At 56.1% G+C, this 130,974-nt stretch overlaps 6 protein-coding genes and 1 non-coding gene across 17 annotated transcripts; 3 read left to right on the top strand and 4 right to left on the bottom strand.

Annotated features, from left to right (window-relative positions):
• Positions 1–45,492: 45,492 nt before the first annotated feature.
• Positions 45,493–60,761, top strand: LOC115833006 (protein FAM131C). 2 transcript variants are annotated; one of them, XM_030805436.1, is made up of 7 exons: positions 45,493–45,720; positions 54,895–55,010; positions 55,995–56,030; positions 56,330–56,423; positions 58,468–58,650; positions 58,916–59,026; positions 59,810–60,761. In XM_030805436.1, the coding sequence occupies exons 1-7, from the start codon at positions 45,699–45,701 to the stop codon at positions 60,088–60,090; spliced, it is 843 nt and encodes a 280-aa protein (XP_030661296.1). In that variant the 5' UTR covers positions 45,493–45,698; the 3' UTR covers positions 60,091–60,761. The 2 variants fall into 2 exon arrangements, with proteins under 2 accessions (XP_030661296.1, XP_030661297.1); XM_030805437.1 differs by lacking the exon at positions 45,493–45,720 and having other exon boundaries at positions 54,938–55,010; positions 56,371–56,423.
• Positions 60,762–61,222: 461 nt separating this feature from the next.
• On the bottom strand, positions 61,223–74,824 carry LOC100590605 (chloride channel protein ClC-Kb). Of its 3 annotated transcripts, XM_030805384.1 has the most exons (20): positions 74,696–74,824; positions 73,986–74,092; positions 72,892–73,020; positions 71,916–72,044; positions 70,523–70,662; positions 70,148–70,225; positions 69,985–70,063; positions 69,322–69,447; positions 68,866–68,950; positions 68,653–68,754; positions 67,948–68,032; positions 67,500–67,673; positions 66,999–67,068; positions 66,726–66,836; positions 66,137–66,350; positions 64,752–64,885; positions 62,996–63,084; positions 62,761–62,844; positions 62,011–62,097; positions 61,223–61,660 (listed from the first exon to the last, which is right to left on the bottom strand). In XM_030805384.1, exons 2-20 carry the CDS (start codon positions 74,083–74,085, stop codon positions 61,613–61,615), a joined length of 2,064 nt encoding a protein of 687 aa, XP_030661244.1. In that variant the 5' UTR covers positions 74,086–74,092; positions 74,696–74,824; the 3' UTR covers positions 61,223–61,612. The 3 variants fall into 3 exon arrangements, with proteins under 3 accessions (XP_030661244.1, XP_030661245.1, XP_030661246.1); XM_030805385.1 differs by lacking the exon at positions 74,696–74,824 and having other exon boundaries at positions 61,613–61,660; positions 62,761–62,841; positions 73,986–74,085; XM_030805386.1 differs by lacking the exons at positions 71,916–72,044; positions 74,696–74,824 and having other exon boundaries at positions 61,613–61,660; positions 73,986–74,085.
• Positions 74,825–78,831: 4,007 nt separating this feature from the next.
• LOC100591181 lies at positions 78,832–83,960 on the top strand. The gene is made up of 4 exons (XR_004028388.1): positions 78,832–78,979; positions 81,767–81,949; positions 82,215–82,325; positions 83,426–83,960. It is a non-coding gene; the product is annotated as a protein FAM131C (transcript).
• An 872-nt stretch (positions 83,961–84,832) lies between these two features.
• Positions 84,833–96,933, bottom strand: CLCNKA (chloride voltage-gated channel Ka). 2 transcript variants are annotated; one of them, XM_030805394.1, is made up of 21 exons: positions 96,892–96,933; positions 96,750–96,822; positions 96,021–96,127; positions 94,943–95,071; positions 93,980–94,108; positions 92,634–92,773; positions 92,261–92,338; positions 92,098–92,176; positions 91,445–91,570; positions 90,991–91,075; positions 90,777–90,878; positions 90,054–90,138; positions 89,603–89,776; positions 89,095–89,164; positions 88,820–88,930; positions 88,209–88,422; positions 87,034–87,167; positions 86,587–86,675; positions 86,352–86,432; positions 85,621–85,707; positions 84,833–85,269 (listed from the first exon to the last, which is right to left on the bottom strand). In XM_030805394.1, the coding sequence occupies exons 3-21, from the start codon at positions 96,118–96,120 to the stop codon at positions 85,204–85,206; spliced, it is 2,079 nt and encodes a 692-aa protein (XP_030661254.1). In that variant the 5' UTR covers positions 96,121–96,127; positions 96,750–96,822; positions 96,892–96,933; the 3' UTR covers positions 84,833–85,203. The 2 variants fall into 2 exon arrangements, with proteins under 2 accessions (XP_030661254.1, XP_030661253.1); XM_030805393.1 differs by having other exon boundaries at positions 96,750–96,927.
• A 3,083-nt stretch (positions 96,934–100,016) lies between these two features.
• HSPB7 (heat shock protein family B (small) member 7) lies at positions 100,017–104,779 on the top strand. Of its 7 annotated transcripts, none has more exons than XM_012498508.2 (3): positions 100,017–101,054; positions 101,634–101,749; positions 103,049–104,779. In XM_012498508.2, exons 1-3 carry the CDS (start codon positions 100,580–100,582, stop codon positions 103,226–103,228), a joined length of 771 nt encoding a protein of 256 aa, XP_012353962.1. In that variant the 5' UTR covers positions 100,017–100,579; the 3' UTR covers positions 103,229–104,779. The 7 variants fall into 7 exon arrangements, with proteins under 7 accessions (XP_012353962.1, XP_012353961.1, XP_012353963.1 ...); XM_012498507.2 differs by having other exon boundaries at positions 101,616–101,734; XM_012498509.2 differs by having other exon boundaries at positions 101,616–101,749; positions 103,091–104,779.
• A 7,669-nt stretch (positions 104,780–112,448) lies between these two features.
• Positions 112,449–114,975, bottom strand: SRARP (steroid receptor associated and regulated protein). Its single transcript, XM_003279929.4, has 2 exons — positions 114,776–114,975; positions 112,449–113,226 (listed from the first exon to the last, which is right to left on the bottom strand). Exons 1-2 carry the CDS (start codon positions 114,855–114,857, stop codon positions 112,799–112,801), a joined length of 510 nt encoding a protein of 169 aa, XP_003279977.1. The 5' UTR covers positions 114,858–114,975; the 3' UTR covers positions 112,449–112,798.
• A 5,365-nt stretch (positions 114,976–120,340) lies between these two features.
• Positions 120,341–129,519, bottom strand: LOC100593546 (TBC1 domain family member 3G). The gene is given in 15 exon segments (XM_030805027.1): positions 120,341–120,527; positions 121,248–121,329; positions 121,906–121,942; positions 124,954–125,096; positions 125,339–125,458; positions 125,684–125,825; positions 125,871–125,929; positions 125,961–126,080; positions 127,070–127,102; positions 127,105–127,188; positions 127,191–127,217; positions 127,603–127,702; positions 128,164–128,229; positions 128,614–128,708; positions 129,402–129,519. Coding segments are annotated over 15 exon segments (1,413 nt in total).
• Between the last annotated feature and the right edge of the window lie 1,455 nt (positions 129,520–130,974).

Raw genomic sequence — 130,974 nt, 5'->3', positions numbered from 1 at the left:
GCGATTCTCCTGTCTCAGCCTCCCGAGTAGCTGGGACTATAGGTGCACACCACCACAGCCAGCTAATTTTTGTATTTTTAGTGGAGATGGGGTTTCACCATGTTGGCCAAGATGGTCTCAATCTCTTGACCTTGTGATCTGCCCACCTATGCCTCCCAAAGTGCTGGGATTACAGGCGTGAGCCATCGTGCCCAGCACCAGAGTTCTAATTTCAAACCTGAGCCTTCTCCACTCTACCGGGTTGCAGCCCTGCATGTCAGAGGTCGTTCATAGTGGGGGTTAGGAAGGTGTCAAACACAGGTCACCAGGAACGTAACCAGGGAGCAGAGATGATCTGAGGCCCAGGAGGAAGACTTCCTGGAGGAGGTGGTCCCAGAGCTGAGACCTCAGGAACTACTAGGAGTTAACCAGCGAAGCCAAGGGAGGGTGATACAGAGTGAGGCGCGGGAGCGTGAAACCATATGGTTGTGCAAGGGAACCACAAGCAATTTGGTGTTATTAAGGCATGACGTGAGGTGCTGGAGAGGTCTCTAGGGCCTTGTAAAGCCGACCCAGGAGTGGGGATTTCAAGTTGAGGGCAATAAGGAGTCATTGAAGGTTTCAAGCAGGGAGTGGCATGATTGTTGTCACTGGTAGAGGCAGGTCTGGAACCCAGAGCTCCTGACTCAGCCTGGAGCTTTGGGGAGATACAGGAGAGGCGCTGGCAAAGTCGGGAGGGTGTTCGGCCTGCCCTGGGGTCTCAAAGCTGGCACGCTCTGCCCTGACTCCTGCTGCTGCAGGAGAGCTGCCTCCCTCTGGGTCCTGGCCCACTGGGCATCCATGAGACACCTGACTACCTGTGTCAGGTGCGGCTGGGGTTGGGTGAGCTATGGAAGTGCAGGGAGCACCTGGGTGGGCCTTCCTCCCATTAGTGTTGGGCCACCTGAGTGTGCTAGGTATGATGGCTGAGTCAGGCCTTCCTGGTGCCTGACCCTGGCCTGGCCTGACCCAGGTGGCCACTGTAGCTCTGTGGCTGGGCTATGGCTACTGTCGCTACCACTGACAAAGCTGTTGGCCCACAGGGAATAAGCCTGTAGCTTGCAAACACACAGCAATCTGGGCTATGAGGGCATGTCAAGACCAGGCCCGAGTCCCATTCCCAAAGCAACTCAGCCATGGCCCTGCTGATGAGCAGGAATGAACGCAGGAAGTGGCTCAGTATGGGGGGAGGTGGCCTCGTGTGCTCTCTCCCTTGAAGTCCTGGACATAAGGCCCTTCCAAGGGCATGTGAGAACGCATGAACCTGTGGGCCACAGACAGGTCCGATGCTCAAAACCCAGTGAGCAGCTGTCTGCAGTCTCCAATGGACCCTGCAATTGGCAGGAGGGGTAACTTTATTTTTAAATTAAAGCAAATCCAGATCTGTCTCCTAGAGGGCCTAGATGCAGGAAGACCCCCGTAGCAATAAGAACACCCAGCCCGCAGATCTTGCTTCCTAAAAACCACTCTCCAATGAAAGGGACCAGGGCTTCTTAGAGAAATGGCCGATTCTGGGGCTGAAGCAGGGAAAATACAAGATGAGCTGGGAGCGTCTTGGAGCATCAGAGAGTAAAGAAGTGCTCAAAAATAAACAGGTGGGGCTGTGCCAGAGAGACACAGGAGCCAGGCCTAAGGAACTCCCAAGGGCTAAACCTAGAACAAGCTGAGCAACAAAACGATGAGGTATTAGATTAAATCTGAAGTCAAAAATAAATATTCACGAGTCCATACTGACATAAATAAATGATTAAAGACTGGGTGCAGTGGCTCACACCTGTAATCCCAGAACTTTGAGAGGCCGAGGTGGGTGGATCGCTTGAGCTCAGGAGTTTGAGATCAGCCTGGCCAAGATGGTGAAACCCCATCTCTATCAAAAATACAAAAAATTTACCAGGCATGGTGGCACGCTCCTATGGTCCCAGCTACTCAGGAGGCTGAAACGGGAGGATCGCCTGAGCCTGGGAGGTGGAGGTTGCAGTGAGCCAAGATTGTGCCACTGCACTTCAGCCTGGGTGACAGAGTGAGACCTCATCTCAAAAAATTTAAAAAAAAAAATGCTTGAATAAATAAAGAAGTGGAGGGAGACTAGACAAATCTTCCTTACAGATGAATTTCAAAGGGGTGGATTCTTTTCCCCCTAGCGGGTAAAGCTTACTTCCCCACTGCCTGGACTGCGGACTGGATGCCCTTCCAAAGAAAGGCACTAGGGAGGTACAGAAAGGGTTAAAAAAAATAAGAAAGAAAACAAAAAGTAACTTTACAGTGGAGAAACCTGGCAAACACCACCGTAACCAAGTGATCAAAGTTAATATCATCAGAGAAAAAACAAACCAACCAACATTGAGCTTGAATTGAAGATCAGGTATCAGCAAACACTTAACGCAAGGCTTTTTTCTACCCACCGTTCTAAGCACTTAGCCTGTGTTTACTTATTTCATTCTTCCAACGGTCCTTCAAGGTAGATGCTATTAATATCCCATTTTACAGATTTGAACACCGAGGGGAGGGAGGTCACATAACTGGCCAGAGCCGCCCTCTCCCCTCTCTGCCATCATGGACACTTCCCTAGATAAGGTCTGAGAAGCACTGGTTCTGGGGAAACTGAGGCACCATAACCTGCCCATGGTCTCCAAATGCCACCACATCCCACACCCCAGGTATCCAGATGGTTTGCTGCTCTGTCCTTTCTCTCAGTGGCCATTTCCTGCTCTATGCCAGGCTGGGCACAAGGTCCACAAAGATGGATAAGGGTCCTGTCTGCCCTCATGGGACTGTTAGTCTAGTGGGGGCAGCAACGGTAATAGAGTAGGACTCAGGCTAAGAAGGAGCAGAGCTGGGTGTTACAGGAGCCAGAGGTTGGGGCGGGGACCGGGGAGGGGCACCTGACCCAGCCTAGAAAGTCCAGGCAGGCTGCCTGGAGGAGGAGCCATCCAAGCTGAGGTGGAGGTCAAGTGAGAGTCCACCAGGCAGGGGAAGAAGTGTCCCAGAAGAGCCTGGCTCTGACTCCAGACCTCTGTGGGTGGGGCTTGAGTCTCCCTTCCAACATCTGGGCCCCATTTGACCAAGACAAGCTTCCTCCACCTGCTATGCCACCCTAAACCGTGGCTGTTGTGTCAGGAGCAGCCGTAGGACAGCAGCCCTGCCCTCATTCCCACCCCAAGCAGAACCTTCATCTCTGATTTTAGTCTTCTCTGCTGAGAAGTGGTCCTGCAGCCCTTTGTGGGTTCTGAGCCGTAGGGACCTTGGTGAGCCTTTGATGCATCCAGCAAAGCCCCAAAGGAGGTGAAGGCAGTGGTGACGGAGGCATTGGGCAGGGAGGTGCCTGCTTTCTCTGCCGCTCCCAGTCTGCATGGCAAGTTAAAACCGTGTCGCCAGGCACCAGCCCGAGATTTCCTAATTAATTAGCAAATTCTGGAGGGACTGGCAAGCTCTCTGCTCGCCTCCCCATTCACGCCCCCTCAGCTCCAGCTGCAGCCCAGGGGGCCTGGGATGGGGCCTGAGGCACCAAAGATGCTGCTAGAACAGGCGGCAGATTAATGTGTGCGGGAAGTGCTTGAGTCCTTAGCTCAGGCCCTCTGTGCCTTCGCCCATTCTGTGCATCGTGCCTGCATCGCCCCTCCCCGGAACTATGTCTGGTACCCAGTAGGCCCTCAATAAACATTTGTTCAATAAACAAATGAACTGAGGGGGACAAGGGCTGGGTTTTTGAGATCCAAGGGCCCTGTGGAGCCGGATATGGGTTTTGGGAACGTGGTAAGTGCTGTGCAATTGTCCTGGGCTCCCTCTGGCTGGCCGGGAGGGACCGCAAAAGCTGGTAAGGAGAAGCAGTTGAGTGTTTCTGAACACCTACCATTGTAGGTGGTGGGTGTTCCTCTAGCATTGCCTGTTCCTAGAGGAGTTGCTAATTAATTAGGAAATCTAAGGCTGGTGCCTGGTGACACGGTTTTAACTTGCCACAGTGCCAGTGAGTGTGCCATGCCAGTGATCATGCCCAGCCCAAGACCCACACTGTCTTATGCAAGGGTCACATGACCCTGAGAGGCATACATTTATCCCTGTTTCGGGGACCCTGGGGCTCAGCGAGGTTACAGTAATCAGACCAAGTTCCCACAGCTAGGAGGTGACAAAGTGGCATAGGAGACAAGAGTCAGCTCATCCCACTGCCTGCTGCTCAGTGACATTTGGGGACCTTGGGTTCTTTTTAGGAAATGGCAGGAAGACCCTTGGACTGGGAAGGGAAGACAGAGGTTCTGTTGGGCGCCTCCTATTGACTTGGCTGTGGACTCCTGGGCATATCCCTTGGTGTCATGGGGGCTCAGTTTGTCCGTCTGTAGTGAGGACGGCTCCAGGAAGTCTGTCCTGGCTGAGATGAGGGGCCCCTGCCCCCACCACAGAGTTGCCTCCTCCCCACTCCTGGCACCCTCTCCCCAGGCAGCCCCTGGCAGCCCCGGGTAGCCCGGCCAGCAGGCCCCACTGCAGCCCTCCGGGTCTGGCTTTCCAGTCCAAACCGTCAGCCAGTCTCTGTCGGCAGAACCAGACCCAGTTTCTGGGAAGCTGCAGCCACATCCCACCCCTGCCCGGGGTGGGGGCCCCCTTTCTCCCGCTGGGCCCGGGCCCCATTTCAGCAGCCTCATCACATTCCCCACGGTCTCAGCAGCCTGATGGATGGACGGATGCAGTTTCCACACTGGGCTGGCAGAGCAGGCGGCTGCATGATCAGGTCTCCTGCTGGGCGGAGGGGCCTTTCCCCCAGGACCAGGCCTCATGGGCCCGGCCAACCAATCCCAGCATCTGGGCACAGGACACACTTCCCCAGACTCTGCACCCCTCCCCTGTACTCTAATTCGGTCCTGACTCCCAGACCTGCCCGCAGTTCCCCATGAGCCCTCGCCCACTCCCGCACACGTCCCTCCCTACTTCTGTCTGTGGAAAATACACCCACCCTTCCAGGCTCAAATCAAATCACCCGTTTTCCAAGAGACCTTTGCAGGCCAGGTGTGGTGGCTCACGTCTATAATCCCAGCACTTTGGGAGGCCGAGGTGGGTGGATCTCCTGAGGTGAGGAGTTCGAGACCAGCGTGGCCAACATGGTGAAACACTGTCTCTACTAAAAATACAAGTTAGCTGGGCGTGGTGGCACATGCTTGTAATTGTAGCTACTCAGGAGGCTGGGGTACGAGGTATGAGAATCACTTGAACCCAGGAGGTGGAGGTTGCAGTGAGCCAAGATCATGTCACTGCACTCCAGCCTGGGCGACAAGAGCGAGACTCCATTTCAAAAAAAAAAAAAGAGAGAGAGACCTTTGCAGAGCCCATTCTGCTGCCAGGCAATGGGGACACATCAACCCTGCCTCCCCCAGGCTCCTATCGTGGTCGGCTGTGGATCACAGAGGGCTTGAATGGCACTCAGGTGTGTCTGTCTGGCCCTCTCCTCTGAGCTTGTGTGTGTGTGTGTGCGCGTGTATGTAATAAAATGCTAATAGCTAATAATTATTAAGCGCATTGCATGTGCTGCCACTGTTCAAAGTGTTTCCCAAGGATTAACTCATTTAATCCTCCCAAAAACTCTGTGACTTAGTCCTACTACTGCCCCATGGGCTGGGGGCCATATTTCCCGTCTGTCCAGGACGGCCCTGGCTTTGGCCTGTCATCCTGGTATAATTGGTTGTAATAGCTCCCCCTTTTGCCCTCTGTCTTTAATTGGACAATAATTGATCCAGTCACCCTACCATGAAGCGCAGAGAAGTGAAGGGTTTGCCCAGAGCTCCACAGCCAGCAAGTGGCAGCGCCAGGATTCGAGCCCAGCCCCTTGCCGCAGGGCTTTGCTCTAAGCTATCAGTGAATTTCCCAGTGAGTGAGCCTCGGTCTCCTTATGCTTTTCTCTAGACCCTCCTTTTATTTTACAAGATTCTTTCTTTTTTTGTTGTTTTTTATTTTTTCCATTTTATCACATCTGACTCAGTCTCCACGCAAGATTCTTGAAATCTGCTAAATGCCATCCGCTGCCTGGGGCTCTTCCCCACATCCTCAGCACGATCTTACCAGCTCATGAGTAACACCCTGGAAGAGGGTGCCCCCATCACCCATTTTTTTTTTTGTTTTGCGAGGGAGTCTCACTCTACCGCCAGGCTGGAGTGCAGTGGCGCGATCTCGGCTCACTGCAACTTCTGCCTCCTGGGTTCAAGTGATTCTCCTGCCTCAGCCTCCTGAGTAGGGATTACAGGCGTGCGCCGCCACACCCAGCTAATTTTTGTATTTTTTAGTAGAGACGGTGTTTCACCATGTTGGTTGGGCTGGTCTCGAACTCCTGACCTCGTGATCCGCCTGCCTGGGCCTCCCAAAGTGCTGGGATTACAGGCTTGAGCCACTGCGTCCCGCCTCCCATCACCCATGTTAAAGGTGCATCCAACCTCTACCACATAGAGGCATGTTTCATCTGTGCCGCTTTTGACCTTGTTTCTGTGGCCCCACGTGGTGAGATACTTTTCTATCACTGACCCCTGCCTCCCATTCAGTGGCCAGCTCCATGAGGATGGGGACACGCCTGTTTTTCCCTTAGATCCCCAGACCTGCCACCCGGTGGGTGCCCCCACATATTTGATGAAGGAATCAATGGACTCAATGAATGCTGCTCCGTGCTGGGGAGAGAACAAGGGCCGGGAGAGCCCAGGCTGCACCGTCACAGAACTCCTAGTCTGCCAGAGAGAATATTCAAAAGCTAAATGTTGTGATATGACAGGCATGGGGGTTGTGGGACCCAGGAATTGAACAACATGCTCAGCCTGTGGAGAGTCAGAAAGGCTTCCTGGAGGAGGCGGTGTCTAAGCTGAGATTTGAAGGAAGAAACGGTAGGGAAGAATGAAGGGTATTCCAAGGCTAAGGAACAGCAATTGTTAGGCTCAGAAGCTGAAGTAAGGCCAGTGTGGCTGAAGGCAGAGGGCAGGGGGCCGGGTGGCAGGTAGGGGCAAGGCTGAAGGGGTGGGCAGGGTCTGAGCCTTGTTGCTGTGCTGAGGATTTTATTTTTATCCTAAGGGTGGGCACCAGGAAGCCGCTCAATGCCCCTTAACTGACAGGTGGTGGTGGTGGTGAGCCAGGATAAAAGGCAAGAATATCTCAACTTTTACTTTTTTCAAAACGGCTCTGTCCTCTTTTAAAAAAATGGTCTAAGTGTTGACTCACACCAAAGAAAAGTCGATTTATGACTTTTTTGGTCGACTTATGACTTTTGACTGTGCTCACAATCAAAGCAGTCTAGGGCAAAGGTGTCCCCAGCTGGCTGGGAACCGAGAGGGGCCCATGGAGAGCCACGTGGGCAGTGCCCACCTACGCCTGTCCCTGCTTATTATTATTATTATTATTATTGTTGTTATTATTATTATTTTTGAGACACAGTCTCACTCTTTCGCCAGGCTGGAGTGCAATGCCACTAAGGATTTGCCTGTCCTTGGTGGCATTGCAGCCAATGCTGCCTGGCACTGCCGGCCTGCTCTTCAGAACCACGGCCGGCCGGGGCTGAGCCACTGAGGACGCAGGTGTCCTGGCCCAGCCCCCCACGACCCCTGCCCCAGCCATCTGTCCCACCCCCAGTCTGGGCGGCTGGGAAGGTCCATTGTGGCGGCCTCTGACATCACAGCAGGGGGCAGCATGATGTCACAGGGCCCCATTGTGGCTGCGCAGGAGGGTGTCCCGCACCAGAGGCCTGCTCCCCACCCCCAGCCTCCAATCCTATTAAGCACGGGCTGGGGACAAAGGAAGGCGCTTTGTGTTTTACCCATGTCTGCGGGAGGGGACGGCAAGAGGTTGTGCATTCCAGAGCCCCCTCCCCCCGCCCCACCAGCTGGGCCTCCAGGTCAGACTGGAGACCCTGCTGCCACCCCTGTGGCTGTCTCCATACCCCAGCCCTCCTGCCCCCCAATCCCCCTCAAGGGAGACCGCAGAGATAAAGGAGCTCCAGGCCCCCTGCCTCCTGCCCGCGCCACTGTCAAATCTAGGGCCAGATCCCAGGTAGAGGAGGCTGCAAGCAGAACCTGTGGGGTGAGGAAGAGAGCCCTGGGGGGCCTCCCAGTGGGAGGAGAAGGGGGCCAGGAGAAGGAGGCCACGAGTCTGCTGGAAGATAAGAAGACCCCAATCCCTGAAAAACAGGCCTGGGGGAAGCAACCTCAGGGCACAGGTGGGGGACACAGGCCTAGAGAAAGACAGGGACTTGTCACCCAGGGCGCCAATGAGCACTTATTAAACATCTACTGAGAGCTACACTGGTCTGTGAGGGGGTCGTTTAATCTCACAACCCTGGAAGTTAATGGCTGGCACCAGCCCCAGGCCTGGCTGCTCTGTACAGGCACTTAGAGAGGGAAGCTTCTCATGGGGACAGCTTGGGGACAACTTGGCAGCCCCCTCCTTCTCCCAGGTGTCCCTGAGTCTCCAAGGTTGGAGCTTTGAGGTCAGGGGACTGATTTGCAGGCCCTCCCTTTGCTGAACCTCTGCTTACTCATCTGTAAAATGGGCCTGACAGTACCTCCCTTACAGGGTGTGGGGGAGACCGGTTGAGAGTGTGTGAGTGCCCAGAATGCTACTCACACCTCACCCCTCCCTCAGCTGGGGTGCAGGTATTTCCCTAATCCTGACACCACCACTCCAACCTCTGCCTCTCCTTGGACTCCAGTCCCCAGCCAAACCCCCTCCCAGGCTGGCATCGGCACCCTTTAATGGACCTGTCTGGGCCCTAGGCTGGGAGGAGGGAGCGACTGACCAGGGGTGCCCGGGCCGGGGCAGGTTGAAGTTTCAGGAGAGGCCTCGGCACCGCCGCCTGTACGGTATGAGCTTCTCTATCTTTGGCCGAGGGCCTGGGCATGCAAGGAGACCGGGGGCGGCTCAGTTTCAGGCAACAAAGCCCCCTTTCTCCCCAACTGGAGGAATGCCTGGCACCCCTCCCGCCCCTGCCTTGTTCCATATCTGCTACCAGGACGCAGACCCCAGTGTTCACTCTGTGGAGCCCAGGCAGAGCCCGAGAGGCAGCCATGGCCCTTTATGGGGTGGGAGCACCACCACCCTCCTCAGCACTGTTCCCCCCACCTTCACATGCCCCACTACATACACGCACATGCGAAGGCATGCAGCCCTGGCCCCCCAAACAGCCCGGCCCTTGGGTTGGAGCCCCAAGCTCTGCTCACAATCAAAGCAGTCTAGGGCAAAGGTGTCCCCAGCTGGCTGGGAACTGAGAGGGGCCCATGGAGAACCACGTGGGCAGTGCCCACCTACGCCTGTCCCTGGTTATTATTATTATTATTTTACTATTATTTTTGAGACAGAGTCTCACTCTTTCGCCAGGCTGGAGTGCAGTGGCATGATCTTGGCTCACTGCAACCTCCACCTCCCGGATTCCAGCGATTCTCCTGCCTCAGCCTGCTGAGTAGCTGGGATTACAGGCACCCGCCACCACGCCTGGCTAATTTTTGTATTTTTAATAGAGAGGGGGTTTCACCAAGTTGGCCAGGATGGTCTCAATCTCTTGACCTCGTGATCCACCCGCCTTGGCTTCCCAAAGTGCTGGGATTACATGCGTGAGCCACCGCGTCCGGCCCTATTTTTTTTGTTTTTCTTGAGATGGAATCTCACTGTCACCTTGGCTCATTGCAACCTTCACCTCCTGGATTCAGGTGATTCTCATGCCTCAGCCTCCAGAGTAGCTGGGACTATAGGCGTGCACCACCACATCCAGTTAATTTTTGTATTTTTAGTAGAGATGGGGTTTCACCATGTTGGCCAGGCTGGTCTCAAACTCCTGGCCTCAAGTGATCCACCTGCCCGGGCCTCCCAAAGTGCTGGGATTATAGGCATGAGAAAATGCACCTGGCCTAGGCCAGATCTTTTTTTTTTTTTGAGATGAGTCTCCCTCTATTACTGAGGCTGGAGTGCAGTGGCGTGATCTCAGCTCACTGCAACCTCTGCCTCAAGCAATTCTCCTGCCTCAGCCTCCCCAGTAGCTGGGATTACAGACATGCACCATCACGCCCGGCTAATTTTTGTACTTTTAGTAGAGACGGGGTTTCACCATGTTGGCGAGGCTGGTCTGGAACTCCTGACCTCAAGTGATCTGCCCACCTTGGCCTCCCAAAGTGCTGGGATTACAGGTGTGTGCCACTGCGCCCAGCCTGTCCCTGATTTTTTGAATCAGTATTGGCTCGAGAAATTCGAGTGGGAGACCCTGACTCTGTCCAAGCCCCTCATTTTTACTAAGGAAGGTGTGGAGGCCCAGAGAGCAGGGATTGCCCAAGGCCACAGAGCCTGACTGGGTGCAGACCAGAATCGGGGAAGGCTGGAGAAGGCCACCCAAGTGCTCTGGTGGGGCCGCACCCCCAGCTCAGCCCAGGGCACGAAGATCTGGCCTCCCCGGTGATGGTGGCACCCTTTGTATAGATGAGAACACTGAGACTCCAAGAAGAGAGGCCCAGGGTCACCCAGAGGAGCAGAGTGAGAATTAAAGCTCTAGTCCATGGATGGGGAGGGCGACAGTGAGCCCCCAGGTCTCCCCCTGGGCACTACAGACCCAGCACAGCCCCAGGCCTCGGCTGGAGACTGCTCGGTGCTCAGGCCCGGCTGCTGCCCTGGCCTTGACCCCTGAGTGGCGGAGCTGCCCCTCCTGCCACAGCCCTGCCGGACTCTGCCCAGACACCTCAGGAATGCAGGGGGAGGGGGACTCAGGGAAGAGGGACCTGGGATCCGGGGTGGACGGAACAAAGAAGCCGTGTATCTGGGCTCTCCCTGCACCCCCAGCTGGACCACAGTTGGCAGAGGGAGGCCCCCAGGGGTGGCTCAGGCACGTGCCATCGTGTGCTGTGTGACCCTTGGGATGTAGCTGCCCATCTCTGGTTTCCTGGGATGCAAAGTGGAGTTCCAGAGCCTGGGCTCTAAGGCAGAGGAGCGTGTTGAAGCTCTGAGGTTGGGGCTTCTGGCAGAGAGAGGAAAGAAGTGGGGGCCCAGCCCTGTGGCGGGCTCCTCTCCCTGCCTCCTCCCGCAGCCTCAGGAATCGCCTTAATTACAGCGTTAGCCTTGCTGCGCTTCCTGCCATAAACCCAGGAATCTAAATTAGAAGGCAGGAGGTCGGCTCCCCCTTCCCTCTGACCCTCCAAGTCTGCCGGGAAGTTCTCCTGGAGACAGGCTGCCAGCAGGAGCCAACCTCAGAGGGTGACTACGGAGGCCCGAGAGCCTAGAGGAGGGTGGGAGGCTGTCCACAGAATCTTCATACCTGTCACTGTCCAGTGCCCACTTTGTGCCAGCAATTCTGCAGAACTGATGTAAAGGTTCCTGTTGACAGAGGAAGAAACTGAGGCACGTGCCCAAGGTCTCCCAGAGTGATGGTGGCTGAGCTGGCTGGACCTGGGTCTCTGGGTCTCTGGTCAGGGTTGGCTGCCTTTGCAGAAGGCAGACTAGCTTGTGGGGGCAGAGGAGATGGCCCGTCCACATGGGGTGGGGTGAGGGGACCCTGAGCCATGCGTAACCCCCAGCCCCAGGGGGAGATGGGAGGGAGGCTGGCAAGAGGGAGTGGGCCGAGTGTATCTGAGCAGAGAGCTTGATTTCTGCAAGCCCTGCCTGGGCTCCCTGCTGTGGCTCTGCTCACTCCTCCCTGGGACCTGACTAGATGGGCCAAGCCTGCACGGAGGCCAACCGTGGGCAGGGCGAAGTCAGATTCAGAGAGAAACCCAGCCAGGGACCCCTGTGCACGAGTCTGAGCATATGAGAGTGTGTGTTGGTGTCCTTGGGCGTGTGTGCCTGTGTGTTTCCATGTGTAGAGTGTATGTGTCACTGTGTCTTTGTGGGAGTGCGTGCTTTTGTGTGGATTTGTGTGTGACAGTGAGTGTGTGTGTGTGTGTGTGTGTGTGTGCACATGGTGGGGAATGAGGTCATCTGGGCAGAAGGGAGCTGAGCTTGTCCAAACCACTGGAGCCACTGAGGGAGAGAGACAGACTCAGGAAGGGGGGCAGTGGGTGATGAGGCTGGAAAGACCAAGACTGAGGGCGGGAAAGAGATCAAGGCAGAGAGGACAGATGCAGCCAAGGACCGGGCAGGGGACGAGGTAGGGGTGAAGCAGACAGACAGAGAGACAGACAGGATGATGGAGGATAAGGGGGCAGATAAGGTGGGAGACAAGGAGAGGCCCAAGAGAGGCCTAGAGAGAGCGTGTTTGAGAGAGGGGGCGCCAGACACAGTGGCTCATGCCTGTAATCCCAGCACTTTGGGAGGCTAAGGCGGGAGGATCGCTGGAGCACAGGAGTTTGAGACCAGCCTGGGCAACAGAGTAAGACCCTGTCTCTACCAAAAATAATTTTAAAGATTACGTGCCTGTAGGCTCAGCTACTCTGGAGGCTGAGGTGGGAAGATTGCTTGAGCCTGGGGGTTCGAGGCTGCAGTGAATGAGACCCTGTCTCAAAAAATAAAAAGTTTGAGAAAGAGGGACCCAGAGACCCAGAGAGCTGAGAAGAGGGAAGATGGGCCCCCAGAGGGGAGGGCAGCTATTCAGTCTAAGGGGCTTCCCGACTCCCCTACCCTGAGTGGGGGATGGAGGGAGGACCCTTTATGGTTATTTTTATTTCAGGTTGAGGGCAGTTTCTGGAGACCCTGATACCTGCATCCCAGGGGGGCCTACCTAGGGAGCACAGGCTCAGTGGGGGCCAGGGGTGGCCCCTGGACGGCCCCCCAGGCTTGGAGTGAGTCGGGGTGGGAGCCCTGGGGGCACTTCAAAAGGAGCTGCAGTGGAGGGGAGGCCAGTACAGAGCCCCCATCTGGGCAGGGCTAGGGCAAGAGTGAGGTGTCCCCTTCTCCTCAGTCACGTCCCCGACCCTCTTTGATCTTCCCACCTTCTGACCCCTGGAAGGGGCTTGCCAGGCCCCACTGGCCCTATGACCTGCCCACCTTATCATCCGTGCTCTCCCCAACCCTGTGATCTTCAACCAGGGGCAATAACCCTCCCCACCACCCACCCAGGGGACATTTGGCTCTCTCTGGAGACACTTTTCTTTGTCACAGTTGGAGGGATGTCACTGCTGGTATCTGATGGGCAGAGGCGAGGGAAGGTATAATCGTTCTGCAACAAAGAATTTTCTGCGCACTCACCTTTCTTTTGTTCCTAGCACATGTCATGCATGTCACGTTCATTTCTGCCTTGGGGCCTTTGCACTTGCTGTTACCTTTGGCCAGAATGTCCTTCCCCACAGATCATCACACTGCTGCTTCCTTTTTATTTTTTGAGAATCTGCTCAAAAGTCCCCTCCTCAGAGCGGTTTTCCCGATACCCCCAGCCTCCCTGCACTCTCCATCCCAAACCTCTGGTTCTTTCCTTCACAGCACTCATCCCCAAATCGTGAGAATCTTATTAGTTCATTTAGATCCTTATTTACAGTTTGTCTATCCTCCACTTGGCTCTGGGCTCCATGAGGGCCAGGGACTTTGGCTCTCGGCAGTACCCGCACACAGAGTATTGAGTGACAAGATTGAGACCTCACTTAGAACAGCCAGGAAGCTTTGCTTAGGAGACTTTGCTTGTTAACTCATTTCAGTCCTGCGAGGCATGCACTGTAGTTGTGACCATTTCACAGATGGGGAAACTGAGGTTCAGAGACAGCAAGTCATTTGCCAAGTGACATAGCTAGTCAATGCCTGAGGTGGGATTTATGCCCAGGCAGGCTGACTCCAGGTTCACTCCCTAACCACCACACAGCAGCCTCGTAGAGAGTTGAATGTATGTCTCGGCACCAGAAAGCACGTCCTGCAACCCAGGCCCTTGTCCCTCCCTCTCCCTGGAAAAGCCTCCCCACTCTGGGCCTGAAGCTCTGTTCTCAGCAGAGCTGTGGCTTCCAGAAAGAAGCGGGGGCCTCTTCACTCCAGGTCAGCAGGGAGCTAAGGCTCTTGTTGGCAGGTCCCTACAGTGAGGAGATTTGGGGATCCAGGTGTAGGGAGGGAGCCCCAGGTCTCAGTCACCTCAGTGGGGCTACAACCACTGAGTCACTGCTGACTCTCCCAGGCACTGGGTACAGCCGCTTGTGAGAGCCCTGCCCTCCTCCAGACCCAGAGCTGAGCAGGAGGGGCCTGGAAAGAAGCGCATCCCTTTCTCATGTCCCCTGGGTGGGGCAGGGTAGGCCGAGCACTGGAGTGAGTCTGAGGGCTGTGTTAAGTCCTGCACGGGGACCTGGAGTAGGTAAGGAGGGCCCCACTCGCCCCAAGGCTAGCCTCAAACTCCTGGACTCAAGCAATCCTCCCATCTCAGCCTCCCAAAGCACTGGGATTACAGGAATGAGGCTCCCTGTGCAGCCTCCCCAAAACTTCTTTCCCTGTCCTCGTTTTGCTGTCCCTTGAGGCCAGGAGTTCAAGGCTGCAGTGAGTTATGACCATGCCACCGCACTCCAGCCTGGGCAACAGAGCAAGACCTTGCCTCTAAAAAAAAAAAAAAAAAAGTTTTGGGGAGACTGGGACAGGACCGTGCAGCTGGTGGGAGAGTCACAGAGATACCAATGCCTGGCAGAGGGGCAGAAGGGGATGAAAGGAGATAGTCAGTGGGCTCTGGGCTGGCAGGGGCCTCCTGGCTGGGAATGGGGTCAGCAAACAGCTCTGGGCCAACTTGCAAGCTCTTCCCCCGTCTCAGAAAGCAAGGGCTGCCCAGTTTGCACCCACAGCTTCCTGATGAGCACTTCCTGATGTCCCTACTGTGACCCCTCCCCCATTTTAGTTGCTGCTGTTTACTAGGGGCCACCGTATTAGCCAGGCTGGTCTCAAACTGCTGGCCTCAAGTGATCTGCCTGCCTTGACCTCCCAAAGTGCTGGGATTACAGGCATGAGCCACTGCACCCGGCCTGTGAGCCATTATTCTTATTAGCTAGCATCATCTCTGAGGATCTTTATAAAATTGAGATATAATTCACATTCCATAATATTCATCCTTTTAAAATATATACAACAGTGTTGAGAGCAGGCCCCCCAAAATCTGGCCATAAACTGGCCCCCAAACTGGCCATAAACAAAATCTCTGCGGCACTGTGACATATTCATGATGGCCATAAAGCCCATGCTGGAAGGTTGTGGGTTTACCGGAATGAGGGCAAGGAACACCTGGCCCGCCCAGGGCAGAAAACCGCTTAAAGGCATTCTTAAGCCACAAACAATAGCATGAGCGATCTGTGGCTTAAGGACATGCTCCTGCTGCAGTTAACTAGCCCAACCTATTCCTTTAATTCCACTCATCCCTTCGTTTCCCATAAGGGATACTTTTAGTTAATTTAATATCTACAGAAACAATGCTAATGGCTGGCTTGCTGTTAATAAATACGTGGGTAAATCTCTGTTCAGGGCTCTCAGCTCTGAAGGCTGTGAGACCCCTGATTTCCCACTTCACACCTCTGTATTTCTGTGTGTGTCTTTAATTCCTCTAGCGCTGCTGGGTTAGGCTCTCCCCGACCGAGCTGGCCTCGGCACAACAGTGGTTTTTATTATAGTCACAAGGTTGCACAGCCATCACCATGGTCTCATTTCAGAACATTTTCATCACCCCAAAATGAAGCCTGTAAGCCACTCCCCATTCTCTGTCCCCCATCCCTGGCAACCACTAATCCATTTTCTGCCTCTAGGATTTGCCTATTCTGAACATTTCATATAAATGGAATATATAGGCTGTGTGCAGTAGCTCACGTCTGTAATCCCAGCACCTTGGGAGGCTGAGGTGAGCGGATCACTTGAGCTCAGGAGTTCAAGACCAGCCTGGGCGACATGGTGAAGCCCCGTCTCTACTAAAAATACTAACATTAGCCAGGCGTGGTGCTGGCTCATGCCTGTAGTCCCAGTTACTTGGGAGGCTGAGGCAGGAGAATAGCTTGAATCTGGGAGGTGGAGGTTGCAGTGAGCCAAGATTATGCCACTGTACTACAATCTGGGCAACAGAGTGAGATTCCATCTCAAAAACAAAACAAAACCCAAAATTGGAATATACAGTATTAGCTGGGCATATTGGCATGTGCCTGTAGTCCCAGCTATTCTGGAGGCTGAGGTGGGAGGATCTCTTGAGCCTTGGAGGTTGAGGCTGCAGTGAGCTGTGATCATGCCACAGTGCTGCAGTCTGGGTGATGGAGCAAGACCCTGTCTCAAAATAAAGCCTTTGTGATTGGCTTCTTTCACTTAGCCTAATGTTTTCAAGGTTCACACACGTAGCACGGATCAGAATTTTATTCTTTTTTTTATGGCTGAATAATGTTCACAGCACAGATTGTTGATCAAAAAGTGAAATAATAGGTACTCAGTATAGACAGTATAGACAAGAATGTGTCCAGAAGTAGGTTCTGTGAGGCACAGTATATAATTTTCTAACAGAGGGATATGCATAGCACAGAAAATGGGAGAAGCAGTGTGAAGCAACGGCTGCATTCCTGCAATTTTGGTCTCAGTTCCGTGACGCTATTGTGTAAGATCAGATGAACATGCGGGTAGGGAGAAAGGTTAGGCGTCTTAGGGTCTGGCGGAGGGTCTGCTGGAGGGCAACTGATTCCATCTTGTCTTTGTTCTGCATCTGATAAACAGGTTTATAGCTAGCACCTTTCAGTGAAATATTTCACAAACTCCAGTCATGCAGGCAAGAGGTCAGCTTTAGATGAAAGGTCTAGGTTTTATTACCCACGTGCCTGACTGCAGCCACCGTGGGCCACCATGAACATTTCTTTTGAATTGTCCTTTTTCTGAGAACATAGACTTTATTTTATTTTATTTTATTTTGAGATGGAGTCTCACTCTATCACCCAGGTTGAAGTGATTCTCCTGCCTCGACCTCCCGAGTATCTGGGATTACAAGCATGCACCACCATGCCCAGCTAATTTTTGTATTTTTAGTAGAGATGAGGTTTCGCCATGTTGGCCAGGCTGGTCTCAAACCCCTGACCTCAGGTGATTCACCCCCCTCAGCCTCCCAAAGTGCTAGGATTACAGGCGAGAGCCACCATGCCCAGCCGACCATATTTTATTTAGCATTCACCATTGTATGGGCTTTGGGGTTGCTCCCACTTTTTGGTTATCATGAACAGTGCTGTTATTAACATCACCTCTGTTTTTCCTTCTCTGGGGTATTCCTAGGAGTGGCATTGTTAGACCATATGGTAACTACTGATGTAGGTGGTTTTTTTTGTTTGTTTGTTTTTGAGATGATATTTTGCTCTGTCACCTAGGCTGGAGTGCAGTGGCATGATCTCTGCTCACTGCAACCTCTGCCTCCCCGATTCAAGCGATTCTCCTGCTTCAGCTTCCTGAGTAGCTGGGACTACAGGTGCGTGCCACCACATCCAGTTAATTTTTGTAGTTTTAGTAGAGTTGGGGTTTCACCATGTTGGCCAGGCTGATCTCGAACTCCTGACCTCAGGTGATCCACCCGTCTTGGCCTTCCAAAGTGATGGGATTACCGGTGTGAGTCACTGTGCCCGGCCTCGTTTAGGTTTTTTTTGTTTTTTTTTTTTTGAGACAGAGTCTCACTCTGTTGCCCAGGCTGGAGTGCAGTGACAGGATCTCAGCTCACTGCAAGCTCTGCCTCCTGGGTTCATGCCATTCTCCTGCCTCAGCATCCCGAGTAGCTGGGACTGCAGGCACCCACCACCATGCCCGGCTAATTTTTTGTATTTTTAGTAGAGACAGGGTTTCACCATGTTAGCCAGGATGGTCTCGATATCCTGACCTCGTGATCCGCCCGCCTCGGCCTCCGAAATTGCTGGGATTACAGGCTTGAGCCACCGCGCCCGGCCTTGTTTAAGTTTTTGAGGAACTGCCAAACTGTTTTCCAAAGTGACTGCACCATTTTATATTCCCAGCAGCAATGTATAAGGGTTCCAATTTCGCTGCATCCTCGACAGTGCTTGTTATTGTCTGTCTTTGGTTGTAGCCATCGTGCTATGTGTGAAGGAGTGTCTCACTGTGATTTTGATTTATATTTCCCTAATTGCTAATGATATTGTCTTAGTTCAGGCTACTATAACAAAAATACCATAGACTGGGTGGCTTAAACAGAAATCTATTCCTCACAAAGTCTGAGATCAAGGTGCAGCATGGTCAGGTTCTGGGGAGGGCTCTCTGCCTGCTTCATAGATGACTTCCTGCTGTATCTTCACAAGACAGACAGCAGAGCATAGGACAGAGAGCAGAAAGAGCAGAGAGCAGGCTGGACACAGTGGCTCACACCTGTAATCCTAGCAATTTGGGAGGTTGAGGCGGGAGGATCACTTGAGCCCAGGAGTTAAAGACCAGTCTGGCCAACATGGTAAAACTCCATCTCTACAAAAAATAAAAAATTAGCTGGGCGTATTGGCATGTGCCTGTGGTCCCAGCTATTCCGGAGGCTAAGGTGGGAGGATCTCTTGAGCCTTGGAGGTTGAGGCTGCAGTGAGCTGTGATCGTGCCACAGTGCTGCAGTCTGAGTGACATAGCCAGACTCTGTCTCAAAGTAAATAAATAAATAAATAAATAAATAAATAAATAAATAAATAAAAGAAAAAGGGAAGAGAGACAGAGAGAGCAAGCTCCTGTGTATCTTCTTCTAAGGGCACTAATCTCATTCCTGAGGGCTCCATCCTCATGACCTAATCATCCCCCAAAGGCCCCATCTCCTAACACAATCATATTGGGAGTTAGGATTTCACCCTATAAATTTGGCAGGGGGGACACAAACATTAAGTCCATGATACTGTGAAACATGTATTTGTATTTTGATGAAGTGCAATTCATGTATTTTTTCTTTGCTTTTATTTATATGTCATGTATTTGGTCTCCAACTCCATTTCCTAGCACACATCTCCTAAAATGCTTAGGATCCCCAAAGTGACATCTTTGTGTATGTTAATAAGTGGACTAATGGCTAGCTGCTCCTCAGTAGCTTTAGGCTGGGACTGGTCACCAGAAAGACCAAGGCATGATTAAGGGGTTAGTTCTTTCGGCCCCATCTCCCAATCTCTGGGAAGGAGAGAGGGCTAAAGGTTAAAATACTCATCAATGGCAAATGTTTTAATCAATCATACCTACATAACGAAGCCTCCATAAAAACCCAAAGGACCAGACCTGGAGAGCTTCCAGACAGACGAATAGGTGGAGGTTACTGGAGGGGGGCGCACCCAGGGAGGGCATGGAAGCTCCGTGCCCCATCCCCTGCACCTTGCCCTTTGCCTCTCTTCCCCTCCCCTCTCCTCCTCTCCCCTCTCTTCTCCTCTTTTTAAAGACAGTCTGGCCAGGCGCGGTGGCTCACTCCTGTAATCCCAGCACTTTGGGAGGCAGAGATGGGAGGATTGCCTGAGGTCAGGAGTTTGAGAACAGTCTGGCCAACATGATGAAACCCTGTCTCTACTAAAAATACAAAAAAATTAGCCGGGTGTGTTGGTGTGTGCCTGTAATCCCAGCTACTCAGGAGGCTGAGGCAGGAGAATCGCTTGAACCCAGGAGGCAGAGGTTGCAGTGAGCTAAGATCGTGCCATTGCACTCCAGCCTGGGTGACAGAGTGAGACTCCATCTCAAAAAAAAAATCCAGTTTTCCCAATATAATTTGAAAACCACCTCCACATTGAATTTTTTTTTTTTTTTTTTTTGAGACCAAGTCTCATACTGTCACCCAGACTGGACCACAGTAGTGTGATCTCAGCTCACCGAAACCTCTGCCTCCCTGGTTCAAGCGATTCTCTGCCTTAGCCTCCCAAGTAGCTGGGACTACAGGTGCGCACCACCACATCTGGCTAATTTTTGTATTTTCAGCAGAGGCGGGGTTTCACCATGTTGACCAGGCTGGTCTTGAATTCCTGACCTCAGGTGATAAACCTGCCTCAGCCTCCCAAAGTGCTGGGATTACAGGTGTGAGCCACCATGCCCAGCCTGCTTGGTTATTTTTGACTGACCTGCTCATTATATTTAAAAATTATATGTGAGAATAATTTGAGACCTAGGATGATGACACCCAAATTGTCCCTTCAGACAAGTTTTTTGTTTGCTTCTACCAAGCACTTAGGGACACTACTACGAATCCAAGGCCACTTTAATTCAAGTTCAAAGCTTTCATCTCATAATTCTTTTCTTTTTTTTTTTCTTTTTGAGACAGGGTCTTGCTCAAGTGCACTGCAGTAACACAATCATAATTCACTGCAGCCTTGACCTCCCCGGCTCAAGTGATCCTCCCACCTCAGCCTCCCAAATAGCTAGGACAGCAGGCACATGCCACTAGGCCTGGCTAATTTTTTAATTTTTTGCAGAGATGGGGTTTCACCATGTTGCCCAGGCTGGTCTCGACTTCCTGGGCTCAAGTGATCCTCCCGCCTTGGCCTCCCAAAGTGCTGGGATTACAGGCGTGAGTCATCGTGCCCGATCTCAAGGCTTGCGTTTCTTGAATCACTCAAGATTTGGTTTTCATCTGGTTCATCCTTGTTCTGAGGATGTCTCAAAGGTATTGTGGGGTATCAGATTCCTCACCTCAGACAGAAGTCTGGGCTTGCCTTTTATCCTGCCCCTCTCAGCCTCTGTGAGGCCATCAGAGCTACAGCTCAGTTTCAAAGCTGTTTCTTCCAGATTGGCAAATGCCCTCAGGGAAAATGTGGCTTTCTGCACTGGGCTTTCTTCTCTGGATTCTTACCTTCTCCTCTCCTAGATTTTTGATAAGGGATTCTTTCTTTTTTCTTTTCTTTTTTTTAAGACAGGGTCTAACTCTGTCGTCCAGGCTAGAGTGCAGTGGCACAATCATTGTAGCCTCAGCCTCCCTGAGCTCAGATGATCCTCCCTCCCTCAAGCTCCAGAGTAGCTGGGACTACAGGTGCATGCCACCATGCCCGGGTAATTTTTGTATTTTTTGTAGAGATGAAGGTCTCTGTATGTTGGCCAGGCTGGTTTTGAAATCCTGGGCTCAGGCGATCTGCCCACCTTGGTCTCCCAGAGTGCTGGGATTACAGGTGAGAGCCACCTAGCCTGGCTGATAAGGGATTCTTTTTTTTTTTTTTTTTTTTTGAGATGGAGTCTCGCTCTGTCGCCCAGGCTGGAGTGCAGTGGCGCAATCTCGGCTCACTGCAAGCTCCGCCTCCCGGGTTCACGCCATTCTCCTGCCTCAGCCTCTCCCAGTAGCTGGGACTACAGGCGCCCGCCACCACGCCCAGCTAATTTTTTGTGTTTTTAGTAGAGACGGGGTTTCACCGTGGTCTCGATCTCCTGACCTCGTGATCTGCCCGCCTCGGCCTCCCAAAGTGCTGGGATTACAAGCGTGAGCCACCGTGCCCGGCCTGATAAGGGATTCTTACTGCCTTGCTAATTAAAACAACAACAACAACAACAAAAACAAAAACAAAAAACACTTTTTTTGTGTAGAGATGGGGTTCTCACTATGTTGCCCAAGCTGGTCTTGAACTCCTGGCCTCAAACGAGCCTCCCACCTCAGCTTCCTAAAATGTTGGCATTACAGGTGTGAACCAGCTGGAAGACTATTTTTAAGAAATTGGATCAAGGGACTTTAGTCGTCCTCAGAAGGAGTGTTGGTTCAAATTACAGATCCCATCATGACTCAAAGCGGAAACCCTTGCAAAGGTGTAATTTCCCACAGGCATCAGGCTGTGCCTAGCCCAGGATGAACCCTCTCTCTACCTATCGCCTAATCTCAAAGCTCTGCACAGACCTTTGCCACCAGAAGCCACCCTAAGTCAAGGTCCCTTCCTCTCAATTCTGGTCCCTAGGGTGTACATCTCCATCACTGTGGTCACTCATCATCCAACATTTATGTGGCACCCACGTACACCAGGCCCATCCCAGGCACTGAGGATTCAGCTGTGAACAGGATAGAGGCTGGTTCTTACCTTTGAGGAGGGGAATGACATTAGGTGACAACTCAGTGTGATTAAGTTTGGGAGAGAGGAATAGAGCCATGGGGTGCATTGCAAGGAAGTCCAACCAGGAGAGGCTTCCTGGAGGAGGTAATATGTAAGCTGAGGCTTGAAGGATGTATAGCGATTATCAGGCAAACAGGAATGTGGGAGCAAAGGGCGTTCCAAGCAGAGTGAAGGACATCTGTGAAGGTGCAGAGCAGCCAATCAGAGTGGAGTGTGAGGGAGGACGGGACTGACGGGTGAAGCAGGAGGTGGGTTCAGCACCCTTGTCGGGTTTTATGAATTCCCCTTTACGGTTTTTGTTTGTTTGTTTGTTTTGTTTGTTTGTTTGTGATGGAGTCTTGCTCTGTTGCCCAGGCTGGAGTGCAGTGGCGCGATCTCGGCTCACTGCAACTTCCATCTCCCGGGTTCAAGTGATTCTGCTGCTTCAGCCTCCCGAGCAGCTGGGACTACAGGTGCCGGACACCAGGCCTGGCTAATTTTTGTATTTTTAGTAGAGACGAGGTCTCACCATGTTGGCCAGGCTCATCTGGAATTCCTGACCTCAAGTGATCCTCCCGCCTCGGCCTCCCGAAGTGCTGGGATTACAGGCGTGAGCCACCGCGCCCAGCATGAATTCCCCTTTTCCCTCTTCCCCTCCAAAAGGTGGGGCTGGAAGCCTGGAGGACCCCACACTTGAGGGAAAGCAAACTCCCTGGATCTTCCGTGTGAAATGATCCCTTTTTGGAAAGGTCACTGCCCTTGGCGCACACTTCAGTCCTCAGCTGCTGCCACCTCTCTTTCTGCCCAGGGCAGAATGGAGGATGCCACATCCCCTTGGCGCAAGAGAGGTGGGATTTGGGGCTGAATGGAGCTACAGAGACTGTCTTCCTCAATTGCATGCCAGCGTCCTCCTTATAAGCCCTGAGGCTCTGCTGGGACAGGACCTTCCTGTGGCACCTCCGGCTCTGTCCTGGCCATCCTGTTTGACTTGGATGTGGTCCCTGATCCAGGGAACGAGGAGGGATGGGAATGGAAGGGCATGGAGCCCTGACCTTGAACCCTTGGAAATGGCCACAAGCAACACTTCTTCCTACCCGGCCAACAGTGTAGTGATTGGGGACACGTGGGATCCCTGGACCTCACCTACTCCTCAGGTCACCCCAACATCAAACCTGGAAGGAAAAGGCTAGGTTAACCCTCAGGGAACCACGGCTTGATAGAGGAGACTAGAGGATTCCTGCCTTGACCACTCAAAGTTTGATAAAAGCGAGGTTTTTGTTTGTTTGTTTGTTTGAGACTGAGTCTCACTCTGTCACCCAGGCTGGAGTGCAGTGGCATGATCTCGGCTCACTGCAACCTCTGCCTCCCAGGTTCAAGTGATTCTCTTGCCTCAGCCTCCCAAGTAGCTGGGATTACAGGCACATGCCACCAAACCCTGCTAATTTTTGTATTTTAATAGAGACAGTGTTTCACCATATTGGCCAGGCTGGTCTCGAACTCCTGACCTCAGATGATCCGCCCACCTCAGCCTTCCAAAGTGCTGGGATTACAGGCATGCGCCACTGCACCTGGCCGATAGTAGGGAGTTGAGTGAGTAGTTTCAACTGGGGAAGGGTTCCCTTCAATCAGTTATCCCACTCGCCTCCACCCCACCCCATTGTCCAGATGGATAAACTGAGGCTCAGTTACATGACAACTGAGAGGCAGAGGCAAGACTGAACTAGGATCTCCTGACTCCTGGCCCAGTGCTTGCCACCTTCCGCCATCCTCTCCACACAGATGCTTGATGGTGGTGATGATGGTGGGTGTGGTGATGGTGGTAGTGATGGTGATGGTGGTGGTGGTGAGATGGCAGTGGCGGCAGTGGTGGTGGTGGCGGTGGCAGCGGTAGTGGTGATGGTGATGGTGGTGGTGGTAGTGGTGATGGTGATGGTGGTGGTGGTGGTGATGGCGGTGGTGGCGGTGGCGGTGGTGGTGGTGGCGGTGGCAGTGGTGGCAGTGATGGTGGCGGTGGTGGCGGCGGTGATGGTGGCGGCGGCGGTGGTGGTGGCGGCGGTGATGGTGGCGGTGGTGGCGGTGCTGGTGGTGGCGGTGGTGGCGGTGGTGGTGGTGGTGGCGGTGGTGGTGATGGTGGTGGTGGTGGCGGTGATGGTGGCGGTGGTGGCGGCGGTGGTGGCGGTGGCAGTGGTGGTGGTGGCGGTGATGGTGGCGGTGGCGGTGGTGGTGGCGGTGATGGTGGCGGTGATGGTGGCAGTGGTGGCGGTGGTGATGGTGGTGGTGGTGGCGGTGGTGGTGGTGGTGGCGGTGGTGGTGGTGGTGGTGGCGGTGGTGGTGGCGGCGGTGATGGTGGCGGTGATGGTGGCGGTGGCGGTGGTGATGGTGGTGGTGGTGGCGGTGGTGGTGGCGGTGATGGTGGCGGTGGTGGCGGTGGCAGTGATGGTGATGGTGGTGGTGGTGGCGGTGATGGTGGCAGTGGTGGCGGTGGCGGTGGTGGTGGTGGCGGTGGTGGTGGCGGTGATGGTGGCGGTGCTGGCGGTGGCAGTGATGGTGATGGTGGTGGTGGTGGTGGCGGTGGTGGTGGTGGTGATGGTGATGGTGGTGGTGGTGGTGGGTGTGTCAAGGCTTACATTTGGGCTGTGGTGAATGGAGCTGCAGGGCCAGCAAGGAGTTAACCTTCTCCACCCAACAACCTGGAAATGCGGCCTCCTGGGAACAGCTGGAGATGACAAGGTCCTTTCTCACCTTGTCATGCTTCACTGGAGGCTGACATTTTCCTGGCCCCTGGTTCCAGAGGCATCAACAAAATGGGCTGAACAAAACACGTCTCGTTCAGTTGTTCTAAGACCCTGTTAATGCCTTCTAGCCAAAGACCACCAGAAACACACCCGGACAAAGCTGGGTTTACTGCTCATTGATACGAAGGAAGACACACACCTCAGGAAAGCGAGGGGTGTCTAAGAGAGTGCAGGAAGGACTTAGAGGCTTCGGGCCTGTGTTGGATGCTTTTAAGGAGGGTTCAGGGAAGTGGAGTTTGCTCTGAATTGTATGCTGTCACGAAGGGGGAGGTCATTCTGTGATTGGAGATCTTAGGAATTTTTATCTACAGAGTGAGAGGAGTGAACTGAAACCAAAGCTGTAATTGGCAAAGAAGCCATTGTCATTCGTTTAGCCAGGAGAGAGGGATGTTTGATTATTTTTGTGATTTGGGTCACCTTTTTTTCTTTTTGTCTATGTTCGGATATAATTGTGAAGTGGTCTTGTTTTTTGTCTTGATCATCATGGTCATAGGGTGGCCTTGTGTAATGCTGGTGATCTGTGAAATGGATTCTCTCTAACAGGATCACACCACGGGCTAGCTGGGAGGACCAGGCAGCTCCAGGTTGTCAGGGGCTGCTTCCCTCTTTCTTCATTTGAAAGTGAACAGCATGGAGCCCCAGAAAGCTGGCCACATCGCACAGGGTGCTCATGCAGGGCAAATGTCAGCCATGTGTCATTTGCGAGCCCTCAGGCTGCAGAGGAGGCTCTGCCGAGGTCAGGAAGCTGAAGAGCCTTTGGCATCAGATGGATCCTAATCTTGACTGCTCACGCTTTTGGTCACTTTGCAAGTCGCTTTCCCCTTTGCAACTTCATTCTCTGAACAAATACTTAGTGAACAGCCACTGTATGCCAGGTTTTGGGGACCTTGGGCCAGTGCATTAACTCCTTGGGACTCAGTGTATCCCTCTAGAAAATGAGACTATTCCAGCCTGGACAATAAAGCAAGACCCTGTCTCTATAAAAATAAAAATAAAAAAATTAGCCGGGTGTGGTGGCGCATGCCTGTGGTCCCAGCTACTCAGGAGGCTAAGGTGGGAGGATTGCCTAAGCCTGGGAGGTCAAGGCTGTAGGCAGCTGCGATCACGCCACTGCCCTCCAGCCCGGGCCACAGAGTGAGACCTTATCTCAAGCAAAACAAAACAAAATAACACACACACACGCACACACACAAAACCAAAATCAAAACAAAACAAAACAAAACAGAAAAAAGAAAGAAAATGAGACTATTGCTGGTACCTAAGACAAATGAATGACTTACTCCCAGGGTTGCCGTGAGGTCAGATGGAGAGCTCAGCGTAGAGGCTCAGGCACAGAGCCCAGTACATGCCACCTGGACCTCCTAGGGGCCCTCTGGGCCTCCTTAACGCCCTCTGCCTAGTGGGCCCTTTATTAGTAGAGAACCAGGGCCCATTCCAGGTTCAGCCTGCTCTGGAGAACAAGGCCCCCACCCCACAGCCCAGGGGCCTGAGACCCCAGCTGGTCCCCAGGCAGATCTGGGAGTGCACAAAGCAGGAGGAGGAGATCCTGGGGTTTGGGCCTCCCTCTCCGGTCTACACTTCCAGCTGCTCCGGAGGCTGGACCATGTGACACAGCAGGGAGGCAGTCCTGCACCGTGGAATCACCTTGCAGGCAGCCGAGCCCCTCGCTCCCCCAATGCTGCCCAGGGGTCAGCTCCACCTCCGCAGGCAGGGTGCTGCATTCTTTGGGCTTGAGACTGACCCTCCATATGCTGGGGGGATGCCCTTCCAGAAGTGATGTTCTGTGACTCTCTGGCCTTCTTCAGAGCAGCAGTGGTGCCCGTGCAGCTGCTGGGCCTGGGGAAGCAGAGAAGGCACCGGGGCTGTGGGGGTGGAAGAGGGCATGTACCATCCTGCCTTTCAGGTGTGGAGGAGCGGGTGGTGACAAGGAGGGTGTGAGAACAGCACAGAAGGAAGTCTGTGTACCCACAGACTTCCAAAGACCACCAGAAACACACCTGGACAAAGCTGGATTTACTGCTCATTGATACGAAGGAAGACGCACACCTCAGGAAACGGAGGGGTGTCTAAGAGGGTGACTGGGAGGTGATGGTGGGAGGGCCCTTTGCGTGGGCTTGAGTGGTGTGGGTGGGGGCTGGGTGCCTGGGTGCACCCACATGGGTGTAGATGTGTATATGTGTGTGAGCAGGACTCTGACAGCGGGGTGGGTGCATGTTCGTGTGGGCAGGTGTGATGCCCCCACCTCGGTGGGTGGGTCTCAGAAGCAGCCTGAGTTTAGGGTTCAAACCGGCCTGAGTTATCCCCAGTTGAGCTCCTTTCTGGCTGTGTGACCTTGGTCAGGTCACTTGCCCTCTCTGAACCCCATTCATCCCTTCCACAAGTACGTCTTGAGATCTTGCTGTGTGCCGGGAGCAAACAAGGCAGAGAAGGTCCAAGCCTTCATGGAATTGGTGGGCTTGCCTCAGTTTCCCCATCTTTAAAGTGAGGGTGGCAGTATCTGTCTTCCAGGCAACATCTGTCAAATGCAGGGCATCGGAGCCAAGTGCTCAGTGGAGGTCTGTTGTCTTCCTCCTTCTGGAAACCTGGAACTGCACGCCTTCTTCCAAGGGACACAGCTCTCAGCTGGTGGGTAGAGGGAGCCAAGCTCCCTCCACTTAAGGCATGACCTAGTTCCCAGACGGCCCTTGTTCTGTTGTGCTGGCGAGGGCCCTGGGAGGGAATGGCAAAGGCATCTGGGGTGGGTGGGTGAGACAGGGGCCTTGGCATTCCAAAGAGCTGGGTGCCTCCCTGACAGTGAGGGGCGCAGGTCTGGAGGACAAAGATCCGCTGTGGGCCCCCATCAGAGTCCCCCACACACACCCAGTACAGGCACCAGGCACCGATGTGGGATGGAAACTCCTCCAACAAGTTGGGACACCCTCTTTCTCTGGGTAGGCGGGGCTCATGGAGTGGGGACTGGGGATAGAGCAGAGGACGTGGCTGCCAACCTCCCACTGGGCAGTTGTTTACACCCAAGTGATGAGCTGGCTCTTGGCTTCATCACCTGCTCACCTGGCCAGGTGTGCCAGGAGAGGCTGGCTGTTCCTGCCTGGCCCAGTCGGCATTCAAGGTTCTGGCCCTGCTGGGACAGGCACGAGACTGAAGGGATAACCAGAAGAGGATGACTGCAGGTCTTTGCTTAGAACCCGATGTCTGATTTCCTCTCTGCCTGATTTCCCTCACGTGCCCACAGCAGCCCTGGAGTGTGAGGAGCTGCAGTTCCTTTTGCAGGGGAGGCTGGCAGAGATTTAGGGCACCCCTGGCCCAGAAAGGAAGATGCCCTGCAAGAGGGGTTGGTGACCCCTCTTTTCCACATCAGTGAAGCGTTGGGGGTCTTGATAGAGGTGGCTGCCATCTGCCAGCCCAGCAGGCAGGTGGAGAGGAAGCGGTCTGTACCCAAAGTAGGAAGGACTCAGGTTAGACCCAAGAGAGTCATTGCAGCCCACAGAGGAGTTCTAGAGTCAGAAAGGGATGCTTCCTTGCAGGACCTACCTTTGGTGGGGTTGGGAGGTGGAAGAGAGGCCAGGACAGATGGAGGAAGGGGGTAGGTCCCCTCTCCCTTTTGCCAAGTGAAGAGCATGTGGAGCCTGCACCCACCCACCTACCCACCCATTTCCCTCCACATTGCCAGCCAAGGGAACCCAGGCCTAGGAGTTGCACAGTTAGAATTGTAGGGAGATCATGAGCAAGTTCCTTTAACTTCTCTGAGCCTCAGTTTGCCTCTTCTGTATGATGGGCAGCATGTATCTGACTCTCAGGGCCTGGGTGAGACCAAACTGTGTACCAGGCACTTCGTATGCACCACGCCCACAGTATACCAGGCACATCATATGTGCCACGCACAGTGTACCAGGCACTTCATATGTGCCACACACCCTTGTACACAGTGCCCTTGGCTGCTGCTTCTGAGGCAGGCCCATTTTACAGATAAGGAGATTGGGGCTTAGAGTCCAAAGGAGACACTGGGTAGGGCAGATGTCCATCCTGTGGGTCCCTCTCCTCTCCCAGAGAGCAGGCAAGTGAAGCAGGGTCTCAGATTGTGGCATGCAGGACAGGCTGACGGCTCAGCTTGGGCTTGCACTGGCTCTGGCTCGGGGGTTCTTGTAATCTAGGCTGGGTGTTCTCTCCTGGTCACCTTCCAGAGTTTCATTTCTTGAAGCAATGCGTCACAGCTGCAGAGTTGGTCTCCCCTAATAAGGATGTGGGAGCACTGGCAAGTAGGTCCCCGTTCCTGTTTCCTTGCGTCTGTTTCTGGGTTCTGGGCATCCGTGGCCCAGGGTGTTTGGTGCTATGGTGTCCAGAGAGAGAGACAGGAGCCTTTCTTTGATCTGCCTCAGTTCCAACCTCACTTTTGTTATGTTCAAAAGACAAGAGTGGTGGACTTCACACACCATCAGGTACACAGTGGGCCACGCCACCAGGAAGAGGAGGGGCTGCCTGACCCCAGTGCCTGCACCTCCAACCTCCCTCCCTCTCTCCCTCCCTCCTTCCCTCCTTTCTTCCTTTCTTTCTTTCTTCCTTCCCTCCTTCCTTCCTTCCTTCCTTCCTTCCTTCCTTCCTTCCTCCTTCCTTCCTTCCTTCCTTCCTTCCTTCCTTCCCTCCTCCCTCCCTCCCTTCCTTCCTTCCTTCCTTCCTTCTTTCCTTCTTTCTTTCTTTGACAGAGTCTTGCTTTGTCACCCAGGCTGGAGTGCAGTGGCGCAATCTTGGCTCACTGCAACCTCTACCTCCTGGGTTCAAGCGATTCTTGTGCCTAAACTTCCCAACGTGCTGGGAGCCACCACTCCCTTCCCCTCCCCTCCCCCTCCCCTCCCCTTTCTTTTTTATTTTTTGAGACAGAGTCTTGCTTTGTCACCCAGGCTCGAGTGCAGTGGTGCGATCTCGGCTTACTTCAGCCTCCACCTCCTGGGTTCAAGCGAGTCTTGTGCCTTGGCTTCCCAAAGTGCTGGGATGACAGGTGTGAGCCACTGTGTCTGGCCTTCAATTTCTTTATTTTTATTTCCCCCGCCATCATTCACAGGCATCCGTTAAACCTTATTCCCTCAGCCCTCTTCTATCATCTCATTGAGGTCCAAGCTGTGGCCTCCTCCTTTCACCTGGACTCTACCCACTTCCCTCTAGCCTCCAGCCTGGCCCTTTCCTGCACCCTCATCTGATCACCTCCCTCCCCGGTGCTGAATCCTTCAACAGCTCCCCTTTGCTTCCTGATGAAGTCCTGACTAGTGGCTCTGGCATTCAGTGCCTGCCCTGCAGAAACTGGCCAAGCGGTGAACCACATGGGCCTGCAGGGCCTTCTCCTGACAGCCAGTGTCCGAGCGCTGTGTCAGCCCTGTGTGTGGAGGTGAAGGAGGCAACAGTTGCATGAGTCGCTGAGGGGAACTGAGGCCCCAAGAGGGGCCTCAAGTCCCATGCTACAAGTCCCATGGTGGGGAAGCTCAGCAGAGGCCCTGCCCCTTTCCCCTGGGTCTTGCCCTGCAGGCCCTGGGCCCCTGGGAGCCAAGTGGCCCATGGGTAAGGCTGAACCCTCCTCCTGCCCTGTTGGCCTCTCAAATCCCCATAAATCAGAGGTGAAGAGTGGGTGGCATTCTGCTCAAGTCACCCTCAGTCCTGTGTGTGCCCATTGGTCCCGCTGCCAGCCTGCCCGCCTGCTGCTCCCCGGGGTCATGCATATCAGGGAAGTAACGAGCCCCGCTACCCCTCACAGGCAGGTGTGGGGCACAGGCCCCCAAGGATTCCTCCCAACTCTGTCCCGGGGAAGCCCGCAGCTCGGCCCACTTCCCCCTCTCCGGGCAGCGAGGTCTCCACCCTGGTGCCCACCCACCCGGCCCTGCCCAGGAGGCCTCCAGCGGGTTGTTTTCCCGGCTGGGCCTGGCTCAGCCTCCAGGGCCTGCCGGTCACGTAGCCAAACTCGTTCCTCTTCTCCTACTGCCCAGGCTGCTGAGCACAGCGGTTTCCTGCTGGGGAGAGCACAATGGGGCCTGCCCCAAGGGACCCACCCCGGGGAGGCGCCAGCCCAGCCGTCTGTGAGCGCTGTGTGACCCAGGACTGGGCCCACGCCCTCTCTGAGCCTTGGTTTCCCTCCTGAGAAGTGAGGAGGGGAGGCGAGGTCATGGGAGGCCACTCTCCAGCAGTAAAGCCACCTTTCCCTGAGCACCAAGCCCAAGCCAGGCCCAGCATCCCCACGTCCTCAACGCCAGCCAGCGGGGCCGGGACAGAGTGAGGTTAACTCACTTGGCCACAGCCAAATCTCCCTTTTTTGTCCAACATCTCAGAGCTTCTTCCTGTCTCCTGTTTAGGAATCTGCTCTCCCTGTCCCCACCCCTGCCCGACCATCCCCCTCTTCCTCCCAGGAGGTGCCCAGCCCAGGCTGGGGTGGGGAAATAGGACTAAGTGTTAGAAAGTACAAATTAGATCAGAGGGCACCTGGACCAAGGTGGTCCTGGTCTGCCTGCCCCAGCTGGCTGGCAGGAAGGAGAAGGTTTGGGAGCTGTGGGGAGAGATACTGTGTGGGGAGGCACAGGGAGGAGGGAGAGTGACTAGGGATGTTCAGAGGCTGAGAGTCAGTGGCTCTACAGAGTTCCATTCCTGCCTCCCTGCCCTCCTGCTTCCACCCTCAGCCCCAACAACCTCTTACTCCTCTTCCACCTAAAGCCTGGGACCCAGGGCCTCTCAATGGTGGGGGAGGGGGCTACCTTCCCCACAGTGACACCGCCCCAGGACATATCAACGAGCAGCCCTAGGCAGGGAGGACTCCCCAAGTTCTCACAACCTCATTGCGTCTCCCCAATTTAAAGCCATGTTGATGGGCTCCATTCCCAAGTCCTGGGTCAAGCTGAATTAACCCCAAGTTGGAGCACTGGAAAACTGTTATTTGCAAATATTATTGTTACCATTTGGAAATATGTGCACAACCTGTTTTGTCTTTAGAGAAAACTATCCACCTATAAAAAACTACCTTGACAAAAACAATTCTGGTTTGACTGATCATTTTGTTTCTTTTTCTTTTTTCTTTTGAGATGGAGTCTCATTCTTGTTGCCCAGGCTGGAGTGCAGTGGCACGATCTCAGCTCACTGCAGCCTCTACCTCCCGGGTTCAAGTGATTCTCCTGCCTCAGCCTCCCAAGTAGCTGGGATTACTGGCACCGGACACCAGGCCTGGCTAGTTGTTTTTTTTTTTTTTTTTGTATTTTTCGTAGAGACAGGGTTTCACTATGTTGGCCAGGCTGGTCTCGAACTCCTGGCCTCAGGTGACCCACCCACCTCGGTCTCCCAAAGTGCTGGGATTACAAGTGTGAGCCACTGTACCTGGCCCATTTTGTTTGTTTCTTTTTTTTTTTTTTTTTTTGAGACTGAGTTTTGCTCTTGTTGCCCAGGCTGGAGTGCAGTGGCACGATCTCGGCTCACTACAACCTCCACCTCCGGGGTTCAAGCGATTCTCTCTGCCTCAGCCTCCCGAGTAGCTGGGATTACAGGCATGCACCACCATGCCTGGCTAATTTTGTATTTTTAGTAGAGATGGGGTTTTACCATGTTGGCCAGGCTGGTCTCAAACTCCTGACCTCAGGTGATCCACCCGCCTCGGCCTCCCAAAGTGCTGGGATTACAGGCATGAGCCACCATGTCCGGCCTCCCATTTTGTCTCTTTAAGCGGTAAGTGTATGCAGTGTGGGTCCTGGGCGAGCCAACATTGCACTGTGGATACATTTCTACGTCCATGTGCTATTCGAACAGAAGGCACCCTAAATAGAAATGTTGCTTTGAAGCAATATTTGCAGAACATGCAAACTTCTGTATTTGTATTTGGAAAAAATAAAACAGGTTCTTGTTGCTTAAGGAAAAAAAAAAAGAGCAAGGCGCCAGGCACAATCGCTTAGGCTTGTAATCCCAGTACTTTGGGAAGTTAAGGTGGGAGGACCGCTTGAGCTCAGGAGTTCAAGACCAGCCTGGGCAACATAACAAGCCCCATCTCTACAAAAAATTTAAAAAACTAGCCGGGCATGGTGGCATTACTACTCAGGAGGCTGAGGTAGAAGGCTCGCTTGAGCATGGGAGGTTAAGGCTGCAGTGAGCTGAGGTCAAGCCAAAAAAAAAAAAGCAAGCCTCCCAGCACACTTTGGGAGGCTCAGGTGGGAGAATGGCTGGAGTCCAGTAGTTTGTGACCAGCCTGGGCAATATAGTGAGACCCTGTCTCTATCAAAAAAAAAAAAAAAAAAAAAAAAAGTGGCCGGGTGCGGTGGTTCACGCCTGTAATCCCAGCACTTTGGGAGGCCGAGGCTGGTGGATCACCTGAGGTCAGGAGTTCGAGATCAGCCTGACCAACATGGTGAAACCCCATCTCTACTAAAAATACAAAAATTAGCCAGGCATGGTAGCCTGCTCCTGTAGTCCCAGCTACTTGGGAGGCTGAGGCAGCACTGCTTGAACCCAGGAGGTGGAATTTGCAGTGAGCCGAGATTGCGTCGCTGCACTCCAGGCTGGGTGACAGAGAGAGACTCCACCTCAAAAAAAAAAAAATAAGAAATAAGGCACAGCCCAGACTCTCTGCCTGACAGTGCCATGGTATGTCCCCAGAAAAGTGGGTCCCCAAAGCGGGACTTCCTCAGAGCACTGCTGAGGTTTCTGGTGAGAACCAGGGACATAGGGAGGAGCAGTCCTTCTTTGGCAGGGCCTGGGAGGCTCCCTCGAAGGGAAGAGGAAGTGACTACTGTCCCCAGAGCCACATCTCTCCCCTCCTCAGTCCGAGGCCTGGCAAACACGCCTGAAACCCACGATCCCCAGCCCTCCAGGATCAGAAGGCTTGACCTTGCCTTCGCTCAGCCCTGACCTCCATCCCGGCCCAGCCAGGCCCTGGAAGTGTCAGCAGCAATTCAACCCTGAAGCCCGGGGTCCGCACAGGGACCAGCCCCAGCCCAGCTGACCCACGCTCTCCTCCTCCCCTCCTGTCTCCACCTCAAGATATGGAGACCTGTGCTCTGGATGCCCTCTCAGGCGATGGAATTTGGAATCCTAGCACTTGCCTCTTAGAGCCTCAGTTTCCTTATCTACACAACCATCCTCTAAATAATCCCACTTCCTTAGCTGGGCGTGAGGACGAAAAGGGACAATGTACATGAGGGGCCTCACCCAGCAGGTACAGAATCATATGAATGTTTATTTCTTTTTCGTTTCTTTCTTTTTCTTTTTTTTTTTTTTCTGAGATGGACTTTCACTCTTGCTGCCCAGGCTGGAGTTCAATGGTGCCATCTTAGCCCACTGCAACCTCCACCTCCCAGGTTCAAGCAATTCTCCTCCCTCAGCCTCCCAAGTAGCTGGGATTACAGGCCTGCGCCACCATTCCTGGCTAATTTTTTTTTTTTTTTTAGATGGAGTTTTGCTCTTGTTGCCCAGGCTGGAGTGCCATGCGCAATCTCGGCTCACCACAACCTCTGCCTCCCAGGTTCAAGCGATTCTCCTGCCTCAGCCTCCCAAATAGCTGGGACTACAGGCATGTGCCACCATGCCCAGCTAATGTTGTATTTTTAGTAGAGACGGGGTTTCTCCATGTTTGTCAGGCTGGTCTCAAACTTCTGACCTCAGGAGATCCACCAGCCTTGGCCTCCCAGAGGGCTGGGATTATAGACATGAGCCACCGTGTGCAGCCTAATTATTGTATTCTTAGAAGAGATGAGGTTTCACCACATTGGCCAGGCTGGTCTCGAACTCCTGACCTCAGGTGATCCACCCTCCTCGGCCTCCCAAAGTGCTGGGATTACAGGCGTGAGCCACCGCGCCTGGCCAGGAATGTTTATTTCTAATTGTCTCGCTCGCCCTCTGTATCTCCCACCCATCCCCTTCTCTCCCGCACGTCTGGCTTTTTAATTTCCACTGTTGCCTCCTCTTTGGCCTCTAAGTCTGTGGAAGTTCCCCTTTCCTGACAAGGCATGTCATGCAGCCTGTTTCCTCTCACCCTTCCCCACCTGGCTTCTGCTCTTCCCAGCAGGTCTTAAGGCCCAGTTCAGGGAGCCGGGTGTGGTGGCGGGTGCCTGTAGTCCCAGCTACTTGGGAGGCTGAGGCAGGAGGATTGCTGGGGCCAGGAGTTCGGGCCTGTAGTGAGCTATGATTGTACCACTACACTCTAGACTGGGAGACAAAGCAAGACCTGTCTTTAAAAAAAGTGGTAAGTTGGGGAAGAATTTTTTTTTTTTTTTTGAGACAGAGTCTTGCTCTGTCGCCCAGGCTGGAGTGCAGTGGTGTGATCTCGGCTCACTGCAACCTCTGCTTCCTGGGTTCAAGAGATTCTCCTGCCTCAGCCTCCCGAGTAGCTGGGACTACAGGTGTGTGCCATCAGGCCCTGCTAATTTTTGTATTTTTGTGGAGACGGAGTTTTATCATGTTGGCCAGGCTGGTCTCGAACTCCTAGGCTCAAGTGATCTGCCCGCCTCGGCCTCCCAAAGTGCTGGGATTACAGGCATGAGCCACCACTCGCAGCCGGAATGTTTTTACAAGAAGGGAAAAAAGCCCCATTTGGGGACCTCCTACATCAGTCCCTTATCCCCCATCCCGGCAGGGAGCTCAAAGTTGCTACCAAATCAGGGAACCAGGAGCTGGTGGCAAGGAGTGGGGGTGGCAGGACTGTAGAATCCGCACATTCAGTGAGCTTGCTGGGGGGGCTTCTGCCCACTGCTCTTCCCCTAGGAAGGAACATCTCGCAGGCAGGTGAGGCCTGGGGCCCACCCCTCAGCTGGCACCACCCTGACCTGGCCTTGTGCCCCCTCCATACCTCTGCTGGGAAAAACACTTTCCCACAATGTGAGTTTCTCCGCTCCCCCACCCCCCACCCACCCGCTTCTTGGAATGGGAAGGCAGGAGTGGGCTGGGCAGGGCTGGGCAGGGCTGGGCAGGGCAGACCAGCTGGGCTGTGTTTGTTTTTGGGGTTTTCCTCTTAGACTGGTTCTCTAAACAAAAGGCCTGGATGGTTGTGGAGACAGAGCCAACCCCAGCTCCTCCTGGGGCCAAGGGGGTTCCAACAGAAGATTATGTGGGAGGGGGGTATTTAGAGTCCCCCCAGGGCCATGTCGTCTTAGGGAACATTTGAAGCCCAGTGACACCGGTGCTATTTTCCTATTTTACAGAGGAGGAGACTGAGGTTCAGGGAGGCCCAGTGATGTACTCAGTGACAGCTGAGGAAGGGGCTGGCAGGGGGTGGCTCAGCAGGAGGGCTTATTTTGGGGTTGCACTGGGTGCTTGGCTACCCTCTCCTCCTTCAAACTCCCTCCCTCCCCTCATTGCACCCTCCCCACCGAAGTTGTGTTTCCTTCCCCAAATCTCCCAGCCTGTACCTTTCGCTCTTTCTTCTCCAGGCAGCTCCATCCTCAGCTTTGTCCTCATCAGTCTCCCCCAGGGTGGGCACAAGCCCCTGGTGGCAACATCAAAACCACTGGCACGAGGCCATAACAATGCCATTTCAGGAGTTTGCATGGGCCACGCTCTGTTCTAAAAGGTGTTACCCAAGATTAGCTGTTTAGTCCTCACAGCAGCTCTGGGAGGTGAGTACTCTTCTTATCCTTGCTTTGCAGGTGAGGAAGCTGAGGCCCAGAGAGGGGACGAAATGGACCATAGGTGGCAGAGCCCTACTCAAACCCGGGCAGCCTGGCCCCAGAGCCTACACACTTGCTTCTCCAGGTTGCCCCTCTGGCTTTCCAGCCTCGACCTCCGACCTGGGCTCTCCCAACTAAGGAGAGATGGGAGCTATGGTGGCAGAGGTGCCCCGGGCACCATCCCTGCCTAGCCCCCACCATAGCTCCCATGTCACTCTGCATTAGGCCTGGTTGCTCCATGACCCCACCCCACTCCCTTGGGTCCCATTCATTCATGGCCACGTCCCCATGCCCAGCACAGCAGACGTGGTACACAGTAGGGCCTCAGCATGTGTTCTCAGAGGAACAAAGTGGATTCCAGTCCTAGATCCAGCCCCAGCTTCCTCAGAGTGCCCTCTGCTGGTCAGGCCAGACACTGCCCCAAGGCCTCCAGGCCATCAGCCCTGCTTGATCCTGGATCATCTAATAAACCCCTGGGTTTATAGAGCTCTTTTCTCCCACCGAGCTCAAAGCACTTTCCCATCTGTGATCTCCCTGGCCTGGGACCCACCTCAGAAGTGTGGGAGGGCCCAGTATTCATCTCCCCATTTTACAGAGACGAACCAAGGCCTGGAGAGTGATGGGACGAGCCCCAGCATGCTGCTGGCAGCTGCAGAAAAGAACTTATAGGTCCATTCATCCAGCCCTCTAGGGTACAGATGAACACACTGAGGCTCAGAGGGGAACAGACTTGCCTGGATGAGTCCTGGGCTAGAACCCTGGTGTCCTAAATGCCATCCAGGGCTTTCCCACAACATCAAAATCTCCGCAGAGACAAGGAGCAAGGACTTGGCTAAGTCATCAAACTTAAGGAGCCTCTATCGTCCAGTAGTACTTCCCACTCCTGCCTTCCTCCCAGGGGATGACTGACAGCGAAGTGCTCCTGACCCGCTGTGAAGGCCACGAGGCCAGGTGAGGCCAAGTGAGGTGGTGATGAGAATATTGGCCCCTACTGCAGATTTGGGCGGGACCCTCACCCCTGCCTGCATAAACACCGACCCAGGAGGAGGCCCCTGTCCAAAGATTTGCTTTCAGAGGGGCCAGCACGCTGTCTGCTAGCCCACCCTGCCCTGGCTGACCTGGTCGGGGTCAGGTCAAGGTGAAAATAAATGGGCAAGCAGTGTGACCCTGAGCATCAGTTCCTGCCCCCTGTTGTGCCCCTCCTGGTACTTCGGATTTGTCAACTTATTGTTTATTCCAGGGACTTGTTAACGTTGTCTCCTCTGCCACACTCTAAGCATCAGAGCTCACTGCAGCCTCAACCTTCTGGGTTCTAGTGATACTCCCACTTCCGCCTCCAGAGTAGCTGGGACTACAGGCGCATGCCACCATGTGTGGCTAATTGAAAAAAATTTTTTTTGTAGAGACAAGTGCTCACTATATTGCCCAGGTTGGTCTCGAACTCCTGGGCTCAAGTGATCCTCCCATTTTGACCTCCCAAAGTGCTGGGATTATAGGCATGAGCCACCAGGTCCAGCCTATTTTCAGCTTTGAGGGCCCTGCCATCTCTGTCTACACCATTCTGCCAGGGGAGGGTGAGGCAGCCAGAGACAAGAGGTAAACAAATGAGCGTAGATATGTTTCAATAAAACTTTGTTTAGGCCAGGCGTGGTGGCTCATGGCTATAATCCCAGCACTTTGGGAGGCTGAGGTGGACGGATCACCTGAGGTAAGGAGTTCCAAGACCAGCCTGGCCAACATGGCGAAACCCCCATCTCTACTAAAAATACAAAAATTAGCCGGGATTGGTGGCACATGCCTGTAGTCCAGTTACTCGGGAGGCTGAGGCAGAATTGCTTGAATGAGGGAGGCAGGGGTTGCAGTGAACCGAGATTGTATCACTGCACTCCAGCCTGGGTGACAAAGTGAGACTCCGTTTTAGATACATAAATAAATAACATAAAATAAAACAAAACCTTGCTTACAAAAAAAGACTGTTGGCTGTATCTGGCCCACGGGCCATAGGTTGCTGGCCCCTGCTCTTATCTCCAGGGCAGCTGGACCACCTCCAGACCATGGCTATGGCCTGAGCTGTTCCCTCTGCCCTGGAGGCCGAGCATGGCTGTTCACTGTCAGCTGTAACCCATTGTAGGTGCTGCTTCAATCAATATTTGATGAATAAAGGTGTGAACAGAGAGTGAAACAGGCAAGACCTCTGTGGGACTCGAAGGATGTGTGAGGTATGGACTGATCGTGACAGGGTGTGCAGCTTGTGCAAATGTCCAGAAGCAGGAATGTGGGGGATGCTCAGGCCCCAGGAGTTACCAGGCTCAGAATCGCCCCCAGGGTCAAGATAGAGGGGAATGCCAAGAGTCTAAGGGCTGCCCCAGCATGATGATGGCTTGGACCACCTTCTCCCCCTCCTAGGGTTACTGGGAGGGTGAAACAAGACAGGAGGGTAAGGGTCTCCAGACAGCTCCTGACACACAGAAAGGTCTCAGCTGCCATGATGATTATTGGTACTATTGTTTTTGTTTGTTTGTTTTTTTTTTTTTTTTTTGAGACGGAGTTTCGTTCTTGTTGCCCAGGCTGGAGTGCAATGGCGCGATCTCGGCTCACCGCAACCTCCGCCTCCCAAGTTCAAGCAATTCTCCTGCCTCAGCCTCCTGAGTAGCTGGGATTACAGGCATGTGCCACCATGCCCGGCTAATTTTGTATTTTTAGTAGAGATGGGGTTTCTCCATGTTGGTCAGGCTGGTCTTGAACTCCCAACCTCAGGTGATCCACCTGCCTTGGCCTCCCAAAGTGCTGGGATTACAGATGTGAGCCACCGTGCCCGGCCAATTATTGGTACTGTTAATAACCCGGACACCTGAAACTGCCCCTCAAGCTCCCACTAATGGCTTGACCTGGTCAGCAGGGCTCTGGCCACACTGGGGCTGGGCCCTCATAATGGCCATGAAATGTCTCTGGAGGAGCTGAGGACACCTGTTTACTCACCAGGCTAGGAGCTTCCCCAGCACAGCAACTGGATTCATCCATGTTCCCAGTGCTCAGGACAGGGCCTGGCAGCACGGCTGTGTCTCCTGCCTCAGACTTGGAATTCCCTAAGGGCTCTGTCTCCCCCAACAGACTAGGGGCTTAACTTTCTGTCTCTGCCTATCCCACCTAGTCCAGCTGGTTGCCTGGGGAGGGCTCTGACCTGACATCCAATTCCAGTAGGAGCCTGGCAGTGAGAGTGGGCATATTGCAAGAATGGCCTGTGACTTTCTCAGGCTCCCCAGAAAGGCCCCAAGCCCCAGCCCTGGGGAACCCCAGGCAGGGCCAGGATACCAAAAGTGACACCTAGCACCTGACCCCTCCAGAATGGAGCAGCGGGTCCTGCTGGCTGTGGGGTTCCAGTCCCAGCTGTGCTCCTAACTGGCCTTGGTTCCTTTCCTGGGGCTCAGTCTCTGCATCGGTACAATGGGGGTCAGGACCACGTGTTGTCTGACTTCAGGAGCCTGGCTAGGCTATACAGACTTTGTGCAGATTTGTAAAAGGCCTTCCCTCTGGGTAGATGCACCCTGTGAGTGCACAGCTTAGAGGAGGTGACACCTTTGTGCTAGGAAAAAACCCGCCCTGTCCTGGGGCAGACACAGAGCTCTACACAACGGTAGAGCTCAGGGCTTTGGGACCAGAGCACAGGCAGGTTTTGGGCCCCTCCCACTCAGCCAGGCACCTCTGTGCAGGGCGCAGCATGCACCACCTGGAGCCATGGCTGGGGCTGAGTTACCAGGGGGTCAGCAGACCGCGGGAGCAAGGAAAAGGAAAGCAACAGAGAATGATGCTGGCTCAGGCTGCCCCCTGATGGCCAGCGGCTGCCTCACACTCACAGCTCTGGAAAAGCTACGGTTCCAGCAGGGGGGCTTCCTTCCACCTGCAGAGATCCTGAGATCTGGGAATTGGAGTACCAGCCCTCTGAACCTTGAGGAAGGGACCCTGTCACAAAGCAGCCACTATGGGTCAGGACAGGGCCGGGCATTTTAGAGATGAACTCAGGGCACCTCTTTTTTTTTTTTTTTGAGACAGAGTCTCTCTCTGTCACCCAGATGGAGTGCAGTGGCATGATCTTGGCTCACTGGGTTCAAGCCTCCTGGGTTCAAGCGATTCTCTTGCCTCAGCCCCCAGAGTAGCTGGGATTACAGGCGCGTGCCACCACACTAGCTATTTTTTTTTTTTTTTTGTATCGATTAGTAGAGACTGAGTTTTGCCATTTTGGCCAGGCTGGTCTCGAACTCCTGACCTCAGGTGATCCGCCCACCTTGGCCTCCTAAAGTGCTGGGATTACAGGCATGAGCCACCATGCCCAGCCCGGGACACCTCTTTACCCACCAGGCTGGAAGCTCCCAGGGAGGGGGCTGGTCTCACCCCAGTGTCCCCTTGCCCAGCACAGTGGCCATGTCTCTTCTGTCAGACTTGGAGCTCCCTGAGGGCTCTGTCTCCCCCATCAGACTGAGAGCTTACCCTTCTCTCTCTTTCCCTAGTCCAGCTGGTTGCCTGGGGGTGAGGCAGGGAGATGACCTGACACCCAACTCCAGCCAGCAGCCCCCAGTCCTGAGCCTGGAGCTGAAAGTGGGCCCATTCTGAGGTCAGCCTGTGGCCTTCTTTCTCAGCCTCCACAAAAAGGCCCCAAGTCCTGGCCCCTGGAACCCCCAGGCAGGGCCAAACCTCCAGAGAAAGCAGGGAATTCTCCTGGAAACTCATTTGCACCTCCATCTCACCGAGAATGAATGGAGGGGGGTTTGGTTCACAGATGAGGAAACAAGAGATGTGCTTTGGACAAAGACCAGATTCCACTGTGAGGCCCTGCAGGAGCTGCCACCTCTTTCCTCCTCCCGGAAGCTGGTCCCTCCCTCCCACCTCTGGACCGTGGCCATGGCCTAGCCTCTCTGCCCAGCCCCTCTGCCTTGGAGGCCCTCCCCTCTCTCTGCCTAGCTAAATCCCACCCATTCATCAGCTGTGGGCTCTGTCACTGTCATTTCTCTGGATGTGCCCTTCATGCCTGGGACCAGATGAAGTCCTCTTCTCCACTCTCAAGGGCTCCTTTCTGAGCACTTCCAGGGCCACGATTCTAAATGTATCTGGGTCATTATTGAATTAACACCTGCCTCCGCCACCAGAACCATAAGCTCCAATGAGCGGGGCCCTTGTCCGTCTCATTCATGCTGTAATCTCGGCACAGACTGCGCTTGTCACACAGCAGGTGCTCAGTGAGCAATTGCTGGATGAATGAAAGGTTGAATCAGTCCTGGCTGATTGAACCAGTCCCACGTTTTAGATGTGGAACCTTGGGCAAGTCTCACTTTCTTGCATTCATGCAGCAAATACTTATTGAGCATCAGTCTACTGCATGTTGGTTTTGGCACAGGATTCAAACCCAGATCTGACTGGCTTCTGATGCTGTTCGCTTTCTGCTTTTCAAGCTCTGCCCTTCTTGTGATGTTTGGAGCCTAGGGAAGGGGTCCAGCCCCAACCTCTCCCACTGGTCCCTGGATGTCATATATGCCAGTCTGCTGTGGCCCCCTGCCTCCAAACCTTTGTGCACACAGAGCCTTCTACCACCAACAGCCCACTAGACCTTCAAAATCCACTTCTAGGGTCACGATCACCTGAAAGCCATCCCCACAGCCCTTGGCAGAAGCGACTCCTGTCATACACTTGGCTGGCATGAAGATGCAGCACTGTCCACCCTGACCCTGCGCGTGGCTCCTGCAGCGTCCCCGCCCCACCCCCAGGGCTGCCAGGGCAGGGCCTGGTCTGACTCATCACTGTAATGGTTGGCCTTGATTAATCTTTCTCTGATCAAACCCTGCAGCAGCTCCTCTTCATACTTCAGCACCCAGTCAATCAGGGCCGGGCACTCAGGGCTGATGCATGCTCGGAGCAAGGCCACTGGAGTGGGGGTTCTGCCTGGATCCCCAAAATCATGGCAAGAGAATGGGCTGCTAGGTGTGAAGGGCACAGCCTGGACACTCTCTCCTCCCCGCTCTACCCCAGCAGCGGCATGGCAAAGAGGGCCCTGGGGGCGGGCAGTGGAAGGTCACAGGGCAGATGGGCTATGGGGTGAACTGGGAAAGGACAGTGTGGCCCCGGGGAGGACAACCACACAGCTCAGAGCTGTCTGGACATCGTCCACTTCAGCAGAATTCCAAGGTGAATGTGAGCGTGCAAGGAGAGCTACCGCCCCTGCGTGGCCTGGTCTTAGGCTGGTGCCAGGGCTGGGCTGACAGGCAGGAGACCCGGGTTCTAGTCCCCACTCTACCACTGATTTGCTGTGTGACCTTGGGCAAGCCCCTGCCCCTCTCTGAGTGCCAATGTGTACAAGGAGAGGATTGAGTCAGTGTGGAACTGACCAGCATGAATACCAGAGGCTGGAGAGCCAGATCTCCAGCCCAGCCACATCTCTGAGTGGGTCAGCAAGGGACCCTAGGTGGGGCCACTGCCTAGCCCTGCCCTCCTGTCCCTGGCTTAGTCTAAAGGGGGCACAGTGGGGTGCCCAGGCATCCTCTCCCCTGTGAGCTGCCCTGTCCTCTTCTCAAGTGTCCCTCTCCCTGTCCCATCTACCCCCAAAGCTGTCAGGCTGCCAGCAGGGAGCATCAGCTGCCGTGATGGAGCATCCTGCGTCATAGTGAGTCAGAGCCCTCCTTCCAAGCCAGATCCAGTCACTCTGTGACAGGAAGAAGAGAAGGACACCACTGCCTTTCCCAGCCCAGGCCACACAGGACAGGATCCCAGAGCCTGGCACAGGCAGATCTGCCTTTCCTTCTCCACACAAGGGCAGGCACCCACCTGGCACTGGGGCATCCAAGGTGATAGCATGCTGTCCTTTCTGAGCCACCCTCTCCAAGGCCAGACCTGGAGGGTACAGTTAGGGGGGCTCTGAGCAACTGTGACTGAATACAGCACTGACTCAAGGATTGGCATATCTGTCTTGTTCACACTGGCACGCAGTAGGTGCTTTATATGTATCTGTTGAACGGAAGTTCTCAGGCTTCCCTGTGGTTGTTGGGAAGCTATGGTGGAGTAATAACGCATCATACCTGTTTGTGTTCACTATCACTATTATTTATTTTTAGTCCTAAGTTGAGTACCTACTACGTGCCAGTCATTTTGCATATATTAATTTCATCAGCCCTCACAGCAATCCCATGAGGTGAGATTTTTACCCTAAGTTAACAGATGAAAAATCTGAGACTCAGAGAGGCGAAGCAACTTACCCAAGGTTGCACAGCTTGTGTGAGCTAAGCCCTCATTCACCCAGGTCTACTGACACCAGGGCCAGGCACAGAACCGCTCTCCACCCAGACTTTACTGGGCAGAGAGCACCTAGCTTAGAGAAAGAGAAAGAAGTCAGCACCCACTCCCTGGCTCAGCTGCTCTGGCAGTGCCCCCTGGCCCAGATCCTGCCCCTTGAGAGGCCTCCAGCCCTATCCCACGCTGCTGCCTCAAACCTTATTCATTCTTTTTTTTTTTTTTTTTTTTTTGAAATGGAGTCTCACTCTGCCGCCCAGGCTGGAGTGTAGTGGCACGATTTCGGCTCACTGCAACCTCCACTTTCCCGGGTTCAAGCAATTCTCCTGCCTCAGCCTCCCGAGTAGCTGGGATTACAGGCTTGTGCCACCACACCCAGCTTTGGTTTTTTTTTTTTTTTTTTTTTTTTTTTTGAGACAGAGTTTCTCTCTTGTAGCCCAGGCTGGAGTGCAGTGGCATGGTCTTGGCTCACTGTAACCTCTGCCTCCTGGGTTCAAGCAATTCTCCTGCCTCAGCCTCCTGAGTAGCTGGGATTACAGGTGCCCACCACCATGCCTAGCTAATTTTTGTATTTTTAGTAGAGACGGGGTTTCACCATGTTGGCTAGGCTGGTCTCAAACTCCTGACCTCAGGTGATCCGCCCACCTCTGCCTCCCAAAGTGCTGTGATTATAGGCATGAACTACTGTACCGAGCCCACACCCAGCTAATTTTTTATATTTTTGGTAGAGACGGAGTTTCACCATGTTGGCCAGGCTGGTCTCGAACTCCTGACCTCAAGTGATCTGCCTGCCTTGGCCTCCCAAAGTGCTGGGATTACAGGCATGAGCCACCGCGCCTGGCCCCTCCTTATTCATTCTTCAAAACCTTTCTCTGCCGCCACCAGTGAACCTGGCTGCCTCAACTGGAAAACAGACACAAGAGTGCCTGCCCTGCCTGGTGCACAGGTGGGCGTGTAGGAGAGAGCGAGATGCCATGTGTGAGTGAGGGTCTCAGACACTGACACTGAGTGCTGTGCGCATGGGAAATTTTGCTAAAGGATCTTCACACCACAGGAGCTGGGATATGTGTGTGTGTGTGTGTGTGTGTGTGTGTGTGTGTGTGTGTAAATGCAAGCATGCTTCAATGTGAGTGTATAACTGTCGTTGTGTGGGTGTGAGTGGGTATGTACACATGGGGGAATGTGTATTCATGTGTAGGTATGTGTGTGTGCATGTATGTAAATGGAAGTGTGCATCTACGTGTGTGTATGACCATCAGTGTGTGAATGACGGGTATGTACACATGGGAGAGTGTGTGCGTAGGTACGTGCGAGTGAGTGTGAATGACTACAGAGGCCGTCCAGGGCTGGGAAAAAAACCCGTGCCTCAGTTTACTCTGCCCTAGACAAGCCCTGAGAGGCACCCTTGCCCCCCTCTTCAACCATCGCTGGAGACCCTTCATCCCGCCGCCAGGCCACCAGCGCACTATCTACCGCACTCTCTACCCCACCTCTGGGCATATATTATTTTGCATATGTTCATTTCAATAGCTCTGAATGAGGCGCTGACAGTCAAAAGTCGCTGAACTCACAGCTTAGGGCTGTCAGGCAAGGTCTCTAACTTCTGCGAGCCTCACTTTCATCCTCTGCAAAATAGGCCCAATGGTACTGTTGTTCTTGTGCTCACTCCTCCTTGCCCCCAAGCCTTTGTGCGCAGTCGTCGTTGTTGTGATTAAATTCGTGTTGTTTACTTTGTATCCCAAATGCCAGGAATCTTCCCTCTCTCCGCCTTTTTCTCTGACCTTCGGCCCGGGCAACTTCGGGAGGTGCTAGAGCCCCGAAGGAACAGAGGTGGCCCTCCCGCGCGCTGCGGCCACAGGTGCGCCCAGGCCTCCCGGCTGCGCTCCCCCGGGCCCCGCCCGCCGCGCCCCGCGGTGTCGCCCTCCCCTGGCAGCGGCGGGCACTGCGGGGGAAGCGGCGGCGCGAGAGGCGACGGCGCGAGGAGAGCTGGGCGCGGCGATAGCTGAGACGACTCGGACTGGAGCTGAGGCCGAGCCGAGGGCGCCCGAGCCCCCCGTCCCGCGCGTCGTCCGGCTCCGCAGCGCTCAGCCCCGGGCCCCCGGAGACATGAACGCCCCGCGGCCCCACGCACCCCGGGCGCAGCGGCCCGGCTCCGCGGCCCCGTGATGGGCTCCTGCGTGTCGCGAGGTGAGGGGGCCCGGCCGGGGGTGGGGGGATCGGGCGCCGGGGACCCGCGCAGTACCCTCGCCGCTCGGAGACTTGGGGGGTGGGGCTGGCGACCCGCCCTTCACGGCCCGGCCGCACCCCCGGGGACGCGGCGTCCTGAGGGGGACAGAGCTGGGGACGGTAGGGGGCGGGGGCAGCGCAGAGAGCGCACGTGCAGAGGTCACCGCATCCCCGCCCCAGTTTGCAGCCCCGCAGGTGACACGATGCAGGGTCCCCTGCCCCGCTCTCATCCCTACAGCCACACACCCCCTGCCGGGTTTCTGGGAGGGGAGGGAGGCTCTGGTTCTTCCCGGCTTCCTGGAGGAACTGCGGATCACCGAGAGAACTAGCAGACCCTCCCTCTCCCACCCCTCCCCAAGACACAGGCCTTACCAGCTCACCCCGACAGCCCCTTCCCACGTCTTACCGGGTTCCCCCATCTGCAGAGCCCCTGAACCCTGTTGGCAGGAAAGGGTTAATGGTGGGTCACAGGTTATAAAGAAGGTTCCCCTGCCCCCACCTTCATCCCTAATCCTCCTCCCCATCCCTATCCTTGGAGAGGGGACAGAAGGGCCAGAGCACAGCTGATGTTCCCAGTTACCCCTGGGCCTTTCTCTCTGTGTCTGACCTGTCACCTTCCACCCTCCCCCACGTGGTACCCAAGGAGGTGGAGGGACCTGCCCTTGCCTGGGGGCCCAGGGCAGGCCCCGGCCTCTTCTGTCTCTGAGCAGGGGACACAGAGTCTTGCACAGAGATTGGGGGATGGGCAGGTTGGTCTTTGGAGCCCCCTACCTCCACCCCCAACCATCACCACCAGCTTTCCAACAGGCTGTTGGGCAACATTTTAGACAAGCGATTGGGCTGAGCCCTTCTCCCACCTTGGTCTGTTCACCCTACAGTGGGATCAGGGGGGTGTGACTGGGAGTAGGGGTGGCTTTGGCCTTGGTTCAGGCTCTGCAGGCTGAGGCCAAACCCACTGACCACCACCACACCCATCACCCCTAGTAGCTTACCCAGAATAGAGGGGACCTTGTCCTGGGGCTATTGAGCAAGGAGCACAACGCCCTTTCCCCCATCCTCTGGCCCCGAAGGGCTTCTGCTCAGGAGTTCCTGTAGGCATTCAGGTAAGTGGCTCAGGCTGTCTCTGGGAGGTATCAGGGTGGAATCACGGCTGGGGAAGGGGAAGGTACAGGGTCAGGCTGTGTGAGGTTCCTTTACTTATCCATGCATTAAGCTGATATTAACATGATAGCTGCCATGTGCCAGGCACCGTGTGCATGCTGGGCATCCAGCAGCAAGGAACCCAGCACAGCACCTGGTCCGGGAGGCCTGCAGCCTAGTGGGAGGGGAAGGGAGTTTGAAGAGTGAGGAGTGCTGAGGGTTCTTTAGGAGCACCAGGCTCCAGAAACCCCAAAGGTTCTAGGCAGTCTCTGGCTGGGGCCAGCTCCAGGTGGAGGGGATCTAAGTGTTTCCTCAGTGGCCATGTCTCTTCCCCTTCACTTGGCCACCCCGTGTCAGGCACCTTGGGGTCCCAGCCCAGAGGGACTGGCACTCAGCGCTCAGAGGCTGTGATTAGCAATCGATTGCTGGTGCAGGGGCCAGGTGGGGGCTCGAGCCCACAGCAGCCTATTGCTAATCACAGCCTCTGAGCGCTGAGTGCCTCCTAGGCCAGGTAGACACTACTGCAGAAGGAAGGGTGGAGGGAGTGCGTCCACCCTTGGCCAAGGCCAAGGATTGCAGGCCTCAGGCTGATGCCCATACTGAGCCCAGAGCTTGCACCCAGCTGGGGCCACCCAGCCAAACCCCAAAACCTAGGTCAGGCCACACCTGGGAAAATCACCCCATCCCAGCATCAGCAGCAGTTAGCGTCTGCCTACTTGGTAGAGAGGCTAGGAGTGCAGAATATGAAGCAGGGCTCCACCATTTTCTAGCCCTGTGACCTCAGCAAGTGACTTGACCTTGTGTGTGTATCTCAGTGTTCCCATCTCTAAAATGGGAATTTATAATAGTATTGATGTCACAGTGTTGCTGGGCAGACTAAATGGCTTAATTCATGTAAGGCATTCAGACCAGTACCCAACACATAGAAAGCACTCGTACATATTAGCTATTGCTCTCATTTTTACTTTTAATTTTAATATTGTATATATTATAATAGAGACAGGCTCTCACTAAGTTGCCCAGGCTTATCTCGAACTCCTGGCCTCAAGCCATCCTCCCACCTCGGCCTCCCAAAGTGCTGGGATTACAGGTGTGAGCCACTGCACCCGGCCTTTAATTTTTATTACTTGTCTGTGCAGACAGCTAATGCAGGCCTTCATGGCTAGAAGGGGAAACCTACAGAGGTTTTAAGCCACATCCTGCCTCATGGGAAAGGCAGCGGGTGGCAGGCACTCGAGGTGCTGAGGACATTGAGAAAGTGATTGGGACCAGATTAAGGCAACAAATGCTGTTTCCAGGAGCTATTTTGTGTTCGTTATCTATTTTTAAGCTACCGTTTGTTGAGCGCTTATCCTGAGCCAGGCTGAGCCTTTGCTCTCCTGACCTAGTTAGTTCTCATTCAACCCTGTGACAAGGGACGTGGGGCTCAGAGAACAGGAGGGTCTTCCCTCAGGTGACATGGCCAGGGCATGGAGAGGTAGGACTTGAATCCAGGTCAGTGTGACCCCAGAGCCTGAGTGTGGAAACCCTGTCCTTTGCTTTCTTATGTCCCTATATAGAGAGGTGCTGTGGCTCACGCTTATAATCTAAACACTGGGAGGCTGAGGTGGGAGGATCGCTTGAGCCCACGAGTTCAAGACCAGCCTGTGCAACATAGCGAGACCTCATCTCTACAAAAAACTTTTTAAAAATTATCTGGGTGTGGTGGTGTGCGCTGGTAGTCCCAGCTATTTGGGAGGCTGAGGCAGGAGGATGGCTTGAACCCGGGAGGTCGAAGCTGCAGTGAGCTGTGATTACTCCACCGCACTCTAGTCTGGACAACAAAGACCCTGTCTCAAAAACAAAAAGAGGTGCTAAGTATATGGCCAGTGCTTAGAAAAACAACCTCTTGGAACACTTGAATGGTCCCTATTTGTTTGGGGCTCTGCAACCAGTGGCAGTCTGTATGGAACAGAGAGGAATATTTGCCCCCCTTCTCTCCTGTTCCAGGGGCTCAGTACCCACTCCATGCCCTTGGTGCCATAACCACTCTGCCTGCCCACTCATGCCCCAGCCCTCTCCTCCAGGCCAACTGATCAGCCCCCTGGCCCCACCTTGGGGGTATCCAATGCACTGGGGGCCAGTGGGGTCGGGGGTTGAGAGTAGAAATTAGAGACCGAGAATTTTCTTCTGGAAAGTCAGACATCTGATCATGTCTGGGTGAAGGCACAAGCTCTAAGGGGGCCGACCAGAGCCACCCATAGTTTCCAAGTCCTGAGCAGCCCTACACCAGGCATTGAGGAAAGGGTGGGTGGGACCTTGCCCTTTGGGAGCTCACAGTCTGATGAGAGAGGCACAGCTTTGCCTGTGGAATAGCCTAATGGGGGAGGCAGGATGCATGAACCCTTGGAAGGATGCCCCAAGGACCCTGTCTGGAGATCAGCACTGTTTAGTGGTTGGGGCACAAGCTTTGGAGTTTCACAAGGGCTGAAGTGTGACCCTCATCTCTGCTGCTTTTTAGCGGGTGACCTTGCATAAGTGATTTATCCTCTCTGAGCCTCCGTTTCCCTATCTGTAAAATGGGCATAACACGTACTTTGCAAGATTGTTGTGTGGGTTAAATGAGAGATCATGGGTGAATAGGCCTAGGACAGTACCTGACACTGTACTGTCACACCTGCTCAGCAAACAGTGGCGGCAAATCACTGCAGGCCAGACTTTGGCCATTAGGGCCACAGGTGAGGGAGTACCTAATCCAGCAGAGGCCAATCTGGGCAGGTTGCTTGGGGAGGTGAGGCTAGAGCAAGATGTTCCCAGAGGCCGGGTCACAGGATGGGAGGGAGCCTGGGGAAGGAAGTGGGGAGGAGCTGGGGTGTGTGGAAGTCCCGGGGAGGAGGCCATTTTCTCTCTCCATCCTTGCACAGGGAGGGAAAGGGACCCCCTCGGATAGCTCTGAGCTGAGCCAACCCACGGATGAGCTACTGTCACAGATCAGGTGACCTGTAAACAAATGTCCTGGGGAAGAGGGGACACTCAGTCCACTCGAGGCCTGGCCTCTGCCAAGCTCTGTGGCCTGCTCCCCTGGCAGTGACTCAACAGGCAGAGAGGCCAAGGACTCACCCTCAAGGGCTTCCCTCTGCAGAGCCTCCAGGGCCAGCTCCAGCCCTGGGGACAGGACCAGAGGAGTGGCTGACCAAGATGTGTCCCATTGTCCAGAGAGAGACACTGAGGGGAGAGGGGTGGAGCGGCTGCTGCTTATGGACTGCTTGCCGTGGTAGGTGCTTCATCCTTGCTGCAGCCCTTTCTGGGCTGGTATTATTTCACAGATGAGAATCCAAGGCTCACAGGGGCTAAGTCGCATGCCCACCCCCTGCAGCGGAAAGTGAGAAGTGGGGACTTAAACCCAGCTCAGGGACTGTAAGAGGAATGCCTTGGCCGCTTATGTTCTCTTCAGAGCCAAGGGCAGAGCCCGGCACGTCACAGCTGGGCAGTACACACCCGGGCAATGGTTGGCTAGAGGGGCCGTATCGGCTGCAGGTGCCCTGAGAAGCTGAGCAGAGAAGCCTGAGGCTGGCCAGGGAGGAGCATCAGGGGACGCTTTGACCCCAGGCTGCTGCTCAGTTTCTGTGTGGTTTCGAGAGGCTATTTACCCTCCCTGGGCTGCTGCAGAGTCAAACATGGTCCCTCTCTGCCCTCTGGGGTGCAGAGCCCTGGGAGATGCTCTTGGAGTAGATGGCAACCATGGTGACTAATGGGTTGGGACACAGAGCCCCAAAGAACAGCTTAAAGGAGTTGGAAGGCCCTGAAGCAGACGAGAGGAGCCTGAGGGGTTGTGCTGCAGACTCACCCAAGGATCAAGTAGAGAAGGCCAGTATGGGAACTGCAACAAGAGGGGTTTAGGCTAGACGTCAGGAGGAACTGTCTGGGAGGTTAGACTCTAAAGCAGATTGAAGAGGAGCTGGCATAGGAAGGCAGGAAGCACCCTCAAGATGCAGAGGAGAAGCTCTGGTTGAAGACAGAGGGATGGAGGAGACATCTGGTTGACACCCTCTCCTTGAAGGATCAAGATGGCCCTCTCCAGGTTGCCGTGGCAACCAGAAGCCTGTCACTCTTGTGGACAGAGGAGGTGGGGGAGGGAGCAGGTCTGAGAAAGGAATTCTGACCTCGAGGTCAGGAGAGTAGGGTGTGGACTGAAAGAAAGGGGGTGTCCTTCTGGGAGAGGGAGCCACAGGAGCAGGTGCTAGCGGTCCCCTCGGGCTGCCTCCCAGTCCCTACCCCACATGACACTCTGTGTTTTTCCAGTTGCCAGTGGTGACGTGGCCACCAGTCCCAGCTGGGCGAAGAACAGCCTGTGATTTCACCCTGGGCTGGTTCATTACCTGACGTCCCCATGGCAACCAGCCTGTGACATCACGGGGCCAAAGTCCTCAGGGGGAGCAGGCAACTTTGGTGGAGGCACCTGAACCCCAACTGAGGTGGGGAGCCAGGCGGACTGGGGAGGGGGTGGGAGCCAGGAGTCCTCCAAGCCCACCACCGTCTCAACAAATGACCTTGTTCAAGTCATGCCTCTGCCAGGCTTTGGCATCACCGCCAGCCTCCTCTGTGCCCGGCTCCCCTCCCCATCAACCTCACTCCCTGGTCTGTGGCTGGAGAGTTGTAAAAACGCTTCAGGGGATGGCCAGGGTTCCTAGAAATACCCTAACACCTCTCAAGTTCCTAAGGTCAGCCTACGGCCAGTGCCACCTGTCTGCACCTTGGCGGGCCCTGGCTTGTCCAGGACATGCAGAATTTCCAGAACCTCAAGATTGGCAACTTGCAAACTTTTTTGACTGGATCCATAGGAATAATATATTTTGCATCATGACCCAGAATACACACATCAAAAATTTTTACTGTGTGTGTGTTGTGCACACACATCTGCACAGACTTGTGTCTGCATAAACAGAAGCTTCATAAAGTAATACTTAACCCGACTTGCAGTGGGCTCTGATATCTTCCATTCTATTCCATTCTATTTCATTAAAATAAGACCTAATCAATAAATGGCTGCATGACCCACTGAAAGACTCACCCCCAGTTTGACCATTGCCTTTGAAGGGCCTGGACAAGATGGCCTTTGTGGAAATGGAGGCCCTGGAGCCCAGAGAGGGGCAGGACTAGCTCAGGGTCACACAGCAGAGACTCAGGAAAAAGAACAAGACGAGCTGAGTGCTACGGTGTGCAGGTGCACGGCTCAGCCCACAGGATGCCATGCTGCCCCAGGTGCTCTCACCTCCTTAGGCCTGCCTGGGTCATGGGTGGGGTGGTCAATTAGATCTTTCCTTGGCTCCGGTCTCTGCCTCCAGCCTCCCTGACTAGCCCACCTGCTTACCTTTGGGTAGATCCCAGAAACTTATGGTCTTTTCTGCAAACTAAGTCTAATCCAGTTGGGATGAAAACTTTAATCTCAGGCTGGGCACAGTGGCTCATGCCTGTAATCCCAGTACTTTGGAAGGCCGAGGCAGGCGGATCGCCTGAGGTCAGGTGTTTGAGACCAGCCTGACCAACATGGTGAAACCCTGTCTCTACTGAAAATACAAAAATGAGCAGGTGCCCATAATCCCAGCTACTCGGGAGGCTGAGGCAGGAGAATCGCTTGAACCTGGGAGGCGGAGGTTAGAGTGAGTCGAGATCACGCCACTATACTCCAGCCTGGGTGACAGAGCGAGATTCTGTCTCAAAAAAAAAAAAGAAAAAGAAAAGAAAAGAAAACCTTAATCTCACCTCCAACTGAATGCTCACCTTCCCCCTGCCAGCTGCCCCTGAAATGAGGATTTGGGTACAACTGATATGAGGTGAACCTTCCAGAGGAAGCCAGTAGGGAATGGAGCGAGAGGAGGATGGAGGAGGCCAGCCAGGCAGTGGGGTGGTCTCAGGCCTGGCCTCAGCCTGGTCCTGCAGGGTATTCCGGAGGGTAAGTGAAGGGGAATTTTCGGATCCCAGACAAAGGAGCTGGGGTCCTGCACCTGGTAGTAATTGGCTTGGGGCCGCTCTGGGTGGGGCCAACAGAAATTTACCTAGGGTAGGCCCTGTAGAAAGAGCCACAGGTGGTGCCTCTTAGAAGCCATGCAGGGCGCCGGGGCAAAAACAGGAGAAAGCAATCCAGGGGAATTGGGGGCAGCACCCACATGGTCCCCTAATCCCAGTGACACAATCTGGCCTAGAGCATAAAGTCCCTCCGCTGGCGGACGGAGAGTGAGCGCAGGGACCATTGTCTTCCAGGGAGGGAGGATGCCCGCAGCAGGGGAGCCCTGGGAGAAGGGAGCCGGGAGACCTGGAATAGACCTAAGAGAGGGCTAATAGGATTTGCCGGTTGACTGCATGGCCCCGGGGAGAGTGGGGGAAGGCAGGACCCTGAGAACTCCTAGGGTTGTAATTGGTGCAGTGGGAGACAGCGGGGAAGGTGGACCTGAAATTGGGAGTCCTCTTTTGCCCAAGTGGGCTTCAGGTGCCCCTTGGACATCCATGTAGAGAGCTGGAAAGTCAGTTGGGAGCTCAAGTGAGGAGTCAGGGCTGGAGGTGTGCACATGGGCAGTGGGCAGCAGAAACACGAAGGTGAGACCTCCTGGCAAGAGAGGGTGGAGAAGGGCTGGGACAGAAGTGTGGTGCCAGCCAATGGGCAGGGGTGAGCCAGGGACGAGCCACAGAGGGGACCCAGGACAGCAGCCAGAGAGGCCAGAGGCCAGGATAAGAGGCGGGGCTCAAGAGGGCAGGCAGGCTGCACAGCTCCAGCTCCAAGAAGAGGCTAGGACGGCCCCCATTGGAGTTGGCCCCATAGAGGTTCCTGGCAGCTTGATAAGGGCTACCTCATGAAAGCCTGCTTGGAACGGGTGGAGGAGAAGTGGAGGACGAGGAAGTAGAGGTGGGACACAGCTCTCTGCACGTCCGGCGAGAAGGGAGTAGGGGAATGGGCAAGTCACTGGAGGGAAACAGTGATCACGACAAGCTTCTGAGAAGACCAGAGATGCTTGAGTTGCTGGGATGCTGACAGCCCTACCCAGTGGTAAAGGGGACAGAGGAGTGAGAATGCAGGAGAAGGTCCAGAGCCCAAGATGCATCGCAGCATGTGCGATCCCGGCCGAATGCTTCAAGGCAGATGGAGTGGAGAGGGCACAGTGACGCCGCAGGAGGAGAGCAGAGCCCCTGGGGGGAGGGCAGAGGTGGGACCCAGCCCTGGGTGGATGGGCCACAAGGTCTTGGGTGCAGCAGGAACAGCTCTTCCTTTGTTGCAGGAGGGAAAGGAAATGATGTGGGCAAAGGTGCAGGTAGGCTCTGGTGATTTGGGTGGAAAGATCCCGGTGACACCTTTCCAAGGATCCTGGACCCAGTGAGGGAGGGGCAGAAGCCCCCAGCAGTGTGTGGGGTAGGGGAGGGGGTGTGTTTCATGTCTGAGAAGGAAGGATGGGGTGAAGCCGTCAACCTGGCAGGAAACAAAGGCAGCAGGAAATGCAGAAACAGAGAAGGATCCGGGCAGCGTCCCACGGGAGGCTGGGGCTACAATCTCGCACGCAGCGGTCACTTTCTCCAGCAACATTCAGCTCCTCAGATCCAGGCACAGGGCAGGAGGGTCAGACTCAAACCCGTGTGAGAGGTAAGGGCGTCTGTGAGAGCTCAGAGGCCATGCCAGGGGGTCAGCTGGGCCAGGAGCAAAAGGGGACGGGAGGATCTGGTCTGGAAATATGAGGGTAAATGGATTAAAGATCTCCATGAGGCCAAAAACATGCTGGAGTGTGGGTGCTAGAAATTGCGAAAAGGGAGTAAAAAGAAGACGAGGCCAGTAATTCCCGCTGAGGGGCACAGGCAGGAGGGCATCTGGCTGGACCCCTTCCCTGCTGTGGACTTGAGTCTGCTTCCTCTACGATGTTGTTGGATAAAAATAAGGCCATACTCATCTTACGGGGGGGGGGCCTTGAACATGCTTTGTAAGCAAGAGAGGGCTGGGCTTTGCTGAGTTCCTCTTCTTGCTCTTATTTCCAGACCTGTTCACAAGTGCCCGCAAGAACTGCCCCATGCCCCAGGGCTCGGACCCCTTGAACCCAGACCTGCCCTCGGGCCGCACTCCCACCGTGGCTCCAGACCATGTCATTGGCAAGGTAACTGGTTGCTCCTCATCCTTGTGCTACCTGCGCCCCGGTTCCCGGCCTGTCTCCTACAGCTCCCCGCAGGGAGCAGAATCCATTCCAGTCTCCTTCCTTCCCTGCCAAACCTGCTTCTCCCTGTGGGACCAGGGGCCCTAAGGCCTGGTATTCAGCAGCATGAGGGACTGGACGGGACTGAGCATCCAGGGACTGGACCAGGCTTGTTTAGAAGACCATCCACCCTGAAGGTCTTCCTGCGCAAATTAACTCTGCCTTGCAGACAACACATTCCGCTACCAGCCCACCGTTCCTGAGCAGCCTCACGAATTTTATATATGTTATGTTAGATATATAATTTGTATATAAATATATAATATATAACATATATATTATATATAATTTATGAGTATAATTTTTATATAATATATATTAAAATTTTATATATGTTTCTCAGTCCAGATTGATTTAGAAGATGTCACTAAGGGTCACAAGGGACCCCAAATCCTGGTACATAATTTCCACCCTGCTCCAGGGTCCGTGGCATGAACCCACTGGATGATATAATTACCTTCTCCCCAGCGGCACTCACCTCCTGCTAAGCACTGCACTCAGCTCTTCTCAGCCTCCATTATGTTATTTAGGCCTCACCACAACTCATGAGGTGAATGACATTGTCGCCGTTTTGCAGAGGAAGAGACGTGTTCGGAGCTGTTAGGAATAGTCCAGGGAAACCAGCTGGGAAATGGCGAAGTCAGAGCCCACACCCAAGCCTGCTCTATAAGCAGCACCCGAGGCCTGTCCTCCCGGCACCACTGTCGCCCCCTCCTTCTTACTCTGCGTGCCGGGGGACACCAGAGCATGACCCATGAGAGGGCAGACCCTGACCTCACAGAGCACCAGCAGGCTGACCCCCACCCCCACCCAGGGCCCCAGGACTCGGGCCATCTGCTGGCACAGCGTGCCAGGCCCTGCCTGATCCTCTCTCTCCTCTTGTTTTAGGACAAACAGGTGGATTTCTGTTGGGATCCTTGGCAGGTCAGTGCACTTGTGTGTCCCCCAGTCTAGCCGGCCCCAGCTGACACCACGGCCCCTCCATCCTTTGCTCCCAGCCCAGGAACACAGTCCTGCTGGCCCTGGGGGAGGGGGGCTGATGAAACACTGGGCAGGGGTTGTCCCATGGGAGTTGGTAGGCTATCCCTGGCTTTAGCTGCCCTGTCCCTGCCCACTGGCCAGAGGACCTGGTGGGCTGGGAGACAGGGATGGGTGGTGGTGCTGGAGGGATGTCGGCCGGCAGCCTGGCCCACCCTGCTCACTCCTCCTGCCGCTCCCTCCAGAGGTGCTTCCAGACCACCAATGGCTACCTGTCCAACTCCAGGTCCCGCCCCGGCAACTACAACGTGGCAGCCCTGGCCACCTCGTCCCTTGTGGGTAGGTTCTGGCTGCAACTCTCCTGCTTGTGGAGAATGCACGGTCCCGCCCTAGACCCTGGCTGTGGGAAGGACACGGCTGAGTTGCAGGTGGGAAGATGGCAGCCCTGTTGGATTCTCCATGTTCTAAATGCCAGAGTCCATGCTGGGTTACATGGGTCACGGGGGGACCAGTGGCTCAGGGTTCTGCTTCCACGGGTTAAACTGCTGGGTTCTCAAGAAGCTCTGAGGGGGTGGGGCAGAGTTTTTCAGATGTCTGTCTGGCGTGGTCTCCCTGCCTGTCTGCCAGTCCCATCACCTTAGTTCAGGTTCCCTGGAAGCAGAGCCTGACATGGGCATGACTGTGCAGGTGATTCCCTGGAGACTGGCCCTCAAAAGAAGCCAGTAGGCAGCGGGGGAGACAGAGGGGCCTGGGGAAGGGGCTCGGCAGGAGTCTAGCCCTGCCCACCTGGTCCCACTGGGAGCTTGGGAGCACAAATAGCACCCCAGAATTGATGGCACCCCAAGGCAAGGGGGCTGGACTTTATATTCCGCCATTGCTGACTCACTGGCTGCCCCTGGGGAGGAGTCGGCAGCCTCCCGGCCTCTCTAGGTGCCCAGGAGCTCAGGGCGGTTCTCCCGATAAGGGTGTGAGCTGACGGCAGCAGCACCTGAAGCAGCTGCGCGTGGGCTCCCAGGCCAGTAGAGTGGGTTTCAGTGGCCACCAGAGCATCAGGTGGCCCCAGCACTAAATCCCACCCAGCTCCCCTGAGGTCCCTGGGGCCGTCCCTCCCCACATTGGCCTGTGCCTTTCCTCCATCGCCAGTGCCGTCATCCACCTCACTTGCCCTTCAAGGGCCACTTGAACCCCTACTTCCTACAAAACACCCTCTCCAATTGCCAACACTCCCCAACTTAGTGGGTGGAAGGGAGAGTCTCCCCTTTCTTCCACACCCCCATCTTTCCTGTTTTCCCCACTCTCTAATTACCTTTGTGGATACTTCCTCCCATTTAAATATTGCCATTCCTTACATTATGGCTTCGCGGACCTGGGTGACTCCCAGATCTCTTCTCAGCCTTGGTTAATGGTGATGTTGAACCATTCCTGGCAGCCCCCTCTCCATCTTCCACATCCAACAGCTCTACTCCTAAAGCTCCCGACCCCTCCTCTCTGTCTGCCCAGCCCTTGCCTTGTCTGTTGCTGGGTCCCTGCAGTAGCCCCTAATCCTCCATCTGGGGCGCTCTTCCTAAACAGCTGTGCTAACTGGTCACTCTCTTGCTCATTACCCTGCTGGGGCTCCCCACTGCACAGGAACATCTGAGCCCTCCACCTGGTTCTCCCCAACCCTGTTCTGTCCCTGATCAGCTCCCAGCTTCTCCTGCCGCCCAGTCCTAGTGTGGACCCCATGTTTCACCCAGCTAGTCCTGGACTCACGCCAGACTCTTCCATGCCTTCATCCTCTTCTCATCACTGAAAAAGCTTCCAGTCTTGCCTCCGTCTGTTCAAACCCAGCCCACCTTCAAATTCCAATCCCAGGTCCCCTCTTCCAGGAAGCCTTCCCTGCCTGCTCCACCCACCCAGGTCTCACCTCCAGCAGAGCTGGCACAGCCACAGAGATGCTCTCTCAGAATGTGTTTAATGGATCGTGGAGAAAGCTGGGGGCTCATGAGTGGTCCTTGGGTGGATCTCCTTGGATAGAAGGGTCTGAACTTGGTCAGAAAGGGAGTGAGGGGTATGGGCGATCTGGAGAAGCAGCACCCAGTGGGCAGGAACATGGACTGGGAGTAGGATGCTGGGAGGAAATGCGGATGCCGGTGGGTGGGGGCATTGAGGGGAGGGAGCCACAGAGCTCGGAGGGCTCAGGGCAGGAGTGAGCAGGAGGCTTTGGAGGGCGTGAGGAGTTAGATGGGTACAGGCCCCTGGGAAGGTGTGGGGCACTGATGGAGATAATGGCGCACTGAGGGAATGTGGGGTACAGGCCACTGGGTGGGCCTGAGGCATGGGGGCCAGGCCCTGGGCTGAGCCTTGTGTCAGGACAGTCACCCAGATGCCCTCCATGCCACAGGGGTGGTGCAGAGCATCAAGGAACACATCACAAAGCCCACGGCCATGGCCCGAGGCCGCGTGGCCCACCTCATCGAGTGGAAGGGCTGGAGTGCCCAGCGGGCAGGCTGGGAGCTGTCCCCAGCTGAGGACGAGCATTACTGCTGCCTCCCGGATGAGCTGCGTGAGGCCCGCTTTGCTGCAGGTCAGCAAGGAGTGGGACTGGCCAGGGTTCTGTGGGGGTGAAGCTGGGTCCTTGGGGGGCCCAGGTCACTGCATGGGCATTGTCTGGGCAGGAAAAAAGAATGGCATAGGGTGGGCGGGTATTAAGTGAGCACTCTTGACCACTGGGGTGTGGATGGGCAGCCCAGAGAGGCGGCCGCCCTCCAGCCTGTCCTGGAGAAGCTCCAAGAGGCACTGAGGCCATCCCCACCCATGTCGCCCTGGGCTGGATCTCACTGTCCCCCCAGGGGTCGCCGAGCAGTTTGCCATCACCGAGGCCACACTGAGCGCTTGGTCCTCGCTGGATGACGAGGAGCTGCACCCCGAGAACAGCCCCCAGGGCATCGTCCAGCTCCAAGGTACAGCCCAGGGGGTCGGGGGGTGGGGGTGGGAGGTGATGGGCAGAGCAGAGTTGACGCTGGATGCCTGCCCATCACCAAGTGCAGTGTGACCTCGGTGGAGCCCCTTCCTTTTCTCAGCCTAAGTTTCTTCATCTGCAAAATGGGGCAGTGATCCTTGCCTTGCCCATTGCCCAGCAGTGCCAGGAGCAGGAAGGAGAGGGTGAGCACAGTGGGGGCGGGAATCCAGCACTTACCACACCGAGGGCTGTGCATGAGGCACCTCACAGAATCCTCACAGCAGCCCTAGGGAGTGGGTCCTGTTGTCCCCATTTTACAAATAAGGAAACAGAGGCACTCAGAGGTTCAGAAACTTACTCCAAATGACAGCTAGAAGCGTCAGAGCCGGATCTGAAACTTAGCACCAGGCACAAGCAACCACCTTTCTAGAAGCCCAGGTTACTAGTGAGGGCTTCAAGAAGGAGCCTTGGCCCTGGGGAAAGCCTGCACTTAATCCTCCCTGACAGATGGATAGGGACGGGAAGGGGACAGAGGCACTGGTTGTCCCAGTTCTCAGAGAGCACAGGCTGCTCCAAGCCCAATCTTAACTCCTCCGTTTACTGCCTCGAGGAGGAACCTGGGGCTCAGAGAGTTTTGGTGACTTGACCAAGGTCACAAGGCTTGGCAGTCACACAGCTGGATTTGGAGGCAGGTCCTCTGCCCCTTGCCCTTTCTCACACGCCCAGAGAGGGCGAGGAGCTGGATCCGGGACGCCATTCCCCCATCTCCCCGTTGATTTTCCAGATCTGGAGAGCATCTACCTTCAGGACAGCCTTCCCAGCGGCCCCTCGCAGGATGACAGCCTTCAGGCCTTCTCCTCGCCTGGCCCCTCCCCTGACAGCTGTCCCTCACCTGAGGAGCCCCCCAGCACCGCTGGCATCCCACAGCCCCCCAGCCCAGAGCTGCAGCATCGGCGGTGGCTGCCCGGGGCCCAAGGAACCGAGGGTGGGACCCACCTGCCGGACTCCCTCCCCTCCATGGACAGCGGCTCCCTCTGGGAGGAGGACGAGGTGTTCTATAACTGAGTCGGGGGCTGTGCTGGTCCGGCACCTGCTCACACCATGACCTCACCTGATGAGCAGCCCAGGCATATCTGGACCCTGGGGTCCAGGGAAGGGCATCTCTTGACCCCTCGGGTAGGCACAGGGTAGGTGTGGCAGGGATGGGGCCAGCGCTCATGGTGGCCTCTCTGTGCCTCGGTGGACCTGCCCCAGCAGTGGGAGCCATAACCCCCTCCCCCTTCATTACTTCACTCAGGTGGGCACCTTCCCCTGCAGGGTGTCTGCCCTCAGGGAACTCAAGGACTCTCAGAGACACCAGGGCAGCCTGGCCCAGAGGAGCAACAGCCAGGCCCCCAGGAGGACAGCCACGGACAGAACTGAGACTCACTTACAGCGGGGTCTGGGAACCCTGCCTGTACCTGGGGTTCAGTCCCTCCCCACTCTCTCTGTGTGTCTGCCCCCCAGCAAAGGTGGGGTGACCACTTCTGGTAGCTAAGCATCTGCTCCCCGGCTCTCCTCACCAGGACATCTGTCTCTCCGGAGTGTCTGTCTGTCTGTCTGTCCCTCCCTCTCTGAACCTGCTTCCTCCGTGGCCCCTGCTCCTCACCCCTGGGCGCCCACTCCCCCTCCTTGCAGCTCCCTCCCATCTCACTCAAGGTTCTGTGAGGACATTAAAGTGGTGGATTCACCCTGGATGACCTTGGCCCGGTCTCTGCTGGGGAAGATGTGACCTTGGGCCCCTGAACAGAGTCCGGAGGGAGTCAGGGAAAGTCCCTACTGCCAATGCTCACACAGCTGGTCAACCTGCTCCCACCCAGCCAGAGAGGGCCCATGGAGGATGCCCAAGGCTCTGTGGACTCCCCAAGGAGCTACACTTGGGGACCCAGCTTTATGAGCTGTGACTCAGCCAAGCAGGAGACAAGGGCTTGAGCGACACAGGGTCCTGCTTATCCATGAGGACAAGCATCATAGACCTGGTGGGAGACCCTCTCTCCCTGGCATCTCCCTGCCAAGAAATGGAGCATGAGGAGGAGCCCAGGGGCCCGAGCCTGCAGTGCCCACATGACCACGGGAAACTCACTCTGGGCCAGCGCAGGTAAGGAGCTCCAGTCCCAGACCAGCAACCTTGCAGCTGAGATGAGAGATGGACAGCAGCTCTGGGAAGCAGCTTTATTTTTCTCAGGAGCCTCTCACTGGGAATCAGACAACCCCACAGGGCATCTGTGCCTGCCTTTGGTGACAGCGTACTCCAATCTCGTCATTCATTAACGTGATGGCCAGTCACTGAGCACCTGGCAGATGCTGGTTTTCCATCTTCTCACACTCAGCTCTGTCCAAGGTGGGATTTGTCTTTCAAGGCAGGAGCCATCGTCCCACCCAGGATGAGCCATCTTCTTCCGGGCTGGGTTAGAGTTGCCTGTTGTGCCAAAGAATGGAGCTGGGCTGGAGGGAGGGGCAGGTGGTGATGGGGGAAGAGAGGCAGGGTCTCAGCCCAACCTCAGTACCAGGGCAGCTGGGGTGCCCTGTTTCATCTTGCTGGGCTGGCTCACTTTTGGGCTGGTGGATTTGTCAGGTTGGAAATTGCTTTCTTCATCTAGAACAGAGAAAGGGGGTGGAGGTGGGGGGCGTGTAGAGGAGGTTGAGAGGGGGGCTCCAGCATTTTTGGTTCCCCTAAGGGTGGTTTCTGGGTGAATAGTAGAGCCTTTGCCACCCCATTGCACAATGGGGTCACTGAGGCAGAGAGGGGCAGGCTGGCCACTGGCCAGAAAACAAGGTAGGGGAGCCAGGCCCAGTGGCCAATCTGGGCCAGGAAGAGGGACTCATCAGTATCCTCTGAATCCTCCCAGGTTTGGATGGGAGCATGCTGGTGTCCCCCCCACCCCACCTCCCCAGTCTTCTCAGGCATAGGTCCCCTGCTTTGCTCTGCCCCCGGGACCCTGGTACCTCCACCCAGGACACGCAGCCCACAGCTCTGCCCCGCGACGTCACAAAGAGGGAGTGAAGGTTCAACAGCTCAAAGAGGTTGTGTGCCTGGATGGGGGATGTTAGGAAACACTGGAGGGTAGAAGGCGCCCAGCCCACCCTCTGGCCCACTCTGCCATGCCTCTGAGCCAGGAAGCGGGACAGGGCCTGATGTGTGTGGGAGACAGGAGACCCAGGCCTGCAATGTCCAATGTGGCCACTGGGGGATGCCAGAGTCCATGCAAGGGTCTGGGCGGGGCCGCAGGTGAACAGGACCTAATATACAGCACCCTCCAGCAGCACAGAGGGGGCGGGGCCATCTCCAGGTCCCCTGTCGGCCTCTGCCCCTCCCCAACCCGTGTGCCAGGCTCTGTCCTGAGCGGCTAAGTCGTTTGTCCACGATCACACAGGGAGAATGTGGTGGACCTGAAATTGAAGCGCCCGTGTGCCTTGGTGCAACTCCACTGTCTTTCTCCACCCAGAGATTTACATTTGCCACTCTCCCACTTCCCTCATCTCTCTGCATCATCCCCACAACCCTGGCAGTGAGGGGCGACAGGGCAGGAGCTGCTTTGCCCAGTCTGCTGATGAGGACACAGGCCCAGGAGGAGCAGGAAGCAGCATAAGACGGGCGGGGCGGGGTTGGGAGGGGAGGCTGGAGCCTCAGCTCTTCATCAGCTCTTCCCCCACCCGGGGGCCTCGTGTGTCACACTCCGCAATTCTCCCCGTTACCTCATGCAGGGAAGTCTCTGGGGACAGCTTCAGGGTCACTGGTTCTGTGGGGCAGCCCCCAGCCAAGATGTCCTGGAGACACTGCTGGGGGTGGGGAAGGGTTACAGGTGCAGGGCCAGCCTCCCCAGGATGCCTCTCTCAGACCGCCTCTCTCTCAGGAGATCAGCGGGTCCCTCCCCTCCCATCCCTGCTGACCCACCCCCGCCCCATCCCCACACCCCTCAGGAGTACCCACCTGGTGTCCTGGAGCCCAGGAAGGAGGCTCAGCCTGGAGGGCCTGCACCAGCTGGGCCCTCTGCACGATGCCCACCAGGATCTGGGAGTCTGGCAAGTGGAGAGGGAGAGAGAGCCACAGGGAGGCGCGTTAGGAAGAAACAGGGACTCACATTTGCTTAGCACCTACTTAGCCAAGAACTGTTCTGGTGTTCCTATGGGGCTATTGTAACTATTGTCCCCCATTATAAAGGACAGGAAACTTTGGCTCAAAGGCACAGAGAGGCTAATTGTCTTGCCCAAGGTCATTCAGGTGTGGTAGCTGAGGGTGGCTGAGTGAGGCTGCCAGGGAGCCAGGAGGGACCCTGGCCACCACTGAGATCCCCGACATTGCAAGGCCTCAAGACAGGAGCAAGCTAGGGACACCCACACGATGAAATCTGTGTGTCAGGGCTGGGCTTTCTCCTTCGTTTCCCAAGAGGCTTCATATTTGGTGCAGCACAGTGAAGGTGTGAACCCACGGAGACACTGTGTTCTGAGGTCCTACTGTGTGCTGGGGCCTTGGCAACTTCATTCTGGCCCTGGGGCATCAATGGCGTTGTCGGATATTTAGTTTTGAGGGCCCAGCTTGGTGTTTTTGCTTTCTGTTGAGTGGAATAAAAACTTGACACCTAGACATATAAATGCCCCCCTTCCCTTTTAAATGAATACTGAAGGCTATTTCTTGGGTGAGCAGTGGGGTCCCACAGCCTGGGCCTGTGTTGGTTGGAGCACTTTGCTGCGGCTCTAAGGGTAAAAGAGGACTTTGTCTTTGTCTTTGAGGCTAATTCTTTCTTTGCTCCAGGAGGTGAAGGCTCTTGGTGGGGTCATCCGAATGCAAACATTTTCAGATGAGATACTTGGCATGTTCCACAGCATAATGCTAACGGTCTTCCAATTAGTGGGGGAAAGAAGGGCCTAGCATTTGGAGTGAGAACGTCTGGCAATCCTATACTCTCTTGATCCCTACTTTCAAGATGATGAAAATGCAGTACATACAGCTTAAGTGGTATACTCACAGTTCTTTAGCTCATAAATGGCTTTATCCCTCTTGGGGTGGGCATAGGGGTGACCCATATGGTTGTACAGGTTGCTCACTGCACAAGGTGCCTGCCCAAAGTGCAAGTGGAGACCAAAATCCAGCTGTGGTATGCTTGCCAGGTGTGCACCTTGTCTCATTTGCACAGGGAGACACATGGGCTGACAGCAGCCTTGAGTGAGCAGGGTTACCCCCCAACCCCGCCTTATCTTCTGAATGCAGATACTGGACTTGTACCCACAGGAAATGACACTCTAGTTAAGGTTTCCCCAAGAAATGAGTTCCATGCCTTTGAATAAGGGCCACCATGCTTTTGTCTTTAAAGAGATGTTTTCCTTATGCCAACAAGGATTTGGGGGAGGGGACTCATCTGGGGAATGCTTAAAGGGAGGCCTGAAGGGAAGCTTCTGGAAGACCCCGGTGGTGTCCCCATGCTCCTACCCCAGCAGCTGCCCAGGGACTGCCTTACAAGCACCCGCTGACTGTCTTTAGACAAGTCAACCACCCCAAGGGAGGGTGGCCATGATTTCCATTTTACTGATGAGGAAACTGAGGCTCAGGTGAAGTGACTTGCCCAAGGTCACACGGTTGGTTGCTAAGTCACAGAGCCTGGATGCAGATCCTGTCTGCCTGACAGGTCCAAGAAGGAGGCAGAGGGCATCCCTCACCCGCGACTTCCTCCTCCCCAACAGCTGGGCACCTGTGCTCTCCACCAGGGGATACTCAGCCACGTCTGTGGAGGTCACAACCTTGACCACCTCCTCCAGCGGCGTGTCCTTGGCCAGTGTGTTGATGCTGCGGTTCATGAAGTGCTCCACCCTGACGCGGTGGGAGCTGCAGGCAGAGGGGCTCCCATCAGGTCCCGGAGTCGGGGATATGAGACCCAGGCCGGCAGGGGGATCTGTGGGGAGCTTTGCTTCAACCAGGGACCCACGGCTCTGGAGTGTGGGCAGGGCCGGAGAGGTTCCTGGAATGAGGGACTCCTAGAACCCACAGTGAGAGGAAACCTGGGGACCACGTCGCTGATGACCCAGTTCTGAATTCCCAGCCCCCTGGACCCCCATGTCCCCCAGACCAGCTCCACTTTAGCCTGTTTTACCCAGCAGCCTTCCCTGGAGAATTTAATTTGAATAAAAAGTATATGCGGCTGGGCACGGTGGCTCACGCCTGTAATCCCAGCACTTTGGGAGGCTGAGCCAGGCGGCTCACTTGAGGCCAGGAATTCAAGACTAGTCTGGCTGACGTGGTGAAACCCCGTCTCCACTAAAATTACAAAAATAATCTGGGCATGGTGGCACATGCCTGGTCTGAGCTACTTGGGAGGCTGAGGCAGAAGAATTGCTTGAACCTGGGAGGTTGAGGTTGCAGTGACTGAGATTGTGCCACTGTACTCCAGCCTGCGAAACAGAGTGAGAGAGATTCCATCTCCAAAAAAAAAAAAAAAAAAAAAGTATATGCCTCCCCCAGGGAAAAAAACTTGAAAGTCTGGAAACCACTGGGGTAAGCAGCCCCATTTTCCAGATGGGGAAACGGGTTCAGGGCAAGGCAGCAGCTTGCTTGTGTTTGCAGCGGGGCCTCAGACTCAGGGACTCTCAGAGCCTCTTTGGTCTGCTTCTCTGGCGCCAGAAGCTGCTCTGGTCCTATCTGGTTGAGCAAGGACTTCAAAGCCCATTTCCATTCTTGTTCCATCTCCTGCTCCCAACGTCCCAGCAAGGACAGCAGGAGTGGGGAGAGGGGAGGAGACCTCTCGGATCTGGTGCTGACTCTCTGTGTCACCTGGAGCAAGACACGGCACCTCTCTGAGCCCCGGTTTCCTCAGCCTGTACACGGGGCAATACTCATCCTCCTGCTGTGAAGCCCAGCTGACCCCTAGACAGACACTGAGGCCTCAAGGCCAAGGACTTGCCCAAGGTCACCCGGGGCACTGCGGAGAGTGGAGATGAGAGCACTGCTGTGTGTCAGCCCCTCCCAGCCCCCATGTCCGAGGTCAGCTGCGGTGGCGTTTCTTTCTGGAGGTGCCCTCCACCCCCAGCCCTACCCAGACACTATGACCCTTTCAGCCAGCCTGAGGTGGGCGCCCCTTACCCGATGTTGCGGCCCAGAATCCGTGGCAGGTATGGCAGCTTCTTGACAATGATGGTGCCATCGTAGAAGGAGGGCTGGCAGCTCTGTGCGATGGCGTTGGCTGCCAGCACCGCCATCAGCACGGGCAGTGCATGCACTATCTGGCCGGTCAGCTCAAAGGCCAGCAGCGCTGTGGAGATGGTGTGGGTCACAGCCCCTGAGAAGGCCGCAGCCCCTGCAAGGGCAGAGGCAGGCAGGGCAGCTCAGGCCAGGAGCCAGCCTCATGTTAGGGCAAGGCTGGTACGGCTGCGACCAGGGGCTAAGGTGTGATTTGTAAGAGGCTACAGCCCGGGCACTGTGGGAAGTGCCCAGTGCCTGGGCTTGGTGAGAGGAGAGGGATAAGGGAGGCCGCGGGGCTGGGGACAGGACAGGAGGGAGTGATGGGCCCCGGGGAATGGTGGGGCTCAGGAGGGACAGACCCCCATGAGGGGTGCGGGGCTCACTGGGGGTTTCAGTGACTGCTCTGTGCCCTGTGGAGCCACCAGCCAATTCTCTAGGTCCAGCCCAGCCCCACGACATTGCCCATCCAGCAGGGCCCTGATCCACTCACCTGCCAGGGCATACCCCCCGGGCATGATGGGATTGGTGATCCCTCCAGCCACGATGCCCTCAGGGAAGATGAAAGACAGAGTCTCCCCAAAGAGGCGCCCGATAGCAGCTCCTGGCCACAGACTTAGGGTGAAGGGGAGCCAGGCTGACCCGTCCCCGACAGCCCTCCATCCCTGAGGACCATCCTCAGTACAACCTGGGGAGGGTAAACCAGAAGCCATGGCCCTGCCCCAAGAACCCCGAAACTCTCAGAACCTCAGGACTCCAGACTCACCATAGACGAAGATGGGCATGAAGTACCCAGCTGGGATGGGGATGGTGGTGGCCAGAATCAGCATCCAGAACTGTGGGAGTGGGGAGCCCGGGGCAGAGGTTAGAGGCCGCTGGGCAAGGCGTGGACAAAGGAGGACAGGACAGGGGACAGGGGAGTGTCCTAGAGAGAAAGAGGGTGCCGGCCATGCACCCATTGCCAGAGTCTGGCATTAGGGGAGGGTCCTCACCCTGAGAAATGCCCACTGTGTGCCTGGCACTGTGCCAGGTACATTCCTTTCTTCCTCCTCAGCCTTCCCAGTAACCACCCCATTTTAAAGATGAGAAGACTGAGGTCCAGAGGGCTGAAGCCACTTGTCCAGGACCTTGCAGTGGGCAGGGGGCACATCAGGAAGTGTGGGTGGAAGGCCTGGGCTCCATGCCACCAGCTGCGAGAAGGCACCCCCGCCCCTCCCCACCAGAGCTGGTCCTGGCTCTGCGCACACCTGGGGGCCAGGGGGCCCACCTTCATAACCAGGAAGAAGGCAAGGGTCCCAAAGATGGTGAACTGCGGGTGGTACCATTCCCACCACAGGTGCTGGGGGTCAAGCTCCTCGGGCCAGGGTGGGCTGGAGTTCTGGGTCATCAGCGCCCAGGAGTGGTTGTCGAACAGCGAGTCCAGATGCTGCTTCATGGACAGCTGTGGCGGGGCAGGTAGGAACTGGACATGAGGGGCCCCGAGCGGCAGACCCCAGCCGCCCCCGCACCTCCTGACCCTGCCTGGAATCCTCCTCTGCCACTTCCCAGAGCAGGGCCTTGGGCAGGGCTCTGACCTCCTGAAGCTGTAGTATCATCTATAAAATAATGCTGAGGCATCTCCCTTATGGGGTATTGGGGGGATTAAGTGAGATGCACGCAAAGGGGGCAACAAATAGGGCTTCCCCACTCCTGCCACCCCACTCAAGGCCCCTTACCCGAGATGCTAGGAAGCGGCCGGCACTGGGCGGGTAGGTGATGGAGGCGAGAACCAAGGTGGCCAGGGCGGAGTATACAGGCTTGCTGTGGGGGGTGGATGGGCTCTAGGGCTGGCCCTCCCTTTCCCACATCCCAAGGAGAGGGAAGCAGGGCCTCGCCAAGGCAGGATGGCAAGGCAAGGACTGGGGAGGAGGAAGAGCAGGAACGGGGGACATGGACTGGGCCAGCTCCAGGGGACAGAACCTGTGGGGTCAGCCCCACACTCCTGGGTATTTTTAGGGGTAGAGGCTGATTTAGAGGAGAACTGGGGCACAGGCAGGCTGGGAGGGAGGACAGAGTGGGGCCAGGCGGGGGCAGGGCTCATGCACCTGGGGCAGGAGGGCTTAGCCAATGCCATGGGCACACATGGTTTAAAGGGAGAGAGGGACCAAGAAGGGGTTAAAGGTCAGTGAGGGGGTTGGGGTTCACTGAGGGGGTATAGACTCCAGGAGATATGGGGGTTAAATGGAGAGGTTTGAGGCCAGTAAGGTAGTGGGGCAGTGACTGTGGGGACTTGTAGGGGGTGTTAGGGGCTCCACATGTGGGGCATGAGCTAGGATGGGCTTTAGGGGCTCAGGTGGCGGGTGGAGCTTTCCACATAAGGTTGGGAGTACGGTGCGGGGGGAGCTCACTGAGAGGTCCCTGGCCCTTAGCCCGGAGCCTACCTGGTGGCCAGCAGTTTGGAGCTGAACCGATTATTCCTGATGAAGCCAAAGAAGATGCGCTGACAGAAGAGGTAAGCACAGCTCAGGAGGCCGCAGACACCCCTGGGGAGCACAGAGACAAGAGTCCAGAGCCTGACCCCAGTACCAGGGGCCGCAGTCCAGGCCTGGGGGGAATGTCTTTTGGACTCTCAGGGGCCCAAGGCACCCACTCACCCCAGCACCACAAAAAAGAAGATCTCAGGCAGGTCGAAGGGAACATCCACCTGGAAACTGGTCTTGTAGAGGGAGGTGATGGTCTCTGGGGAAGGAGGGCAGTGGAGAGCCGAGATGGCGCTCCCACCCCACCCAAACTCAAGTCCCAGACTAACAGCCCAGGGTGGAGGGGGTGCCAGGTCCTGACCGGAATCTGTGTCCTGGCATTCCAGGCCCCCACAACGAGGCTCCTGCCTCCCTGCCCAGCTTCAACCCTTCTACCCTCAGGGCCCCTGCCCTTCATGCTCAACACAGGTCAGCCCCTTCCATCCTCCCAGAAGGAGGTGGGAACAAGGAAGAGGAAAAAGAGGGAGAGAGAGGGAAAGGAAGAGCAAGGGGTGTATACAGGGGAGAAGGGAGGGCCCCCTCGCCCTGGCCCCCAGGCAGGGCCAGGGTCAGGCAGCCCAGGGGGCTCACCCTGCTCGCTGTTGAAGACCGCCAGGAGCCGGAACATGAAGGCCCCACAGGTGGCCGCAAAGAAACCCCTCCAGTAATCCCAGACAGAGAAGTGGGAAGACATGACCTCGATGCTGAACAGGACGCCTGGGGGCGACACTGATCTCAGGTGGGCCTCCACCCCCACCCACCTGTGACTGTAGGACCCCCTCCCCATGTCACCTCCTACCTGACCCATCTGTCCTGCTCTCCTACAGCCCAGACAAGGACAGACAGGAGGGGAGGGCAGGGCATGCGGCCTGGGCGGGGAGGACCCCACTGCCCAGAGACCCATCCAGCCTGGAAGGCGGGTGTGCGCCCTCTCACTATCGCGTGGGGACGGTTGCGATCTCCATTTTATAGAGGAGGAAGCCGGGCTCAGAGAGGCCAACGGGCCAGGGTCACACGTGGATTTCAATCCCAAGTCTGTATAATGTTACCCTGAAGCCTCTCAGCACCGCCAATCACTTCACACACCACCCCCCTCCCCCGCTGGGGGGCGGTGACTGTGCCCAAGGCGGGGCTGAAGTAAGAACTAGAATGAGCCCCAGCCCCTCCTCCAAGCTCTCAGATGGGCCGAGGGAGCCCAGGGTGTCAGGGGAGGAGCTTGAGGGACGCAGGGGGCGGGGCATGAGGGGGTCTCACCGCTGAAGGGAGCGCCAAAGACTGTGGCCACGCCCACTGCCGCCGCTGCCACCAGCATTTCGTTTTGCTTGCTCTTGTTCTAGTGGGATCCGAGTCCAGGGCTCAGCGTCAGTCCCCTCCCTCCCCACTCCCATTCCTCTAAGGAAGCCCCCGAGTCCCTAACCTCAGGCTCCCCGATGGTCGTGGTGCGCACACGGCCCAGGTAGGCAGCGATCATTACAGACAGGTGCACGAAAGGGCCCTGCAGAGGGAAGGGTGGGCCCAGGGCCCAGGTGAGGGCAGCAGAGACAGTCTCACCCAGAGGCAGCACGGTTTCCCCACCACACCCCCTCCTCCATCTCCCCAACCCCCAGGGCTGTCCTCAGATGGCTTTTGTCACACTCCAGGGACCTGGCCTGCCTCTTCCCCCGAGACTGACCTCCTCGAAGGCAGGGACCAGCCCAAGTCCCCTCTGACCCAGCTTTGGTGGGGTGATGGGGGTGAGGCTGGGGTGGCTGGGGTGGGTAGGGTGGTTGGGTGCCCTCACCCCTGCCCATACCACTTTGCCGAGGAAGAGGGTGCTGCCACAGGCCAGGGTGCAGCACATGCCCACCACCTTGGCCCCAAAGTTCTTGATATCCAGGTAGTCCTCCAAGACCACACCCGACAAGATGGTCTTCACCTCCGGGATTCCAGAACCTTGGCGGGGGTGGGCAGGGCCAGGAGGGGGACAATCTCTGGATTAAAAATCTCAACACTCTACCCGCACGGTGTTTTCACGTTACGATCTTGCCAGATCAGCAGAACCCTCTGAAGTTAGGATTATCTTCCTCTGGGGACAAGGTCTTGCTCTGTTGGCCAGGCTGGAGTACAGTGGTAGGACCATAGCTCAAGGCAGCCTCAGATGCCAGGGCTCAAGTTATCCTCCCTCGTCAGCCTCCTGAATAGCTGGGACTACAGGCGGAGACCACTTCACCCACCTTATTTTTCTAAAGAGATGGAGTCTGGCTATGTTGCCCAGGCTGCTGTAGAACTCCTGACCTCAAGCGATCTGTCCGCTTCTGCCTCCCAAAATGCTGGGATTACAGGCATGAGCCAGTGTGCCCAGCTGGGTTAGTATTCCTTTGTTTGTTTGTTTGTTTGTTTGTTTGTTTGTTTGTTTCAGACAGGGATCTCACTCTATCCCCCAGACTGGAGTACAGTGGTGCAAACACTGCTCAGTGCAGGATCGAATTCCCCGGCTCAAGCAATCCTCCCACCTCAGCCTCCTGAGTAGCTCGGACCACAGGCACATGCAATCATGCCCAGCTGATTTTTTTCTATTTGTTGTAGAGACAGGGTCTCCCTGTATTGCCCATGCTGGTCTCAAACTCTAGGCACAAGCGATCCTCCTGCCTCAGCCTCCTAAAGTGCTGGGATTACAGGCATGAGTCACCGCACCCAGCCTAGGGTAAGGTCCTTAAACTCATTTAGCAGATTTGGACGCTGAGCGTCACAGAGGGAATGTGAGTTGTTCACATTCCTCCCGCCAGGCCTGGCAGAAGGCTGTGGCAGCATAGGGGAAGCCTGGATGAAATCTCAGGCCACCACTGAGTGAGCCTTGAGCTCCCCTCTGCTGGCCTCGAGCGGGAGGCAGGGCTGAGCGGCCTGGGGCAGCTGTGCCTCCTCCACCGGCCCCTCCCTGGCACCAGCCACTGGAACAGGCTTCGCAGAAGAACCTCCCACCAGGCCTCCCATCAAGTCCCAGAGGAGCCCCTGGAAAGCAGGTAGGGCCAGCAGTGACCCAAAAGTCAAGATCTGGCCTTCTTGCTGTGTCCCTTCAGGCAAGCCACACGACTCTTCTGGGCCTTTGTGAAATGAGGCTGCCGCTTCCCGACTCCCCCCATCAGAAGCCTCCTGGGATCTGAGAAGGTTTTGGCCAGTGGGGACTGGTGTGGTGACCGTGGACTCACCTCCAGAGGAGGGCGTGATGCTCTGGGAGAAGCCCGAGGAGAAGGAGACGAGGGCCACAGGGTACACAGTCCAGGAGAGATACCGGAGGAGGGGGCTGTCCCCAATCTCCCCGTACAGCCACTGGTGCGCTGGGGACAGCCGCGTATCAGGGAGGCCCCCACAGCCTCTGCAGCCCTCGGGGCCAGACGCTGTGGTGGCCACTTACTGACGAGGAAATGGAGTCATGAAGAGGGGAGGACCAGGCCACCCAGTGAGGGGCAGACCCCCAAGAAGAGGCAGGAGTACGACTCTGGGTCCATATCCCAGGTTTACCACTGCCTAGCTGAGTGACCTTGGGCAAGCCACTCAGCCTCTCTGAGCCTCAGTTTCCCCATCTGTCAAGTGGGCTAGTGATTGGCTCTCCCTCACAGGCTCATTGAAGACTAAAGATATTAAAGACTAAAGGGCCACTGAGAACTAAATGACACAGGTGTGAAGCGCCAAACACCATAACACCATAATAGGTGCTGCTTCTGGCAGCTGAGGGTCTCCAGAGAAAGTGTTTTAGACCTTTCCTGGCCCACACCCCCTCTTCCAGGGAGGCCTCAGGGTGGAGGCAGGCTGCTGAGGGATGGGGGGTGCGGGGAGGAAGCTCCAAGCTTAGTGTTATAGGGAAGTGCCCCCACTCCTGCCCCAGGGCATGGAGGAGGGAAGGAGAAGGAACAGGGTGGCTGGAAGAGGAGGCAGAGAGCTCAGAGGAGGAAGCCCTCTTAGGAACATTCAGGCCTCTCTCCCTTGTGCAAATGAGATGACTGAGGCCCAGAGAGGGGAGGAGCCTGCCCAGGATCACAGAGCAAGTCAGGAGTAAAGCCAGGACAAGATGCCCACCTAGAGCCCTCCCCCAACCTCCGCTGCGCCTGGCGACATCCACCTGGCATCCCCAGAGCGAGCTCGGAATCCCTTGGCCCAAAGCAGCACCTGCCATGGAGGGATTACCTCGGACCACACTCTCAACAGCCAAGTCCATGGCATAGCTGACCAGGGCCATGAGCACCCCGAGGGTCATCAGGAAGTACCAGTCCTCGCCCAGGCGGAACAGCTTCTGCTTCAGCCACTCCAGGCCACCTGGGGCAGGGCATGGGGTCACGGTACAATGTGGGGCAGGAGGCACAGACAGTCCCATCCTTGGAGGCCAGCTGGGCTTCAGGCAGAGAGGCTGGGGCAGGGGGGTGGAGCTTGGTGGTGGACTCTGGGGTAGTTGTGAGGGGGCCCTGCCTCACGTAAGTGGCCGGGCAGGATTTGTGGCAGGCAACAGTGATGGCACAGTGGGTGCCAGCACTGCTGCCCCTACCGGAAGGCCTTTGACCTGCCGACCCTCCGCATCCCTGCCTGTACTGGGAGGTTCCTGGGGGACAGGGAGTGTGGAGGGGGCTGGCAGCTACAGCTTTCACCTGTATCCCCGCAGAGTCCGTAGCTTAGAGAGCACCAGGATCTAGCAGACTCCTGTGTGTCCCAGGGCCTGTGGCCCCGGGTATCCTCTAGGTTCCCAGCAATGCCCCTGTCCCGCTGGCTGCCAGCCCAGCCTGGGAGCTGGCCCTTACTGGCTGTGGGCACCAGCCCCTGGGGCTGCACTTAGCCTCCTTCTGTGGTCCCTACTTGCTCTGACCCGTAGCTGAGGGGACAGTCAGGTCTCAAAGTGAACAAGGCACATGGGGCTTCAAGGAAAGGTGCCAAGTGCAGGCTGCCCCAGCCCCTTGCTGTGGCCCCAGCTTTCCCAGCAGCTAAGCCCCACATCCCCTCATTGGCACAGGTAGGTGAGGGAGAGGCCTGGGTGGAGGATAGGCACAGTGACCAGGCCTTGGGCTGTATCTCCCGAAAGGCAGAGGGCAGATGCCCGGCCCATCTGACCCACAGAGAGTTGGACAGATAGACCCTTTCCCTCCCTGCCCCCCAGGAGACTTTGGGCAGTGATGTCCTGGACAAATGCCAGGAGGAGGGTGGTTCCTGGGCAGGGAGGTGGGGTGGGAGCCGGGCAGGAATGATGTCCTGAGTGGTCCCCTAGGGGGAAGGGAAGAGGACCTGGCTCTCACCTCGGACGCCTCGGCGGATGCGGGGACACGGGCCCCACAGCTCCCGCAGAGTCACAGGGTCCCCTGAGGAGCCTTCACGCAGCCCCACCAACTCCTCCATCAGGCCCCTGGGGAAGCGGATAGAGGGAGGGACCGGGGTGAGCTGCTGCACGTCCTTGCGCTGCCTCTAGGCCCTTCCAGTGCGCTCCCCACCCAAATGAAGAGGAAGGATTGTGCTTGGGTGTGTGTGTGTGTGTGTGTGTGTGCGAAGTTATCACACTAGGTCTGTGTGTGCCCTCATCCCTGAGGTTCCATCACTGAGGTTGTGTGCCTGTGTGTGTCATTGTGTGGGATAGGGGTGGGATTCCTAGGTGTCCCCCTGTGCCCAGCGGCAGACTGGGCACAGGCCAAGCACCCAAGCCCTGCTCAGAGCCCCTTCCCCTTCTGTGGCTGCCGCTCCCACCCTCCTGGGTCGCTTGGTGCTTCCACTGCTGGGAGCAGTCTCTGCCCAGGGCTGTGACTCTCTCACTGCAGAGTCCCATGGATGGCTCTGACTCTCCCTGTCCACCCATGAGCACCCCCGACCCAGGCTACAGAGGCAGGAAAACCCCAGGCCCAGAAGGAGATCCCGCCAGGGCCAAAGTGAGATGCTGGCTCCTGCCCCTACCACCCCCCCCCCCGCCCGCCTGCCTGGCCCTGGCAGTCCCCAGCTCCTTGCAGTGACCCCTCACCTGTCAGTCCTCCTGCTGCAGCTGAGCTGGCCCTCCTCTCACAGAGCCTCCAGCTCCCCTGCACCTGGACAGGTGTGTGTTCCAACAATCAACATCCTCCCCCCTTTCCAGCCTGGGCCCAGGGTTTATGGCGAACACTTAGAACGTCCTTGAAAACCGACCAGAACTGCCCAGGCCGGAGCAGAGCAGAGCTGCCAACAGGGAGGGGAACAGGAGACTCCCCACCCACCAGAGCTGCACAGAGGGTGGTGCCCAGCTGTACTCAGCCTCCTGGGTGCTGCTGGACAGGGGCTGGGGAGGGGAGCTCACGCACACAGCAGGACAGCGAGGGGCCATCTGCCGGGGCTGAGGCTCAGGGCCCAGGGGTCTCAGAGCTGGACATGGAAGGTTTGGAAAGCACAGAGGGAGAGGGGAGGAGGCTGGGCAGGGAAGGAGAAGGCAGGCCGGCAAAGGTGAGTGGGGTCAGCATGACCACAGCCTCCCTGTGTGCCAGGCAGAGAGTCAGCCTTCTGCCAGATTAATTACCCTGAGTGCCCACGGAAATCCCACGAGGCAGGCAGTGTGATCCCGTTGTAGAGAAATGGCGTCTCAGTGAGGTGGGGCTGCCTGTCCAAGATCACGGAGGCCGAGGCAGAGCCAGGATTCCCAGCCCAGGTTTGCCTGGCTCCAAAGCCCGCAGGCCGTGCCACACGGTCCCGTCCTGATGACCCATCTTGTCCAGGGCTGGCGAGGAGGCCGACACCTGGGGCAAGGCAGTGAATTGGGGTCAGGAACTGGGACTTGATCCTGTGTCCAGACCCTCCAGGCTCAGGAAATGCCCCTCAAAGCACATGTCCAAGGGCCAGCGGCTCTGGCTGGGGACTTCTGGGTAATTCCACAGAGTTTGTCCCACCCCAGCAGAGGATGGGAGCACAGGTGTGAGAGGACATGGTGAGGAACAAGCACGTGCCGTGTGCCTGCTACGTGTCAGGAGCTTCACATCTGCAACTCACGTCCTCCTCCCCACACCCTGTGAATGGGGAGAGCCTCGCCATTTTGTAGATGGTCAGAGAGGTGAGTCACTCACCCAAGGTCACACAGCAGAGGCTGAACCCAGCCCCACACTGTGCAGCTCTTCCCCTGCCTGAAGCTCCTCCAGCTCCTGAGGCTGAACCAGGGCAATGGTTTGGGCACAGAACAGAAGAGTTGTGTCTGATGCCACTTTTGGGTAAGAGGTTGGGGACAATTGCCTCCAGTCCTACCCAGAGAAAGCCACTCTCTAAATAACATGATGGCCCTTGAATGATTGTTAAAATCTGGGACCCTGGGCCACCCTTTGCCCCTAGATGCCAGGCAAGTCAAATCAAAATTGAAGGTGTGTGTTGTGGGAGGTGGGATGGGGGTTGCCGCTCTGCATGAACCTGAGCCCACCTTCACCTTGGCCACCCTGACCTGTTGACTCTGCACAGCACCAGAACTGGCTGCCCTGTCAACATCCCGATCCCCACTGTCGGGTCTGGGGCAGCTGCTGGCTACTGTCCCACAGCCGGCACTGCACGTCCACATCCACCCTCACCCCCCAGCCCTGTGAGCACCAGGAGGCTGAGAAGAGGGCAGCCAGGAAGCTCAGGACGCAATGCAGGTCCCTCCCAAACCCACTGCCTCCACATCAGCCCTAATTTCTCCCCTTCCACATTAGTCGCCTGGCAGCAGTAGCGGGGGCTCAGTAGAGAGACAGCAGGGGAGAACCCACTGCGGCTCTGTGACCCTCACATCATCTGGAGCCCCCATTTCCTCCTCTGTTAAATGAGCTGAGCCTGAGACCTGGGTCTCTGTCTCATAACAGTGGAGGTCCGGCGCCCAGGACCTGCACAGCCCCCTGCCTCAGAGCAGCTGAGGAGAGGGGACGGGGGACGGGGGACGGGGCACGCTGAAAGAGATAGGGCAGGTATGGATGGGAGCGGGGTGGTGCAGAGAACCCACATTCAGAGGTCACTGAGTCCCACACTACTTTGCAACCTGGCAGGTGACATGAAGCAGGGTCCCTGCCCTGCTTTTATTCCAATGGTTACACCCCCCACTGCCAGGTGCCTAGGAGGGGAGGGAGGCTCTGGTTATTCCTGGCTTCCCAGAGGAACTGTGGGGACAGCTGGGGAGCTAGCAGACCCCCCATCTCCCACCCCTCCCCAAGACACAGGCCTTACCAGCTCACCCCCACAGCCCCTTCCCATGCCTTACCTGGTCCCACTGTCTTCAGCGAGAGGGGAAGGGAGTTTGAAGAGTGAGGATTGCTGGGGGTTCCTTAGGAACGCCAGGCTCCCAGAGTCTGAGGGTGGCTCCAGAAACCCCAAAGGTTCTAGGCAGTCTCTGGCTGGGACCAGCTCCAGGTGGAGGGGATCTGAGTGTTTCCTCAGTGACCACATCCCTTCCCCTTCACTTGGCCACCCCATGCCAGGCGCCTTGGGGTCCCACCCTAGGTGTACTGGCCTGTGAGCTGAGGACCCACCAAGCACGGGACAGAGGCCGGGGAGGAAGAGACGCCTGCTAAGGTCATCCCAAGAGGCTGGGGCCGACACAGCCTTCTGCACATCCAATGAGAAGGGAGCAGAGGAACGCTGGAGGGAAACAGTGGTCATGACAAGGTTCTGAAAAGATAGGAGATGCGGAGCCAGGCACAGTGGCTCATGCCTGTAATCCCAGCACTTTGGGAGGCCAAGGCCAGCAGATCACCTGAGGCCAGGAGCTCAAGAACAGCCTGGCCAACTTGACGAAGCCCTGTCTCTACCATAAACACAAAAATTAGCTGGGCAGGGTGGCGCACACCTGTAATCCCAGCTACTTGGGAGGCTGAGGCAGGAGAATCGCTTGAACCTGGGAGACAGAGGTTGCAGTGAGCTGAGATCATGCCATTGCACTCCAGCCTGGGTGTGATTCTATCTCAAAAAAAGAATAAAACAAAAAGATAAAAAAAAAAAAAGAAGAAGATGTTTGGGCTGCTGGGGTGCTGATGGCCCGACCCAGTGGTAAGGGGACAGAGGGGAGAGATTGCAGGACAAAGTCCTGAGCCCAAGAGACGTGGCAGCACGTGCAATGCTGGCGGGATGCTTCCGGGCTGATGGAGCAGAGAGGGCACGGTGATGCCACAGCAGAGACAGCAAGGCCCCCGGGAGGAGGGCAGGGATGGGAGCCAGTCCAGGATGGATGGGTGAGAAGGTCTTGGGTACAGCAGGAACAGCTCTTCCTTTGTTGGAGAAGGAGGTGATGTGAGCAAAGGCGCAGGCAGGGTGGTGATTTGGGGTGGAAAGAATTTTAAAAAGAAAAAAAAGAATTATCAGTCTAGATAGATTTGGAAGATGTCACTCAGAGTCACTAGAGGCCCCAAATCCTAGTGCATAATTTCCACCCTGCTCCAGGGTCCGTGGCATGAACCCACTGGATGATATAATTACCTTCTCCCCAGCGGCACTCACCTCCTGCTAAGCACTGCACTCAGCTCTCAGCCTCCATTATGTTATTTAGGCCTCACCACAACTCGTGAGGTGAATGACATTGTCGCCATTTTGCAGAGGAAGAGACGTGTTCGGAGCTGTTAGGAATAGTCCAGGGAAACCAGCTGGGAAATGGCGAAGTCAGAGCCCACACCCAAGCCTGCTCTATAAGCAGCACCCGAGGCCTGTCCTCCCGGCACCACTGTCGCCCCCTCCTTCTTACTCTGCGTGCCGGGGGACACCAGAGCATGACCCATGAGAGGGCAGACCCTGACCTCACGGAGCACCAGCAGGCTGACCCCCACCCCCACCCAGGGCCCCAGGACTCGGGCCATCTGCTGGCACAGCGTGCCAGGCCCTGCCTGATCCTCTCTCTCCTCTTGTTTTAGGACAAACAGATGGATTTCTGTTGGGATCCTTGGCAGGTCAGTGCACTTGTGTGTCCCCCAGTCTAGCCGGCCCCAGCTGACACCACCGCCCCTCTCTCCCTTGTGCCCAGCTCAGGAACACAGTCCCACCAGCCCTAAGACAAGAATCTGATGAAACACTGGGTGGGGGTTGTCCCGTGGGAGTTGCTAGGATCTCCCTGGCTTTAGCTGCCCTGTCCCTGCCCACTGGCCAGAGGACCTGGTGGGCTGGGAGACGGGGATCGGTGGTGGTACTGGAGGGATGTCGGCCGGCAGCCTGGCCCACCCTGCTCACTCCTCCTGCCCCTTCCTCCAGAGGTGCTTCCAGACCACCAACGGCTACCTGTCCAACTCCAGGTCCCGCCCCGGCAACTACAACGTGGCAGCCCTGGCCACGTCGTCCCTTGTGGGTAGGTTCTGGCTGCAACTCTCCTGCTTGTGGAGAATGCACGGTCCCACCCTAGACCCTGGCTGTGGGAAGGACACGGCTGAGTTGCAGGTAGGAAGATGGCAGCCCTGTTGGATTCTCCATGTTCTAAATGCCAGAGTCCATGCTGGGTTAAATGGGTCACGGGGGGACCAGCGGCTCAGGGTTCTGCTTCCACGGGTTAAACTGCTGGGTTCTCAAGAAGCTCTGAGAGGGTGGGGCAGAGTTTTTCAGATGTCTGTCTGGCGTGGTTTCCCTGCCTCTCTGCCAGTCCCATCATCTTAGTTCAGGTTCCCTGGAAGCAGAGCCTGACATGGGCATGACTGTGCAGGTGATTCCCTGGAGACTGGCCCTCAAAAGAAGCCAGCAGGCAGCGGGGGAGGCAGACAGGCCTGGGGAAGGGGCTCGGCAGGAGTCTAGCTTCACCAGGCTGGTCCCACCGCAGCTTGGGAGCATGAATAGTACCCTAGAATTGATGGCACGCTATGGCGAGAGGCTGGACTTTTTTCATTTTATTATATTTGTTTATTTATTTTTGAGAGACAGAGTATCACTCTGTCACCCAGGCTGGAGTGCAGTGGCATGATCTCGGCTCATCGCAACCTCCGCCTCCTGGGATCAAGCAATTCTCCTGCCTCAGCTGCCCAAGTAGCTGGGATTACAGGTGTGCACCACTATACCCAGCTCATTTTTGTATTCTTAGTAGAGACAGGGTTTCACCATGTTGACCAGACTGGTCTTGAACTCCTAACCTCAGGTGCTCTGCCCGCCTCAGGCTCCCAAAGGGCTGGGATTATAGGCCTGAGCCACTGTGCCCGGCCAGGGGCAGGACTTTATACTCCCCCATTGCTGACTCACTGGCTTCCCCCGGGGAGGAGTTTGCAGCCTCCTGGGCATCTCTGGGTGAGGTGGCTCCCATCGGCTCAGAGCGGTTCTGCAGATACGGATGTAGGTGTGAGCTCACAGCAGCAGCACCTGAAGCAGATGGGGATGGGCTTGTAGCACAGTACAGGAGGTGTCGGTGATCACCATGGCATCAGGTGGCCCCAGCACGGCCTTCACCTGTCTGTGCATACCCAGCTCTGTGCCATGCCCTACAGGATCTGCTTCACTACAGCCCACCCAGCTCCCCCGGGACCCCTGGGGCCCTCCCTCCCCACATTGGCCTGTGCCTTTCTTCCACCCGCAGCACCTTCCTCTGCTGCACCTACCTTTCAAGGGCCACTTGAAGACCCACCTCCTCCAAAACACCTTCTTAGATACCCAACACCCCCCACTTTAGTGGCTGGGAGCGAGATTCTCCCCTTTCTTCCACACACCCATCTTTCCCATTATCCCAGCTCTCTAATTTCCTTTGTGGATACCTCATCTTTCTTATCCTGTCACCCAGGCTGGAGTGCAGTGGTGCGATCTCGGCTCACTGCAACCTTAGCCTCCTGGGTTCAAGCGATTCTCCTGCCTCAGCCTCCCAAGCAGCTGGGATTACAGGCACATGCCACCATGCCCAGCCAGTGTGTGTGTGTGTGTGTGTGTGTGTGTGTGTGTGTGTGTGTGTCTGTGTGTTTTAATAGAGACAGGATGACAGGATTTCACCACGTTGGCCAGGCTGGTCTCAAACTCCTGACCTCAAGTGATCTTCCCGCCTTGGCCTCCCAAAGTGCTGGGATTACAGGCATGAGCCACCGCACCCAGCCTCATCTTTCTTAATTATTGCCATTCCTCACATCATGGCTTAGGAGGCCCGGGTGACTCCCAGATCTGTGTTGTCAGACTTGGTTAATGACAATCCTGAACTGTTGCCGACAGCCCCTCTCCAACTTCCACATCCAACTCCTCTCCTCACAAAGTCCCCGACCCATCCTCTCTGTCTGCACAGCCCTTGCCTTGTCTGTTGCTGGGTCCCTGCAGTAGCCCCTAATCCTCCATCTGGGGCGCTCTTCCTAAACAGCTGTGCTAACTGGTCACTCTCTTGCTCATTACCCTGCTGGGGCTCCCCACTGCACAAGGAGAACATCTGAGCCCCCCACCTGGTTCTCTCCAACCCTGTTCTGGCCCTGATCAGCTCCCAGCTTCTCCTGCCTCCCAGTCGTAGTGTGGACTCCATGTCTCATCCCAGCTAGTCCTGGACTACACGAGACTCTTACATGCCTTCATCCTCTTCTCATCTTTGAAATGAAACCTCCAGTCTTGCCTCTATCTGTCCAAACCCAACCCACCTTCAAATTCCAATCCCAGGTCCCCTCTTCCAGAAGCCTTCCCTGCCTGCTCCATCCACCCAGGTCTCACCTCCAGCAGAGCTGGCACAGCCACAGAGATGCTCTCTCAGAATGTGTTTAATGGATCATGGAGAATATGGGGGCTCATGAGTGGTCCTTGGGTGGATCTTCTTGGATGGAAGGGTCTGAACTTGGTCAGAAAGGGAGTGAGAGGTGTGGGTGATCTGGGGAAGAAGCACCCAGTGGGCGGGAACTGGGAGTAGGATGCTGGGAGTAGGATGCTGGGAGGAAATGTGGATGCCGGTGGGTGGGGGCATTGAGGGGAGGGAGCCACAGAGCTCGGAGGGCTCAGGGCAGGAGTGAGCAGGAGGCTTTGGAGGGCGTGAGGAGTTAGATGGGTACAGGCCCCTGGGAAGGTGTGGGGCACTGATGGAGATCATGGCGCACTGAGGGAATGTGGGGTACAGGCCACTGGGTGGGCCTGAGGCATGGGGGCCAGGCCCTGGGCTGAGCCTTGTGTCAGGACAGTCACCCAGATGCCCTCCATGCCACAGGGGTGGTGCAGAGCATCAAGGAACACATCACAAAGCCCACGGCCATGGCCCGAGGCCGCGTGGCCCACCTCATCGAGTGGAAGGGCTGGAGTGCCCAGCGGGCAGGCTGGGAGCTGTCCCCAGCTGAGGACGAGCATTACTGCTGCCTCCCGGATGAGCTGCGTGAGGCCCGCTTTGCTGCAGGTCAGCAAGGAGGGGGACTGGCCAGGGCTCTGTGGGGGTGAAGCTGGGTCCTTGGGGGGCCCAGGTCACTGCATGGGCATTGTCTGGGCAGGAAAAAAGAATGGCATAGGGTGGGCGGGTATTAAGTGAGCACTCTTGACCACTGGGGTGTGGATGGGCAGCCCAGAGAGGCAGCCGCCCTCCAGCCTGTCCTGGAGAAGCTCCAAGAGGCACTGAGGCCATCCCCACCCATGTCGCCCTGAGCTGGATCTCACTGTCCCCCCAGGGGTCGCCGAGCAGTTTGCCATCACCGAGGCCACACTGAGCGCTTGGTCCTCGCTGGATGACGAGGAGCTGCACCCCGAGAACAGCCCCCAGGGCATCGTCCAGCTCCAAGGTACAGCCCAGGGGGTCCGGGGGGCGGGGGTGGGCAGAGTGGAGCCGACACTGGATGCCTGCCCATCACCAAGTGCAGTGTGACCTCGGTGGAGCCCCTTCCTTTTCTCAGCCTAAGTTTCTTCATCTGCAAAATGGGGCAGTGATCCTTGCCTTGCCCATTGCCCGGCAGTGCCAGGAGCAGGAAGGAGAGGGTGAGCACAGTGGGGGCGGGAATCCAGCGCTTATCACACCGAGGGCTGTGCACGAGGGACCTCACGGAATCCTCACAGCAGCCCTAGGGAGTGGGTCCTGTTGTCCCCATTTTACAAATAAGGAAACAGAGGCACTCAGAGGTTCAGAAACTTACTCCAAATGACAGCTAGAAGCATCAGAGCTGGATCTGAAACTTAGCACCAGGCACAAGCAACCATGTTTCTAGAAGCCCAGGTTACTAGTGAGGGCTTCAAGGAGCCTTGGCCCTGGGGAAAGCCTGGGCCAAGCAGCACTTAATCCTCCCTGACAGATGGATAGGGACGGGGAGGGGACAGAGGCCCAGGGGAGCACTGGTTGTCCCAGTTCTCAGAGAGCACAGGCTGGCTCCAAGCCCACTCTTTTTTTTTTTTTTTTTTCTTTTTTGAGATGGAGTCTCGCTCTGTCGCCCAGGCTGGAGTGCAGTGGCGCGATCTCGGCTCACTGCAAGCTCCGCCTCCCGGGTTCACGCCATTCTCCTGCCTCAGCCTCTCCCAGTAGCTGGGACTACAGGCGCCCGCCACCACGCCCGGCTAATTTTTTGTATTTTTTAGTAGAGACGGGGTTTCACCGTGGTCTTGATCTCCTGACCTCGTGATCCGCCTGCCTCGGCCTCCCAAAGTGCTGGGATTACAAGCGTGAGCCACCGCGCCCGGCTCCAAGCCCACTCTTAAGTCCTCCATTTACTGCCTCGAGGAGGAACCTGGGGCTCAGAGAATTTTGGTGACTTGACCAAGGTCACAAGGCTCGGCAATCACACAGCTGGATTTGGAGGCAGGTCTTCTGCCCCTTGCCCTTTCTCACACGCCCAGAGAGGGCGAGGAGCTGGATCCGGGACGCCATTCCCCCGTCTCCCCGTTGCTTTTCCAGATCTGGAGAGCATCTACCTTCAGGACAGCCCTCCCAGTGGCCCCTCGCAGGATGACAGCCTTTAGGCCTTCTCCTCGCCCGGCCCCTCCCCTGACAGCTGTCCCTCACCTGAGGAGCCCCCCAGCACCGCTGGCATCCCACAGCCCCCCAGCCCAGAGCTGCAGCATCCGTGGCAGTTGCCCGGGGCCCAAGGACCCGAGGGTGGGACCCACCTGCCGGACTCCCTCCCCTCCATGGACAGCGGCTCCCTCTGGGAGGAGGACGAGGTGTTCTATAACTGAGTCGGGGGCTGTGCTGGTCCGGCACCTACTCACACCATGACCTCGCTTGATGGGCAGCCCAGGCATATCTGGACCCCGGGGTCCAGGGCAGAGCATCTCTTGACACCTCGGGTAGGCACAGGGTAGGTGTGGCAGGGATGGGGCCAGCGCTCATGGTGGCCTCTCTGTGCCTCGGTGGACCTGCCCCAGCAGTGGGAGCCATAACCCCCTCCCCCTTCATTACTTCACTCAGGTGGGCACCTTCCCCTGCAGGGTGTCTGCCCTCAGGGAATTCAAGGACTCTCAGAGACATCAGGGCAGCCTGGCCCAGAGGTGCAACAGCCAGGCCCCCAGGAGGACAGCCACAGACAGAACTGAGACTCACTTAGAGCGGGGTCTGGGAACCCTGCCTGTACCTGGGGTTCAGTCCCTCCCCACTCTCTCTGTGTGTCTGCCCCCCAGCAAAGGTGGGGTGACCACTTCTGGTAGCTAAGCACTTGCTCCCCGGCTCTCCTCACCAGGTTATCTGTCTCTCTGGAGTGTCTGTCTGTCTGTTCCTCCCTCTCTGAACCTGCTTCCTTCGTGGCCCCTGCTCCTCACCCCTGGGTGCCCACTCCCCCTCCTTGCAGCTCCCTCCCATCTCACTCAAGGTTCTGTGAGGACATTAAAGTGGTGGATTCACCCTGGATGACCTTGGCCTGGTCTCTGCTGGGGAAGATGTGACCTTGGGCCCCTGGACAGAGTCTGGAGGGAGTCAGGGGGGATCCTTAACCCCAACACATACACAGCTGGTCAACCTGGGCCACCCAGGCGTAGAAGGCTCATGGAGGATGCCCAAAGCTCTGTGGACTCCTCAAGGAGCCACACTTGGGTCCTGGCTTTATGAGCTGTGACTCAGCCTACCAGGAGACTAGGGGTTGAGTGACACAGCGTCCCACTTATCCATGAGGACAAGCATCATAGACCTGGTGGGAGACCCTCTCTCCCTGGCATCTCCCTGACAAGAAATGGAGCATGAGGAGGAGCCCAGGGGCCCGAGCCTGCAGTGCCCACATGACCACGGGAAACTCACTCTGGGCCAGCGCAGGTAAGGAGCTCCAGTCCCAGACCAGCAACCTTGCAGCTGAGATGAGGGATGGACAGCAGCTCTGGGAACCAGCTTTATTTTTCTCAGGAGCCTCTCACTGGGAATCAGACAACCCCACAGGGCATCTGTGCCTGCCTTTGGTGACAGCGTACTCCAATCTCGTCATTCATTAACGTGATGGCCAGTCACTGAGCACCTGGCAGATGCTGGTTTTCCATCTTCTCACACTCAGCTCTGTCCAAGGTGGGATTTGTCTTTCAAGGCAGGAGCCATCGTCCCACCCAGGATGAGCCATCTTCTTCCGGGCTGGGTTAGAGTTGCCTGTTGTGCCAAAGAATGGAGCTGGGCTGAAGGGAGGGGCAGGTGGTGATGGGGGAAGAGAGGCAGGGTCTCAGCCCAACCTCAGTACCAGGGCAGCTGGGGTGCCCTGTTCATCTTGCTGGGCTGGCTGACTTTTGGGCTGGTGGATTTGTCAGGTTGGAAATTGCTTTCTTCATCTAGAACAGAGAAAGGGGGTGGTGGTGGGGGCGCGTAGAGGAGGTTGAGAGGGGGGCTCCAGCATTTTTAGTCCCCTAAGCTTCGTTTCTGGGCTGAATAGTAGAGCCCATGGCACCCCATTGCACAGACGGGATCACTGAGGCAGAGAGGGGCAGGCTGGCCACTGGCCAGAAAACAAGATCGGGAGCCAGGCCCAGTGGCCAATCTGGGCCAGGAAGAGGGACTCATCAGTATCCTCTGTATCCCCCCAGGTTTGGATGGGAGCATGCTGGTGTCCCCCCACCTCCCCACCTCCCTAGCCTTCTCAGGCATGAGTCCCCTGCTTTGCTCTGCCCCCGGGACCCTGGTACCTCCACCCAGGACACGTAGCCCACAGCTCTGCCCCGCGATGTCACGAAGAGGGACTGAAGGTTCAACAGCTTAAAGAGGTTGTGTGCCTGGATGGGGGATGTTAGGAAACACTGGAGGGTTGAAGGTGCCCAGCCCACCCTCTGGCCCTCTCTGCCACGCTTCTGAGCCAGGAAGAGAGGCGGGGCCTGATATGTGTGGGAGGCAAGAGACCCAGGCCTGCAATGTCCAGTGTGGGCCACTGGGAGGTGCCAGAGTCCACTCAAGGGTCTGGGCGGGGGCTGCAGGAGGACAGGACCCAATATCCAGCACCCTCCAGCAGCACAGAGGGGACGGAGCCATCTCCAGGTCCCCTGTCAGCCTCTGCCCTTCCCCCATCCTTGTGTCAGGGTCTGTCTCAACTGGCTACATAATTTGTCCAAGATCACACAGGGAAAATGTGGTGGACCTGAAATTGAAACGCACGTGTGCCTTGGTACAACTCCACTGTCTTTCTCCACCCAGAGACTTCCATTTGCCAAGCCCCCCAATTCCCTCGTCTCTCTGCATCATCCCTACAACCCTGGCAGTGAGGCCGACAGGGCAGGAGCTGCCCTGCCCAGGCCCAGGAGGAGCAGGAAGCAGCATAAGATGGGCGGGGCGGGGTTGGGAGGGGAGGCTGGAGCCTGAGCTCTCCATCAGCTCTTGCCCTGCCCCAGGAGCCTCGTGTGTCACACTCCCCAGTGCTTGTTACCTGGTGCAAGGTGGTCTCTGAGAATAGCGTCAGGGTCACTGGTTCCGTGGGGCAGCCCCCAGCCAAGATGTCCTGGAGACACTGTTGGGGGTGGGGAAGGGTTACAGGTGCAGGGCCGGCCTCCCCAGGATGCCTCTCTCAGACCACCCCTCCCTCAGGAGATCAGCGGGTCCCTCCCCTCCCATCCCTGCTGACCCGCCCCCGCCCCATCCCCACACCCCTCAGGAGTACCCACCTGGTGTCCTGGAGCCCTGGAAGGAGGCTCAGCCTGGAGGGCCTGCACCAGCTGGGCCCTCTGCACGATGCCCACCAGGATCTGGGAGTCTGGCAAGTGGAGAGAGAGAGGGACGGAGGTGCGTTATGAAGAAACAGGCCTGAGGGCCAAGCTTCCAGAAGACCCTGGTGGTGTCCCCATGCTCCTACCCCAGCAGCTGCCCAGGAACTGCCTTACAAGCACCCGCTGACTCTCTTTAGACATGTCAACCACCCCAAGGGAGGGTGGCCATGATTTCCATTTTACTGATGAGGAAACTGAGGCTCAGGTGAAGTGACTTGCCCAAGGTCACACGGTTGGTTGCTAAGTCACAGAGCCTGGATGCAGATCCTGTCTGCCTGACAGGTCCAAGAAGGAGGCAGAGGGCATTCCTCACCCCCAACTTCCACCTCCCTTCTGGCTGGGCACCTGTGCTCTCCACCAGGGGATACTCGGCCACGTCTGTGGAGGTCACAACCTTGACCACCTCCTCCAGCGGCGTGTCCTTGGCCAGTGTGTTGATGCTGCGGTTCATGAAGTGCTCCACCCTCACGCGGTGGGAGCTGCAGGCAGAGGGGCTCCCATCAGGTCCCGGAGGGAGTCAGGGATGTGAGACCCAGGCCGGCAGGGGGATCTGTGGGGAGCTTTGCTTGAACCAGGGACCCACGGGTCTGGAATGTGGGCAGGGCCGGAGAGGTTCCTGGAATGAGGGACTCCTAGAACCCACAGTGGGAGGAAACCTGGGGACCACATTACTGATGGCCCAGTTCCAAATCCCCAGTCCCCTGGTTCCCCATATCCCCCAGAGCAGCTCCACTTGGGTCTTGTCCCACCTTGGACAGAGCTGAGTGTGACATGACGGAAAACCAGTATCTGCCAGGCGCTCAGTGACTGGCCATCACATTAATGAGTAATGAGATTGGAGTACAGACCCAGCCGCCTTCCCTGGATAATTCCATTTCATTATAAAAGTATATGTCACCCCCCAGGAAAAACTTGAAAGGTTGAAAATCACTGATATAAATAGCCCCATTTCCCAGATGGGGAAACAGGTTCAGGGCAAGGCAGCAGCTTGCTTGTGTTTGCAGCGGGGCCTCAGACTCAGGGACTCTCAGAGCCTCTTTGGTCTGCTTCTCTGGCGCCAGAAGCTGCTCTGGTCCTATCTGGTTGAGCAAGGACTTCAAAGCCCATTTCCATTCTCGTTCCATCTCCTGCTCCCAAAGTCCCAGCAAGGACAGCAGGAGTGGGGAGAGGGGAGGAGACCTCTCGGATCTGGTGCTGACTCTCTGTGTCACCTGGAGCAAGACACGGCACCTCTCTGAGCCCCGGTTTCCTCAGCCTGTACACGGGGCAATACTCATCCTCCTGCTGTGAAGCCCAGCTGACCCCTAGACAGACACTGAGGCCTCAAGGCCAAGGACTTGCCCAAGGTCACCTGGGGCACTGCGGAGAGTGGAGATGAGAGCACTGCTGTGTGTCAGCCCCTCCCAGCCCCCATGTCCGAGGTCAGCTGCAGTGGTGTTTCTTTTTGGAGGTGCCCTCCACCCCCAGCCCTACCCAGACACTATGACCCTTTCAGCCAGCCTGAGGTGGGTGCCCCTCACCTGATGTTGCGGCCCAGAATCCATGGCAGGTATGGCAGCTTCTTGACAATGATGGTGCCATCGTAGAAGGAGGGCTGGCAGCTCTGTGCAATGGCGTTGGCTGCCAGCACCGCCATCAGCACAGGCAGAGCATGCACTATCTGGCCGGTCAGCTCAAAGGCCAGCAGTGCCGTGGAGATGGTGTGGGTCACAGCCCCTGAGAAGGCCGCAGCCCCTGCCAGGGCAGAGCCACACAGGTCGGCTCAGGCCAGGAGCCAGGGGCCAGGGGCCAGCCTGATGTGAGGGAATAACTAGCCTGGCTGTGGCCAGGGGCTAGGATGGGAATTGTAAGAGGCCACAGCCTGGGCACTGTGGGAAGTGCCCCAAGGCCTGGGCTTCGTGAGAGGAGAGGGATAAGGGAGGCCACAGGGCTGGGGACAGGACAGGAGCCATGAGGCAGTGATGGGCCCTGGGGAATTGTGGGGCTCAGGAGGGACAGTCCCCCATGAGGGGTGGGGGGTTCACTGGAGGACTCAGTGACTGCTCCATGCCCTAGGGAACCACCAGCCAATTCTCCAGGTCCAGCGCAGCCCCACAACATTGCCCATCTAGCAGGGCCCTGACCCACTCACCTGCCAGGGCATACCCCCCGGGCATGATGGGATTGGTAACCCCTCCAGCCACGATGCCCTCAGGGAAGGCGACAGCAAGAGCCTCTCCCAAGAGGCGCCCGATGACAGCTCCTGGCCACAGACTTAAGGTGAGGGGGAGCCAGGCTGACCCGGCCCCCACAACCCTCCATCCCTGAGGATCATCCTCAGTACCACCCGGGAAGAGGGTGAACCAGGATCCATGGTCCTGCCCCAAGAACCCCAAAACTCTCAGAAGCTCAGGAACCCAGACTCACCAAGGATAAAGATGGGCATGAAGTACCCAGCTGGGATGGGGATGGTGGTGGCCAGAATCAGCATCCAGAACTGTGGGAGTGGGGAGCCCGGGGCAGAGGTTAGAGGCCACTGGGCAAGGCGTGGACAAGGGAGGACAGGACAGGGGACAGGGGACAGGGGAGTGTCCTAGAGAGAAAGAGGGTGCCGGCCATGCACCCATTGCCAGAGTCTGGCATTAGGGGAGGGTCCTCACCATGAGAAATGCCCACTGTGTGCCTGGCACTATGCCAGGTACATTCCTTTCTTTCTTCTCAGCCTTCCCAGTAACCACCCCATTTTAAAGATGGGAAGACTGAGGTCCAGAGACCTGAAGCCACTTGTCCAGGACCATGCAGTGGGCAGGGGGCACATCAGGAAGTGTGGGTGGAAGGCCTGGGCTCCATGCCACCAGGTGCAGGGAGGCACCCCCGCCCCTCCCCACCAGAGCTGGTCCTGGCTCTGCGCACACCTGGGGGCCAGGGGGCCCACCTTCATAACCAGGAAGAAGGCAAGGGTCCCAAAGATGGTGAACTGCGGGTGGTACCATTCCCACCACAGGTGCTGGGGGTCAAGCTCCTCGGGCCAGGGTGGGCTGGAGTTCTGGGTCATCAGCGCCCAGGAGTGGTTGTCGAACAGCGAGTCCAGATGCTGCTTCATGGACAGCTGTGGCGGGGCAGGTGGGAACTGGACATGAGGGGCCCCAAGCGGCAGACCCCAGCCGCCCCCGCACCGCCTGACCCCGCCTGGAATCCTCCTCTGCCACTTCCCAGAGCAGGGCTTTGGGCAGGGCTCTGACCTCCCAGAGCTATGGTCTCCTTATCTGCAGAATGATGCCCAGGTGTCGCCCTGGTGGGGTGCTGAGGGGATTACGTGAGGCACATGCAAAGGGGAAAACAAATGGGGGTTCCCACTCCTGCCACCCCCGCTCAGGACCCCTTACCCGAGAAGCTAGCAAGTGGCCCACACCAGGCGGGTAGGTGATGGAGGCAAGAAGCAAGGTGGCCAGAGCGGAGTACACAGGCTTGCTGTGGGGGATGGGTGAGCTCTAGGGCTGGCCCTCCCTTTCCTACATCCGGAGGAGAGGGAAGCAGGACCTGGTCCTGGCAGCAGCAGAGCTCCCCACCTGGAGGCTGATACCGAGGCAAGGACTGGGGAGGAGGAAGGGCGGGAGCAGGGAACATGGCCCCCTCCAGCGGGTAGAACCTGTGGGGTGAGCCCTTCAACTGGGTATGACTGAGGGCAGAGGAATCACGCAGGAGATTGAGGAGAATTGGGGCAGAGGCAGGATAGGAGGGAGGAGAGAGTCGGCCAGGCCGGGGCGGGCCATGTGCATCTCGGGGCAGGAGGGCTGTCCAATACCAAGGCCAATGCCAGGGGCCACACAAGGTTTGAAGGGGCACAGGGTTTGAGGCTCAGTGAGGGGTTGGGGGTTTGCTGAGAGACTGTAGAATGAAGAAGGGATGGCAGTTCAATGGGAGAGTTCGTAGCCCAGTAAGGAAGGGGGGACAGTGACCGTGGGGACTTGGAGAGGGGTGTTAGGTGCTCCATGGGCTAGGGAGGGATTTAGGGCCTCAGTGGGAGGATGGCGTGGGGCTTTCTACATAAGGTCTGGAGTCCACAAGGGGCTCACTGAGATGTCCCCAGCCCCTAGCCCATAGGCTACCTGGTGGCCAGCAGTTTGGAGCTGAACCGATTGGACTTGATGAAGCTGAGGAAGGTTCGCTGACAGAAGAGGTAAGCACAGCTCAGGACACCGCAGATGCCACTGGGGGGTGAAGGGAGGTAAGACCAGAGCCTGATCCAAGTACCAGGGGCCGCAGTCCAGGCCTAGGGGGAATGCCATATTGGACTCTCAGGGGCCCAAGGCACCCACTCACCCCAGCGCCACAAAAAAGAAGATCTCAGGCAAGTTGAACGGAACATCCACTCGGAAACTGGTCTTGTAGAGGGAGGTGATGGTCTCTGGGGAAGGAGGGCAGTGGAGAGCTGAGATGGCGCTCCCACCCCACCCAAACTCAAGTCCCAGACTAACAGCCCAGGGTGGAGGGGGTGCCAGGTCCTGACCGGAATCTGTGTCCTGGCATTCCAGGCCCCCACAACCAGGCTCCTGCCTCCCTGCCCAGCCTCACCCCCTTCTACCTTCAGGGTCCCTGCCCTTCATGCTCAACACAGGTCAGCCCCTTCCATCCTTCCAGGAGGTGGGAACAGGGAGGAGGAAAAAGAGGGAGAGAGAGGGAAGGGAAGAGCAAGGGATGTACACAGGGGAGAAGGGAGGGCCCCCTCGCCCCGGCCCCCAGGCAGGGCCAGGGTCAGGCAGCCCAGGGGGCTCACCCTGCTCGCTGTTGAAGACCGCCAGGAGCCGGAACATGAAGGCCCCGCAGGTGGCCGCAAAGAAACCCCTCCAGTAATCCCAGACAGAGAAGTGGGAAGACATGACCTCGATGCTGAACAGGACGCCTGGGGGCGACACTGATCTCAGGTGGGCCCCCACCCCCATCCACCTGTAGCTGTAGGGCCCCCTCCCCATCTTGCCTCCTCCCTGACCCATCTGTCCTGCTCTCCTACAGCCCAGACAGTGACAGACAGGAGGGGAGGGCAGGGCATGAGCCCTGGGCGGGGAGGACCCCACTGCCCACGGATCCATCCAGCCTGGAATGCGGGTGTGCGCCCTCTCACTATCGGGTGGTTTGATCCCCATTTTACAGAGGAGGAAGCTGGGCTCAGAGAGGCCAAGGGGCCAGTGGATTTCAAACCCAGGTCTGTGTAATGTTACCCTGAAGCCTCTCAGCACCGCCCAACCAAGCCCCCGACCACCTGCCCCACCGCCACCCCCCGGGGGGTGGCTATACCCAAGGTGGGGCTGAACTAAGAACTAGAATGAGCCCCAGCCCCTCCTCCAGGCTCTCAGATGGGCCGAGGGAGCCCAGGGTGTCAGGGGAGGAGCTTGAGGGACCCAGGGGGTGGGGCATGAGGGGGGGTCTCACCGCTGAAGGGAGCGCCAAAGACTGTGGCCACGCCCACTGCCGCCGCTGCCACCAGCATTTCATTTTGCTTGCTCTTGTTCTAGTGGGATCCAAATCCAGGGCTCAGCGTCAGCCCCCTCCCTCCCCACTCCCATTCCTCTAAGGAAGCCCCCGAGTCCCTAACCTCAGGCTCCCCGATGGTCGTGGTGCGCACACGGCCCAGGTAGGCAGCGATCATTACAGACAGGTGCACGAAAGGGCCCTGCAGAGGGAAGGGTGGGCCCAGGGCCCAGGTGAGGGCAGCAGAGACAGTCTCACCCAGAGGCAGCACAGTTTCCCCACCACACCCCCTCTTCCATTTCCCGAACCCCCAGGGCTGTCCTCAGGTAGCTTTGGCACACTGGGGACCTGGCCTGGCTCTTCCCCTAAGACTGAGCTCCCTGAAGGCAGGCGCTGGCCTAAGTCTGCTCTGACCCAGCTTTGGTGGGGTGATGGGGGAGAGCTGGGGCAGGGTTGGGTGGGCGGGGTGGCTGGGGTGCCCTCACACCTGCCCATACCACTTTGCCCAGGAACAGGGTGCTGCCGGTGGCCAGGGTGCAGGAGAGGCCCACCACCTTGGCCCCAAAGTTCTTGATATCCAGGTAGTCCTCCAAGATCACACCCGCCAACATGGTCTTCAGCTCTGGGATTCCAGAACCTTAGCCAGAGAGGACAGGAACAAGAAGGGGACAATCTCTAGATTAAAACTCTCGGGCGGGTGTGGTGGCTCACGCCTGTAATCCCAGCACTTTGGGAGGCTGCGGCAGGTGGATCATGAGGTCAGGAGTTTGAGACCAGCCTTGCCAACATGGTGAAACCCCATCTCTACTAAAGATACAAAAAATTAGCCGGGCATGGTGGCAGGTGCCTGCAGTCCCAGCTTCTTGGGAGGCTAAGGCAGGGGAATCACTTGAACCTGGGAGGTGGAGGTTGCAGTGAGCTGAGATCGTGCCATTGCACTCCACCCTGGGCAACAAGAGTGAAACTCCATCTCAAAAACAAACAAACAAACTCTCATAACTCTACCCGCACGGTGTTTTCACATTAGGATTTTTTTTTTTCCTTTGAGGCAGGGTATCACTCTATTGTCCAGGCTGGAATGCAGTGGTTCCATCTCGGCTCATAACCCCAAACTCCTCAGCTCAAAAGTGATCCTCCCACCTCAGCCTCCCAAGTAGCTGGGACTACAGGCAGGCACCACCAAACGTGGCTAACTTTTTGTTGTGGTGGTTATTTTTTATTTTTTGTAGAGACGGGGTTTCACCACGTTGTCCAAGCTGGTCTCGAACACCTGGGATCAAGCGATCCCCCCACCTCCCAAAGTGCTGGGATTATAGACTTGAGTCACTGCACCTGGCCCTATTATGATCACGCAGAACCCTCAGAGGTTAGGATGCATAAACTCATTTTGTAGATTTGGATGCTAGAGTCAGAGAGGGAATGCGAGCTGTCCATGTTGCTCCCACTGGGACTGGTAGATGGCTGTGTCAGGATAGGGGAGCCCTGAACAGAACCTCAGGCCACCACTGAGTGAGCCTGGAGCTCCCCTCTGCTGGCCAGGAGCTGGAGGCAGGGCTGAGTGGCCTGGGGGGAGGGGCAGTGCCTCCTCCCTGGGCCCCTTCCTGTAACCAGCACAGGCCCCACAGGGGAATCTCCTTCCAAGCAGACCTTAGAAAGTGAGTAGGACCAGCAGTGACCCAAGAGTCAAGGTCTGGCCTTCTTGCTATGTGCCTTCAGGCAAGCCACATGACTCTTCTGGGCTTGAGAAATGAGGCTGCCACTTCCCGATTCCCCCCATCAGAAGCCCCCTGGGATCTGAGAAGGTTTTGGCCAGTGGGGACTGGCGTGGTGACCGTGGACTCACCTCCAGAGGAGGGCGTGATGCTCTGGGAGAAGCCCGAGGAGAAAGAGACGAGGGCCACAGGGTACACAGTCCAGGAGAGATACCGGAGTAGGGGGCTGTCCCCAATCTCCCCATACAGCCACTGGTGCGCTGGGGACAGCCGCATATCAGGGAGGCACCCACAGCCTCTGCAGCCCTCGGGGCCAGACGCTGTGGTGGCCACTTACTGACCAGGAAATGGAGTCATGAAGAGGGGAGGACCAGGCCACCCAGTGAGGGGCAGACCCCCAAGAAGAGGCAGGAGTACGACCCTGGGTCCATATCCCAGGTTTACCACTGCCTAGCTGAGTGACCTTGGGCAAGCCACTCAGCCTCTCTGAGCCTCAGTTTCCCCATCTGTCAAGTGGGCTAGTGATTGGCTCTCCCTCACAGGCTCATTGAAGACTAAAGATATTAAAGACTAAAGGGCCACTGAGAACTAAATGACACAGGTGTGAAGCGCCAAACACCATAACACCATAATAGGTGCTGCTTCTGGCAGCTGAGGGTCTCCAGAGAAAGTGTCTTAGACCCTTCCTGGCCCACACCCCCTCTTCCAGGGAGGCCTCAGGATGGAGGCAGGCTGCTGAGGGAGGGGGGGAAGACTCCAAGTTTGGTGATGTAGGCAAGTGTCCCCACTCCTGCCCCAAGGCACGGAGGAGGGAAGAAGAAGGAATGGGGTGGCTGGAAGAGGAGGCAGAGAGCTCAGAGGAGGAAGAGCTCTTGGGAACATTCAGGTCTCTCTTCCATGTGCGGCTGAGGAGACTGAGGCCCAGAGAGGGGCAGGAGCCTGCCCAGGATCACAGAGCAAGTCAGGAGTGGAGCCAGAGCCCTCCCCACACCCAGACTCCTCCCTGCACCGCTGCACCTGGTGGCCCATCTGGTATCCCCAGAGCGTGCCTAGAATCCCTTGGCCCAGAGCAGCACCTGCCAGGGAAGAGTTACCTCGGACCACACGCCCGATGGCAAAGTTCATGGCATAGCTGACCAGGGCCATGAGCACCCCGAGGGTCATCAGGAAGTACCAGTCCTCGCCCAGGCGGAACAGCTTCTGCTTTAGCCACTCCAGGCCACCTGGGGCAGGGCATCGGAGTCCCAGCTTATGCTGGGGCAAGGGGCACAGACAGCCCCTTCCCTGGAGGTCTGCTTGGCTCCAGGCAGGGAGGACCCTGGTAGTCGAGTCTGGGGTAGTCCTGAGGGGGCCGTGCCTCACACTGGGGGCTGGGCAGGATTTGTGGCAGGTGACAGTGGTGGCACAGTGGGTGCCAGCACTGCTGCCCCTACCAGAAAGCCTTTGACCTGCCCACCCTCCCCACCCGTGCCTGTACTGGGAGGTTCCTGGGGGACAGGGAGTGTGGAGGGGGCTGGCAGCTACAGCTTTCACCTGCATCCCCGCAGAGTCCGTAGCTTAGAGAGCACCAGGATCTAGCAGACTCCTGCGTGTCCCAGGGCCTGTGGCCCCAGGTATCCTCTGGGTCCCCAGCAATGCCCCTGTCCCGCTGGCTGCCAGCCCAGCCTGGGAGCTGGCCCTCGCTGGCTGTGGGCACCAGCCCCTGGGGCTGCACTTAGCCTCCTTCTGTGGTCCCTACTTGCTCTGACCCGTAGCTGAGGGGACAGTCAGGTCTCAAAGTGAACAAGGCACATGGGGCTCCAAGGAAAGGTGCCAAGTGCAGGCTGCCCCAGCCCCTTGCTGTGGCCCCAGCTTTCCCAGCAGCTAAGCCCCACGTCCCCTCACTGGCACAGGTAGGTGAAGGAGAGGCCTGGGTGGAGGATGGGCACAGTGACCAGGCCTTGGGCTGTATCTCCCGAAAGGCAGAGGGCAGATGCCCGGCCCATCTGACCCACAGAGAGTTGGACAGATAGACCCTTTCCCTCCCTGCCACCCAGGAGACTTTGGGCAGTGATGTCCTGGACAAATGCCAGGAGGAGGGTAGTTCCTGGGCAGGGAGGTGGGGTGGGAGCCGGGCAGGAATGATGTCCTGAGTGGTCCCCTAGGGGGAAGGGAAGAGGACCTGGCTCTCACCTCGGACGCCTCGGCGGATGCGGGGACACGGGCCCCACAGCTCCCGCAGAGTCACAGGGTCCCCTGAGGAGCCTTCACGCAGCCCCACCAACTCCTCCATCAGGCCCCTGGGGAAGCAGATAGCGGGAGGGACCGGGGTGAGGTGCTGCACGTCCTTGCGCTGCCTCTAGGCCCTTCCAGTGCTCTCCCCACCCAAATGAAGAGGAAGGATTGTGCGTGTGTGTGTGTGTGTGTGTGTGTGTGTGTGCGAAGTTATCACACTAGGTCTATGTTTGCCCTCATCCCTGAGGTTCCATCACTGAGGGTGTGTGCCTTTGTGTGTCATTGTGTCGGATGGGGGTGGGATTCCTAGGTGTCCCCCTGTGCCCAGCAGCAGACTGGGCACAGGCCAAGCACCCAAGCCCTGCTCAGAGCCCCTTCCCCTTCTGTGGCCACTGCTCCCACCCTCCTGGGTCGCTTGGCGCTTCCACTGCTGGGAGCAGTCTCTGCCCAGGGCTGTGACTCTCTCACTGCAGAGTTCCATGGATGGCTCTGACTCTCCCTGCCAATCTCGGAGCACCCTCCTTTCTCCCCAACAGCTCAGGCCACAGAGGCAGGAAAACCCCAGGACCAGAAGGAGGCCTCTGCAAAGCCAAAGTGAGGTGCTGGCTGCTGCCCCTACCATCCCCCCGCCCTGCCTGCCTGGCCTTTCCAGGTTCTTACCCCAGTCCACACCCAGAGACCCCTCACCTGTCAGTCCTCCTGCTGCGGCTGAACTGGCCCTCCTCTCGCAGAGCCTCCTTTGCTCCCAGCTCCAGTGCACCTGGACAGGCATATGCTCTACCAATCGTCATTCTTTCCCTGCCACCCCCACCCCCCAGCCAGGGTTTACCGTGGAGATTAAAAATGCCCTTGACAAACCAACCAGAACTGTGGAGGCCAGAGCTGTGCAGGGCAGAACTGCCAAGACAGAGGGGGAACAGGAGCCTCCCCACCCACCAGAGCTGCACAGAGGGTGGTGCCCAGCTGTACTCAGCCTCCTGGGTGCTGCTGGACAGGGGCTGCGGAGGGGAGCTCACGCACACAGCAGGACAGCGAGGGGCCATCTGCCGGGGCTGAGGCTCAGGGCCCAGGGGTCTCAGAGCTGGACATGGAAGGTTTGGAAAGCACAGAGGGAGAGGGGAGGAGGCTGGGCAGGGAAGGAGAAGGCAGGCCGGCAAAAGTGAGTGGGGTCAGCACGACCACAGCCTCCCTGTGTGCCAGGCAGAGGGTCAGCCTTCTGCCAGATTAATTACCCTGAGTGCCCACGGAAATCCCACGAGGCAGGCAGTGTGATCCCGTTGTAGAGAAATGGCGTCTCAGTGAGGTGGGGCTGCCTGTCCAAGATTACGGAGGCCGAGGCAGAGCCAGGATTCCCAGCCCAGGTTTGCCTGGCTCCAAAGCCCGCAGGCCGTGCCACACGGTCCCGTCCTGATGACCCATCTTGTCCAGGGCTGGCGAGGAGGCCGACACCTGGGGCAAGGCAGTGAATTGGGGTCAGGAACTGGGACTTGATCCTGTGTCCAGACCCTCCAGGCTCAGGAAATGCCCCTCAAAGCACATGTCCAAGGGCCAGTGGCTCTGGCTGGGGACTTCTGGGTAATTCCACAGAGTTTGTCCCACCCCAGCAGAGGATGGGAGCACAGGTGTAAGAGGACATGGTGAGGAACAAGCACGTGCCGTGTGCCTGCTACATGTCAGGAGCTTCACATCTGCAACTCACGTCCTCCTCCCCACACCCTGTGAATGGGGAGAGCCTCGCCATTTTGTAGATGGTCAAAGAGGTGAGTCACTCATCCAAGGTCACACAGCAGAGGGTGAACCCAGCCCCACACTGTGCAGCTCTTCCCCTGCCTGAAGCTCCTCCAGCTCCTGAGGCTGAACCAGGGCAATGGTTTGGGCACAGAACAGAAGAGTTGTGTCTGATGCCACTTTTGGGCAAGAGGTTGGGGACAATTGCTTCCACTCCCACCCAGAGAAAGCCACTCTCTGAAGCTTATGATGGCCCTTGGATGATTGTTAAAATCTGGGACCCTGGGCCACTCTTTGCCTCTAGATGCCAAGCAAGTCAAATCAAAATCGAAGATGTGTGTTGTGGGAGGTGGGATGGGGGTTGCTGCTCTATATGGACCCCAGCCCACCTTCACCTTGGCCACCCCAATCTGTCGACTCTGCACAGCATCAGAACTGGCTGCCCTGTCACATCCCGATTTCCAGTGTCTGGTCTGGGGCAGCTGCTGGCTACTGTCCCACAGCCAGCACTGCACGTCCACATCCACCCTCACCCCCCAGCCCTGTGAGCACCAGGAGGCTGAGAAGGGGGCAGCCAGGGGGCTCAGCAGGATGACGGGTTTGAAGCCAGCACAGCTCTACTGACCCTAACTCTTTCATCAACTAGAGCCTCAGTTTCCTCTTCTGTAGGATGAGGTGAGCCTGGAAGCAGGGGCCTGTCTCTGCCTTACTCATCTCTGAGTCCTTCAGAGCCTAGAACAGTGCCCAGCACCTATTTATAGCAAGGTTTCAATGAATACCTACTGAGTGATGAGGGCTTCATCACTGGCCTATGAGCTGGCTGTGTGGGGAGCTGATGGGAAGAGATGTGAGGTCCCTTCCTCAGATCCCAAATCAAAATTCTGGGGTCCGAGGAAAGGGTCTGTGTTTGTGAAAAGCTCTACTGGGTGACTGGGATTCAAAGGACTGCATCATCTTTGTAGCTCCTTCTGTCCCTGTGATCTGAAGGTAGAGGCAGGGGAATGGCCTTGATGACCTTTTGAGGTCCCTCTGGGCCAGTGAAGCCAGAGGATCCAGTATTTGTGTGGGTGATGCCTCGGGAAGGGGGAAAAAGGGGAGGAGGAATGGTGGGCGGGGGTGGGTAATGGGAACTGACATCCAGGGGCAGTGACTCAGGCCCTCAGCACCATGACAGTGTGTCTGCATTTAGCCACCGGCTCCTGTTTCCCTGGCGGGCGGCAGGCTCTGGGCCCCCCAACCCGCCCCACCCTCTCTCCATCTCACCTCAGTGCTGGTGGCTTCCCAGCGGCCCTAGAAACCCCTCAGCCAGGCTGGGTGTCACAGGCCCCGACACGGGCAGGAAACTCTGCCAGGGGCGACAGGCCCTATTGCTCCAGGCACCGGCCTGGCCCGCCGCTGTGCCCTGTGCCCTGTTCTGCTTCCACTCCACATACCACCAGCACCACTAATACCCCTGTAGAAGGAGCCCTCCAGGATGAAGCTCCAGACTGGGTTGTAGGGGGCTCGGATAAAAGAGAAACTGCCCGTCTTCAAGAACCTTCAATCTAACGGGGAGACAGGTGAACCCTCGCCTCCGTGGGAACTGCCAGTTGGATAGGGAAGAAGGGACACAGCAGAGAGTCACAGCACACAGGAAGACCATGTCACACTGCCAGGTGCTGTGGGAGGACAAAGACAGTCAGTGCTGGGGGCATCTGGACTGGGTGTGGGACCATGTGAGCAGGAGCAGTCAGAGAGGCCTCCCTGGGGGAGGAGGCATTGGAGCTGATCTGGGACGGAAGGGCCGGACTTGGAGAGGACAGCAGAGGCCCTGAACTGCAACCTGGGCAGAGCAGAGGGCCTGGCTGCCTCTCAGAATGGCGTCCACCCTGGCCCAGTGCAAGGTCAGTCCCGGCTCTGCTGAGCAAGCAGGTGGGTAGGGAGGCGCTTCTCTGGCTCTTCCGGGCCAGCCTGTCTCCATAGGCACATGTTTAGACCACCTCGGCCTCTGAAGGGCTTTGGGTCCAACACATCTGGGTTCGAATCCCAGCTCTGCCATTTACGCAAGTGCAAGCCCCGCCCTTTCCAAGAGGCTTCACTTCCCCGTCCATAACATGGGAAGAGCGCCTCCACCCTCCCAGCTGTGCAGGGATCAAACGGGGCCGTGCTGGACAGCTTGCAGCCAGGAGCCCGTGCCCAGAAGGCACTCCAGAAGTCAGGGCTAGAATAATTGTCTTCCGGAATTCTCTTTTACCTCTGACTGAAATCCCACCTAAGGCACTCGCAGGCATCACCTCTGACACAGAGATGGAGCAGACAGTTGCCGGGAACATAACCTTCTAGACCTTTAAGGAGAAAGCTGCCAGCTTTGTCCTCTTGGGGCCCCTAAATGTTCTGAGAGTCAGAGGGAGTGCAGGCACAGAATCCAGGTCCCCGTGGGGGCTGGCAGGGGACAGCTGCACATTCTACACCCCCTGGCAGGGCTCAACCTTTCCTTAGAGATGGGCTGTGAAGGTTGTCTGCCTTGAGGGAAGGAGCTCCTGACGTCACACAGCGGTGGTGCTTCCACCTACCCTGTCCCCAAGGAGACTGCACACTGATGGGGGAGGCATAGCTGTGGAGGAGAACCAGAGTCTGCGGGGGAGGCACAGTCCTCAGGAGCCCCCAGGCTGATGGGGGAAACAAAACACACAATAAGCCCCAAACTTGCAAGGTTCTGGGGCAGGCACCGAGGTCCGAGGGGCAAGGAGACAGGATCCAGCCCTGTGCAGTGGTGAGGAGGCCCCTGGGGCTGCTGTGATCAGCCTGGAATGTCAGGCTGTGAGCTCAGCCCTCTCAGCCTGCGGCTTGCGTGTGTCGGGCTGTCAGCAGGGCCGGTGCACGGGAGAAGATTTCCAGCCCCCTCTGGGCCATGGAGAGGCCTAAATTTAGCTAGTAGACAAGGGGCTGGCCCCAAGCCCAGGGACAGTCGGCCTTATAAAGCGGCCGCAGTCGGAGCCCGGCACGCTCGCCCAGAGGCCTGCGCCCACACCCTCTCCTGTCCAGCCCTTGCCCGCCTGGGCAGGGCCCGGCGCCGTCCGTGGATGAGCCACAGAACCTCTTCCACCTTCCGAGCGGAGAGAAGTTTCCATTCCTCTTCCTCCTCCTCCTCCTCCTCTTCCACCTCCTCCTCGGCCTCCCGTGCCCTCCCGGCCCAGGACCCGCCCATGGAGAAGGCCCTGAGCATGTTTTCCGATGACTTTGGCAGCTTCATGCGGCCCCACTCAGAGCCCCTGGCCTTCCCAGGCAAGTGATCCGGGCCCTGAGGGGAGGGGAGGCGCACAGGGAGGGGACGTCTGCTCCAGGGCGCCACCGAATGCGCTGCGGCTGCCAGTAGGCCTGGAACAGGTGCTGCACAGCCTGCAGCCATGTGTGGCCACCAAGACAGATGTGGCCACAGGGACAGATGTGGCCATGAAAACAGGTGGGCCTCTAAGGAACAGTTGTGGCCCTAGGGGTTGGACATGGTTCCATGGCCACCCATGCTCTGTAACCGCAGCCAATCCCAGCTGGAGCCCTGGAGGGCTGGACAGGGTGAGGGGTGGGAGGCAGCCCCCAGGCTCCAGGACTGGGGTGAGGTTATTACAAACCTAGCCTCATATACACACACACTGTGCTGGGTGAGGCCCCACTCCCACCCCAGAAAAGGTGGGCTGTAGGAATGAGGAGGAGCTGAGGGAGAAACAGCTCGGCGGGGGGAGGTAGGGCCTGGGGGAGCCGCCCCTTGCCCCAAGAGAAGGAGCCAGAACCCTCGGATCTGCATGCAAGGCCTGCTCCATGCCTCGCTCACAGCAGCCCACCCCACAGCCCGCCCCGGGGGGGCAGGCAACATCAAGACCCTCGGCGACGCCTATGAGTTTGCGGTGGACGTGAGAGACTTCTCACCTGAAGACATCATCGTCACCACTTCCAACAACCACATCGAGGTGCGGGCTGAGAAGGTGAGCCCCCCATCCCCCACTCACCGCATCCCAAATTCTGCTTCTGCCTCCAATGTCTCCTACTCCCCCTGACCATCCTGGGACCCCAGACCCTGGCCAGTGTCCCTTCCCCACCCAAACTCCCCCAGGGCTAACTGAAGGCTTTGCCCCTGCAACCCATGGCCGTGGGGCCCCCTCACTGCCTCTCTTTGCACCGAGGTTCCCAGACCCTTGCTTCCAGGCCCTGAGCAGCTGAGGGAGCCTCCGGGGAATGGGAGAGGGATGGAGGGATGTGGGCAGAGGGTGGGGCTTGAGGGTGGGAGGTGACAGGTGTGAGATGGTGACGGCAGAGTGAGGACAGCTCCTCCGGTAGCCGTAGGGGGCGGATGCGGGTAGGTGGGGAACTCACCTGGGCAGTGGGGGGAGGGGTTTTTCCATGTGACACACCTCAAGCCCTCTTCCCTCCCACAGCCAGAGACCCATCCCCCATCTTGCGACTCCTAAACTAGGCCCAAGGTTGGGCAGGGGCCCTGCAGTTTAGGGTGACACACACTACAAACCACACACAGCGTCTGCCCACAGGTCTCAGGGTCACTGGGTCTCTAGGGTGTCTGAGTCCGAACTTCCAGGAGGCACTGGGGCCTCCGCCCTGGAGAGGGTAGGGCCAGGCCTGAACAGGGGCGTTGCCCAGGGACAGCCAAGGCTGCCAGCAGAGAGGAGAGGACCTGCCCCAAGCCTCCCCCTAAGCCCCCAAGGGCTGGCTTCTTCCCCTCCACATTCAAGGGTGGATTCCTGGGTGTCCCTGCCAGGGATGCCATGGACTGGGGGCACCAAGACCCACGGGCAGCACGTGCCAGCCCTGCCACCTCCAACAGTGACTCAGCCGCCCCAAACTCCCCTGGACACTATGTGCTGGCTGAGTTGTGGGGGAGGGGCCGGCGCTCAGCCCTGGCAGGCAGATGCCCAATGTGCCTGGGGATCCAGGAAGGCACGGCTCTCCTCTGTCACCTCCGTGTCCCCCAGGAGCCCCAGATTCGGAGCCACTGCCACGGAGCCGCCTCTCTCTCCAAGCCCCACCTCTTCCCCATGTCCCTGGCGTGTTCCTTAGAGCTACTGGAGCTCTGCGAAGCACGCCCGCGCTGTCCCTGCAGAGCCCTCGGCCTGTGGCCATCACCACCATGGGCAGCCCCTCCGCACCTGAAGGCAGAGCCTCGGCATGTGGGGCCTGGCTGGGGTTAGAATGGGGAGAAGAGGGCTCTGGCTTGTCATAAGGAGGACAGGGGTCAGGGCAGCCTGCCTGATGGGTCACCCCTTCCCCAGCTGGCGGCCGACGGCACCGTCATGAACACGTTCGCTCACAAGTGCCAGCTGCCGGAGGACGTGGACCCGACGTCGGTGACCTCGGCTCTGCGGGAGGATGGCAGCCTCACTATCCGGGCACGGCGTCACCCGCATACAGAACACGTCCAGCAGACCTTCCGGACGGAGATCAAAATCTGAGTGCCTCTCCCTTCCCTTTCCCTGTCCCCCCACCCCACGCCGGCCAGCAAAGCCTTGCTAACCCCATTACAACAGCTCCGGGACATCTCAGCCCAGGTTCTAGCCCCCACGCACCCCAGACCCCAGGTGGACCATCTTCCCAAACTAGGGCCCTCCACTCTATCCAGGGCAGGCCAGGGACTCCCTGGCCTGACACATGATGCCCAGATTTCAGATTTGGCCTCCCTCACTTAATCCAGAGTACAGGGGCTGGGGTCGGGGAAGGAAGATCTAAAGAACCCACTGTGGGTCAGGGGAATGGGACCAGCAGGACATATGGGCAAGCTCTGCAGGACAGACAGACAGACAAACCCTCTGATCTATGAAGTCTCTGAAGGGCAAGGGGACCAGGGACCTGGAACCCTCTTGGCCAAGGGGAATGGGAGAGACAGAGGGAAGGTCAGAGGTAGGGGTGCCTATCTAAGTGGAACTAATTGCCCGAGGGCTCAGCAAGGCCAAGAGGAGACAGCCGTGACGGTAAACTTCCCCTCTACCAGCTTCCAAGCCCCATGCCAGCGAGCAGGCTGCCCGCCCACCCTGTGCCCCCAGCCAGCTGGCTGTGCCAGGGCAGAGCCATGCCACATCTGTATATAGATGGGGTTTTTCCAGTACAGCTGGTTCGTGATAAACTGCATGAAACTCCTGCCGTCCTGTGCCTGCTGGGGACTCCAGGCAAGGCCACGTGGGGTTGAGGGTGGGGCTGGTCCTTCTCCGTCCCACAGGCCTGTGTTCTTGGGGCTGCTCCCATGCAGACAGGATCACCTAACAGAGATGGAAGCCAGGGCGTGGATGGGGCTTTGGGTCTTCGAGGTTGGACCCCAGCTTCTTGCCACCTTCCCCTCTGGGCAGTCGCCTCTCCATCTATCCCCCTCTTTAATCTATGAATCTATAGGCTTGGTGTGTGTAACACACACACTCCTATCATTGTCCTTCAAATACTCAGCATTACCATTGGTTGAGGCCAAATTCAGAGCTTTCTCAAATCCGATTTACAATCTCCATTTTCATTAACGGGGAAACATCTCCGAGCCACTGAGTGCCGTGCTTTGTCGCTGAAGGTTAGATCTGAACCCAGGGTGTCAACAGCTGCTCTCAACTCCCCACCTCTGGGCACTGAGGGGTATTTCCCCTCGTTCTACCTCTCTAAGGCTATGCACCCCTCCCCACATCTTCCAGCTGGGGGATGGGGGGAGTCATAGGAAAAGCCCCCATCTCCCATTTGGGATAGGGACCTTCCATCAGCCTTAATCCTGGGAAATGCCTGCTGCCCCCAGTGACTCTTGGTTTTGTCTCCCACATACAGAAGCAGGGTGGAGGGGAGGGGTGGGTCTCAGTCAGCAGGGGTCCCCAGGGCAAGTCAGTCTCCTCCCTCCGTGCCTCTCTGGTCAGTGTGCCTTAGGGTGGCCTCTCACTCCCACCACTCTGGGCCCCTTGGGGGAGGACTGGGGAGGGGTCCGTGGGAGAGCCCTGACGCTGGAACCTGTATACACAATAAAGGACAGTCTCACAGACTTCTGGAGGCCGCCTGCCTGGAGTTCTCAAACTTAGGGCAGGGTTGGAAGCCCCGAGAGAAACAGACACACCTTCTTTGAGATTTGGGGATGAGGGTTGTAGCTCAAATTAAAGCTGAAGACCTCACAAAATATGAGTGTTCCTCGGCTTCCTCCGTGGGCTCCCCAGACCCCCCTGGGCAGGAACCCTAGGATTGTTTCTGGAAAACCCTGGCAACACCTTCTCTTCCAACTGCCTGCCCTTCCCTTTTTATTCTTTCTTTCCTTCCAGAGATATTTACTGTCCTGCTATGTGGCGGGCACTGTGCCAAGCACTGTCTCAGTCCTAGGCGCAGGGACGCAAAGGTGGGCAGCTGCACCGGGTCGCCTGCCCTCTTGAAGCCCTTCTTGTACGTAATGGGGATTCTGCGGCCCAGAGAATCTGAGTGACTGGCCCAGGGTCACACAACCCCAGAGGCAAAGCCAGCTGGAACTTGGAGGCGGGGGGTGTCCTGGCTGGTTCAGGGAGCCTGGGGAGGGGAGCTCTCCGGGGGGGTCCCCCACCCCGCACACCCCCAGGCGTGCTCCCCAGCGCAGCTCCACCGGCTGCGGTCAGGAGGAGGGGAGGGGATCAGAGGGGGCGCGGTATTTCCAGCCTCCATGACTCACTGATTCCACTGGGCTATTTGCAGCCCCGACACTCATTGGCGCGAGGTTGGGGGAGGAGCCAGCCTGGCTCCCCCTCCCGCGCCCCCCACCCGGGGTCAGGCTCACCTTGGCGTACCGATCCCAGCGAGCCCTCCCTCGGCCGGCCCGTGCTGGGAAAGGGGGCAGCTTCCCAAGTGGTCAATGGGGCCGAAAACCCCCCCGGCCCCCAGCAGCTCCCTCCCCAGACAGCAGTTTGCGGAGATGAGGACTTCTCAGGGGACCAAGCGGCCACTGGGGCCGCTGGGGCACGTCGGGTCTGAAGGAGCCCTTGGCCGCCAGCCCGGCCAAGGTGACCCTGCGGCAGGGGAGGGCGGGTCGGCCGCGGGGCTTTCGCCGGCTCCGCCCCCTGGGCGCCCAGACTGGCCGCGGCGCTTTGTCTCCCAGCGCCCCCAACCCCCTTCCAGGCTAAATATAGGCCTGGCTGCAGGCCCTGCGCCCCGCCCCCACCCGGAAGAGTAACTATAGCCGCCCCATTCATTGAGCAACTAGTGTGTGCCAGGCGCGCTGCTGATTCCCACAAGAGTCCTGCAAAGCAGGTACTATGATTCACGGTGTGCCGAGAAGGACACGGGAGATCAGCGAGGTCAGGCAACTGGCCCAAGGTCACCCAGCCTGGAAGTGGCACGGTTGGGATGTGAATCCTTGCTGTGGCTCTGGAAAGCCCTCTGCTGGGTCAACCTGGATCAGTCGCCACCACCAATGGGCCGAGACAGCTCCCCTCCTCCTACCCTGGCAGCCCCCACAGGGAAGGGCGGTTCCCGCATCTTGTAGCTTTGGGGGTGGGCCTGGGCAGGAGGTAAGAGAAACGGAAAAGACGCAGCTCTCTGGGGCTGGAGACCTGTGAGAAAGTCCAGGTCAGGTAGTATCAGAGACTGGGAGGGGCGGAGAGGACCTAGAAGGTTTCCTCACTTTGAAGGCCTAGCCCAGGCCAAAGGCCTCCTCCTCCAGGAAGCCCTCCAGAGCCAGAGCACAAAGAGCCCAGGCAGATGTTCAGAGCCCCTTCCCAAACCCTGTCTTCAAACCCAGATGGAAGTAGCGCATGCTCAGGAGCCTGAGGTGAGAGGATCTCTTGAGCCCAAGGTTTAGAGACCAGTCTGGGCAACATGGCAAGAACCCGTCTCTACACAAAATACAAAAATTAGCTGGTATGGTGACGTGCACCTGTGGTCCCAGCTACTCAGAAGGCTGAAGTGGGAGGATGGCTGGAGTCCAGGAGATGGAGGCTTCAGCGAGCCGTGATCGCACCACTGCACTCCATCTTGGGTGACACAGTGAGACTCTGACTCAAATAAAATAAAATAAAAAATGGCCAGGTGTGGTGGCTCACTCCTGCATTCCCAGCACTTTGGGAGGCTGAAGAGGGTGGATTGCCTGAGCTCGATAAATATAAAGTATTTATTTGAAATCAGCCTGGGCAACATGGCAAAACTGCATCTCCACGAAAAATACAAAAATTAACGAGGTATGGTAGCGCATGCCTGCAGTTCCAGCTACTTGGGGGTTGAGGCTGGAGGACTGCTTGAGCCCTGGTGGTTAAGGCTGCAGTGAGCCATGTTTGAGCCACTACACTCCAGGCTGGGCAATAGAGTGAGAACCTGTCTCCAAAAAAAAAAAAAGAAAAAGAAAAAAAAAGTGACCTTTTGTATTTGACATCTTTCACCTAGCATAATGTTTCCGAGATTCATCTATATTGTAGCACGGACCAATAATCTGTTCCTTTTCAAGGCTGAAACATATTCTGTTGCATGGCTAGGCCACAATTTGCTTACCTTTTCATCAGTTGATGGATGCTTGGGTTTGGTTCCACCCTTTGGTTTTGGTGACTAGTGCTGCTCTGTGCACTCATGCAGATTTTCCTTTTTTTTCTTTTTGAGACGGAGTTTCACTCTTGTCACCCAGGCTGGAGTGCAATGGTGCGATCTTGGATCACTACAACCTCCGCCTCCCAGGTTCAAGCGATTCTCCTGCTTTAGCCTCCTAAGTAGCTGGGATTACAGGTGTGCACCACCACGCCTGGCTAATTTTATATTTTTAGTAGAGACAGGGTTTCACTATGTTGGCCAGGCTGGTCTCGAACTCCTGACCTCAGGTGATCCACCCACCTTGGCCTCCCAAAGTGCTGAGATTACACCGGCCACTGTGCGCCTGGCCATTTGTGCAGATTTTCACATGGACGAATGTTTTCACTTCTCTTGAGTGTATATCTAGGAGCAGAATTGCTGGGTTCTCTGAAATCTCCATGTTTGTTTGAGGAACTGCCATACTGTTTTCCAAAGTGGCTGTACCATTTTACATTCCCACTGAAGATTTTACTTAATTCATGGTTAATGAATTAAGCAATAAGATGTTACAAGAAGAAGGCAAAGAACAGATTATATCTGTAGGTCAGGGAATATTGAAATGAATGTGCACAGAGGTAACCCTGGCTTCTTCCACAGTGGCGAAGGAGAGTCCACTGGATTTGAACAGGACAGGACAGAATCTGCTTGTCTGTAGACAAGAAGTATGTTGCATTCCTATGGGCTACTTACAATAGACAGAGTTGTAAAATAGCTCAAAGGCAAAGAAAAATGCTCACCCCCTTGAGAATCAGACAATGCATAGATAGTATTGGATATTTTTTGTGATCTTTTTTGTGTATTCCAAATTTTTCACACCTCTGTCACCTTGGGCCATGTATACAGTGGTCCATTTCCAAAACAAAGTGGCTTCAATAGGTTTGAGTCCGCAAACTACAGAAGAACAGAATACACTAGGCCCCTGCTTTGATAGCCGGCGCCTGCTTGTCGGGGCCCGCTTAGTTGCCCTCACCCAAACCAAAAAAGTTGAGTCTAGAGTGAAAGTTTACTAGCCTGCAAAATAGCTTGCTTTGTCTATTCTTATCAGCTTGCCTGACTACCTAGGTCATAAGTCAGATACTTCAGAAAACCCTAAGCTGACTATGATTGCAATGTATTGTGGGCTGCAACAAAATGCAACAAGAAAATCCTAAAGAAAACACCTAAAAGCTCCTACCCAAAAACCAATAGGCGACATCCAGGAAGATTGTGATCCTACAGTACTCAGCCCTATGAGGAACCAGGGGAGGGACCTGCGCACTAGGGGATAAATTGCTTCTCGTAACTGTGCCGGGTGTGCCTGCCCACCAGACACCCGATCTCGTAAGACCGTCATTAAAAGTCTCTCTTCCACTGTTCTATGTGCCTCTGAGCCCATTCTTTGGGTTTGGACGGGTAAGTTGGTTTCTCACAGGCCTGATGACCTGGTCTCACACCTCACCTTCCCAGAGCAACTTCATCACCAACCTATATACCAATGCAGCCCCATTGCCAGCCTCAGCCTCTGACCAGAGCTCCAATGGGGAATGGGCCACCACCTGCCCACATCCCCCCCAGCATGTCCCACGGTCCCTCACACGACATCAGCCTCCCAAACCTGTCATCTCCCCATGTCCCCACTGGCTCCTCCACCTGTGTGCTCCATCTCAGCGAGGGCCCCACCACCCATTCAGTCCCCAGACACTCCCCACACGCTGCTGGGTGCCGGGCTGGATCATTCTTCACTCACTTGTTGAACCGCTGTGACCAGTGTGTTTACAGCACAGTATGGGGCTGCAAGCGCAATGCACAGTCACATTGCCTGAGGTTTGGATTTGGGCTCTACCAGTTTCCATTTAGTGACCTTGGGCAAAGTATTCAACCTCTCTGTGCCTCAGTTTCCTCTGTAAAATGGCAAGAGAAATCATGCCAACCTCACATGACTGGGGTCAGGTGAACTGATGGGATGTGGGGTGCATATTCAATTGCCCCGTAATGACGACAGCTATAGTAACTGACGACATCAATAGTAATGATGACACCTCCCTTTACGGAGCAAATATAAGTGGTATAAGTGCCCGGTTCCTATGAATCCTCACCAAGACCCCCCAGGGTTCAATTCTGAAATGTCACTTTGCTGGGTGCCTGGCATAAAGTAAACATTCATTATTCCAGATGAAAGGAGTATTGGTTAGAATGAGTTTGGCTTCTGAAAAACAGACCCACTGGTTGGCTGGCCCCAAGGCTTTAGTCCCAGACCTGGCAGGTCCACACCTTCCGTGTCCAGGCCTGGACCCAGTGTCCTCTAGTCTGATGAGAGGGCGACACCTGCTGGTGAAAAGCCAGATGTGCAGCCACAGGCCTCCTTTCTCCTTGAGGGTCTCAGACTCCCGCTGCAGCCTTGTCCTTGGGGCCTTCAGGAGACTGGAATGGGCATATGTCGCCCAGATTGTACTGCGTCCTCCTCTCTAGTCCAAACCATTGCTCTCCTTTGTCAGGATTAAGACTCAGCCTCCTGTGCGTCCTCCCCTGCAGGCAGAAGGCCTGGAGGGATCCTTTTCAAAGGTACATCTGGCCATGACGCTGTCTGCTCAGTTTCCAGCGCTGCCATCTGGGAATAAGATCTAAGATCTAAAGGTCTTGTTGCAGCCTGCCAGGCCTCACCTGATGCAGCTCCTGCCACTGTTCTTGTCTTTTCTTTTTACTTTTTTTTTTTTTTTTTTGAGACAGTCTTGCTCTTGCTCTGTCACCCAGGCTGGAGTGCAGTGGCGAGATCTCAGCTCACTGCAACCTCCGCCTTCTAGGTTCAAGCAATTCTCTCACCTCAGCTTCCCAAGTCGCTGGGATTATAGGCACCTGCCACCACACCCAGGTAATTTTTGTATTTTTAGTAGAGACGGGTTTTCGCCAAGTTGGCCAGGCTGGTCTCGAACTCCTGACCTCAGGTGATCTCCCCCCTGCCTCCCCCACCTCGGCCTCCCAAAGTGCTGGGATTACAGGCATGAGCCACCACGCCTGGCCTCCTGCCACTTTTCTGATCTGTTTGTTTTGTGTGTGTGCATTGCCTGTCTCCCCCAACTAGAGGATAAACTCTTTCGTGGCTGGGCCTCATTGTCTTGTTCATTGCTCCATCTCATGGTTTAGCCCAAAGCCTGGCATTCAGTGGGTGCCCAATAAATACCTGGTGAATAAATGAATGAATGACGATTATCCTAGCCAGACTGAACGACTGGTCCTTCTGCCCAGAGCACTCCCCACTTGCTCCCCCACCCTACCCTTTCGTATAGCTTAGTCACCGGTCAGATCTCATTTTTGACATCACTTCCTGCAGGAAGCCCTCCCTGATTTCCTCTCTCTCGAGTGGGCTGGTCGTCCTCCAGCATCATTCTGTGTTGCCCTTAGTGTTGCACTTCTCAGAAGCTATGGCAATTGTCTGCTTTCTTTTTTTTTTTTTTTTTTTTTTTTTTTTTGAGACAGAGTCTTGCTCTGAGGCCCAGGCTGGAGTGCAGTGGCATGATCTCAGCTCACTGCAAGCTCCGCCTCCCGGGTTCAAGCCATTCTCCTGCCTCAGCCCTCCCGAGTAGCTAGGACTACAGGCGCCCGCCACCAAGCCCGGCTAATTTTTTTTGTATTTTTAGTAGAGACGGGGTTTCACCGTGTTAGCCAGCATGGTCTTGATCTCCTGACCTCGTGATCCGCCTGCCTCGGCTTCCCAAAATGCTGGGATTACAGGCGTGAGCCACCACGTCCGGCCGCCAATTGTCTGCTTTCTTTCTGGCCTCTCCCACCTGGCTGTGAGCTCCTTGAGGACAGGGTTACATTTATTCTCTGTGTGTCCCCTCTGCCTAGAAGAGATGCTACCAGGATGAGAGGATATATACCTTACAGTTACGAGCAAGAATATGGGCACCAGACTTGCCTGAGTTCTAATCTCAACGGTAGCAGTCTATGGAACTTTGAGTCCATTCTTCAACCTCTCTGTGCCTCAGCTCTGTAACCTACAAAATGGTCACAAATATAGTGCCCATGTTGTTTCTCTGACACAGAGTAAATGGTTAATACATGTTAAAGGTTAGTAGCTAGTATTTGTAGAAACCTAGTAAAATAGTCATTGAATAAATTAATGACCAGATATGGTGGCTCACATCTATAATCCAAGCAGTTTGGGAAGCTGAAGCGGGAGGATAGCTTGAGGCCAGGAGTTCAAGACCAGCCTGGGCAGCACAGTGAGACCTCTTCTCTACTAAAACTCAAAGAAGTCAAGCTGGGCGTAGTGGTGCACATATAGTCTCAGCTACTCGGGAGGCTGAGGCAGGAGGATCACTTGAGCCCAGGAGTTTGAGGCTGCAGTGAGCTGTTCCACTGCACTCCAGCCTGGGTGATAGAGTGAGACTCTGTCTCTAAAATAAATAAATACAGAAAAACTCAGTGATTTTTATCTGGGAGCTTTGAGACTGACTTCCTTAAATAGGTTGCTTTAGGGTTTCTCACAGTGCTGTGCATCTCTTGGACTTACACACACCCTCACACCCACACCAGTAACTCCACCTCCTGCTCAGGGAACACGATTGCCCTGAGGGGTGAACCTCCTCCCCCCACCTTTTTTTTTTTGCTATCCCTAGAGGGCAGCATGAGCCTGGTATGCAGTAGATGCTCAATAAATAACATGTCTTGTTTTCATTCGTTCAAATATGATGCTCTATTTCTGAGCACCTCCCTCCCTTTTGAGAAGCCAGGTCCCCTTATTTCCCATCTCAGATCCCCAGGTCCCACCTGGGCTGCCTTCTGGGATGGAGTCTCCGGGAGCCAACTTTCCTGAGCCTCCCAGCCCCCACTGGCATGCCCTCGAGTCTCCCCGTGTGGTATCCCCCTGCCTTTGCAGTGACCTACACGCTCGCTTCTGAGCCAAGATGGCAGCAAGAAACCTGCTGCCCCTCCCCATCACGCTGGGGCATTCTGATCACTGCTCTGGCCTGCCCTGGTTAAGATGACAGCAGGTGGCCCTGGGGAGGGTGGATTTTCTCAGGGCTGGCCCCTTCTCATCTTTTAGATCACACTTTGTTGCCTGCGCAGAGAGGCCCTTCCCAAGCACTGCATCAGGAAAGGTCTTCACCCCAATCACTCTCCATCTAGCATCCTGTTTCAGTTCCTGCAGAGCATTCGTCACTGTTCAAAATCATCTTCTTTATTTATTGGGTTACTTTATTTATTTATTTGGGGTGGATTCCCTCCATCCCAAAAATACCAGCTCCAAGAAAACCGTGGTATCTCCCCAGCACTTTGCAGGGCCTGGCATGTGGAAGATGTACCAGTAATATTTGCTGTATTAATAAATGAGTCTCTTCATGTGCAGGTGCCTTATCCTGCCTCTGCCACTCGACGGATGTTTCAGATGCCCCTTAGCGGATCTAATGATCTTTCCTTGGCTCAAGCACAAAAGACTCCCACTTGGCTGGGGAAGCAGGGCCAGACCCTGGGAATTGCAGCCTCTGGGCATCAGAGCTTGGCCCTTCCAGCTAATCGGCCTGCCCACAGACACAAGAGGAGAGGGCTTTCAGCGAGTCCTTGACTGTTCCCCAAGTTGAAGACCTCACAGGTGCAGCCTTCACGGGTTTTCCCTTAGCCTCAGGAACTTCCTGGGGGCAGAGCGGGCTGACCGGGAAGGAAGCTGAGGCCACAGCCCCTCTGCAGAGCGGCAGGGTGGCCCTGGCCTGGGCAAGGCATCCCCCACCCATGGGGGTCACCCGAGTCAGATGGGGCCAGTTTTCCCCACAGAACACGATGTAGGTCTTCATTGGTGGGGTGACAAGCCCTCGATTGGGACTGGGGGCTTGGGGTGGTGATGGGGTTGCTGCCAGGGAGAGCTGCTTCCCATGGGTGCAGTCAATAACAAAAGTCAGGTGAGCCGTGGGGACGGTCTTCTGATGCCCGGCCAGCTTCCCACCTAGAAGGGAGGAAAAGGCCAAAAGTTAGCACAAGCAAGGGACTTTTTTTTCCCCCGAGACAGGGTCTCTCTCTGTCGCCCAGGCTGGAGGTCAGTGGCTCCATCGTGGCTCACTGCAGCCTCATCCTCAGGGGGCTCAACCCATCCTCCCATCTCAGCCCCCTAAGTAGCTGGGACTACAGGCTCATGCCATCACACCTGGTGAATTTTAAAATTTTTTGTAGAGATGAGGTTTCCCTATGTTGCCCGGGCTGGTCTCAAACTCCTGGACTGAAGAAATCCTCCTGCCTCAGCCCAATCAGTACTGGGATTACAGGCGTGAGCCACTGCACCCGACTGGGACATGGTTTCCAGAATTCATTTGTTTATTCGTTCGATAGGGTTTAACTGAGTTGGTTGATACACCAACAGAGGAGGACAGTCAGGGTTTAAGTGTATAGATTTCAGCATCAGAGAGACCTGAGTTCTAGTCTCCACTTACCATCCATCCATCTGCCTTCCAGGAGCACAGAGTCCAACATGTCAGTGCCTCTCAGCTTTGCTGTTCCCATGAGCTGCCTGAGGAGCTTGTTAAAATGCAGAGTCTAGTGCAGCCGGGCTTGGGTGGGGCCTGAGACTCTCGTTTCTAACAAGCCCCCAGGGGATGCCAATTCTGCTGGTCCATGGACCATATTACGAAAAGCACAGTCCTCAATCCAAGAGAGGAAAGCCCTGGCCATCTTTGCAGGTGAGGAAACTGAGGCTCAGCCTGCACAAGTGTTGGTGGGTCTCAGGGAGCATCTTGCTACTCTCCCCCTCCACACATAATCTTGTCCACAGCCTCAGAGAATCCCATCAGTGCCTGGTGGCATCTGCCCTGGCAATCCCCCCGCTCACAGCCCAGCACAGGGTAGAGGGATGGACAAACCAGCCAACAGACTTATCAATGAAGCAGGTGTCTGAGCAAGTGTATCTGAATCCAAAGCCTGTGCTCTTAAAAAGGTAACTTTTTGAGTTACCCAAATAACATACACATCCATTCTCTTAGCTACGTGCTGTGAACCACGACGTGGGCTCAGAAGGAAGCTTGTGTTCTAGAAGGTTGGCTAGCACAGGAAATAAAACAAGCCCGCCCTTGGCTTGAGAATCCCAGCAACCCAAGGGAGGTAGCATGTTTGCCATCACACCCCCACCCACCCCCAGCTGGTCTTTCTTTTTCTTTTTTTTTTTTCTTTTTTTTTTGAGATGGAGTCTCACACTGTTGCTCAGGCTGGAGTGCAGTGGTGCGATCTCAGCTCACTGCAACCTCCGCCTCCTGGGTTCAAGCGATTCTCCTGCCTCAGCCTCCCGAGTAGCTGGGATTATAGGCACCCGCCACCACGCCCAGCTAATTTTTTGTATTTTTAGCAGATATGGGGTTTCACTATGTTGGCCAAGCTCGTCTCAAACTCCTGACCTCATGATCCACCCGCTTCAGCCTCCCAAAGTGCGGGGGTTACAGGCATGAGGCACCGCACCCGGCCCCCAGCTGGTGGTTCTGTGGGGCTGGGGTCCCTTTGCCACCTCTTACCGGAGCTGGTCTCCAGGCCCGTCTCACAGATGGTGCCTTTGAGGTCGGCTCTCCAGTCCCTGGGGTCTTCTGACGGGGCCATGTGGCTACTTCGGCGCCTGCCTGGCTCTGACAGAAGAGGAGCTGTCCTCGGCCACTCTTCCAGGATGTGGCTCCCCCACTGCGGGACCAGACCTTTTATACTGACCGGATCCGGATTCTCTGAGTGCATATTCCACCAGGAGCCAAAGGAGCTGGCCCAGAGCAGTCAGGGGATCGCTTTGATCAACAGGGTTATGTCAACAGGATTATTGTTGGGTCAATGGGAGGCAGGCCTCCTACCAAACACACCAAACAGACACTATTTCTACCAAGTGCAGCTGCCTCCTGATTTAGGATAGGCCTCTGGAACCTTCTCATCCAGCCTCAGTTTCCCAAACCTCAGTCATTATCCAGTGATTCCACCAGTGTGGCTTTTTCCCCTGTCTAGGAACTGTACGTAATACTACTTAATTCACATGTCCTTGAAGTCAGCCAACTGTTTTTACTGAAAAAGAAGTGCACTTGGCCAGGTGTGGTGGCTCACGCCTGTAATCCCAGCACTTTGGGAGGCCAAGGCGGGTGGATCACAAGGTCAGGAGATCAAGACCATCCTGGCTAACACGGTGAAACCCCGTCTCTACTAAAAATACAAAAAATTAGCTGGGTGAGGTGGCGGGCACCTTTACTCCCAGCTACTCCGGAGGTTGAGGCAGGAGAATGGTGTGAACACCAGAGGTGGAGCTTGCAGTGAGCCAAGTTTGCGCCACTGCACTCCAGCCTGGGAGACAGAGCGAGACTCCATCTCGAAAGAAAGAAAGAAAGAAAGAAAGAAAGAAAGAAAGAAAGAAAGAAAGAAAGAAAGAAAGAAAGAAAGAAAGAAAGAAAGGGAGAGAAAGAAAGAAAGGAGAGAGAGAAAGAAAGAAAGAAAGAGAGAAGTGCACTTTATGTATTTATTTATTTATGTATTTATTTATTTATGTATTTATTTATGTATTTTGAGGTGGAGTTTCGCTCTTCTTGCCCAGGCTGGAGTGCAATGGCACGATCTCAGCTCACCGAAACCTCCATCTCCTGGGTTCAAGTGATTCTCCTGCCTCAACCTCCCGAGTAGCTGGGATTACAGGCATGCACCACCACGCCCGGCTAATTTTGTATTTTTAATAGAGACAGGTTTTCTCCATGTTGGTCAGGCTGGTCTCAAACTCCTGACCTCAGGTGATCTGCCTGCCTTGGCCTCCCAAAGTGCTGGGATTACAGGTGTGAGCCACCGTGCCTGGACGGAAGTGCACTTTACTTTAATTTTATTATTATTATTATATTTTGAGATGGAGTCTTGCTCTGTTGCCCAGGCTGGAGTGCAGTGGTGTGATCTCAGCTCACTGCAACCTCTGCCTCCTGGGTTCCAGTGATTCTCCTGTGTCAATCTCCTAAGTAGCTGAAACTACAGGCGTGTGCCACCACACCTGGCTATTTTTTTTTTTTTTTTTTTTTTTTTTTTTAGTAGAGATAAGGTTTCATCATGTTGGCCAGGCTGGTCTCAAACTCCTGACCTCAAGTGATCCGCTTGCCTCAGCCTCTCAAAGTGCTGGGATTACAGGCGTGAGCCTCTGCACCTAGCCTATTTTATTTTATATCTGCTACTGGCCCAGATGAAAGAAATGCACTTTAAAAGGAAATTTGGTATTGCTATATTAAATAGAAACAGTATCACTTCCAGAAATAAGAGGTACCTATGCCTGGTAGCCAAGTTGGCCACCAAAGATGTCCAAGCCTTAATCCCCAAAGCCTGTGAATATATTACCTTATTTGGCAAAAGGGACTTTGCAGATGTGATTAAGAGTATGAATTTTGAGAAAAGGAGATTATTCTGGATTATGTGGGTGAGCTCAATCTAATCACATGAGTCCTTAAAATTGGAGAACCTTGAAGGGCGTGGTGGCTCACGCCTGTAATCCTAGCACTTTGGGAGGCCGAGGAGGGTGGATCACCTGAAGTCAGGAGTTCGAGACCAGCCTGGCCAACATGGCAAAACCCCGTCTCTACTAAAAATACAAAAATTAGCTGGGCGTGGTGGCACACGCCTGTAATCCCAGCTACTCAGGAGGCTGAGGAAGGAGAATCACTTGAACCTGGGAGGTGGATGTTGCAATGAGCCAAGATCGCACCACTGCACTCCAGCCTGTGCGATGGGAGCGAGACTCCATCTCAAAAAAAAAAAAACAAAATTGGAGAACCTCTTCTGGCTGGATTAGAGAGATGTAATAACAGAAGAAGGCCAGAGAGATATGAAGTGAGGACTCAACCCTCCCTTGCTGGCTTTGGAGGTGGAGGACGGGGTCCTGAGCCAAGGTATGCCAGTAGCCTCTAGAAGCTGGGAAAGGCAAAGAAAGGGATCCTTCCCCGGAAATTCCATGAAGAAACCTTCCTGCCAACACCTTGATTTTAACCCAGTGAGACCCACATTGAACTTCTGACCTACAGAGAAAAAATTTATGCTGCTTTAAACTACTGCATTCCAATAATTTATTTAGTATCAATAAAAAACTAATACACTGTGCAAATAACAAAGAAAATAAAAAAAATTTAAATTTTAGCTAAATTTTGTTGCCTGTGTTACATGACTTAAAAAGTAACTGGGTAATTTATATCTTACTACAATGTCTTGCTTTCTTCAGAGTCTCACTGTTGCCCAGGCTGGAGTACAGTGGCACAGTCATGGCTCATTGAAGCCTCGACCTCCCGGCCTCATGCAATCCTCCCACTTCAGCCTCCTGATTAGCTGGGACTACAGGCTCATGACACCTCACCTGGTTAATTTTTTAAAAAACCTTTTGTAGAGATGGAGGGTCTCACTATGTTGCCCAGGCTGGTCTCGAACTCTTGGCTTCAAGTGATCCTCCCATCTTGGCCTCTCAAAGTGCTGAGACTACAGGTATGAGCCACCGTGCCTGGCCTACAGTTTTTTTTTTTTTTTTTCTTTGAGACGGAGTTTCGCTCTTGTCGCTCAGGCTGGAGTGCAATGGTGCAATCTCGGCTCACTCCAAACTGCAACCTCCTATTCCCAGGTTCAAGTGATTCTCCTGACTCAGCCTCTAGAGTAGCTGGGATTACAGGTGCCTGCCACCATGCCCAGCTAATTTTTGTATGTTTAGTAGAGATGGGGTTTCACCATGTCGGCCAGGCTGGTCTCCAACTCCTGACTTCAGGAGATACTCCCGCCTTGACCTCCCAAAGTGCTGGAATTACAGGTGTAAGCCACTGCGCCTGGCCCCACAATTTTTTTAGAGAAGTAACTGGACACGCGTGATAGCAGGCACCTCTGATACCACAGGACAATAAGGGTACTTTATGTCTGTGGTCTCCTACCCCAAAACTCCTAACCCCAGTCTAAATATGAGAAAAACATTGGACAAATGCAAACTGAGGAACATTCCGTAAAATACATGTACAATCCCCAAACTCTCAAGATCATGAAAAACAACGGAGACAAAAACTGTCACAGACCAGAAGGGACTAAAGAGACATGAAAACTTGCTACAGTGGAGGTATCCTGGATGGCATCTTGAAAAGGGCATTGCAAAAATACTGGTGAAATCTGAATAAAGCCTGGAGTTTAGACGCTAATAATGTACCAATGTTGCTTTCTTAGTTTCGACAAACATTCCATGGTCATGTAACATGTTGACAATAGGGGAAATTGGATGTGATGTGTACAGCTCTGTACAACTGTTGCAGCTTTTCAGTACATTGGAAATTGTTCTAAAATTTAAAAATTATTATTGGCCAGGCACGGTAGTTCATGCCTGTAATCCCAGCACTTTGGGAGGCCGAGGCAGGTGGGTCACTTGAGCCCAGGAGTTCTAGGTCAGCCTGGGCAACATGGTGAAACTCCATCTCTACTAAACATACAAAAATTAGCCAGGCTTGGTGGTGCATGCCACAATGCACAGTGCACAGCCATAGCTCACTGGAGCCTCAAACTCCTGAGCTCAAGCCATCCTCCTGCCTCAGCCTCCCAAGTAGCTAGGAATACAGGTGCATGCAACTATGCCCAGCTAATTTTAAAAGTTTTTGCAGAGACAGGGTCTCGCTATGTTGCCCTGGCTTAAAAATTATTATTATTATTATTATTATTATTATTATTATTATTATTATTATTTGAGACAGAGTCACACTCTGTCACCCAGGCTGGAGTGCAGTGGTGCAATCTCGGCTCACTGCAACCTCTGCCTCCCGAGTTCAAGCGATTCTCCTGCCTCAGCCTCCTCAGTAGCTGGGATTATGGGCGCACACCACTACGCCTGACTAATTTTTGTTTATTTTTAGTAAAGACAGGTTTCACCATGTTGGTCAGGCTGGTCTCGAACTCCTGACCTTGTGCTCAGTCTGCCTTGGCCTCCCAAAGTGCTGGGATTACAGGCATGAGCCATCTCACCCAGTCAAAAATTATTTTTTAAACTGCGCATGGTGGCTCATGCCTGCAATCCCAGCACAATGGGAGGCCGAGGCAGGAGGATCACTTGAAGTCAGAAGTTCCTTGCCAGCCTGGGCAACATGGCAAGACCCAGTCTCTATAAGGACTGGGTGGCTCAGCCCTGGTGCAGTCACATAGGTCCCTGCTAGCTGAGCTGAAATTAAAACCCATTCAGGGCCCAGCGCAGTGGCACTCCAGCCTGGGCAACAAGAGCGAAACTCTATCTCAAAAATAAATAAATAAAACCCATTCAGTCTGGCTCCTACGTGGCTCATGGGGCCTGTGGACTGGACTCTCCTTTTCCCTCCACACCCCATCCGCATTCAGTCCACGAGCAAATCATGCAGGTGGCACCTTCATAATGATCCTGAGGTGACACTTCCCACCACCTGCCTTCTCCCACCTAGTTTGAGCACCCTTCATCAATTACCTGGACTACCCAGCTGGTCCCCCTTTTCTCCCAGAAAGTGTGATGTGGCCTGTTAACGCCCTCTGTTAACAGCTGAGCCCTCCTCTGCCCAGGACCCTCTGCTGGCTCCCCAGCTGCTCTGAGTAACAGCTAGAGCTTTGCAACAGCTGCAGGCGTTTGAAGCCGGGACTTCTCTCCCTGAACTGCCTGCCGCTCTCCCCTGCTCACACCAGGTCGGATGCAAACTTCTCCTCTGGGTCTCAAGCATACCGATCATGCTCCTGCCTCAGGGCCTTTGCACGAGCCATTCCCGCTGCCCGGAATGCTCTTTGGCCAGAGAGCTGCTTGGCTGACCCATCACTTCCTACAAACCTTGCTCAGACCTTGCCTGGAATTCTTGGCTTCAAATGATCCTCCCGTCTCGACCTCTCAAAGTGCTGAGATTATAGGTGTGAGCCACTGTGCCTGGCCCACATTTTTTTTTCTTTTTTCTTTGAGACAGAGTTTTGCTCTTGTCGCTCTTGTCGCTTGGCCATGCATCTAGAGGGCATCCAGCACAGAGTATGTGCTCAATACACAGGTGAAGAAGGACAATCCACGAGACAGCTGTCCCTCTCCCAGGACCCTGGGAAATGCTAGGGATGTGGAAGATGTTCGGATGTCAAGAGGAATAAGGTCTGGTGTCTGGGCTCTCATTTGAGTGCTCTTCCTGTTCACAGGAGTGGATGGGCTGCACAGTTGGAGCAAAACCGAGGTGAGTTTTAAGGGCCACTGAGCATTTTCCCCACTGGCAGTCTTTCCCAGTGTCCTGGGAGATGCACAGCTGTCTCCTGTGTTGTCCTGGATTCCTGGAGGATGGGCCAGGCTTGGAGGTAAAGGAGAGCTCAATGGGGAGGGGGGCAGAGAAGGGACTGCCCAGATGTGACACATCTGGAGTCTCCAAATCTGCACCAGGACAGATGAGTAGAGCTGCATTTTCCCACCCTGCTCATGTTGGCCTTCTGTGAACTTTGTTTCTGCCCTGTCTGCATTGCCCTTAGGTATTCATTGCAACCTGTTATCACTGGAATAAAAATGGCCATAGGCATTCTGCCCTTCCTTCACCTCTCTCTTCTCCATCCCTTCCTTCTTCCTTCTTCATCTGTGTATTGAGCACATACTCTGTGCTGGACGCCCTCTAGATGCATGGCCAGGGTTGTCCTCATTGACGAGGCAAGATCTGAGCAAGGTTTGTAGGAGGTGATGGGTCAGCCAAGCAGATATCTGGGCAGAGAGCATTCTGGGCAGTGGGAATGGCTCGTGCAAAGGCCCTGAGGCAGGAGCGTGATCTGTATGCTTCAGGCCCAGAGGGGAGGTGTGCATCTGACCTGGTGCGAGCAGGGGAGAGCGGCAGGCAGCTCAGGGAGAGAAGTCCCAGGTTCAATGACCTGAGGGCATTGCAAGGCTTTAGTTCTCACTCAGAGGAGCTGGGGAGCCATTGAGCAGTGCAAGAGCCAAACTGAATGGGTTCCAATTTCAGCTCAGCTAGCAGGGAGCTATGTGACTGAACCAGGGCTGAGCCAACCCACCTGTGCATGAGTGACAGCACCTCACGGGTTCCAGAGCTCGCATGTCCATGGTCCAGCTTAGTGCCTGGCACATCGAGAATACCTGAGAAGTGGCAGCTAAGGACTGTTGCCTCAGGAGGGTCTCTTCTCATTTCCAAAGCTGTCTTCTGCTTGGTGAAATGCACACAGACACTGGGCAAGTATGTGTTGAGCTTCTAATCTCTCCCAGACACCGGAGACACATAGACTGACCAAGTTCCCTGCCCTTGGGCTGCACTCCCCTTGAGGAGACAGATGATGGGGACATGTAAGGAGCTAAGACATCCTGAGCTGGGAAGGAGGGAAGCAGGGGCTGAGGGATGGAGGCAGCTGGTGGGGGCAGGTGGGGGTGGCCAGGATGCCTGGAGCCCAGGACCGGGACCGGGGCTGGACTCTGCACTGCTCTGCTTGGGGACCTAGCCGGGCTCTGAGTCATGAGGGCAGACAGTGGCCAGGGTGAGGCTGGCGCAGTGCAGCCCCTTCCCCACTGCTGAAGACGCCGCCTTTGTGGGATGGGCGCACAGGCTTTGGGGAATTGAGAGCCATCCTCATCCTAGAGGTGGTTGTTTCTGGAAGCAAAAATCCAGGGTTTATGCTCCTGGGACAGGGGAACCCTGGGGCCTCGCGTCCTCTCCATGACCTTTGCATTGGGCAGCGAAGGCGTCTTCCTGTTGAGTCTGAGGGAGAGAGAAGTGGTGTCACTCGTGGTGTCAGCTTTCATCTCACTTAGTCCTCACAGTGGCCCTGGGAGGTAAGGACCATGATCAGCCCAATTTACAAATGAGGACACTGAGGCTCAGAGAAGTTACATGGTTTGCCCAAAGTGACACACTAAGTGGCTGAATGGGATTGAACCCAGGTCTTTCTGAGATAGCCCAAGCTGTTGATGGAAGCCTCTGGCTCATGGATGAGCAGGTAAAGTGAACAAACACTTTAGAATGCTTATCTGGGGGTGGGGGTGCAGGGAATTGAGACTTCTATGGGGCCCGAAAGATTTACAGTTGTCCCTCGCTGTGTGTAGGGGAATCAGTTTCACCACCTCCCACAAATACCAAAATCCACAGATGCTCAAGTCCTGATATAAAATGGTGCAGTATTTGCATATAGCCTAAGTACATCTTCCCGTAGACTTTAAATCATCTCTAGATTACTTTGCAATCACATGTCAGATAATGACATTTCAGTCCATGCCAGAATGCACATAGGATGGTGGTCCCATAAGATTATAATGGAACTGCCCTATACAGGTGCACCATCTCTAAAAATTGATATCTCAAAAGAGATGGGGTTTTTTATATTGCCCAGACTAGTCTAGAAGCCCTGGGCTCAAGTGATCCTCCCAGCATGGCCTCCCAAAGTGCTGGGATTGTAGATATGAGCCACCACACCTGGCCAGGTGTACCATTTTTTATCATTTATACTGTATTTTTATGATCCTTTTCTGTGTTTAAATACACGAATAGCCACCATTGTTTTTGTTTGTTTGCTTGTTTGTTTGAGACAGAGTTTCACTCTTGTTGCCCAGGTTGGAGTGCAATGGGGTGATCTCGGCTCACTGCAACCTCTGCCTCCCAGGTTCAAGCGATTCTCCTGCCTCAGCCTCCTGAGTATTTGGGATTACAGATGCCTGCCACCATGCCCGGCTCATTTTTTTGTATTTTTAATAGAGATGGGGTTTCACCGTGTTGGCCAGGCTGGTCTTGAACTCCTGACCTCAAGTGATCCAGCCGCCTCGGCCTCCCAAAGTGCTGGGATTTCAGGCGTGAGCCACCATGCCCAGCCCCACAAATAGCTGCCATTGTGTTACTATTGCCTACAGTACTCAGTATGGTAACATGCTGCAGAGGTTTGGAGCCCAGCAGCAACCAGCTCTACTATTCAGCCCAGGTGTGTGTTTGGCTGTAGCCTTTGGAGGAAGCTAAGGAGAAGTGACCTAAAGGCAGATGGTGAGTCTGAGGTGGGATCCCAGGAGAGGTACAAGAAGTTAGGCAAAAGCGGATGAAATCTGAATAAATTTCACTATGTTAATATAATTACCGCATTAATAACTTTAGATAATAGTTAACATTATTATTTAGTTAACAGGATTGCACCCATGATAAATTAATTTTTTTAAAGAGATAAATTCTCACTCTGTCACCTAGGCTGGAGTGCAGTGGTGCGATCATAGCTCACTGCTTTCTGGAACTCTTGGGCTCGAGCAATCCTCCTGTCTCAGCCTCCTGACTAGGTGGGACTATAGGCACATGCCATCATGCCTGGCTAAGGTTTTTTTACTTTTCTCTAGAGACAGGGTCTACCTATGTTGCGCAGGCTGGTCTCAGACTCCTGGGCTCAAGTGAACCTGCCTCAACCTCTCAAATTGCTGGGATTACAGGTGTGAGCCACCACAGCCAGCCCACATTTCTTAGTTTGGACAAATGTGCTATGGTAATGCACAATGTCATTACTAGGGGCAGCTGGGTATAAGGTGTAGAATACATTATAATGTCTTTTCAATTTTTCTGTGTATTTAAAATCATTTCAAAAGTAAACATTTATTTTAAAACATGAAGGTGGTTATCCTTCCATGAGTGTAAAGTACAAAAGACAGGCTCATGGTGTCAACAGAAGTCAGGACACTGGTTGTGGGGCCGGGGGCGCTGGAGGGGCTGGCCATGGTTGGCTTTGTGATCTGGGGGCTGGTGTGTTCCATCTGTGAATGTCTTTCCAGCTGCACACTTACCAGGGATGTAAGTCATGTCTTAATAAATTTTCTTAAGTTTAACACCAAATAGGCCGGGCTCGGTGGCTCACGCTTGTAATCCCAGCACTTTGGGAGGCCGAGGCGGGTGGATCACGAGGTCAGGAGATCGAGACCACGGTGAAACCCCGTCTCTACTAAAAATACAAAAAATTAGCCGGGCGTGGTGGCGGGCACCTGTAGTCCCAGCTACTCGGAGAGGCTGAGGCAGGAGAATGGCGTGAACCCGGGAGGCGGAGCTTGCAGTGAGCCGAGATCGCGCCACTGCACCCCAGCCTGGGTGAAAGAGCAAGACTCCGTCTCAAAAAAAAAAAAAAAAAAAAAAACACCAAATAAAATGAGAATGAAAAGCTTGTTTGGGTTGTGGGGATTCGGGTGCTTATCCAGCCATGAGCCCTGGCCTAGATGCTTCTAGATGCCTGGAGGGAACTGAGAACATTCCAAGTAGAGGTGGCAGAGCCAAGGCCCTGAGGTGGGAACACACTGCTGCATGTCTCTAGCTGTGAATGGGGTCCCCTGGTCGGAAGCAGCGCTGTGTGCCCTGCAGGGCCGGCAAGTCCATGTCCACATTATGGCTCAGTGCAGTGAAAGCCAATCTCAGCCCCTTCCGCAGTGTGACCAGCCTGCCAGCAGGTGGCCAGCTGGTCCTCCTGGGAAATTGTGCCATCTCAGGGACTGGGTGCGAGTCTCTTGTCCGCAGACAGGGCACTCAGCCGTGGTGTCAGCCTGGTGAGCCTTGGTAAGGGCATGTGCAGGATGCTGAGCCTCTCCTGTCCCCATGACTGTCAAGACCACTTGCTCGGTGGGCGCATCCAGCAGGTGTGGTGGCTGGGAAAGAAGCAGGCTCCATCCACAGGGCGTGCCATTTTGCTCAACTCAGGACCCACAGCATCCCCCGTAGTAATTCTCTTCGGTGGGAGCACTGGGAACATGAGCCACAGATACCTTCCGAGTCTGAGCTGCTGAGGTGAGGGCTGCAGGGCGCCCTGCTGTCAGGAAAGCCTGCACCAGCAGCTGGAAGGCACGTGGTGGGGGCGCCTCCTGCGGCTGCAGCAGTGGCTGCGAGGCTTTGGGACCTCGCCCAGCTTCTGCAAGGTGAATTGTGACAGCGCAGAGCTCCGCAGTGCCAGGGTCCCCTGCATGGTCATGCTCACTGCAGCTGGGAGCCCACCACACCCCTGGTGCCCCTCACTTCCCAAGGCTGGGGTCTAGTCCAGACCCCTCTTGGCTTGGGAATTGTGCCTTGGGAGAGGGACACTGTTCCACAGGTTGGGACAGAGGCCCGAGGCATGCTGCTGGCTGGCCGGGGCTGCGGGGACGCCATGCTCACCTTTCTCTCTTGTGGCCTTGATGGGACTGGCTTCCCCACTGAACGGGATTTTCCAAGGTGTCTGGGGCTGTGGTGCAGCTTGCGGGGTGCCACCCTGACTCCTTCCAGACATGCCAGTCGCTGGCCACCGAGGGGGCCAGACACAGGTGCCATGCTGCAGTGGGGGTATCTCCCGACCTCCCTTTTAGTTCTGATGGGCCTGGGAAGGACCTGGTTTCGGGGTCCCCATGGGCTTCCTAGTCTAGGCTGTCCCATTGTCCTGGGGCTGTCCGGGACACATTTGGAAGGGACTTGGACGCAGCAGCTCTGTTCAAAATCATAACGGGGGGCAACAAGGGCCCCTACATCCAAGTTCTTAGGGATGGAGCTGTGGCATGGAGTTCCACTGGAGGAACCTCCAGGAAACCCGAGGTCCCCCCTGAGCCAGGGCCAGGCTGGGCACACCCTGAGTCTCCGGTGCCCCCAGAGAATGGCCTGCTGCCCTAGGCTCCATGGAAGCCCCCTCATGCTACTGGGCCTTGGCCTCACAGACAGTCCCATCAGGACAGGGTATGAAAGGACGAGGCACTCATGGCGGGGAAGCTGACCAAACGGGCCACCCATGGCGGGGAAGCTGGCCAAATGGGCCACTGGAACCGAGTTGTTGGGCCAGGAGGGGCCTGCCTGTCCCCCTGCCAGAGGGTCTTCCTGCCAGGTGAAGCCAGCACAGGCCTGGGTGCCAAGGACCCTTGCTCGGGTTTGGCTGAAAGAGAAACAGAGGTGGTCAGCATCTCCAGTGAGCCCACACAGTCCTTTCTTGGCTGGGTTCCACCTGCCTGGGTCTCTGGAGTCCTCAGGGTCTCTGTGTCGCCTCTGTGGTCTGACACTGAGGACACACCTGCAGGCTGCTGATCCCAGAGGGAGGAGTCTGTGCCTCCTGTGGTGGGAAGCTGTTGGGGTACAGCAGGTGGCTCCTGGGACTGCCCTCCCCCAGGGTTCAGGCTGGCTGGGGGCTTCCTGCCCCATGCCCTCATCCCAGGACTGTTGGGCCTGGGATACAGCCTCCAGTCAGAACTCAGGTGGGAGGGGCCTTGGCTGTCACCCAGTCCCCTCACCACCTCACATGGGGGCCTGTTTCCACGGTGGGTGAGAGAGCCTAGATACAGAGCCCCCTCTGCTCTCCTGGGCTGCCCAGTCCGTGCCAGGACTGACCGTTCCCACACCCGGCTGAACTCTTGGCTCCGGCTCTGGGCCAGGGGTCCCCCCTGTGCCCACCTCCTAAATGCTCTGGTGGGGGGTCAGGGACATAGATTCCCTTGTCTCCCTGGCTCAAGGCTTGTTGTCCTGGCACCCTTGGAGGGGTGTTCAGGAGTGAGGGGCCTCTGCTGTTCTCTTAGGTGGTCGGTGTTCGCAGGGAGGGGTGGGGGGTCCCACAAATGGATCTGGTTCCTCCAATGCCCCTGAGCACCCTTTGAGGGGGAGAGTGGGACACGGTGGAAAGTGGGAGGGGGCTTGTTGGAGAGTCTTGCCCACATCCCCCTCCTGCTTGCACAGCACGTCCGGTATACACACACTGAGCACCTGCCCTGAGGACCCGGGGGGCCTATTGTACTTTCTTAGAGTCCAGGAGGAAGAGGAGGGAGAAAAGGTGAAGAGGAAGGCCCAAGTAGTAGTGTTGGAGGTCCTGGGCACTCCCCAACTACTGACTGTCCCAGGGGGTGACTCGGGAGGGGACCTGGTGCTGCAGGCCACCTGGGGGTGGCAGGTCCCCATGCTTCCTTGTTTCCTCATAGAGGCCCGAGGGTGTCTGAGAACTGCATCATCATCCAGGGCCCAGGTATGGGAGAACCGGTCCTGAAAACATGCCCACGGCCACACCTGGACATCTTCATGAGGTGCTCTAGGGAGAGGGTGGGCATCAGGCCAGGTGAGTTTCCTGGGAGGGGTCAGAGCCCATACCCTGTTGCTACCTCAGCATCTCCCAAGGGGGAGTGTTGGATCCCTTTGTGGCCACCCCAGGAGTCCAGATGTGCACAGGAGACTGTGGCTAGGGGGCAGCCTGAGCAGGGGAGTGCTCACCACACTCCCAACTTTCATCTGGGTCATGTGGGGGATGGGCTCCCAAAGGAGGGGGTATGTCACTGTTCCCTGCCCAGCCCACCCAGCCAGACCTCCCTCTGGGCCAGAGAAGAGGATCATGGGGACAGTGTGAGGAAGCTGCCACCGGGCCAGTCAGGATCTGACCCCTGTGCTCCCCAGACCCCATTGGGCACACATGGACTTACTCCTCTGAACCTTAAAGGCAGTGCGTGCCATTGGCATGAACACCTGTTCCCCTTCTAGCAAATACACGTCCCAAAGGCTCTGGGTGAGCCCGAGAGAGAGCTGTGGGGACAGCAGGTGTGGGAGGACCTGGCCCTTCCAGGCTAGGGGCTGGTGGCTCGAGCCAGGCCCACTGGGGCTTCAGTCCCCCAGTCACTGACCCTTCCCATGAGGGTCATCAGACCCCTTCAGGAGGCTGGGTCAGACAAGGTCTTGCAGCTCCTCATGGGGGAGCACTCATTTCACTGGGGATGTGGCTTCTGGAGAGAGGGGCTTCCCCAGGACTTGAGGCTTTCTTGAGCCCTCCCAAGTGGGTCCTGGCCCAATCTGCCCATGAGGCTGGGCCTGAGCCCCAGCCTCTGCCATGGGATGACCCCTCTTGGGCAGAGGGCTTTACTTGTGTGTCCTGCAGATATCTGCCTGTGCCTCTTGTGGGCTGGGGGTAAGCCGGACCCCTGGGCGGGGAGCAGGGCCCTGCAGGGCAAGGAGGGTCCCTGAGCCAGGGTCTCCCTGTGCCCCCTTACCCCATCGATCAAGCTCCAAAGCAACCAACCTAATGAGGAACCCTGAACGCATAGCCCTTCCTTGTCCTGATGGGAGGGACAGAGGTGCTCAGGTCCCTCTGGGCTGCCCTAAAAACCTCCCTCTTCCAGGGCCCTCTGAAGACCCTTCCCCAAGTGCAGAACACTGGGCGGTGTCCAGGGCTCCTTACACCTTCCCCTCCCCACACTCCTGGTGGACACACTGTCCTTAGCCCTGCTCTGCGGGAACTGGCCCCAGTCTCTGTGCCTCTGTCTCCTCCAGGGCAGGAAAGTAAACCCAACTCCAAATCCATGGAGAACCCCACGACCCAGGTCAGGCCCTGGCTGGACCTCACCCTCTCACCAGCCGCATGAGGGTCTCCAGCCCCTGGCTTCTCCGGCCCCACAGGATGCAGAGCCTCTGGGGAGGAGCTGGGGGGACCATAAACTCACTGCATGCCTCATGGTCTTGGGGTATGACGTGGGTGCCACATGCTCCTGGTGGTCTTGGAGCCCCTGGACCCTTGGGCTATTTGGGCTGTGGAATCCTGAGAAGCCCCTAGCCCATCATGAAATCAGCCTGCTCCCAAGATGTGGAACCATCAGCTGGAAGACCTGGACAGCTGCAGAGGCCCCTGAACCCCGAGGTCTCCCACCCTCTCATCTGGTGACCCCACCATGCGGCCTTGGCCCTGGGGAGGAGGGGTGGGAATATCCCCTGGAGCCTGGCTGGAGGTGCTCCTGGAGGCCTCCTGGGCCAGGGTGCTGGGAGGGCAAGCCTGACTTTGAGGCCATGACAGAGGGCGGGTGCTGGGCTTCGTGGTGGTCTCCTGGAAGTGGGGTCGGGCCAGGGGACACGGGATGGGGAGATGTTGCCATCAGGGCTTTATTGGCCCATCTGTGGGTACCAAAGGCAGCTGGAGCCCAGCCAGCTGGAGGGCAGGACCCTCAGGGAGGGGAGAGTCAGCTGTACAGCATCAGAGCCAGAGGGCGTTGCTCCAGGACACAGAGGGTGGCCACGGGGATGATGAGATGCCCTCTGCTGATGGGGGTGAAAGGCATCTGACTCAGGATCTGGGGGTCCCGGTTCAGCCCCGGGACCCTCAACAGAGACATCCTAAAGGCTCCAAACAAGCTGGCAATACAAGGAAGGTGCCTTCACTGAAAGTTGAGATCACCTGCCCAGGGTGGCCGTCCCCGGGTCTGGCTGTGTGAGGCCCTGTGGGCAGCTGTCCACCTACCCTGCGGGGAGTGCCTCTCACGAGCCAGCACCTGGGCCAGTGCCCAGAATATGTCCTCCTCAGGCAGATAGAGCAGGAACAAGGCAGCAACGTGGCTCAGGTCCCTGCAGCAGCCCATCCCCTGAGAGAGCCAGAGTCACGATGGAAAGACATCACCTGGGAGGGCTGAGGTCACCTGGGAGGACTCATGTCAGCGGAGAGGGCAGAGGTGACTGGGGAAACTTCCTTTGAAGAAGAGGCTTCCTCAGAATGCAAATTCATTTTGTGACAAGAGCCATGTCCATCAGGCATTTCAGCAACTTGTCGAAAATGTCTCCTGAGAGCACCGTCCTGCGTGTGACACTGCCAAGCTTTGGAGCCCAGTGGTTGCCCTTAGTTCCTAGATCCAGGGAGACTTATGGAGCCTGTGCCTGGGGCTTTCTAGGGGTGGAGGTGGTGGGGTAGGGGAAAGGGTGGGAGAGGGGGCCTTGCATGGCAGAGTGCAGGGTAGGAAGCCATCCAGGGACCTGTTTGCTGTGACTGCTCCCATCCCCACCCTGACCTCCAAACCCACCCCCACCCCACCCTGGTGCAGAGTCGGGCCTGGGCAGGTGTCCTCTGCTTTGGCCTCAGCAGATCACAAGGAGGGAGCCAGCAGCCCAGCAGGTGCACCGCTCGAGCCAGTGGTGACCTACAGCTTCTGCTTCATGGAGTGTGGGGCACCCACCCAGGAAAGCCCAGGCACACCCCACACCCCTGACCTTGAGGGCACGGGGAGGTGAGGGACCAAGGTCCTGCAGCCCCATGCATGTGTCCTGAAAGGTGGTCTAGGAGTCCTGTGTGCACCTGTCCAGGGGGCCCAGAAGCCTGAACAGTGGCAGGGAGGGAGACAAGGAGAAAGAGAGAAGTGGAGAAGAAGGAGAGAGAAAGAGAGATGGGGAGAAGGGAGTGAGATCAAGAGAGAGGAAGAGAGATGGGGAGAAGGGAGTGAGATCGAGAGAGAGGAAGAGAGATGGGGACAGAGACAGGAGGCTGAGAGGAAGAGGGAGAGAGGCAGAGAGACACAAAAGGCAAAGAGAGAGACAGGGAGAGAGAGGTGCATGAGTAGGAGTTCAGGTCACTCTTGATCCCAGTTCCCAGTGCAAACTTAGGTCGCTATCACCTAGCCACACATGCAATAAAGTCTTCTGCCTGCTGCTTATAGCCCCCAAGAACCCCTTCTCCTGGAGAATAAATTTTTTTTTTTTTTTTGAGACAGAGTCTCGCTCTGTTGCCCAGGCTGGAGTGCAGTGGTGAGATCTTGGCTCACTGAATCCTCTGCCTCTCAGGCTCAAGCGATTCTCCTGCCTCAGCCTCCCGAGTAGATGGGATTACAGGCGCCTGCCACCGCGCCCAACTAATTTTTGTGTTTTTAGTAGAGAGGGGTTTCATCATGTTGGCCAGGCTGGTCTCGAACTCCTGGCCTCAGGTGATCCGCCCGCCTCGGCCTCCCAAAGTGCTGGGATTAGGAGTGAGCTACTGTGCCCGGATGAATAAAACCTTTGGCGGCTGCCCTTCCTCACTGGATTTTGGTTGTGTCTTCTGATAAACCATG

Source organism: Nomascus leucogenys, chromosome 24, assembly GCF_006542625.1.
Source record: "Nomascus leucogenys isolate Asia chromosome 24, Asia_NLE_v1, whole genome shotgun sequence".
In the NCBI taxonomy this organism is placed as follows: Eukaryota; Metazoa; Chordata; class Mammalia; order Primates; family Hylobatidae; genus Nomascus; species Nomascus leucogenys.
Note: the sequence above shows the minus strand (reverse complement) of the source record. Positions and strands in the feature narration are given on the sequence as shown.

Excerpts from the sequence above, each read along its gene's own strand:
- LOC115833006 (XM_030805436.1), top strand. The coding sequence starts at position 45,699 with ATGGGCTCCTGCGTGTCGCGAG. Across the intron at positions 56,424-58,467 it reads GGCCACCTCGTCCCTTGTGG|GGGTGGTGCAGAGCATCAAG; the intron begins GTAGGTTCTGGC and ends TCCATGCCACAG. Across the intron at positions 59,027-59,809 it reads GGGCATCGTCCAGCTCCAAG|ATCTGGAGAGCATCTACCTT; the intron begins GTACAGCCCAGG and ends TTGATTTTCCAG.
- LOC100590605 (XM_030805384.1), bottom strand. The coding sequence starts at position 74,085 with ATGGAGGAGTTGGTGGGGCTGCGTGAAGGCTCCTCAGGGGACCCTGTG. Across the intron at positions 73,021-73,985 it reads CATCCGCCGAGGCGTCCGAG|GTGGCCTGGAGTGGCTGAAG; the intron begins GTGAGAGCCAGG and ends GCCCTGCCCCAG. Across the intron at positions 68,951-69,321 it reads GGTCTTCAACAGCGAGCAGG|AGACCATCACCTCCCTCTAC; the intron begins GTGAGCCCCCTG and ends CTCCTTCCCCAG.
- CLCNKA (XM_030805393.1), bottom strand. The coding sequence starts at position 96,853 with ATGACGATTGGTAGAGCATATGCCTGTCCAGGTGCACTGGAGCTGGGA. Across the intron at positions 92,774-93,979 it reads CATCACGCCCTCCTCTGGAG|GTTCTGGAATCCCAGAGCTG; the intron begins GTGAGTCCACGG and ends TCTCTGGCTAAG. Across the intron at positions 92,177-92,260 it reads CGACCATCGGGGAGCCTGAG|AACAAGAGCAAGCAAAATGA; the intron begins GTTAGGGACTCG and ends GGATCCCACTAG.
- HSPB7 (XM_012498503.2), top strand. The coding sequence starts at position 100,580 with ATGTCAGGCTGTGAGCTCAGCCCTCTCAGCCTGCGGCTTGCGTGTGTC. Across the intron at positions 101,055-101,600 it reads AGAGCCCCTGGCCTTCCCAG|CAGCCCACCCCACAGCCCGC; the intron begins GCAAGTGATCCG and ends CCTCGCTCACAG. Across the intron at positions 101,750-103,048 it reads TCGAGGTGCGGGCTGAGAAG|CTGGCGGCCGACGGCACCGT; the intron begins GTGAGCCCCCCA and ends CCCCTTCCCCAG.
- SRARP (XM_003279929.4), bottom strand. The coding sequence starts at position 114,857 with ATGGCCCCGTCAGAAGACCCCAGGGACTGGAGAGCCGACCTCAAAGGC. Across the intron at positions 113,227-114,775 it reads GGGCCTGGAGACCAGCTCCG|GTGGGAAGCTGGCCGGGCAT; the intron begins GTAAGAGGTGGC and ends CCTCCCTTCTAG.